Raw genomic sequence first — 144,179 nt, 5'->3', positions numbered from 1 at the left:
TCATTTTTTTACATCTTGCATTTTTGTGTTACATTTATTAAAATTGACAGATACATATTATTAACTAATGTTCTTCGTTTACATTAGGCTTCAATCTTTGTGTTGCATTTTCTGTGAGTTTTGATAAAATGTATAACAACCTGTATGTGTCATCACGGTATCAGAACAGTTGTCCTGACGTACAACCTCCTGCCCTTCCACTTATTCATCCCTTTCTCCTTTTCCCCATATCCTGGGAAACCACTGATACTTTTACTGTTTCCTTAGTTTTTGCTTTTCCTAGAATGTCATATATTTGGAATCATACAGTACTTAGTTTCTCATATTGACTTCTTTTTCTTAGCAACATGGTTTTAAGTTTCATCCATTTCTTCGTGAATTGGTAGCTCATTTCTTTTTATTACTGATAATATTCCCTTATATGGCTATACCACAGTTTTTCATTCATTTGCCTGTTGAGAGACATATTGATTGCTCACATAAACTTCATTTTTTAACTCTCAGTCTCTTCCACACAGAGCCTCCAGCAATTCATGGATCACAGTTGAGGTGTTCCTACAGGTACTAATAGCTGACTTCTGATCATGAGCTTGTGTTCCTGATAATCCGTGGTTCTCTAGTCACCTGTCTTTCCAACACTCAGGGCAGCCCTATAACTTCAATTCTCTGATGGATCTAAAGAGAGTTGATATTTTTCAGGTTGTTCAGATTTTTTTTCTTGCTGTGAGGAATAATGACCTTCAAACTCTGCATGCCAGACTGGAAGGCAGAATCTCTTGCTGCTTTTTGATCATTGCTTGACAGCCTGTTAGCGGAAGGCAGGGGCATGGTAGGTTGTCCTGGACCATCCACAGTGTTTGTTGGTCCTTACGTTCCTGCTCCTTGAGGCTGAGATTCATCATTTCTTCCCCTCTGCCTAGTCCCTAGTATTTTTGGTGGGTCTTTAATGGGAGAGTTTCCTACTTCTCCCTTCCTGGTAAGAGACTTTGGATGATGTTGACTTAGGTGCTGGGTCACAGAGTATTTCCTGTGTTTTCCTTAGGTCTAAAGTGATTTTTCTCTGCCATCCACACCAACAGTGGGCCTTTACCTGGGTCCTAGGCATGACAAAATTGGCTACTTCTCCTCTAGATACTGAATTTGATTGCTTTATGTGAAAGAAGGGAGCAGGAGGGAGGAGTGTAGCCTTCTTCCTTTCTTGCAAGAGTGGCTGCTCCTTGCACATCTGCCCCACACACGGAGACACTGTCTGGTTCTCAGCTCTGTCCCTTATCTCTCTTGGGAGCATCCAGTGGAGGTCCATGGAAAAGAGACTGCAAGTGAGTATTAACTTCCCTGTGTCCCAGCTTCCAGGGTCTTTTTTCTGCCCTGCTAGCAAACAGTCATTGAAATTTTAGCTGATTTCTTTTCACCCATATATATGTCAGCCACTCCTTACTTCTGTGCTTTGGGTAAGGTTTCCTGTAACCTCAGCTCTCAGGTAGCTTCAGAGTATGTTACAGTTTTGTAGGTTATCCAGCCTTCTTTTTTTGCTAGTATTGTGGTGACTCTTTTCCAGCTCCCTAGGCAGAAGAATAAGATGGTAAATTTTAGAATCTAGGTTGAGTTAATCATGTTAGCTCCACCACGATTAAAAAAAAAATGTGTTCAATAATTTCTCTGAGACTTACTTATTCCAACAGTGTAATGAAGGTGATGGTGTGTTATATTTTTTCATCTGCATGTCAAATTTTTGAAAACTTATAGAAATGTCTAAAGTATGTTACAAGGCTAAAAACCTGAGAGAAACTCATGGTAAAGGATAATAAGATGGGGACTATCATAAGGTCTTAAATAACTGTTCTAGACAGAAGAGCAAATAAAATACATCCTTACAAGAACAAACCATTTTTTGAGAAAAGGAACACAGAGATTTGAAGGGAAGTTACTCCCTTGAGTCCTCCTAAAAGAGACAAACTGTGATGTAGTAGACAACACCCAAAACAGCGTCCCCAGCACAAATACACATTTTATGTGGATGCATGATTCTTGTGTGTGCCTCTGTGGAAGTTGAGGGCAAAATGACAAACCCACAATCAGTAAAATTAGCACCTCAAGGAACCAAAAACTCTCACAAAAACAAACAACCCCTCCAAAAAAAATATCATGTAGTTAATTCTCTGTTTTGATTTTTGAATAAGATAAAGAATATAGACAGGAATGAAGGTAGAAAGGACTCTATGTTTGCTCAAGCAATTATCTGTGTATACACGTTTCAAACTGAGACAGTAGTTACTTTCAAGAAGGAGTATATATTCCATATACAAATATATCATATCAAGAAGCAAGACCATCATGCAGAGTGTTCTAGCATGGAAATAGAAAACACTATACATTTTCATAGGCTTCTGTGAAATAAAACACTCTAAAGAGTTCTGAAGCCTGAATATGCAGTCATCTCAATTTTGCATTATTAGAGAATGGTGATGAAACATATATGAACAGTGATGTCTCTCCGACAACTGAGGAGGATGAGGACTGAAGGCATGAAGGAATAATAATAGTGTAAACTGCACAAGGGTGTTGTGAAAACCACAGGCCATAGTGTATTTAGAGATTCTTATTAACTCTTCAAATTTATATATTTTAAATGGTCTTCCAATATGATAGACACTATGTATTAGATTGTTCTTCATAGGTTCAATAATTTAACTCTTTATTTCCCTTCTTTGTCACTGTAATGGAACTGGAAGCTTCTATGACAGGACAAAGGAACCAAATACATGCCTGACAGAACCTACTTCCCTATATAAGGGAGGAAAACAGAGCTTTACCTGCTGTACAAAAACTGGAATGAACGCTTCAGTTGAAATAAAGTGGCCAGGAAATCTAACATACTTGAAATGTTGTATTTTTCTGATGCTAAATGAAGTTATGATTAGCAAAGATAAAAGAATTAAATTATCAATTCATACTAGTTGATAATTTTTGTTTTGAAGTCTTTATTGTTGATGAAAAATTACAACCTCATATGTTATCTTGGGTGATGTTTGGTAAGATATAATGTCTTTGTGCTTAAGGCATAGATGGTAATCACCTCAGTGACTGATTTAATGTCTTTCTGTTGGAAGGGAAAAGCACCATAGAGGAATGAAATTAAAATCATGTTGAATAAGGAACATTTCCATTTTCTTATTATTCCTCTTCTTTGAGGGAATTGTTAGGTAATTAAGTTCCTAGCATGGACCTAATAACAAAAACATTATTCTTTAAAGCATCAAAGCTCACTTCACATACTACAATCTATTCTACTTTTGCTTAGAGGAAAACTGGGTTTTGATACCATTCAGTCATGTATTTGATGAAGAAAAAGTTCATCTGGAAGAAAGAAGTAGAAATATGTGTGTTTCTGATATCGCGTACACATTTGAAACAGAAACTCTCTATAATTTCAGAAAAGGTGAGTGTCCAATGGCAACAAATCAGTATCTGACATGAAATAGTGTTGGTATATAAGTGTAAGAGATATCCATTTCTATCAGGCAGTGCTCTGACAAAAGATTTCATCCAGCTGACAGCAGTCTAGAAATTCAGTTCCTGTATTTTCCTATACTAACTGTGCATCAAAGACTACAGATAGGCTTGGAAAATTCTCCCACCATTTGGCACATTATTGCAATCCCTGTAAAATAGGAAAATCAATCATAGCTGACCTCACTGTAGCAGTTGTGGAGAGTAATAACTGAAGTGCAGAAGAAATCCCTATCATTGACTGCGCTGATAATATTAATAGACTATCACCACATTTTTTTTTTTTTTTTTTTTGGTTGTGTTGGGTCTTCGTTTCTGCGCGAGGGCTTTCTCTAGTTGCGGCAAGCGGGGGCCACTCTTCACTGCAATGCGCGGGCCTCTCACTATCGCGGCCTCTCTTGTTGCGGAGCACAGGCTCCAGACGCGCAGGCTCAGCACTTGTGGCTCACGGGCCCAGTTGCTCCGCGGCATGTGGGATCTTCCCAGACCAGGGCTCGAACCCGTGTTCCCTGCATTGGCAGGCAGATTCTCAACCACTGCGCCACCAGGGACGCCCTATCACCACATTTTTACAAAATGTGGGTTGTAACAATTCTCATGACTCGGAGCAAAAAAAAAAAAAAAGAAAAGCATTTTCTCACCAGGAGGAAACAGAAAGGTATGCTATGGTGGTTTTGAGGGTTTGGGGACAGGCTGCCAAAGAGAACCCTGGTATGAACACTGGGATGTGAGGTTAGGAACCCATATTTAAGGCCAATATGTCCGCATACAGCTATGTTTTTCATTGCTTTCTGCTCCTTTCCTCTTGTGAACTTTCCCTCTCAATTTATCTTTCCTCCACGACAGAAACACCCTTCAGTGTTTCCTTTAGGACAGTTCTGTGGGTCACAGATTGCCTCCCATTTTGTTGTCTGAAATTTTCTTCTTCCATCCTCATTAGGGAAATATATTTGAGATAAGTTTGAATTTTAGATTAGCAGGGTTTTTTTTTTTTTTTTTTCCCTACTACCATTATTTTATTTATTTATTTTTTTAATGGGGATGTCAATTTTCTTTCTATCCCTTTGGGGGTCATTAGTTTGTGTTCCCTCTCTCTCTCATCTGTACTTTCCACCAGTTGTGCTTGGGGCTGCTGGGTTGGCCTTCTGGAAACTGTAATTCAATACTTTCCATTAGATTCAGAAAGTTCTCAGCCATTGATTTTTCAAATGCTGCAACTGCCCTAATTTTACAGCTCTCTTCTTTTGGGACTGTAAGTCCATATATTTTGTTCCTTCTGCCTAGAGCTTCTATATTTCTTACCACCCACAATGTTTTTAATATAGTTACTTAAGATTTTATTGCTAAATTTTCATTTTAGGTCATTGTTTGGAGAATTTTCTTCCAACTTTCTCTATATTGTTTTTAATTTTCTTATTGTGGCAAGCACAGTTTATCTTTCTCCTATTACTTCTTTTGTGGGTACTGCCTGTTGCTCTCTGGTGTCATTTTCCTGCCCTTCCATTCTCCCAGGATATGTTTGAACAAATAGTCATTTTTAACCATTTATTATCAACAAGGATTTTACTGCTTTCCATGTGTCTGCTTCTACTTTTATATATTGTATTATTTTATAATGTTAGGTCATTCAACAGTGACAAAACTATTTTGTCACTATTAACTTCATCTTTTCATATAAGTTCTACCTTTAATTATATACAATATTCACCAAAGATTGTACGTGGAAAATTCTCTTAACAGTCTGTTGGTTTTCTGAAAACCATTCTCTAATTGATTCATTAAGGACACATAAAATAAATATTCCCTGAGTTCTCATATATTCATAGCTCTGTTTTCTTTATACTTGAAAGTCAATTTCATTGGACATTAAATTCTTGGTTTACATCATTCTTTCTTTGAATATCTTAAACATGGAAATCTATTGTCTCCAGATAATAAAGTACTATTACAAAAAGTCTGATGGATATGGATTACTTTCAGTTATAAGAAATTTTACCTTTTTGCCCATACGCAAAGGTGATTTTTAAAATTTAAGTTTCAGTAGTTTTATTAGACATGTCTTGATTTTATCTGCTTTGGATTGAATTTACCAATACAGAATATATACTTTTATTTTTGTAGTATTCTATACATCTTGATTTTGGATTTTTATCTATGATTAGACTGAAATTCCTTTATAGGGAATGAGGAAAGCCTGGCTAACTTTACCATCCTCACTGCTGGAGGGCTCACTTTTCTTTTTTTCCAACTTTATTGAGGAATAATTGACAAATATACTGTGTATATTTAAAGTGTACAACTTGATGATTTGGTATCTGTATACATTATAGAATGATTACTAAGAACAAGTTAATTAACATATCCATCACTTCACATAGTTAGGTTTGAGTATGGGTGGGTGGTGAGAATGCTTAGCATCTACTCTCAACAACTTTCAAGTATACAATACCGTATTATTTACTGTAATCACTGTGCTGTACATTAGATCCTGAGAACTTATTACTCATAACTAAAAGTTCTTACCCTTTGACCTACCTCACCTTATTTCTTTATCCCCACTCCCTGACAAACACCATTCTATTCTGTTTCCATGAAATTAGCATTTTAAAATTATTTTTAACTTTCTAATTTTTTGACCATGCTGCGTGACATGTGAGATCTTAGTTCCCCAACCAGGATCGAACCCGCACCCTGTGCAGTGGAAGTGCAGAGTCTTAACCACTGGACTGCCAGGGAAGTCCCCAAAATTAGCATTTTATTTTTTTAGATTTCACATATAAGTGATATATGATATTTGTGTTTCTCTCTCTGACTTATCTCATTTAGCATAATGCCCTCAAGGTCTATCCATGTTGTTGTAAATGGCAGAATTTCCTTATTTTGAATGACTGAATAATATTCCATTGTATATGTTTACCATATTTTCTTTATTTATTCATCCATTAAAGACATTTAGGTTGTTTTCATACCTTGGCTGCAATGAACATGGGAGTGCAGATATCTCTTCGAGATAATTGATTTCATTTTTTTTTTTGTATATATACACAGGAGTGAGATTTCTTTCATGACCTTAAAGTATTCAAGAAAACGATCTCTCAATAAGAACATGTCTTCAATACTTTCAGAGATATGTCTCTTCGTATTCCTCACCACCAGTAACCAAATCTCTCTCCTTCAATCCCAGAGTTATTGGTCTGAAGAATTTCTATTCTCTGGTGGACAATTTCTTCTCAGTGTAAAATTTTACATTTCTCTGAATAATTTCTGAGATTCTGAAGGCCCAGTTTGCCTTATCCTACTCATTCTTTGCTTCCATCCCCTGCTAGACATAGTAATAAAGAAAACTTCAAGGTTTAACTCAGTTTCAACTGCTATCACAGATCTATCTATTGAGTACTCAATTAAAGTGTGGGACATTTTTTTGAAGGTAAAGAGAACTTTGTAGTTACTTTTGATGGATTGGCCTCTTCATCTATTAATCTGATATCTTTAGAATAATATTATCACTTAGTTTCGTTGAGGATATTATTTTTTTCTTTTTTGCTATCCTACTTCATTTATCAGTTTAAGGGTAAGGATAGGATAGATCAAGTCTTGTTTCAACATCATCATATTCCCTCTAAAACTGAGCACCATGATTAGTACCTGTGTATGATAATGTCAATATTGAGTAGTTCTATTCATCTATTTATATTTTCCATTGCTTATATTGGTTATATTATTAATGCTATCTTGTCTCCAGATATGTTTTGTTATTTTTGGTTGTATACTGGGCATTGTCTTTACAAAACTGTTTATAGAAATAGTATGAGGTCTAGGACTTTTTTTTTTTTTTTAGTTCCTGTTACACAACACAGTGATTCTATATTTCTATATATTTCAAACTGATCACCACAACAACTCAGTCATGATGGATTACCATATACTTCCCACACTGTATATTTCATTTCCATGATTAATTCATTTTGCAATTGCAAGCTTGTTCCTCTTTATCTCCCTCACCTATTTCTCTCCTCTCCTCATTCCCCACCCCTCTGGCAACCATCTGCTTCTCCTCTGTATCTATGTGTTTTGTTGTGTTTGTTCATTTGTTTTATTTTTTAGATTCCACATATAAGTGAAATCATACAGCATTTGTCTTTCTCTGTATGACCTATTTGATTTAGCATAAGATCATCTAGGTTTATTCATTTTGTCACAAATGGCAAGATTTCATTTTTTAATGGGTGAGTAATATTCCATTATATATGTATACCATACATTTATATATATATGTATATATATATATATACACCATATCTTCTTTATCCATTCTTCTATCAGTGGACACTCAGGTTGCTTCCATATTTTGGCTACTGTAAATCATGTTGCAATGAACATAGGGGTGTATATATCATTTATAATTTGAGCTTTTGATTTCTTTGGGAAAATACTAAGGGGTGGAATTCCTGGATTATATGGTAGTTTTATTTTTAACTTTTTGATATCCTCCATAGTGTTTTCCATAGTGGCTGCACCAATTTGCATTCCCACCAATAGTACACAAGTGTTCCCTTTTTTCCACATCCTAGCTGACACTTGTTATTTGTTGTCCTCTTTATAATGGTTATTGTACCATATGTGAGGTGGTATCTCATTATGGTTTTGATTTGCATTTACATGATGATTAGTGATGTTGAGCATTTTTCATGTGCCAGTTAGTCATCTGTATGTCTTCCTTATAAAAATGTCTATTCAGATCCTCTGTCCATTTTTTAATTAGGTTATTTGATTTTGGGGATTATATGAGCTGTTTCTATATTTTTGTATATTAACCCCTTATCAGATATACTGTTTGCAAATATCTTCTCTCAAAGTAGCTGGTCTTTTGTTTTGCTGATAGCATCCATCATTTTAAGAAAATGTTTAGTTTAATCTAGTCCCTTTTGTTTATTTGTGCTTTTGTTTCTCTTACCTGAGGAGACATATCCAATAAAATATCACTAAGACCAATGTCAAAGAGTGTATTGCCTGTGTTTTCTTATAGGTGTTGTGTGGCTTAAGGTCTTACTTTGAGTCTTTAATCTATTTTGAATTTATTTTTGTGCATGGTGTGAGTGAGTAGTCCAGTTTGATTCTTTTGCATGTAGCTGTCCAGTTTTCTCAACACCACTTATTGAAGAGATTGTCTTTTCCCTATTGTATTTTCTTGTCTCCTCTGTCCTAAATTGCCCATTAAATGGGGGTTCATTTCTGGGCTCTTTATTCTGTTTCATTGGTCTATGTGCCTGTTTTTGTGCCAGTGTCATACTGTTTTGATTGTTTTGTAGCTTTGTGGTATAGTTTGAAATCAGGAAGTATGATACCTCCATCTTTGTTTTTCTTTCTCATAATTGATTTGACTATTTAGGAACTTTTGTGTTTCCATACAAATTTTAGAATTGTATATTCTAGTTCTGTGAAAAATACCATTGGCATTTTGACAGGGATTGCTTTGAATTTGTAGATTGCCTTAGGTAGTATAGTTATTTTAACAATATTAATTCTTTTAATCCAAGAACACACTGTGTCTTTCCATTTGTTTATGTTTTCTTCAATTTTTTTCAACAGTATCTTATAGTTTTTTGAGTACAGGTCTTGTACCTCCTTGGTTAGACTTATTCCTAGGCACTCTATTCTTGTAAATGGGATTGTCTTCTTAATTTCTCTTTCTGTTAATTTGTTGTTAGTGTATAGAGATGCAACGGATTTCTGTTTATTAGTTTGGTATCCTGCATCTTTACCAAATCCATTGATGAGCTCTAATAGTTTTTTGTAGTTTCTTTAATATTTTCTATGTATGTATCATGTCATCTGCTAACAATGACAGTTTTACTTCTTCTTTCCAACTTGTATTCTTTTTGTTTATTTTTCTTATTTGATTAGTGTAGCTTATACTTTCAATATTAAGTTGAGTAAAAGTGTTGAGGTGGACATCCTTGTCTTGCTTCTGATCTTAGAGGAAATGCTTTCAGCTTTTCACCATTGAGTATAAAGTTAGCTGTGGGGTTATCATATATGACCTTTACTATGTTGAGAAATGTTCCTCTATACCCATCTTGTTGAGAGTTTTTATCATAAATTGTTATTGAATTTTGTCAAAGGTTTTTTTCCACATCGAATGAGATAAACATATGATTTTTGTTTTTCAATTTGTTAATGTTATCACATTTATTGTTTTGTGGATATTGAACCATCCTTGCATCCCTGGGATAAACCTCACTTGATCATAGGTGTATGGCCCTTTTACTGTATTGTTGAGTTTGGTTTACTATCATTTTGCTGAAGATTTTTGCATCTATGTTCATCAGTGATATTGGCCTATAATTTTCTTTTTTTTTTTTGATATCTTTGTCTGGTTTTGGTGTCAGGTTGATGCTGCCCTTAGAGAATGAGTTTGGAAGCCTTCCTTTCTCTGCAAATATTTGGAATAGTTTCAGAAGGATAGTCCTTTCTCTGCAAATATTTGGAATAGTTTCAGAAGGATAGGTGTTACTTATTCTCTAAATGTTTGGAATAATTCCCCAGTAAAGTCCTCCAGTCCTGAACTTTTGTTTGCAGGGATTTTTTTTTTTTTTTTTTTTTTTACAGATTCTATTTTATTTTGAACGATTGGTCCATTCAAATTATCTGTTTCTTCTTGACTCAATTTTGGTAGGCTGTATGTTTCTAGAAAATTTTCTAATATGTTGGACAACCTAGAAGAAAGTGGGATGTTAAAGTCCCATACTATTATCATGTTACTGTCAATATCTCTCTTTCTCTCTGTTAATATTTGCTTTATGTATTTAGGTGCTCTTATGTTAGGCACATATATATTTATGACTTTTATATCTTCTTTTTGGATTAATTCTTTGATCATTATACAATGTCCTTCTTTTTCTCTTGTTACAGTCTTTGTAAACTGTGTAGGCATTGTCTTTTCAAAATTATTTATAGAAATTATGAGGCCTAGGATATTATTATTTTCTTAAAGAGAGAGTATTGTGTATTCCTGGTACCTTGTTACTAGCAATCTTAGGCCAACTCAATTAATTTTATTTTGGGGATCAAAATAATTCAGAATTGGGTTATAATCCCTTTGACAATATATTCCCCAGAGGTTTCCAGCCCTCCCCTATATTCTCAGATATCAAGTCAAGTGTAAAGGTGATCTAGTTAGGGAACTGACTGGCCTGCTTTAGCCACTCCTTCTCTTCACTCAGTAACTCTTCCCCATCCAGATAATGATCTCTAGAATCATTCATTATTTATCCATGCATATTTTTACTCTTTAAATATTTTGATCAGTTTCCTCAGCAGAGGAGTTGCTATGGTTTATCTAGTCTGCTGTTATCAACAAGGCAAATATCCCCGATTGTACCCCTAATTACTTTTTGAATATGTCACTTTGAATTTTGAATATGCCATTCATCTTTAATAATAAAAGCAAAGAGATAACATATTTGTTTATCATGGAAGTCATGTTTTCTTTTTAGTCTGGATCATATAGGCAAACATGGGATTCCCAAAGAAACATAGAATATCAATTTCAATCTTCTTTGAGTCTCAGCTTTGATCACTCTCCTCTCCCAAAACATTGTTCTCTTCCGAGGCATGGGCAGGGAGTGGGTTGGTGGATATCAAATATCTCAGAGAATAGCTTATTTCACAAAGACTAACATTTCTAAGAAATAGGTAATAATGAGTCACAAGGGAAAGAAGCCATGAATGTGAAAAGGCAATAAATTTAAAGAGTTTCCCTCACAAGACAATATTGCAAGATATCAATAGGTTAATTTTCCCTAACAAAATAAAATGCTTTCATTAATTATCTCTAGATGGTAGAATTATTATAATTTAACTTCTTTACTCTCTGAATTTTCTACATAGCATTCATTTTATTTTATAATAAAAATTGATTTTTTATAAATTATCTTATGATTTAAAAAAATATTTCTTGTCAGAAAAGAGCAACGATAAAATATTTTCCTTTCTTTAATATATAATTTGAAATTACTCTGCTTGTAAATTTCTTAGGCCTTTCTAATTTTAATATAAGAGAAATATTAATTAAAGAACACAGATATATAATATACTTTTTCATTTGAAATAAGGTTTTTTCAGGAAGCACTTTCAAATGGACTGTCCCTCTGGTTAAACATTGTTTCTAACACTGAACTGTTAAACATATTTCATAACTATTTGGCCTGCTAGTCCATCACTTTAAAGATCAAAAGCTTTATATTACTTATGCCATATGCCATAGTACTTAGAAGATATTCACATCTGTTACTGCTATTAATTGATTGATCACCTGTCATGATTAACTCAATATTGACCTAAATAGCCATTAGCATTTAAGAAACTCTGTCAATAAAGAATTGATGAGATTAAATATTTTCAGAATCTTAGGGGTCAAGATTCATTTGTCTTATGACTTAATAATTCTTGTTGCACACTCCAGCATCATCAATTGCACTGCATTTTGTTTGTTTATCTTTGTCAATTGCACTGCATTTTGTTTGTTTATCTTTGTCAATTGTCAATTGACACTGCATTTTGTTTGTTTATCTTTGCTCCCAGAAGATTGAATTTGATCATTTCTTATGTACTTTTGGGAACTTTGAGTTAATGTAAATGTTCCAGAGAAGAAAATCTCCTTGATTTTCTTAGTAAACAAGTTACTTTCTTTTCTGTTGATTTCATATACATTCCAACACTTTCTATGCCTAGATAAAAGTAGTTCTGTGTTGATTCTTTTTTTGTGTGTGAAAATGAATATCATCTGCAGTGGTTTCTGTTTTGACTTAGTTAACCCTAGCTGATTTCCTTCCATTTATTCTAGGATTTTTCATGTTTGGAGAAGCATCTAGAGGTTGGTTCCCTCTTTGTCACATACTGAGTCAGACACAGCGTGCCAGAGGCCTACCAGAGCGTGGGATGACTATTATTGAAAAGCAGTCAGACCTGCAGTTTCTAATTCATCCCAAGCTAGGAAACTTGTGGAAAAGCTGAAAATTCTCATGGAGACCTTTCTAAGAAATTACTGACTAAATATCTTGGAAAATAAACAAACAAACAGCAACAAAACATTGTCCTATTTTATTTATTTTTTCTGCCTTGTGAATGTATTTATATGAAAAGTCATTCAGCAAATTATTTTTAATGAAAGAATTTTCCTTTGTGACCCAAATATTTCCAGAGAGCTCATTGCCTATGAATTTAAAGGATTTCTGCAAGATATGGAGGATTGCGTGATTTTAGAAGCTGTAAACTTGACCTCACCTTTTACACCTAGCCATTCTAGAAAAAGGATACTACCGATCACCTAGAATGTATAGAAATGATTACCTCATCATGACAGTATTGAAGATTACAAGCTAGTCATTGTGCAAAATGTCTCATGTTTTTCATTTCACATGTTTTCTCATTATTTGACTCACCATTGGAATTTGGCAAGAATATCACATATAGGACACTATGATCTTTTCATTGTGTTCTATCTGGTAACACATAAATTTGATTTGTCTCATAATTTGTAATATTAAGTTATTTGAAGGCTGACAATTATGCTTGAAATACTAAAGAAATTAAGAGAAAGGTGGAAGCAGTATTTCGGGCCATATTTCCTCTAGAAGTTTCTGACAATTCTAGTATTGCCTGTTGGCTTCTGCTTCCAGTAGAGGTGCTAAAAAGCTGACAAGCTGAGCAAAAATGTGAACCCGGTCTTGGGGCTAACGTGGCAAAAAGTGATCTCAACAAAGAAGGGGAGGTGCCCTGGCATCCTAATCCAATACTGAATTGCATCAACAAGCCAGCTTCTAGGCAAATCAATCCCTGATTTAATTAATCTTGTTTTACAGAAGACATGCTTATGTATGTAAAAAACTGAAAAACAATTTCTATATAAATTATTATAAGATATCACTAGTTGTCAAGGTTATTGAATAAAAGGTCAAAATACATGAGTTAATTCTGTATTATAAAAATACAGAAGTAGTATTATACTAGCAAAAGCAGCATAATATTTTAAAAACAACTCTTTTTCTATGAAGACTCAAAAATATAAAGAAGTCAATTCTCCCCAGACTGATTTAAATTGATTAAAACTGACAAAGAAATTCTAACTTTATAGGAAAATAAAATGTCAAAGAGTAGCCAGGACATGCTATTGTCTTTGAATATTGGTTTTCATTTCTCTTGTGTAAATAGCTGGAAGTGTGATTGCTAGGTTATATAATAAGTGTGTTTCATTTTCTAAGAAATGGCCTAACTTTGTTTCAAAGCAGCTGCACCATTTTGCAATCCCATTTGCAGTGTATAAAAATTGCTCCACATCTATGCCAAAGCTCAATATTTTCAGTGTTTTTTTTTAATCCATTCTAATATATGAGTAGTGGTATCCCACTGTGGTTTTAATATGCATTTCTCTAATGCCAGCAAAGTACTTGCAAAAGCACTTCATAGAAACTTGAATCTGACAGAAACTTGCTTAATGCACTAAGAAATGACTGAGGGAAGATGCCTGGTAGTAACCATCACCTGAATTTAATTGTAAATCTCAGATTTAAAAAGAAGGAGATTTGGAATGTAAGAATAGTATTTAAATATTATATGATTTAATGAAATAAAGAAAGTTAAAATTGGAAGAAAAAAGTGATAGAAAGATAAATGTATTAATTTATGGTAGAGCCATTAAAAATTTTAATAAGATAATGGCTATAATTCCCTGTGCTATACAATGTATACTTGTTGCTTATCTAGTTTATCATAGTAGTTTTTGTCTCTTAATCCCATACCCCTAACTTGACCCTCCCCCCTTTCTTCTCCCCTGTGGTAACCACTAGTTTGTTTTCTGTATCTATGTTTGTTTCTGTTTTGCTATATTCATTCATTTGTATTATTTTTTGGATTCCACATATAAGTTATATCATACAGTATTTGTCTTACGCTGTCTGACTTATTTTACTGAGCTTAATATTCTCTAGGTCCATCCACCTTGCTGCAAATGCCAGGATTTTATTCTTGTTTATGGCTGCATAATATTTCATTATATATATTTACCACATCTTTATCCATTTGTCTGTTGTTGGGCACTTGGTTTGCTTCCATAGCTTTGCTATTATAAATTGTGCTGCTATGAACATTGGGGTGTATGTATCTTTACAAATAGGAGTGTTTATTTTTCCTGAATAAATACTCAGGAGTGAAATTGCTGGATCATACGGTAGTTCTATTTTTAGTTTTTTGAGAAATCGCCATAAAATTTTCCATAGTTGTTGCACCAATTTACGTTCTCACCAAGAGTTTACAAAGTGTTTCCTTTTCTCCACCTCCTCGCCAACATCTGTAATTTGTAGACTCTGATGATTGTTATTCTGTCAGGTATGAGGTGATTTCTCATTATTGTTTTGATTTGCATTTCTCTAATGATTAGTGATGTGGCACATCTTTTCATGTGTCTGTTGGCCATCTGTATGTCTTCTTTAGCAAAATGTATATTTAGGTCTTCTCCTTGTTTTTTGATTGGGCTTTTTTTTTTTTTTTTTTTTTTTGATATTGAGTTGTATGAGCTCTTTATACATTTTTGGATACTAACACCTTGTCAGTCATATCATTTGCACATATTTTCTCCCATTCAGTAGGTTGTCTTTTTGTTTTGCGGATGATTTCCATTTCTGTGCAAAAACTGTTAAGTTTATTTAAGTTCTGTTCATTATTTTTGCTTTTATTTATTTTGCCTTAGGAGACAGATGCAAAAATGAATTGCTCTGGTTTATGTCAAAGAGTATTCTGTGTATATTATTTTCTAGTAATTTTATGGTTTCCGGTCTTAGATTTAGTTCTTTAATCTGCTTTGAGCTTATTTTTCTGTATGGTGTGAGGAAATGTTCTAATTTTGTTCTTACGTGGAGCTGTCCAGTTTTCCCAGCACCACTCATTGAAGAGACTGTCCTTTCTCCATTGTATCAATATATTCTTGCCTCCTTTGCCATAAATTAATTGACCATGGGTGCATAGGTTTATTTCTGGGCTCTCTATTCTGTTACTTTGATCTATGTGTCTGTTTTTGTGCCAGTACCATGCTGTTTTGATTCCTGTAGCTTTGTAATATAGTTTTACATCTGGGATAATAGCTCTAGCTTTGTTGTTTTTTCTCAATATTGCCTTGGCAATTTGGGGTCTTATGACCCCATGTGGTTCCATATGACTTTAGGATTATTTGTTATAATTCTATGAAAACGATCATGAATATTTTGATAGGTAGTGCATTAAATCTATAGATTGTTTTGTGTAGTATAGCCAATTTAACAATAATAATTCTTCCAATCCAAGAGCATGGGATATCTTTCCATTTATTTGTATCATCTTCAATACCCTTTATAATTTTTTTTATAGTTTTCAAAGTATAGGTCTTTCACCATGTTGGTTAAATTTATTCCTAGGTTTTTTTTTTTTTTGATGAGATTTTAAATAGAGTTTTTTAAACTGTCTCTTTCTGATAGTTCATTCTTAGTTTATAGAAAAGCAACAGATTTCTGTATATTAATTTTGTATACAGCAACTTGCTGAATTCATTTGTTAGTTCTGATTGGTTTTGGGTGGAGATTTAAGTGTATTCTATCTATAAAGTATTATGTGATCTGCAAATATTGACAGTTTTACCTCTACCTTTTCAATTTGGATACCTTTTGTTTCTTTTTCTTGTCTGATTTCTGTGGCTAGGACTTCCAATACTTTGTCGAATAGAAGCAGTGAGAGTGGACATCCTTATCTTATTTCTGATTTCAGAGGAAAGGTTTTCAGCTTTTCACCATTGCATATGATGTTTGCTGTGGATTTTTCATAAATTGCCTTTGTAAATTTGAGACATGTTCCCTCTATATCCACTTTGATAAGAGTTTTTATCATAAATGGATGTTGAATTTTGTCAAATGCGTTTTCTGCAACTATTGAGATAATCTTGCAATTTTTACCCTTCTTTTTGCTAAGTGTGGTGTATCACTGATCAATTTGAGAATGTTGAACTAAATTGCATGCCTGGAATAAATCCAATTTGATTATAGTGTGTGATCCTTTTTATATATTGCTGGATTTTGTTTGCTAATCTTTTGTTGAGAATATTTGCATATATTCATCAAAGTTATTGGCCTGTAATTTTCTTTTTTATTTATTTATATTTATTTTTGACTGTGTTGGGTCTTCGTTTCTGTGTGAGGGCTTTCTCTAGTTGTGGCGAGCGGGGGCCACTCTTCATCGTGGTGCGCTGGCTTCTCACTGTCGGGGCCTCTCTTGCTGCGGAGCACAAGCTCCAGACACGCAGGCTCAGTAGCCGTGGCTCACAGGCCTAGTCGCTCCGTGGCATGTGGAATCTTCCCAGAACAGGGCTCAAACCCGTGTCCCCTGCATTGGCAGGCAGATTCTCAACCACTGCGCCACCAGGGAAGCCCAATTTTCTTTTTTTATAATGTCTTTTGGTGTTTTTATGATCAGTGTAATGATGGACTTATAGAATAAATTTGGGAATGTTTTGTCCTCTTCAATTTTTGTTTTTAAATAATTTGAAAAGGATAGGTATTAGTTCTTCTTTGTTTGTTTGGCAGAATTCCCCTGTGAAGGGGAATTGTCTGGTCCTAGACTTTTGTTTGCTGGCAATTCTTTTTTTCTTTTTTATTACAAACTGAATTTTATTATTAATGATTAGTCTATTCAAATTGTCTGTTTTTTCTTGATTCAGTCTTGTCTGTTTATTTCTAAAAATTTGCCCATTTCTTCTAGGATGACAATTTGTTAACATATAACTGTTGATAGTGTTCTCTTATGACTTTATGTATCTCTGTGGTATTGGTTGTTATTTCTTCCCCTTCATTTCTTATTTTATTTGTGTTCTCTCTTTTTTTTTTTAGTAAGAATGGATAAAGGTTTATCAATTTTTTTAGCTTTTCAAAGAACTCTTAGTTTCATTGATCTTTTCTATTTTTTTGTTTCTATGTTATTTACTTTGATTTTATTATTACTTTTCTTCCTCTGACTTTGGGCTTTGTTTGTCTTCTTTATATAATTCTTTTAGATGGTAGGTTAGATTGTTTATTTGAGTTTTTTTGGTATCTTGAAGGACTGTATCACTATAAACTTCCCTCTTAGAACTGCTTTTGCTGCATCTCATAGGTTTGAAGTGTTGTGTTTCCATTTTCATTTGTCTCAAGGTATTTTCTGATTTCCTCTTTGATTTCTTCATTGACCCATTGTTTTTTTAGTAGCATGTTGTTTAGTCTCCATGTATTTGTTCTTTTCACATTTTTCTTTTTGTAATTGATTTCTTTTTTTAAAATAGATTTATTTTATTTATTTATTGAGTTGTGTATTTATGTATTTATTTATTCATTTTTTGGCTGCATTGGATCTTCCATTGCTGTGTGCAGCCTTTCTCTAGTTGCCGAGTGCTTCTCATTGTGGTGGCTTCTCTTGTTGCAGAGCACAGGCTCTAAGCGCACAGGCTTCAGTAGTTGTGGTACATGGGCTTCAGTAGTTGTGGCTCATGGGCTCTAGAGTGCAGGCTCAGTAGTTTTGGTGCATGGGCTTAGTTGCTCCAGAGCATGTGGAATCTTCTCAGACCAGGGCTAGAAACCATGTCCCCTGCATTGGCAGGCGGATTCTTAACCACTGTGCCACCAAGGAACCCCCTGTAATTGATTTCTAGTTTCATACTGTTGTGGTCAGAAAAAATGTTTGATATAATTTCTATCCTCTTAAATTTATTGAGACTTGTGTGACCTAGCATGTGATCTATACTGGAAAATATTCCATATGCATTTGAAAAGAATGTGTATTCTGCTGTTTTTGGATGTAATGTCCTGTAGATATCTATTAAGTCCAACTGGTCTATTGTACCATTTAAGACTTCTGTTGCCTTATTAATTTTCTGTCAGGATGATCTGTCTTTTGATGTAAGTGGTGTGTTAAAGTCCCCTACTATTTGTGTGTTATTATCAATTTCTTCTTTTATGTCCATTTGTATTTGCTTCATAGTGTTAGGTGCTCCTGTAGTGAGTGCATATATATTAATGAGTACAATAATCTCTCTTTGTATTGATCCCTTTATCATTGTATAATACTTTCTTAGTCTTTTGTTATAGCCTTTGTTTTAAAGTCTATTTTGTTTCATATGAGTATCACTATCTCTGCTTTCTTGTCATTTCCATTTTCATAAAATATCCTTTTCCATCCCCTCACTTTCAATCTGTGTGTATCTTTAGCCCTGAAGTGAATCTCTGGTAGACAGCATATTGAAGGGTCTTTTTTTTTTTTTTTTAATCCAATTGGCCACCCTATGTCTTTTGACTAGAGTATTTAGTCCATTCACATATAAAGGAGTTATTGATAGGTATGTACTTATTGCCATTTTATTACTTGTTTTCCAGTTGTTTATGAAGTATTTCTCTGTTCATTTCTTCTTATTTTTGTTTCTTTCCTTGTGCTTTGATGATTTTCTTTAGTACTATGCTTGTGCTCTTTCTATCTGTTGTAGATTTTGGTTTCGTGGTTTCCATGGGGTTCATATATGTTGATGTCTAACTATTTCTACTTGTTTTAAACTGGAGTCATTTAAGTTCAAACACATTCTAAAACATCTACATATTTTTCTCCCCTTCCCCACATTTTGTGTTTTTGAAGTCATATTTCACATCTTCATCCTTATCCCTTATCTATTTATTGTAGTTATAGTTACTTTTACAATTATTTTATTTTTAATCTCCTACTCGTTTCTTTAAGCAGTTGATCCTCAGTCCTTACTATATTTATGCAAATAAAATTTAGATAAAATATATCTTTGTAAAAAAAAAAATTACTGGAACTGAAACAAAAGAAAGAGAAAAACTGAATAGCTCATATCTATTAAATATATTGAATCTTAATAAAAATATCTTCCCCAAATTAAATTCCAAGCCTACATTATTTCAGTGATAAATCAAGTCTACTAACTATTTAAGGAAGAATAGCAGTAATATTTTACCAATTCTTCGAGAGAATAGAAAAAAATAGAAGCACTTCCAATAAATATAAACAGTCTATATAGTCCAGCATGACTTCCTGTGATACACAAACTTGACAAAGACATTATAAGAAACACATATTAGAGACTAATCTCATGTATAAATACAGATGCAAAAATCTTTCAAAATTAACAAAATAAGTCCAGTAATATATGAAAAGAATGACATATTAGCAGCAAATTCATTTTTTTAAAGGGAAAAAAGTTTAGTTTTACATTTGTTCATTTTATTAATATAGTTTAACACGTTAAAATAAGAATACAATGTTAAAAATATTTCAATGGCTATGGAAATAATCTTTAATTAAAGTAATTTTACCTTCAGACCAGAAGTCCAACATAGCACTAGTGAGATACTTTACAGGATATAGAAATATGGAGGCATTTCTGGGACTCTTAAAATGTGCATCTATCATTCACACTGTACAGCCCAGGAAGTTACCCCATGTATAAAACTGATAGAGGTGCAGGCACGTATGCACAAAATATATATGTTCAGCAACGATTGAAGCAGGCTTATATCGACTAGTTCCAAATTTGAAACGGCCCTAAGTTCCATTACTATTCAAATGCAGAAATCATTACTGAGCTAAAATTTAAAAGAGTCGAATAAGAAATAGAATAATTATCTCCCCTTTAGGTGAACCAAGACCAACAGAATATAGGGTAGGTAATTTTCTTCTTATTTTTTATATGCCACTGAATATTTTGAAGCTTATTCTTCCTTGCAACCTTTCCATTGCAACCTGCACTAATTATGAAGCAATAGCCAGTGAAATAATATACCATCTAACATTGCTTTGTCTCTTTTCTTTCCTTGCTTCCTTTGTGCCATGGACTTTCACCTTTCTTATAAAGTGTTGGCATCTTAATCCTTACCTAAGATTCTGCAACTATAAGACCTAGGCTAAGGCAGTGTATTTTCAAATTTACAAGATTCTGCCAAGTAATTTTCTATGTGGTTGGATCATTTTCACTTCCATAGTAGTATAGTTGAGTACTGGGTACTCCACATCCCTGACAATTCTTATTATTGTCAGCCTTTTTGATTGTAACCATCTTGTAGTCCTATTATGGTAGCTAATTGTCGTTTGTATTTGCATTTCCAGGATAACTAATGATGCTGAACTCCTTGTCATATAGTTTTAATATAGTTATTGGTCATTTGAAAAAGCTCATTATGAAGAGCTTATTCAAGAGTTTTGTCCATTTTTTTATGGCTTGTCTTTCTGTTATTGAGTTTTGTTAGTCTTTGATCAATTTAAGTTATGCATCCTTTCTGAGATACATATGTTGCAGCCATCTTTTCTTACTCTATGGTTTTCCTTTTCACTACCTAAACGGCCTTATTTGATAGAAGATGTTCCCAACTTTATTAAAATCTAGCTTATCTTTTCTTTATATTGACTAGTGCTTGTTGAGTCTTGTTTAAGACAATTTTTGCTCAACTCAAGGTCATGAAGATGTCCTCCTCTGCTTTTTCTAAAAGCCTCAGTTTTACCATTCTAGATCCAGAATCTACTAAGAATTTGTGTGTGGTGTGACAACACAGTCAGATTCATTTTTTTCCCTCTATATTTCTCCAATGTAGCCACTGTTTATTAAAAACATCATTTTTTACCACTGCCCTTTAAGTTCCATCATTGACAGAAGCTCGAGAATACCAACAGAACTAAGTCAAAGGAAGATACATCTAGGCATTTCATAATAAAACTACTGAAAATCAAAGATAAATAGAAAGTCTTTACATCATCCAGAGGAAAAATAATACAAACATATGGGGGGGGGGAACAATACAAATGACCAGTGACTTCTCCTCAGATATAATGGAGACCAGAAGACAGGAAAGCAACATCTTAAAATGCTGAAAGACAAAAAGAATTGCCAACCCAGAACTCTATAGCCAGTGAAAATATCTTTTAACAATGAAGGTTAAATAGACATATAACTGCATTGCTACCAATTGACCTGAACCACAAGAGATTCTGAGGAAGGTTATTAGGCTGACGTGAAATGATATCAATAATTACTCATATCATCGGAAAGGAAGGGAGAACATCAGAAATGGTAAATATGTGGGAGAGTGTAAAAGATTTTCCCTCTTCAATTCTTCAAAATATATATAACTTTACATATATATATAGTGACGATTGAACAAATAATGGGGGTCATGATAAATGGACCTATACAACTACAAGGTTTTTACATTTTATAGGAATTGGTACAACATTAAATCTAAGTAAACTAAAAAGTTAAGAATGTATACTCTATTCCCTGAAGTGACCACTTCAAAGTAATATATAAGGTTATAGTTAAAAAGCCAGAACTAAGTTAAATGAAATTTTTAATTACCTAGGAATGCCTGTTATAAAATGTGTGTAAGACTTTTGTAGGAAAATTATACTGGGAAAAATTAAAGACCTGTATATAAGGAGAGATATGATAGGTTCCACAGATTATAAAGTTAAGTGTATTAAAGACATGAATTATCTGAAAAAAATTGAATTATAGATTTAACCCAATTACAATCAAAATCCCCAATAGAGTATTTCATTGGAATTGACAAGTTCATTCTAAAATTTATTTGGAAATGAGGAAATCAAGAGGAGCTTAGACACACTTGAAAAAGAATAAGGCTAAAGTCTTGCTCAACTAGCTATTACAACTAAACATAGAGCTAATATAAATAGCACAGCATTACTTAAATGCAGAGATAGACTAATGAGACAACACAAATTCCAGAATCAGTCTCCTGCCCTGACTTGGTGTATGACAGAGGTGTCCCTCCAGGGCATTAGGCGAATAATGGTTGGTTCGGTAAGTGTTTGTTGGGCATTTAGCTTCCCAGGTGCTAAAAAAAAGACATTTTACTACTTCAGTTTCAGGTAGATTGTAGACTTAAATATTTAGGTCAAAATTATAATTATTGTAGAAGATAATATATTCTAAGGTCATTAAAACTTCAGAGTATGTAAAGTTTCCTTAATAAGAAACATTTTAGAATCAAGAAAATTACCATTTAAAACCACAATGAGATATAATTAGAAATGATCTGATAGCCCAATCTTTAAAAGTCCGGATACACCAAATAATCAGATTGGAGCAATAGAAACTTCCATATGCTTAAAAAGAAAATGTTAGTTGTCACCTGTCACTTGGAGTATAGTTGGGCAACTTATATGAAAGTTGAATACAAACGCTTTACGACCCAGAAATTTCACTCTTGGATAGATGTCTTAAGAGAAACCATTCATGCGTGCTTCAGATTTGTATACAGAATGTCATGATAGCCAAAGAGAAGAAAACAAATGAAAACTAATGCCCCTGAAAAGCAGAATTGATAAATACACCGTAGTGTATTCATAGAATAGAGTCTGTGTGGAAATGACCACAAAGAGACTACAACTATATATACAAGTATGGATGACCCTTGCAGTCATAATTTTGCTTAAAAAAAAACAAGGAATGTAATTCAATTTACTGTAGGAGGCAAGAACAGAAAAATGCACACATAGTTCAAAAAAAAGCAAGTTAGGGAGTACCAGAAAGTTGAGGACAGCAGTTACCTGTGCGGGGATGGAGGCTGTGATTGGGAAGTGGCACATGGGGGTTTCTAGGGTGTTGGGGGGGTGATAGGTACTTATTTATTCTTAATTGAGTATAACTCTGTTTTATTCACTTTTATGTCTGTGCATCGTGTGTTACGCTAGAGCACATCAGATGACACAGTGGTGACCATCAGTCACCTGCTTTCCACTCTACACAGGACCATCACCTCCATGTCATTGTGACGCAGCTCAAATACAAACCTCCAACTCTGGTCATAGACCCAGGAAAGCCCAATTACTTTAGCACTAAAACCAGACTGTTCTCCCTCACCTGCACAGGAGTCCTTCAGGTAGGGTAAACTGAATGAAGCCTAAAAATATCATATGATGTTTAGTTGGAGAAATATTGCAAAAATAAATTTTTCACAGTTTACATTTCTTCTCAAACTATGGTCTTCCCACCACAAGCTAAGGGCCATAAATGTGTTTTCCACTATGACAGTGGAAATGGGAAGGAGAGAGGGGAGAAAACTGTCCATCTCTGTCCTATGGGGGCCATTCCTGGAGTGATACATGTGTAGTAGAAGGCATTTTTCAGACTGCCTTGGAAGAAAGTATATGTTCTTATTAATTATAATGGCTATAATAACCACGCAACAATATAATGATAATGATGATGAAGTCTGGCATTTCCTGAAATCGTATGACTTACCTCTTGACCTACCCATGTCAAAACCCTCATCATGGGCCTACTACTTCACATCTGCCCAATGAGGAAGAGAATAACATTGGCAATTTTGTTTTCTCCCAATCGTATATTACCCAGAAGCCCAGTAAATGTAGCACATGAAGCAGAGGTCCTGCTCTGTTAAACCAGGTGGCTGGAAAGCTTAAGCCATTCACTGAGTTCCACCAGACTCAGCCACAGAACCAAATCATTGTGTGTGTCTGTGTGCACCCACCCAGGCAGGCCAGCCCATGCATTGTCAAAGGATTCAAGATGTACAACATGCATATGACGTTTTTTGCGCACCATTTAAAAATTCTAAACAAAAATATCTTCAATTTAGATAAAGGTTAATATAAGGAATAATTTAGTTACTTTAAGTTTTGTAACAATTCTATGCTTTGGGCATTGATTGATTTTGATAATTTGAGAAAATTATGTTAATTTTTATTTCACTTTGGGAATGGTCTTTCTCCAATGTGGTTATTTGTATTTTTCAGTTATTTACTAAATATCAATTTACTTTTAGCATTTTTTGAAAGATATTTTATCTCATGGACACATAACTAAACAATTTCTACTGTAGAGATTTTAGAAGTTTAAGAACAATTTAGCAAGTATTTTCCTCTTTTTCTTCTTTCTCTCCTCATAAACCAAGGTGATGGTTGTATGCACAAATAAATCAAATGTAATTGATTCTGATGCGTTTTTACTGGAGCATAGACTTCAGGCTGACTCAAGGGCAATTAAAGAAGAGAGCATAACCAAGTGTCTCTTTGTCAGTGCAGTGTTAAATAAGATTATGACCACATTAGACTGCCAGCACTTAGAGCAACACTGTCACCTATTCTGATTAAATGCTTCTAAATATCTCAATATTTACATGAAAATATTAATATAATTTTAATTACTAAAAATGTATGTTCTTACTGAGTTTACTTCTTCACACTTTATCAGTAATTTAGTTCATAAATAATTAATTTAAAAGACTTTTCCATTATAATATCCTTCACATCAAATATATAAATATATATTTTTCCTAGAGGGATGATGAGCTTATCAAACCTAATTATTATATTACTACACAGTGTGCTAGTTAATGATTAAATGAACATTTTCTAAGATTATTTGCTGTTTAGTTCATATTTTGTTTGACTTCTATAGTTTTGCTTGTCTTGATATGAAAACAAGATATCTTTAAAAGTATATTTAAACATTATTTGTCAAAATTGTTTGGCAATTTCACTATACCTTAATACTGGAAAAAACAGACATTCAGACCGCCACACACCACATGGAAGCAGATCCATGACATGCCAACCACTGGAAAACTATCGGATTATGACTTGATAACAGCAGGAAGATGCCCATGTAAAAGGCACACTTGGATCCATATTCACATTTAGATACACATTATGTTCAAAAATGATATACACAGGTACACTTCATTTCCTCTAGACTTCATCTACTTAAAGTTTAATTATATTAGCAAACACAATTTAAATAACTTTCTTACATGAGATTGCTATTCCTCTCAGGAAAATTTTGTTGTTACAAATAAAAGGCTGGGAGGTGATGTCAACAGTAAAAATGAAGAATCTTCCTCCCTTCCTCCTTTCCTTCCTTCCTTCCTTCCTTCCTTCCTTCCTTCCTTCCTTCCTTCCTTCATTGAATTATTCTTTCCTGAAAACACAGTTTTTCTTGCAGATAGCTCATTGAGTATTTCCATAAACTGCCTATGTATCAGAAATTTAAAGGAAAAAAATGACTACTTATTGGCAAATTTGCTGTTTACTTCTGGCTGTTTCGGAGGAAATATAATGTTTTAAAATTTAGAAATTTCTAATAGCCAATTTTACTGGATTAGTGTAGTTAGGCCATCTAGCTTTAGATTAGAGGGTACACTTTGGAATCCAACAGACTTGTCTTTGACTACTGGTTACATCATTTCACAGCTGAATGAAACCATAATGAGATACCACTACAAACATCCCAGAATAGCTAAAATTAAAGGACTACAGATACTCACGTTAGTGAAGATATATAACAATGGGAATTCCTATACACATTGTGGGATGACAAATTGATATAGGCATTTTGGGAAATAATCAATCATTACCTGTGAAAATTAAACACATGTATACCCTACAGCTTAGATATATATCCAGAATAAATCCATGCACATATCTACTAAGATATGTGCAAAATAATTCATAACAGCATTACTTGTAATAATGCAAAGTGAGAAACAATCTAAATAGTCACCAGCAATAGGATGGGTAAGCAAATTAGTAAACCTTCATGCAATTGAGGCCCTAAAAAGGAATGGAAATGAGACTATATAAAACTAAACAGCTTTTGCACAGCAAAGGAAGTTATCAACAAAATGAAAAGACTGCCTGTTGAATGAGAGAAGATATTTGCAAAGGATATATCTGATAAGGGGTTAATATTTAAAATAGAGAACGCATACAACTCAACATAAAAAAAAAAAAAAAAAAAACCTGATTAAAAAACCTGAATAGGGCTTCCCTGGTGGTGCAGTGGTTGAGAATCTGCCTGCTAATGCAGGGGACACGGCTTCGAGCCCTGGTCTGGGAAGATCCCACATGCCGCAGAGCAACTAGGCCCGTGAGCCACAACTACTGAGCCTGTGCGTCTGGAGCCTGTGCTCTGCAACAAGAGAGGCCACGATAGTGAAAGGCCCGTGCACCGCGATGAAGAGTGGCCCCCGCTTGCCTCAACTAGAGAAAGCCCTCGCACAGAAACGAAGACCCAATACAGCCAAAAATAAATAAATAAATTAAAACAAACAAACAAACAAACAAACAAACAAAAACCTGAATAGACATCTTTTGTGAAAAAGATATATAGATGTCCAACAGACACATGAAAAGATGCTCAACATCACTAATCATCAGGGAAATGCAAATCAAAATCATAAGATACCACTTCACACCTGTCAGAATGGCTGTTATCACAAAGACAACAAATAACAAGTGTTAGCCAGGATGTGGAGAAAAGGAAACCCTAATACACTGTTGGGGGAGTTATAAAGTGGTGCAGCCACTGTGGAAAATAGTAGGGAGGTTCTTCAAAACATTAAAAATAGAACTACCATATTACCCAGCAATTCCACTTTTGGGTATTTTTCCAAAGAAAACAAAAACACTAATTTGAAAAGATATATGCACCCCTATGTTCATTGCCATGTTATTACTATAGCCAAGATATGGAAGCAGCCTAAGTGTCCATGAATAAGTGCATGGTTAAAGAAAATGTGATATATCTATTTACCTATACCTAGATCTAGATCTATATAATGGAATATTACTCAGCCATAATAAGCATGAAATCTTGCCATTTGCAAAAACATCGATGGACCTACAGGGTATTATGCTAAGTAAAATAAGTCATACAGAGAAAGACAAATACAGTATGATTTCACTTATGTATGGAATCTAAAAAATAAAACAAATGAACATGCATAACAAAACAGAAACAGTCATAGATGTAAAGAACAAACAGATGGTTGCCAGAGGGGAGTTGGGTAGGTGAGGAAAGAAATAGGTGAGGGAGATTAAGAGGTACAAACTTCCAGTTACAAAATAAGTGAGTCACAGGGGTGAAATGTACAGTGTGGGGAATACAGTCAAAATATCTTTGTATGGTGACAGATGGTAACTAGACTTATCCTGATGATCATTTTGTAAGGTATACAAATAACAAACCACTATGTTGTGTATCAGGAACTTGCATAGTGTTGTATGTTGATTATACTTCAACAACAAACAAACTCATAGAAAAAAACATCAGATTTTGATTACCAGATGTGAAGGGTTGGGGAAGGGGGAACTGGATGAAGGTGGTCAAAAAGTACAAACTTCCAGTTATAAATAAGTACTAGGGATGTAATGTGCTCCATTATTAATGTAATTAATACTGCTCTATGTTATTTATGAAATTAAGGTAATAAATCCTAAGAGTTCTCATCACAAGGAAATTTTTTTCTATTTCTTTAATTTTGTATCTATATGAGATGATAGATGTTCACTAAATCTATTGTGATTATTTCATGTTGTACATAAGTCAAATCATCATACTGCACACCTTAAACCTACACAGTGCTGAATGTCAATTTTATCTCAATAAAACTGGAAGGAAGAAAATGAAGGACATGAATGCACAAAACCCACATGCAACTTAATGTTGAGCAAGAGAAGCCAAACAAGGCATATGAACGTTATAATCTTATGTAAATAATTATTAACTGGAGGCAAAACCAAGTCAAGGTGTTAAAGGTAGGATGTGGACTACATTCAAAGAGAAGCAGCAGTGACTGTGAAGGGACATGAAGAGACTTCTGGAAGCTGGCGATACTCAATTTCTTTGTATGATTGCAACTCGTGATACTGTGCTTCAATACAAATGTGAAGTGAAGGGAAGATAGTACAATGGCATCTTGATGTCTTTCCTAGATCTTCCCTCTCTTGTGTCCCCCTGTCTGGGCACCCAGCTGCCATCTGCCACCTACAGGCGCATCCTGGTAGAGGTCCCTTTGTCTCCTCTGTGTCCAAGTACCCCTTCCTGATCCCATGTGTTCCTTTCCTTGATTTACTCTCTCATTTTTTTGGCACATAACTCTGTACCTTCTTCAGGAATGATGTAAGGATTATCAATACTCTGAGATTTTAAATATCTAAAAAATATTTTTATTTTACCATCACACACTTTAATAATTTGGCTAGGGACATCATTCTAGGTTGAATATCATTTCTTCAGAATGTTAAAGTAGTACTTCTATCGTCTTCTTGCCTCCAGAGTTCCACTTTACATTCTCTTTCTTGCCCTCTCTCTCTGTTTCTCTGGAAGCTTGTAGAATCTTCTCTTAGTTATAATTGTTCTGGAATTTCCTAATAATGTACTTTGCTATCGTTCTATTTCTTTCAATGTACAAACACCTAGGGATCTCTTAATTGTTAACAGAAATTTTATTGAATTATTTATTTAATGCTATCCCAGCTATTTCAGTTTTTCTCTCTCGTTCCAGATTTCCTACTATTTAAAGGTTGGACCTCTTGAGCAATTATTTTATTATACTTTCTATCTTTTTTTTCCTCTCTACTTCCTTGGAGATACCTTCAACTTTATATTTCAACTTCTTTATTGAAGTTTTTACTTCTGCTCTTGTATTTTTAATTTCTAAGGGCTCTTTTATGTTCTCTGAAAGTTCCTCTTTCTGTTTTGTGGATTCAATATCTTTTATATTTATGAAAATGTTAATGATAGAGAGTTTAGGTGTGTTTCTCCCTGCCAAGAATGCTCCAATTTAGCATTTCTTTGTCTGTTTCCTCCACATTAGACATTTTTCTCCAATATTCAGAAATATTTGGCTGGCTTCTCATGATTTAATTTGGAGAATAAAAAAAAATATTGTCAACTCATATCATGTATGTGAGGCTTATTGTATTTGAGCTTCACTGTAAAATGGTAAGGATGGGCTATTTGTTGGGAAACTCTCATTTCTATGTTTTTATCTTTTCCCTTGGATTGATTACAATACTCAAAGAAAAATGAATCTACAACACTGACTCACAGATAAAGCACTACCAGGTAAAATGGAGGAGGAGGTCTGGAGGGCCTCTTTATTAAATATTCATTCTAGAAAATGCCCATGATCCCTCTCTTTTTGTCATGGTACCAACATTCTCAACCGTGCCCACTTTTCTACAGCACAGAGACCTTATGTTCTCTTGAGGAATAAAAAGGTCAGCATTAGCAAGGGGCTTTAGTTACTTAGCTATGAGGACTTGGAGGAGGATATTGGCATGTACAACCTTTTCAAGCCACCTTTTACCCGCTCTAATTTTCTTTCGCATTTCCACCTCATCAACACCAATCACACCAGCAAACGCTACTGCTAATTCCTGTCTTTGAGGATGCTACACTGTAAATCTATGCTTAGCAGATTTCCCTGTTGGAATGTTGGAAAACAGCTTGCTGGGGTCTATGTAGCAAGTCAGACATTCTGAAAAACAGCGCAAAATAAAACCAGACATCACATTCAAACTGATAAATTTCACGAGAGTTTAATAAAGGAGCTAAAGAGTTTTGCAAAAAATAGAGAAACCAGAGAAATAGTGCAGTACGCCAGGGTTGATAAGAAGGGGCACACCATGTAATGACAGAAGTATATGCAGAGGGCTGCCTGATAGAGCTGTGACCCTTGGCTGAGGTGTGCGGGCAGCCCAGAGTGACACTGAGGGGAGAAAACCAGGGGATTCAGTAACTCAGCCTCTCTCTCCTCCTTCCGATCTTCTGCTGGGTTTCCTTTCGCTAAACCTAGTAAGAAACCAGAACAGAAGGGAGCCCCGGTGACTTCGTCCATATACATCAGCTTTCTGGAGCGAAGAGCAGAGTGAGAAAGACGAAGTATGCATGTGTACGGGCACACTGAAGCTCTCCAGCAAGGACCACCCATTTTGCTCCCAGCATCCAGGTGAAATCCCTTCTGCAACTCAATCATCTTGGGGTGTGATGTCAATTCAGCCATGGTCTCCCATGAAAATTTAGATTCTTATACACTATCTGTGTGTTTCATATAAGTCATCAGGGGATATGTTTTTATAAAATATATTTGCTACTGGCCAGTTATTTAATCACACATCCCATGTCCTGCCACCTCCACCAGCTCCTGGCTAGATGGGGTTCTTTGTCTCTGTTTCTTTACTTTCTCCAGAGGGTGTCTGGCTGCCACAATTTCCCCTTGATTGGGGCTAATGGAGAGAGTTCTAAGAGGCCTCAGGGAACCTCTTGGGCTCCAGTGATCATTCTCCCTCCCTACATTGTTTGGCAACAACACAGTTTCCAACCCTGCAATCTAGGTCAGCCTATCCTGACAGTACGTGTCCTTTCTCCGCTGGTTGCATTTCTGGTTCGAGGAACCTGATGGCCAGGGCACAGACCTAAAGTCCATTTCACCAAAATTGTGACTTTATTCCCATTTGGAAACATCTCTCATTTGGGCATCAGTAAACCTGTACTCACAAGGTTACAGGGGCAGAGTGAACATATATCTTTAAGTGTGTTTTTACATGATTCATCAAAATATATATTTTGGTATCCAAACAGGGACACTTCTGAGAGTGAAAGGTAGTAATAATTTGGTCAGACAACAGACATGATTTGGGACTGTCTAGGCAAACCAGGGTGCATTGTCATCCAGAGCTGGCTGGGGAAAAAGACTGATAGCATCAGAGGTTCACGTACATTGTCACTAATTTTCTGTTGACTCCTCCCTCTTTTTATACGGAGGAAAGTGCAAAGAGCTGCACCATGTTTCCCACTGTAGAAGGGATACCCTGATGCCTCAGCCACTAGTTCTCCAGGAATTTCACCAACATGGCTGAGCTGAACTTGAGCAGGTTTATCTCTGGCACGAATGTATCATGCTTTATCACATGTGGCTTTTGCAATGGCCAAAGAAGCAAGTTAATTGGTGGTGTTCATCTCCCTTGCATCCTTTGATTGGAATTTGATGGTGTCAGTAATCCCTGTGATCCTAGGAATGCAGTCTTGTTTTTGGTTTGCAATCTGACAGGCAATACAAAGCTATTTCAGGGAATGTCACTGGGTACCATAACACCAAAGAAACTTCTTCCCACTCCATATCCTGAAACTCAGGAAATGACTCACTGGATCACTGTGAGAAGACATGGGTGGAGACTCCACCTATATCTAGACCTCTACAGCACCTACTCTGCACCATAGTCTCAGGGATTAACATGTCATTTCAAAGACAGCACCTACTATCCCTCCAAATGTCTTGGTGTTTTCCATTTTTGCTACATAGTGAGAAAGAAAAACAGAGGTACTAACAGCTATTCTCTGGGAATGGGTCAGGTCCTTGTATTCCTTATTTAACATCCAAAAGTTCATAGAATATGCATATTAGATGAGGTTGTTATAATGGAAAGAGAACAAAAAGGACCATTGCTTAATTATGTCTAAGCACAGGCTAACAGACAGACACAGGCACAAGTACCTGTGAAGCCGCAAAATTTACCAAACTCTTCTGTCTGCATAACAAGAATGATGACAAGATTACAAGATTCAGTGAGAGGTTTAGCATTGCTCCATACTCCCAGATAAAAGGTATCCAGATGCCAATCACAGAACTTGTGCTGGGCTCTGTGTGACTGCCCCCATTCTGGGACAAAGTCCTGTTTTCTTGACCTTCCCCAAAATCATTCATCACAATTACAAATCTTAAAGCAGTTTTGATGGTTAATTTTATGTGTCAATTTGTCAGGGCCCTGGTGCCCTGATACTTGGTCAATTCTGGATGTTTCTGTGAAATTGTTTTTTGGATGAGATTAACATTTAAATTCCCTCCATAATGTGGGTGAGCCTCATCCAATCATTTGAAGGTCTGAGTAAAGCAAAGACTTATTCACCCTCTCCAGCCTGACCTCCACCAGAGGAAAAAGGAATTCTTCCAGTAGACTGTCTTTGGACTTGGACAGAAGCTACTCTGCAGATTTTGGCCTACTCTGCAGACTTTAGACTTGTACCTCCACAAGTGTGTGAGCCAGTTCCTTAAAATTCTCTCTCTCTATCTACATATCTACATATGTAATGTACATACATACACAACCTGTTTGTTCTGTTTCTCTGAAGAACTCCAACTAATTAATCAGTCTTCCCCTGACACCCTGTTCCTAACACACCCCATGGCTCTTCATCATGGGTGATCTCACCTGTTCCAGCAAATAGTAAACCCAACTTTGTTAACTGCAGGTGTTCCTAACCATCTTTGGACTTAGGGAGTTAATAATAGTCATATTGGTACATAGTTAGAGGCCTCTTTAAACAAAGCTTGAGGGAAGACTCAGGGAAAACACCTTTGACCTGTTTTAGGGTCATTTTCAAACTGGATGTTGCCTCCCCCTCAGCTGAGCTACTCTAGATCTGTGAACTGGCTGTGTCTGGAAACCAGGAAGAGATTGTGCCATTTCATTGTGGTATCTGCAATTATGTTTATGTCCATCATTCCTAGGAATATTATAACACCACATTAGTATGTTGTCTATTTGTTTCTTTTCTGGGAACTGGAATCCTCACAGATCCCTGCGTGTCAATCAGCTTTATTGCCAGATCTGGTTACTTCCACAGAGACTGGAAAACCTTGTTCTGATGAAGCCTTCTCACCACTGGTTCCCCTCTCAGAGCCACAGAGGACAGGAAAACGTCAAGGATGGATACTGGGCACCCCTCATCAAATTATTTTGCATCAGTGAGGAAAGTGTCTTTGGGGCTCTCCTGGAGGCTAAGGGTCTTGTTTGCACAGTCCCTTCAAACAGTGCCACCCCCTGAAACTTCGTCTCCCTCAACAGTGTAATGGAGATGTCCCAACTTCTCAACCTTACTTAACTTACGAAAGCATTGCATTGTGGCCCCAACTACAGAAACAGCAGAAGGTAAGTGCCGCTATAGGGCTCATGAGTCAACTCCTTAAATCCTAGGTGAATGTGCTCATTTTAATTAATCCAGCCCCTATCTGGCCTTATGTTAACCATCCACTGTCGCACATACCCTACAGACTGCTATCTACACAGAATCGTGAAAGTGCATTTTTCAGTGTGTGGGTGAGTCCTTCCTCTAGAAGCTCTTGTACATGTCTCTCTCTGTGTTATCCTGGGACCTAAACCTCACCGTGGCCTCAAGGCAACGGAGGATGGTGGTTCTGTGTCTTTAGGAGCTTCCTGTAAGCAAGTGCTCCAGGAAATATAATTGGAAATCATTTATGCAGAGTGATGTCTCCCTCACAGAGACTGGGGTTTGGGAATCTCTGACTTTTCTTTGTCTATTTAAATGTTCCCATCCCTGATCTCAGGGTTTATTAAGTGCCCATTTTCCTAGTGTAAAAACCTTTCCCACAAGGTCTTGAGCTCAGCAGTACTTGCCCTGGGATTGCAAGGGATAGTGCCCTCCTCAGACCTATCATGGAAGGTTTCTGCTGTTTCCTGTGTGTTATTATCAACTGGATGCCCAACAATGAAAAAAAATTGTTCCTTGGGTATTAGAACCTTCAGGAAGTCAGCCGAGGCTTCATCTTTAAAACCACTCTGATCCCAGAGTGACTAACTGCCCCAGCCATGTGATCACCCAAAGCCTCGTGCTACACCTGCAGGCATGATTCTATGGCAGCCATGATCATCTGTGTTTTGACCCCACCTACCAGGCAGTCACTCTGCACTTCTCAAAATGGGAGCAGCCCAATCGCAGAGTGTTGTAAGGGTCTATGTCCTCAGACCACTCCTGATGCTGATTGCCACGTCAGTCAGGGTCCCGACAGGATAATAGATGGCATGCTCAGTTTGGATGATTTTGGGGAAGACACAGAAACTATTTATAAAGTGGTAATCAGGGTGTAGGGAAACCCAAAATGATTGCAATACCCAGGACTAATAAGAGTGGGGGCATCTTCACCACCACAAGCGTGGAAGGATAGGAAAGGGAGTGGTTACCAGGAGAGAGAAATGATGGGTGGGCAAAGAAGGAGAGGAAGGTGTTTAAAAGACCTTTTGACAGAAATTTGGACTTTTGGTCAAAGAACCCAGCCCAAGTTCCCCATAATGGATGTAGATAAAAGTATAGAAACCTGGACCTCACTCTTTCCCTTCCTTAAACTTGTGGTCCCCTTTGGCTGAACCCAACCAGAAGTCAGGGTGAAGGACTGTGTTGGCCCTGTCCATAGGGTCCAGCTCAAGGTACAGAGCTGAGCGGATAAAGGAGAGTGGGTCTGAAGAGAAACCAGGGAGGAGCCAGCCACTTAGTAACTACGAGGCCAGCGACCTCTTGCATTTTCTTTCCAATGTCTTTGCACTTTACATATTTTTACCTGATCAAAATAAAAAGAAGAATACGTGGGGCTGAGAGCATTGATGCAGTTCCTAAAGATTTTATTTCTGAGGAGCTTGGATATAGAGGGAAGGAGAAAGATAAGGCAGCTAGTGAAAGACATAAAAAGTTCAAGGTGTATCTTTTTAGCCGTGCCTTTGCCTGATGGGAATACCCCATGTGAAAAACACTGTTGCTAAAATTCAGGACCTCAAACCTATCTTCCTGCGCTGGTAATTATGGTACCCAGGTCTTACCTTGTCTCTGCTTGTACTGAGTCTGACCTCTTTTTCTGTCTCCCTAAATTTCTGGTCACACTGATTCCATCAGTGTTCTTTGTTTATGTGCTTCTTTGACTTCTGCCACAGATTCAATTTAGGCCAACTTTCCTTTTTCTTTCTTCTTCTGAGGGTTCATGTGGTTTTATTTTTTTCTGTCTTCGTAAATTCACGCTGCCCTTCCCATTGTCCAGAGCCCTTATGCTGAGCCATTTTGTCTAGTTAATTCCTGGCCATCATTATGACTCAGCTCCTCTGTGACATAATCCCTCATCACCTCCAACTGAGCTAAGGGGTGCCTCTGTTGCACCAGAGTAGTCCTTGCCCATACCCTAGAGGTAAGTGGTGTAAACACCAGTCTATGGTGTTTATTGTTGCATTACATCTTGCCATTACACAGTTTTTGGCTTGTCTTTCTGATCAGCCCATTAACTCTAAGAAGGTCAAAGCTCCTTTTTTTATCACAGACTAACAGAGTAGATTCTTAATAAATTTTACAGGTTAATTATTGTGTTTGTTCTACAGCACCTGAAATACACTGTGTGGTTTTGACCTCTCTTACTTGACCTCTAGATCCAAAAACTGGGGGAGAAATAGGGGGTATGAAACTCTGATGGAGCAAAGGTGGGCAGACAGGTGAGAAATGGTAAGGATTCAGGTCATTGCATTTAATCCTGTTCTGAGTCTTTTTGCCCCAGGGATGCTTTAAATGCCTGGATCAATATATATTTCATTGAATCTTACAGAATAATTCAACTCATGCCCAGGAAATCTGTACCTTTTTGGATATTGTTTTGCCTTTGTAATGCGACACAGAGTGTGGGTTATTCAACTGAATATACAAGAAAGAAAATCAGAACTTGGATATATAGATAACATCTTGGGACCACCCTTGTTTGTGACTTGAGTAGGAATAGTTATGGGTCAATATCTCCTTTCCAAATCCGTGGTGTTAGAGAGATTCATAGAGATTTGATCATCACTCACTAGGCTGGGGAGTCCATTACGTCTCTACCCAAAGGCAAACTCAGTTTCTTAACTGAATGCATAGATGCTTAATGCTGCTTGATTGGCTCATCTACCCTGACACATTTTATTGCAAATATAAAATGGGAATTCTAGTGAAACTGAAAACACTGAAAAACACCTTTTTTTCAGAAGAACTGATAACTATGAATACTAAGTAACATCTGTTGATAGTTATTAAGAGGGATTGTATTCTAGGTGAAAGAAAGGAAAAACATACTTAACCAACCTTTGGACCTGGTCTACGTTTGACATTTTCAAGTGAGCACAAACTTTTTTTTTTTTTTTTTTTTTTTTTTTTACTGTTTTCACTTTTTCGCTTTTGCTTGGCAAATGGCATCCTAGTGCTAACAGAAATAATAAAAAGGAATCCAAAACCTGTTTACATACAGAGTTGTGACAATTGCTATGTCTTATCAATAATGATACAAATTTAGGATAAACTGCAGAGAGAAAAATACTTTTCCTTTTAATTCCACATATAAATTATTAATTCAGATCTTTATTCTGTATTCCATTTATTTATTCTGTATTCTATTTATTTATTCTGTATTCCATTCAGGTAGTGTGCTTAGAGACTTGGATAGCAGAGAGAGGGCATCTGGGTTATAATTTAGTGATTTTTTTTTGTTATTGTTTTCCTAAAAGGATAGCCCTTAAAAATGAAAAGTAAAAATTTAACCAGCATTAATAAGGTTTTAGGAATTTAAAAAAATGTATTGTTCAGAATTTGCTTTAAAGAGATATTAAATAATTTACAGTGTGTTCTTTCATGTTCAAACCACAGAACCTACAGAATTCCCAGACATCAAGTTTTCATATAGTATGTTAGATATCTCTTGCTTTTCTGCTCCAAAATTATTTCCCCTTAATCTAGAAAGTGCAAAATTTCCTAATTTTACCCCCACCACTCAACATATTCTTGGTAAAATTTTCCATCTAGGGGTCCTGGCCGACAGGGAGGGATCTGACTCATTACTGGTGAATCGGGAGTCCTCTTTATAAGTTTGCAACTTGGGCTGAGCGACACTAGGACCAAGAGGGTCACAGATGACTAAATCCCATTGCTTTGACCCCATATTCCTCATTCTGCTCTGGGTTCTGTCTTTTTGAGACATCACTCTTCAGCCTTCCCTTGGTTATAAGGAAACCCCTAACTTTCCAATAAGTACCCATATTGCTTAAATTTTCTAAAGTTAGTTTATGTTCATTGTAAACAAAGATTCCTCTCAATACAACTGACATCCCCACAGCTGGTTAAATGAGTGTTACTTTCACTCATGAGTTAATTTCACCTTTTTGACAAAAATAGTTTGAATCAGATTTCCTTCCTTGGCAAGCAAAAGGATCTTGACCAGACGTGATGGCATTGGTAGTGGTGCCCAAAGCCATTTAAGATCTGTAAGTATCTTTCCAGGTTCATGGTATTAAATGTCTGATCATTTTGATATTAATATGTACACATGATATTAATGTTTACTATATGCCAGGTGCTTTAAATGCCTTACGTAGGTAAACTCATCTAATTTCTCACATCCTGGGAGTTAAGTATAGACCTAAGACACTGTGTTTTTAAAAACACAACATATATTATGGTCTCTACGAGGGAAATAACTCAGTCTTACCTAGCATGGTACTCCATTGTCTGCCACTGTGTGTGACGTATAACAGAAACCCAATACAAATTTGTTAAATTAGTCAAATTGCACCCGCACATCATTATACACCCATGATTATAGTAGATATCTATGTATTTATCAGTAAACATTCTTCTCTTAAAATTAATAACTATTCCTCTCTCTCATTTTGTATGCACATATTGTTATCAGAGCATCCATGTCAGCCTAGTATCATGTGATCTTGCATTCCCATCTTTGGGAGTTCTGGAAGTGAACCAAGAAAGTAAATTTGTTCTCTATCCAGTGATTGAAGCCAAAGATAAAATAAAGGAACAGTTGCTTGCCATGTTCTGAATTATGTGGGTAAAGCAATCTTCTTCCTCAAGAAACTAGAATAAAACCAGCATATGAAGAAAAACACAAATGAGAATCAGAGGTCCAGATTCTAGTTCTTCCTGAGACCCAAACAAATCCCTGCCTTAGATCAATTTTATTGTTCAATCTCACAGTCTATGATGCATCTCTTGTTCTTCCAATAAAAGTTATTTCTCTATATAGATTACAACATGAATTGTTATCCTTTTGAATTTTGCAATATGGTAGCCTTGCAGCAAAGTATTCCTTTTCTACTGTCTAAATTATGCAATTCTTTATTAGTATCTTATTCTTCACTACCTTTGTAACCTACAAAAACATAACTTTAATTTTAATTTGCTAACTAAATGAAAAAAAAGTATTTGAAACATTTACAGCTCCAGTCCTGCTTATTATATTTAGCTGTTATTATATGATAATATCACTCTACTGCTCTAAAATAAGTTATATCCACCATAACCTGAAATTTAAGATTTCTAAATGTATCCTCAAATTATCTTTTCATGTTCATATTCTACTCCTCCCAGTAAGATCTTTTTTTTTAATAAATTTATTTATTATTTATTTATTTATTTATTTATTTATTTATTTTTGGCTGCATTGGGTCTTCGTGGCTGTGTGCGGGCTTTCTCTAGTTGAGGTGAGCGGGGGCTCCTCTCGATTGCAGTGCATAGGCTTCTCATTGTGGTGGCTTCATTTGTGCAGCACAGGCTCTAGGCACGTGGGCTTCAGTAGTTGTGGCATGCAGGCTCAGTAGTTGTGGCTCGCAGGCTCTAGAGTGCAGGCTCAGTAGTTGTGGCGCACAGGCTTAGTTGATCCGTAGCATGTGGGATCTTCCCGGACCAGGGCTCGATCCTTGTCTCCTGCATTGGCAGGCGGATTCTTAACCCCTGCGGCACCAGGAGTGTCCCTTAATAGGCTCTTTAAACCTCTGTCAGGTGATATTTCTTAGAGTTCACCAAAATGCACCTGGATTTTTCCCAACTTCACATCTTTTGCAAATTTTGTTTCCCTCTGGAAATGCCACCTTATAGAGATTTGAACTGGACCCTAAGTCCTTAAATCCTAGACCTTCATGGTACATTCTTTATGTTCCAGCTGGAAGAATAACTTCAGTTCACCCAAGTGATGCAGGATATCATTCTATGTAACACAGATGACTCCCATAACGGTTCACTTAATAATGAGCAGTGTCTTTGGCCCCCAAATACTAAGTCTTCGTTACTTTGGTTAACTGTGTTGGCAAAAGGGAATTGACACATTCTCTTATTGCTGTAGCAGTGTGAAAGATGAGAAGTGTTCTAAAAGTACTATAACAAAGAAGAAGTAAAAGCACAATTACTCACCATCAAATTCGTCATCTCCTGCCACATTTTACTAGGTACACATCTGACCCATAGCAGAAATGTTCTTACACGAGTATAAAAGTATAGGAAAGCATAGAAATTCTTGAGTGTCTTGTAGAGGTAAGAATGAATGTCTGTATTCTCTTATTGTGCCCCAAAATGATGATAATTCCTTCTAACGATTGTTCATTCATTTTGGTAACCCCATAATGTTGAACATGGGGTCTTGCATAGTGTGGTTCAGTATATGCATGCTTGATTAATCTAAACTTTTGAAAAATCCCACTTGTAGGAAGCATGTACATTCTCTCATAGATCACCCCTTTATATGTTCATAAGGAGTTGGCAGGATCAAAATGAGAATATTTGAAATTGATAACCAAAATATGGAAATGCATTTTTAAATAGTCACTTAAATTATATAAAAAATATATATGTATGCATATATATATATATATAACATACATTAATTTTAGTCACTTTCTAGCTAGATTTCAACATGTTTATGTTTAGTACTTTAGTAATGCACAATAATAGTCATGGTACAGCAACACTAATAAAATACAAAAAGGTGTAAGGCATTGTCCAGACTTTGAAGAAGGAAAGGAAGATGGTTCATGGTTATGTTGGAACAACTGGCACAGAGCAGGGCTGTTCTGGGCACACTGGGACAGACTCTCACCCTCCTCATAAACTGCCTTTGCAAACCCAACCAGAATTTTCAAGCATCACAAGATAGACAAACAGGGGAGAATACTGCTTAGACACACTGATGTAAACAGAACATGCTTGTTTCAAGAACAATTTTATCTTCATAAATTATTTAACTATGTAGTCATATTTTCCTTAATTATTTCACATAAATATGTTGAAATAGAAAAATTAAAGCACTGATATTGTGATAAGAAATGTAGTTTTTATACAAGTAGTGTACATTTTCAAAGATGTCAAACATTCGACAAGGTAAATGCAGAAAACATTTAGAATGAATTGCTCTAGCTTCCAAAAAATTATGAAATGTAAGATAAAAAGTTAAAAACATGCTTGAAATTCTGAAATTCATCATCAAAATTATGACTAAAATACGTAAAGTTATTTACATATTTGGAAATGTGGAACCTATTAATAGTATAAATACCTAAAACTTAGCTTTGTACACTTGCCCTCTTTCTCTCTCTTACTCTAGTTTTCTCTTTATGTGTATGGATAATAGATAGATAGATGATAGATAGATAGATAGATAGATAGATAGATAGATAAATTCAATATAAAGTCTTTCAGAAGAGTAGAGCAGTCCTTTGTCAGAAATCCCAGCATAAAAACTAATACTAAGAAAATGCTGAATACCAGAATCAGTATGTGAAATAAGCAAGAACAAAAAATTGCTTTCTCCAGTAGAAAACAAGCTGTTTCCATGTGCTGGTACTGAGTCCGTCTGGTAGTACATGTAAAATAGATGCATACCTTCACAGGACCAGGTGGAAAAGGTAAATGCATAACCACCTAATGTGAGAGCCGGCAGGATGTTGGGGCCCAGAGCAAACGGGAGAAGAAGCATAGTCCCCAGTACAGAAATCCTAATGACATCATAACATGCATCACACCCAGTACTTCTCAGGAGTGAGTATGGCTCCCCCACTGCCAGGCTTTAAGCTCTTGGAAAAAGGAAATCTAGGTAAAGCAACTAGAGGAGGGTCAAAAAGAATGAATGCTTGCCAGTGAAGTATGCTAAGTTCCTTATCTCCTTGGTCACATGTCAGTCATACATCCGTCCTTCAGAGAAGGTGTTGTTGATCCCTTTTCATAAATCAGGAAATTGAGGCTTCACAATTATAAATTATGGTTTTGCAGTTACCCAAGAAGTTTTCAGAACAGCTAGCATCCTCCAATGTTTTTTGATACTGAAATCTACTACACAGATATAACAATAACTCTCTTTGTGTTCATCTTCAGCTTTTGAAATCAATGCTTAAGAACCATCATGCACAGAAGCATCCATGGTATAATTCTGAGAGTGAAGTTGGGTCACATGAGTTGGAAAGTTGGGTCCAAAGCAAGAGAGTACTCCGTTTGATAGCTGGTAGATATTATTACACCCGCTGAGGACTCTGCCCATTTTGACATTTAGCAAATATAGTCTTAGGAACACTGGAGTCATCTAGCAGAGTTGATTAAAAATGAGAACTCTAGGGCTTCCCTGGTGGCGCAGTAGTTGAGAATCTGCCTGCCAGTGCAGGGGAAACGGGTTCGAGCCCTGGTCTGGGAAAATCCCACATGCCGCGGAGCAACTAGGCCCGTGAACCACAGTTACTGAGCCTGCGCTTCTGGAGCCTGTGCTCCACAACAAGAGAGGCCGCGATAGTGAGAGGCCCGCGCACCGCGATGAAGAGTGGCCCCCACTTGCCGCAACTAGAGAAAGCCCTCGCACAGAAACGAAGACCCAACACAGCCATAAATAAATAAATAAATAAATAAATTTATTAAAAAAAAAATGAGAACTCTAAACACCGATATAATGTAATCCCAGCTAAATGGAACCATAAGCCATGGCAAAGGTTGGTGTTTCTAAATCTGCCAAGATTAATGGAAGTGACAACAGCATATGTTTGGTCCCAGTGAAAAATGACACAAGACCCCAACTGAGGCCGCAGCATTTTCTTTAACAATAAATTAAGGATTTAAATTGTGAAAAATCTTCCCAGACCTCAGATTTACTGTGTGCCTTTGATGCCAGTTAAGAGACACCTAGCTATAGGTAGATAAAAATATCAAAAAGTAATATTGCATTAAGGACAGAAATCATTTAAAACATCTTTAAGTGCAAATCTCTGGAAATCCCTTGACAGTTATTAACACATACTAAATAACAGAAAATAACAAAGAAAAGAGGTGAATGGAACTAATATTCGTTAAGGCATTGCTCTGTCCCAGGCCCCATAGCCACTGGTTTAAAAGACAGGTTTTATTGATTAATTGAGTTTTTTTTTTATATTTATTTTATATTGGGGTATAGTTGATTAACAATGTTGTGTTAGCTTCAGGTGTACAGCAAAGTGATTCAGTTATACATATACATGAATCTATTCTTTTTCAAATTATTTTCCCATTTAGGGTATTACAGAATACTGAGCAAAGTTTCCAAAGGTGGGGGAAAGGAATAAATTGTGAGTTTGGGATTGACACATACACACTACTATATTTAAAATAGATAACCAACAAGGACCTACTGATTAACTGATTAATTTATTGATTGATTGCTATTCCAAAGGAGGCAAAACATGAAATAATCATTAACCTCGTTTTTCAAATAAAGAAACTAAGATTCGAAGGGTAAAGTCATTGTTCCTAACCCTGCAGTGAGTTTTGATAGAAGCAGGTCACTGTCTCAGGGACTAAAAATCATGGTATTTGTAAAGTCAGTCTTAGTTAATCAGCTACCTAAATACCAGGCATCTAGGTGTATATAAAGAGAATTCCTCAGTCAGGTTCTGTTCTTTAGAACATAATACGAAATAACAAAAAAGAACTCTTTACAGATAAAAATGAGCTTCAGTACATTTTACACATATACACATGGAAGTTAGGTTTATTTGCTGGGTTCAGTGTCATGTCAATGGGACAAGAGCACACACCATGGGGTTCAGATAAAAATAAGGGAACCCAAGAGGTAAAGAAGTGATACAGGGTCCACCATGCTCTGACGTCTCCACAACAGGCATTTTAGGTCAGGTGTAGGTGGTCCGCATGCCCCGTGCCCCCGGCCAGCATCCCCCTGAAAGGGACCACCCCATCCATGCTCTCCATAATTATGTGGTTAGGGGCAATGGCAGCTAAGTGACTATGTAACCAAGGAAGTGTCCAGGACCAGGAAGGGACTTCGTTGGAAAGAGGTGCCTGCCCTTTTGATTTTACCTCAGATCTGCTGGGCCAGCTCTCACTAAGCTACCACAACCAGAGCTAAAGTAAGCCTCCAAGACTATACAAATTTGTCTTCCCAGCTTATATAAGGAGGGCTGAGAGGGTGTTCAATTAAATAGAGGAACCCTTCTCACGTGGAAGGGGGCCTCATACCCCAGGCCGTTAGGGAGGGAAGGCGGATAAGTACCCTCAGGGAGCAGAGGTCCCTAACGCTCCTCTAGAAATAGTTAGAGATGGTGTTTTTCAGAGCATTGAAATAGCAGCCCGAGGTTCCTGACGGCCCTGCTGCAGCTCAAGAAGCCTGCTTTCCTATTCACTGTGGTGCTGAGAACAATTTGTCACACTCATTACAACAGCCAGAGTGCTTTACAAACAACCGTTAGGATTTTGTTCCTTTCGATGTCTTGCTGTAGGAAAAAGCAATGTTCTTGCTCTCATTTTACAAAACATTTAAAAATATTGCAGATGACTACTCTCCTGGAAGTGATATCATGACTTGATGTTTTAAAAACAAAATACATATTAGAAATAGGAAATAATTCCAAGTGGTAAAATTGTCTTTTCCTAATCTGACAGAGGCATAGTTAGCTACTATGTTAACACATAAGATTCAAAATTAAATTTTACTTGACCATAATAGCGATGATGATCCAGCTACCTACATATGCAGAATTAGTGGTTATTTGTATATTTATTTGTATATGCAATGACTGTCCCAAGTATAAATGTATAAGACTGTTAAATTTGCTCTGTAAGCCCTTGAAAAGATACTCATTTTTACTTTCTTTTCTTTATTTTCTAATAACTGAATTATGTATATTTATTTTCTAGGAAAATGCCACCTTGATTCAGGATTCTATGTTTCTGAATTCTATTTTTTCTACTAGCGCTAAACACAATTAATCCATGTACAGTAAGTGCTTCTGATTTCCAAATGAAGCAACTGATTTTGGCTGGGATTAAATTAAAATTTTCAATCAAGGCTAAAAATATCAGCATGATTCTTCTAAAATGTACTCTGAGAAATAACTAAAAGAGGATGAAAAGAAAAGCAAGGTTATGCCTCCATATAAATTAGTAAATAACAGCTGCTAAGCGTATTCTTTGCCATACCAACAATCCAACAGCCAAAACCACTGAAGAATGCTGGTTTGGCATCCATTTAACATACATTTTTGAAAGGCAGACATGGGGTTGACAAACAGACCTGTAAGTGTTGGTCTCTCATAAATGAGATTAATAAACAGCAGAGAAATGTACAATATTTTAAGTGATTTCACATACCAAATCCATCCCTAAAAGGGCAATTATTAACTGAAATCTATAATCAGTTTCACTCCATAAGTATTTTTATCATTGCCTTTAAAATAATTTGGATTTTGCATTAAGGAATAGATTTGGTTGACAGTATTTTTTAATTTTTGTATATTTAATCATTATACTGATTAATTATCTAAATGATCAGAGCTCTGTTGTCTTAGCCTCTTCAAACCAGTTCAATTTCAATTTTAAGGAGGGCACCACACATTTAGATAGGTGTGTTTTAGTACCTGGAATTAAACATTCTTTATTCAGGCTTAGTATTTTACTCTAAAAATGTGTCCTTATTATTTGTTTTTAGTAGTTATACATAGATTTTAATAAATTACAGTACACTATTTGTAATTATGACACCTTATCCTAATTTTTCTTCAGCTAGTATGTTATTGAATTTAAAAGAAAATAAGATTTCTGGTATTGACTGTTTTTCAGGCTATTCGAAGTTTTATTACTATGCAAGCTATTATGTTAACATCATATTCAAGGACCCTGCAGCACACAATAAGCAGAAATGACTGGCTATACTGCATTCAGTATGCCCACACATATTTTCAGTTATAGGTGTGTATTTTATCAGAAAAAATGGCATGCAGTCAAGAAATCTCCTGTGTCATATTTCCCCTCCTTTGAATTTTATAACAGAGACAAGCCATTTCAAATCTTGCTCCTGGGCTGACGCTGCTTTGGAAATTGGAGCCCATCTTGAACTCTCAGAGCTATGTTATAAACTCATGTAAATTGGAATTTATAATGAGAACAGCACCATACTTTACTGTAACTGCAAAAGCTAGGCTCCCCTTGGATAAAATAAAACAAAGGGCATAGCAGACTACCCTCCACTGTGCTTTTGTTAAGTTTATATTTCCAACATAAGAGTGATCACATCAGTAATGAAAGCATTTCAGTTGACTTTCCAGAAAGCATTTTGATTTTGATTTGCAAGTCACTGAATGTGGCATTCTACTTCATCAACCACTGTGCTTTTGAGAGCCACTCAAATGTGAGAAACACAAGTCTAAGTCTCTCAGTAAATATGCAGAGAGATATAACTCTTCTGCATTGAATTGGAAAGCTGAATTTGACAGATCTTGGGAATAAAAGAAAAGTCATTTCTTTTATGTTCAAGAAGTGTAAAACTTCACTTTTTTGTATTAGTTCAAAAATGAAAAGATATTAGGTAAGTACAGGGATGACTTCCAGCTTCCACGATGGAGAATTACCAGGAAGACTGACTCTATAGACTGAGATTAAGTAATTCAAAGTTTCTGTCTCATTTACACTCATGTGTTATTTGGTGGGTCAGTTAGACCCTCTCAGAAATCAGACTCTTATGTCTCGGGGCATTAACACATTCAACACAGTGAAGTCCTCTGCTCAGGCTGTTGAGTGGATAGTCAAGGATGTCTGTATGGAATATAGGAGGAGCTCACCAATAAGAAAAGCATTTGTATGTAATTGCATATAAACCCATGTTATAATGCAGACATTCAAGTTCAGCTTGGAGATACAGAGAGCTGGAAAGAGTGCTGCTCCTGTAAAGACCAACAAAGCCGGACGTGAGGTAAAGTGATCAGGACACATCTTAACAGTAATAACTCCTGCAATAGGGCAAAGGTTCAATGAACTGAACTCAACTGCAATTTGTACAGAGGTGATGGGCATTTTAAGGAGAATGAGGGAGCAGGGGATGGGTTCAACAGGGGTTCAACAGAATCAGGGAAGTGGAAAGTTACAGAAAGTGGGAAGGGGTGTTTGGACCTGTGACACCCACCTGGGTTTGCTACCTGGCACTTCTGGATCTTAGACTCCTCCTCTCATGCAGAGGCTGGGGGACAGAGGTCCCATCTTAGGTGTTGGCTGGAACAAACATTAAATTCTCTGCCAGCCTTAAGTTTTCTCAGGCAGGTGCTTTAAGGGGGGCTGGGGCCACTCTAGAGATGCAGCTTTGAGCTTTTAGAAGCAATGTCAGTGTCTGTCCAAGTCTTCAGGGTCCAGGGGGGAGGACTAGTCGAGAACAGAGCTCAGAGGACCCTGGCTGGAGTCTGGTCAAGGAGAGAGTCTCTGCCACTTTCATCCAAACAACAAGCAAAAAGCTGGACAAAGAGCAAATTATAAATGCTTATCAGAAAACTGATGTCACAGAGCAAACAGCTCACCTGAAATCTAGAAAGATAAGTCTGGAGAGAGAAGTAGGACCTGGGCATTTACTTACCTGGGAAGACATCATCAGAACCATGTCAGCCCAGGGGAAGGTTCAACCAGACACTTCTAACCAACTGCTGAAGGTTTAGTGTGGGCCAGCCTGTGTGTGCAGCTGCTGTTTTCCACAGATGTGGAGGGATTTACACCCTCTTGCAGGCTTTTCATCAAGGTGGGTTTGCACACACCAGGTGCTCACAGGGAAAACTGGGGAGGATCCTGGGAAAGCTTTCCATGTAGAACTAGGAGAGCAGAACAACAGCCTCTGGGACAATTCTGCCCAGAAGCATCCCCCATATTTCATCATATAGAGCCAAAGCCTTAAACTGAAGGAGGAAAGGCAATAAAAACTAGTGAGAACACTGCTGAGGACAGAGTGAGAATTCACTGTAATGAGGAGAGGGGAGGAAGGGAAAGAAAATCTCTACCCCAGCTTAGGGGTAGGAATAGGTATTAGGTCCAACATTAAATACAGAAAAGAAGCAGAAGAAATTCCGGTTGACAGTGCCTTTCTTGTTCTGAGGCTTCATCAGAACATCACAGAATGTTCTCCTCCCTGCCCCACACCCATACTTAACAAGCTTTAAGCAGAATATATCAGGGGAGCTGCAAGAGATGGATTTTCTCTGGGGAGGACCCAAGGCCAAGCCCGGAGTAGACACTGTGAGAACCCCTCTGTGGTTGGCCCAGGCCATGAGGACTCATCTCTAGAGGAACTGGAAGCCTCTGGTGCCCTGAGGGTAACCATAGCAACAGCACACTTTCAACCCAGCCCAACTCCTAAGTAGATTAACACAAATCCACACAGCAAAGCCCCAGCAGAAGGAAATGTGTGCTTATCTTGAAGCATAATGACTTACCTGAGTACTATACGATGCTTCTGGCTTTCAACAAAATATTACAAAGCACACAAACAGGGAAGAAATAGCATCGTCTGAAGAGACACAATAATTATCAGGATCAGACTGAGACGGGGATTGTTGAAACTATTAGACAGAATTTAGATAACTATGATTAACATGTCAAAGGCTCTTACAGAAAATGTCAGCAACATGTGAGATCAAGTAGGTTGTTTCAGCAGAAAAATGAGAAGTATAAGAAAGAATCAAATGGAAACAGACATCCAGGGATCTTGAACTCTCAAGCCAGGCTACATTCAGCCTTTAAAGATGTGTTAAAAGTATACCTCAACTAAAAATAGAACTACCATATGACCCAGCAATCCCACTACTGGGCATATACCCTGAGAAAACCATAATTCAAAAAGAGTCATGTGCCACAATATTCATTGCAGCTCTATTTACAATAGCCAGGACATGGAAGCAACCTAAGTGTCCATAAACAGATGAATGGATAAAGAAGATGTGGCACATATATACAATGGAATATTACTCAGCCATAAAAAGAAACGAAATTGAGTTATTTGTAGTGAGATGGATGGATCAAAAGTCTGTCATACAGAGTGAAGTAAGTCAGAAAGAGGAAAACAAATACCGTATGCTAACACATATATATAGAATCTAAGAAAAAAAAAAAAAAAAAAAGGTCATGAGGAGCCTGGGGGAGGGACGGGAATGGAGTCACAGACCTACTAGAGAGTAGGCTTGGGGATACGGGGAGGGGGAAGTGTAAGCTGTGACAAAGTGAGAGAGTGGCATGGACATATATACACTGCCAAACATAAACTAGATAGCTAGTGGGAAGCAGCCACATAGCACAGGGAGATGAGCTTGGTGCTTTGTGACCACCTAGAGGGGTAGGATAGGGAGAGTGGGAGGGAGGGAGACACAAGAGGGAAGAGATATGGGAACATATGTATATGTATAACTGATTCACTTTGTTATAAAGCAGAAACTAACACACCATTGTAAAGCAATTATACTCCAATAAAGATGTTAAAAAAAAAAAAAAAAGTATACCTCGAATCTTCTTATCCACATCTAAGGCTGGCTTCAATTATTTTGAGTACCATCTTTCCCTGGAACAATTTGGTTCTGAGTTCTTTAGAAACTTTAAAACCCCCGCTCTCTCTTAAGTTCAAAATGTTATAATTTTGTAGAATATGTCACTTGTTTTCATTGTTGTGGAAATGAGTAGTGCTTTTGTGTGACTTTCCCAATTTCCAGAAGTGAAAGTTCTTTGGCATTCATTTACACTGTTTACATTTAGCCAAATAATGCCAGTCTTTTAACATACTCACAAATTCAGTGCAATATAATTATACTACTCACAAGGTAGATAATCATAAAATATAGTATAATTCATGTCCATCCACTGTATTCTGGTAATGAGGATATTACTTAAACTTGTGTGACATCTGCTTCCAGACCTAAAGAAATAACTTATGTTAGTCCAAATTTCCCTCTGAAAACGATCACAAAAACGGGGGGAAAATACATGAGAAATCTGTTTGAAGGCATTTGAGTTCTACCAATGCAACTTGCATTTGAGTAGGTCAAGAACCAGGAGAGAAAAGACACTCACTGGGGTGAGCCACACATGCCACCCTACCTCCCCACCAAGGTATCAACAGATGGTTTAACAGAGGTAACAAGGCTGAGAGGCTGTCAGAAAGCAGTGTCTAAGAGGGACAGACACTCGGGAGGAATTCACTCATCTCTTGGGAAATAAAAAATTGAAATCTAGGAATGAGCAATGAAGAGACACCTAGTAAAAACCAATTCTCCAATTATATATTTTTACCCCTGAAGCACCTTACAATAGGAATAGGTAAAAACTAAATGAAGATTAACCCTTGTAACAAAAGAGTCCATCATTATATTTGCTCAACTGACTGGATTCATGAGATCTTGTTATGTAGCAATTACTTGCAAGAAGCAAAAACAGTCTTATCAGAAGAAGGTAATCATCACCCAGAGCTTCTATCACTCAGGAAAAACCTATGAGGCATACCAAGAGATAAAAAAGAGAAAAATTGACAAGAGGAACAGGCCCTCAAGAAATCCAAATGTTGAATCCATCAGAGACTTTAAGATAACTATGATTAAAGTGATAAAAAATGTGACATAATAAAAAATACCAGAGAATTGGTATTAATAAAGAAAAAAATAGAAAATTTAAACCAACAAAACAAAACAAATACTAAATAAATGATCAACTCAGTTGATGAGTTTAAGAGAAGCCATCAAAGAAAAAGATTTTATGACCTGAAAAATAGTTTAGCAGGAGGTGTTCAGACTAAAACAGAGAAAGAAAAAAATAGGACTAAGATACGCAAAGTAGTGTATAATGCATGCAGAATAAAGTAAGATCTTCTAACATAAATACAATTGGTGTCCAGATAAAGAAAATATAGAATTAGTAATAAATCAAAGGTAGAATTATAATGGTTGCCAGGGAAAAAGAGGATGCAACAGTAACATTGGAAGTTGACTTCAAAACAGAATTTGTGGTAACCAGGAGATAAAAGAATTATGTCTTCACACATTAAAAGGAAATAACTGCTAAGCTAAAATTGCATGCAATTGTGTCCTTCAGAAAATATGAACAAATTTATTATAGTAATATAAAAAACATTAAAGAATTTATCACTACCATATTTGTTTCTCTCCCTGCCCAGGATTGTAAGTTTGATGAAATATTTAAAAAAAACAATTGATTTAATTTTACACATAAAACAAATTAAAAAAAAAGATAAATGTGTGATAATCTCAATAGATGTAGAACAAAATTTGATAAAATTTAAAACTTACTTATAATTAAAATAAAACAGAAACAGACAGAAATTTTCTTAAACTCTATGATACATCTTCCAAAAAATGCAGTGCACATAAACTAAATGATGACATATTAAAAGTTTTCTCTCTGGGATAGGCAATAAAACTACAGTTATAGATATCATCATGTCTATTCAACTTTGCCATGGAGGTCTTAAGCAGGACATTAAATCAACACAAATAAATGAGGCTTTTTGCAATCATGTAACCAAATAGCCCTGAAGGTCTCTCCCTGTGTTAAGCCCTAATACGGTCTGTAAATTTAAGAGTAGAACATTTATTCTCTGTCTACCCATCTTTCTCTGTCTCTCTGCCTCTCCGTCTCTCTCTCTGTCTCTCTGTTTCTTTCTGTCTCTCTCACTGACATCAAAAGACCCTTCCAGTTTCCTGAGAAAAGTGATGATAAATTTGAACAGCCTCACTTAAGGGGAGAATTTAAAAAGTCTTTCTAGGAAGGTGAGGATTGTTTGCTTTTCAACCAAAAGAATTAAAATAAAAATTTGTCTTAGAAAATACATTTCTATTAGAAAAGCCAGTTATGCTGTGAAGCTCAATTTGGCCTGTCTTCTGTTCTCTGAAGACCATGACATTGGTCTCGGAAGCCCTTCCGAGAGTCAGGTGCAGCAAAGGAAGAAGCTCTTAAGGAACATGAGGAAAGTGGATGCTCAAGCCATCAGGTAAGTTCCTTTCCCCTTTTGGGTCTTTCTGTCACTATTTGAAATAGAGGGGCTGGGTCACATGACCTCTGAAATGATATGGTGCTGTGATCTTCAAGAGAAAACCTATTTACTGTCCATAAAGATCTGTTGCAAGCACAGAGCTCTTACACTTGCAAATAAAGTGCTCTAATAAAAACCTAGTGAGCTAGTACATGCCTCTAAGGCTTTGCTTTAAGACCTGTGCTTTTCTCTCAGATGAAAGAAACTTTGGTATTTCTATAATATAAACCAGAAAAAATAACACTATTAAACAATTAAAACCATCAAAGAGATGAGTCACTTTCTTGAGCATGATATATCCTCTTTAACCTCTGTTAAGTTTCCCTTTCTGAATGACCTAGATTTTTCAGAACAAACAAAGTGTAGATTCTCCTTGGGGGAAAAAGCTGAGTGAAACTTTGTCTTCCTAATTGCACAAGTATTTATGGAAGATCTGGGAATGGAACATGGGAAATGCATGCATTTTTGAAGTCATACTTGAAGTTGAATCATATCAAGCAAATTTCCTTATCTCATAAAGTAAGTTAATTTTCAGTCTCAGTGTTCTTATTGATAAAATGGGCAAAATAGAAGCTACTTCTGGCAGCTCTTGATTTGGGGATACAGTGTTGTATGTGTCAACTTTCCTGGGTCTCATGAGGTGCTCAATAAACAGCAATTGTGTTACTACTTTTAATCCTGTGTATTACTTTCTTTCTACTTTTTTAAAATCTTCCTCTCCTCAGGGATTCTTCTTTGTATTACCTGGGGAGGCTACTTTGCTGAAACAAAATAGACCACAGAATGGCTCCAACGGAATACATGCTTATTTATCTCTCAGGTAACTATCAAAGTAGGTTGGGGCAGGAGCAGGAGGTATTGGGGGTGTACTTCTCCAAGCAGGTGGAACTATTCAGGAACTCAAAGCCAGAGCATCCAAAGTGTTTACCAAATGCATCCTAGAGGGGTCAAAAAGGGAAACAGAGCAAAAGAAGAGAAGGTGCTGGCATGGAAGGGGGATTTATCTTTGTTCCTAAAGATGCATCTGCTTCCAGCAAGGGAGTCTTGGAAATGCCCTGGCATGTTTCTGTGGTGAGGATAAAGGGGAGATGGGTCCTGATGGAAGGGAACCATCTCCTCTTAGGGAGTCCACACTGCCCTCCCTCCTCACCTAATATCACAACAAGTTTCTCCATGGATCTCTTATGCCCAGACTCTCAATGTTCAGACTCTGAAACACAGTGCCAGAAAAATGTTCTTAACATTTTACATCTTTATTTCTCATTTTAAGGATTCAGGATAATTTTAATTGTTTATATATGTAAGCCCAGATCCTGATGGACTGTCTTTAAAACAATCTCACTGCCCATAGCTAATATTCCATTACATCCTCCTGCAGGTGCTTTTTGGATCTGGGGCTAAGTTCACACTCATTCTTACATGATTCCTGATTGAATTCATCCTGGCTTGAAAGGAGGGAGGGAAGAAGCTGAAATCCTGGCCAACGGATATTCTCCCTCTTGTACGTCTAGCTCTTCAGTTATGTTGTTCTTAACTACACTATCTTTTTCTCTCTCTTTCCATGGAAGGCAACAGAGGATGAGCCCCTACAAGTCAGACTGCAGTACAGTAACCAGGCTGGGAGGTAGTGTTCTGGTGTCATGCAGAGCCTTACAGATTTTTGATGCTGATTAAAATCTTATATCTTATTATATCATGAATGTATAATGGGGGAGACTGAAAAAGTCATACATTTCAAAGAATGTTCAAGAAGTTTAAGAGGTCATTTGCCATTTCTAGGTAGCTGGTTTGATCCATCCTCACGATATTTACTCTCTGGCAGCAAAGCTACTGGGGAGAAAGGAGAAATGGTGGATAATGGGAATAGGTAGGATTCTGAGAACCAGCAGCCTTGGACCTGGGTTGGAATCCGGTCTCCTCCTTCACTTACAGTTGGTTAAATCTCTCCATCTCGCTGAAGCTTAGTTCCTGCTAAATTCAATTAAATTGAAGTGTGCTATAAGGGAATAATATGAGATACTGTACTTGGAAGCAACCCAGTAAATGTGGGTACTCTTTTATACACTCAGGTAAGCATCCCTAAATATCCCTAACCTATAAAATTTGCCAACCCTCAGAAATAACATAAACCTCCTTAAATATCCCTAAAGTATAATATTTGCCAACCCTGAGAAATGTTCCCCATGTTGTGTATTTAATTTTTTCTTATACTACACCTTTACGTGTATATTGTTTTAATTTTATGTATATATGCCATATAATTTGTGTATTTAAATGTGTCTGTTGTATATGTACATTTTTATCATATTATATTTTTACATACATGTTGTTTTGGCTTTTTTCATGTGTATATGCCCCCTATTTTCAGTGGGATTGGCACTACTATCTTCTATTATACAGGTTCTGTTACTGATCATAAGACATTGAAAGAGTATCATTAAATATTAATATTTAATATTAACTTATTAAAATGTTCTGGGGAAATTGATGCTTATGAACTTGGATATATGTGAGTGTGCACAGAATAAAATTTTGATCATGAAAGAGGGATGAAACTGATTAAAGCAGCGAACTAAACATCAGTAACACCCAAATAAAAGCCATCACAAATATTTACTGGGTACTTGATGCCTAAAGACTGGCGGATGCAAATTTCAGTTCTTCAAGTTCTTAAACACAGTTAGTCTCCCTTATTTCCACCCCCGTCTTTCACACACACACACACACACACCTCTCTGAATATATAAGGAATGATGTCAGATTACCTACGAGGTGTGTGATGAGAGGCACATGGGCATAATCACCAGGCATCACTTCCTGGCAACATGGAAGATCAGAGAAAGCAGACAATCTTCAACAGACAAACAACCTCCATGAGCCAGAAGAGGAGAATTTACATCATCCTTCACAGTCTGAACCTAACAACTTTGGCTATTCAGCAGAGAACCTTGAATATTTAAGTGAATAGATCCTGTCTTTGATCTTTGTTAACCTTTCTTTCTACCCACTTACATGGAATTCTTTTTGTCTATCTTGATACTTTTCTCAAGGGCAGTGCATTGATTTCAGTGCTAATGTATTATCATCTTTATATTTCCTATTTCGGGCCTCTGTCCCCACTCACATTCTTCCAGAGGCATCCATTTGCCTCAGAGACATAATGCCTTCTAAAGGTCTTTTGACACGTGATTGTGAATAGGCTCTGTGTTCCAGCCTCTTCTTCCTGACAACCTGTCTTAAAGATTTTCCATTTGCCTAGCCAGTTCTTTGTGATAAATCTCTTAGTGAATATTTCCTCCTGCTTCTGTTTCTCTGATTGGACCCTGCCTGATACAAATCTCATAGCAAATGCAAAGAGGGGAGTCACTCCTTAGGTTTTGATACCTGAATAGGATTGTTAAATCTGTGACAAAAGAATAAACTCAGAAAGCTTATTTTAAGATATAAAAACAGATCTGACACATTGGCCACTATAGTTACAATATTCAAGTTTGGAGAGTTTTTAGGATATAACTGAGGCAGTCCTTCTCAATTTTCATATATGTAGGTTCACCTAGAATCTTTTTAAAATTCAGTTTCTGATTCAGTAGCTCTGAATTGAGTTTTTAGATTCTGCATTTCTCACTAATATACCTATGCTGCAGGGACTCTAGTCCATGGAATGCACTTGGAGTAACAAGAACTCAAGGGAATCATGTGGTCAAGTAAAATGTCCTGAATTCACTTCTTTGGGTCCAAGTCTTGTAATGGGGCAATGTGTCAATTAGACTGAAGGGGAAGACCAAACAGAGAATTTACCCAGCTCCCAATCTGAATCCCTGGAAGAGATAGGCATTGGTAGGGTGCTACTGTCTCAGAGGTAAAAGCACTGGAAAAGAGAAGAGGTTAATAGCTGAGCTAGATAGTGGGGTCGTGGATTAAAAGTCTTTGTATTTCTCTTCGAGAAATCCAGGAGTCTTTGACAACCTCTCTGAAAGGCCACAGAGGTATTGCAAGCACAGATGGACTGAGTGAAATCTGGAACCAGGAACCAGAAGCTTTGGAACTAGGGCAGATGACAGAAATCTCAGATCCCATGATGGGTGACAGCACATCCCCTTGAGTGGAGTGACAAACTGACATCTCAGTGATCACCCAGCAGGGATGATATTGATGCTGCAGCCAATACCAAGAAGGACACAAGAACACTGTGGAACACTGGGTAGTATAGACCTGAGGCCTCCTTCCTTCCAGCTGACACAAGGTAATGGAAGCCACGTTGAACAACCAACACACCATCCTTAAGAGAAGCTAGGTAAGAGAAAGGAAATGGGAATCTACAAACATTTCCAAAGTGACTAAAAGCCTTCATTATCACAAAAAAGTATGCTGTAATTCCACATAAGAAAAAGAGGTGGATTTAAATGATTAATGGGAGCATAACTGATACTATGGCTCAAGAGTGCTATAAATTAAAAGTACTTTATGCCTTGGCCTGTAACTAATCAATATTTATTACTTTATTTATTAGAGAAAAACAAACTAATTGTGAAAAGTGAAAGTTTGGAACTCAGCCCAATAATAAACTAGACATTGAATGAACACCATTGCTCAACACATATCTATAAGTTGAAAGTTGATTCAAATCACAGCTCTGCTTTTGGCAATAGCAGAATGGATTGTTTTGTACAGTCCCTCCTCTTGAAAACAACTAGCAAAGTTGGATAAACTGATTTCCAAGAAAACATTTGTTTGGAGTGTCTAAGACAAGTGAAGAATTAAAGGCTCAAAATCTGGGAAAGATTAGAAGACATAGTTGAAACCAACATTTGGAGTCTCTTTTTCTCTTTGAAGCAACTGCCTACACTGAAGATATTGTCTGAAGCTCAGAAACTTAGTAGAGTTGTATAAGATTCACTTAACAGGGAGCACAAAAACTGAGGTTCAGATCCTGTCAAGGAACAGAACCTCAGTAAATATCCAGGCTTATATTCTAAGTAGAAAGGTGAATGGGAAGTAGACTGACCTTTATGGGGACTGAATGCCAGCTTCAAGTTTTCTCCACCTATAATTGAATTAAGTTGATTGTGTTTATTAGTGTAGCTAATGTAGCCTATTCAAACCTTCCCCCCCAACACACATAAAAATTAAAAGGGGATAAAAAAATAGAAAAAGTTTAAAAATGTTTAAAAATAATATTATAGATGTATGTTCATCAGTAATTGCATTAAATATTAATGGCTTAAACATTCTAATTAAAAGACAGGTTGTTTCACAGGATCAAATAAAAATATATACTTCTAATAGGAGGAACACCTTAAATATAAGAAAACAGAAAGGTTGGAATTTAAAAGTTGAAATATGAAAACATGCAAACACTAAACAGAACAGACTTGTAGAGCCATACCCCAGCCAACATTAAAGCAAAGGGCATTTCTAGATTTAAACAGGAATTTTCAAAATGATTACATGGTCAATACAACCAGTAATTGGTTACAATTATAAATCTTTAGGTGTATAATAATACAGCCTTAAATGAAGCAAAAATTAACAGAATAAATAGGGAAAATATATATTCACAATTATTGTGGGCTATTTTAATACCTTTATCAATAACTGATAGAATGACCTAAAATACAATCAATACTAATATAGAAAATTTGAGCAAGATAAATAATTGACCTAACTGATCTTAGCTAGAACTTCCAAAACTTCAGAATATGGTTTCAAGTGCACTTGTAATTGTACTGAAATTGACCACATGCTGTGCCTTAAATCAGGTAAAAGGGTTAATCTGGTACAGCCCTTCTGGAAAGCAACCTGCACAAATATTTCAAGAGCTTTAATATATTTTTATCCTTTTACTTAGTTCTTTTTGCTAAGAACATAATATGAGATGAAGACAAATATTGATAAAGAAATGATTTTTTTAGAACATGACTTACTACATTTTCATTAGGCTAAATGTTCCAAATGGGTGGGAAACCACATTTAGATATATCTATATAATTGATATTCTACAGTCATTAAAATAATATTTTAAAATAAATGTAAGGTTCGCAGAGTATGTTCAGAACCAAGTCTTAAATAAAACAGAATATAAAATATAAAAATCACAAATATGTAAAGTAATTAAAATGCTATTGCGCAGCTTCTACCTAGTGACTCTCATATACTAGTTATTCAATACTGTGAAGGCATTCCCAGAAAAGAGTAGTTGTTCTCTGTAAAGTTCTACAGAGCATTGTCCTTTTCTATTCTCTCTCTCAAATTAGAATCGTTTGTGAAGATATGTTCCTCAATATTAATGAATCAGAAAGCCCAGTACTAAATTTAAACTAGATTATCATGTAGGTCCAACAAATCTTACTATGCCTCTTCACACTCTAGATGTGAGAACACTATTTATTTACTTTATTCTGAATTTTAAAAAGACAAAAGTATTATAATCCATACTTTAATGTGTACACAAATGTCAAGGCTATTACTGAGTAGCTGAATTTGTCATACACTAGCTTAGAAGTGCATACATAGAAATAATTCATTATGAATATCTTGTATTTTTGGCACTCTAGCCATCTGTTGATTCGTTCAACTAAAAAAAAAAAAAATGTGTGTAATGCATTTGTCAGTATTTCTGGGAGCAGACCAAGTCACTGAATTTTTCTATCCACTATTTCCTTTTATGTCTTTACTTTGCCCTGGGTCGCGTATTAACTCAGAAAGGAAACCACACCATTATTCCAAAGTCTAGAATAACTCTCCACTGAGGCATTACCTGTCATGCATTTTGCCTTGTAAAGTGCTAGAGGGCATCACATTTCTTGGATATTCCTTTTGTGATGAAGACTTCCTCCAATTGAGGGGATTTATCATCATGAAACACTATTTCCTAGCTTTTTATAATCCATCTACAGGGAAAAAGTTACATGTTGTGATATAAGAAATCTCCTCTCAAGCACATAAAGAAGAGTAACCTTGTCACTTAGTAAACACACCCAGAGGAAAGCATCTTGGGTGATGAACACAAACCATGAAGGGAAACTAATGAACAAAAGGTTCTTTAAACTGGAAATTTTCCTAGTTTTGTCAGGTTGTTTCCATATGCAATTTTTCAACTTTCTTAATAGAAGCAAAACAAACACAAACGCTTCACATTAACACATTTCTGTTCCTCCATTCTTATATACATTCTGTAAGTACTGATCAATAATTTTCACTTAATTAACTTAACATACCAGTCAGCATACAGAGGAGGAATCAAGGAGGAATGCAAATAAACACCTAGATATTGTACAGGAGGGCACATGAGACAAGGGACCTTTGAGAATTCAGTTCAAGAGTTCTTATCTCTTTACAAATATAATAAAGAAAACTTGCCTTTGTCAATAGCTGAAAATCTCTTCCTAAAGCAAAGTTGAATTAAATTATAAATATAGCCCAGTTTCCACAGATCCCCACCCTCTACTCTTTCTATCATTTGGGGCCATAAAATGATCAAAATCCCATCAAGGTGGATGGTGCCTTATAGTAAGAAACTAAAAAAAAAACAAAACTTCATTTTTTTCTGGTCCCTGAATATCTCTGTTGTTTCTGTTCTATTGGTGGAAGCTAAGGTTCCTGTGTTAGTTGTTTGGGGACACACAATTGCAATTTAACTGATGCAATTTTGAGAGCTGCCTGCTGACACTCTATTTTCATAAATTCTGAAATCAATAGTGCAGGGAATCATTTCATTCAAAATTGAAATGTTGGGACTTCCCTGGTGGCACAGTGGTTAAGACTCTGTGCTCCTAAAGCAGGGGGCTCAGGTTCGATCCATGGTCAGGGAACTAGATCCCACATCTATGCTCCAAATAGGAGTTCACATGCCACAACCAAGGAGACCGTGTGCTGCAACTAAAGAATCCACCGGCTGCAACTAAGACCCAGTGCAACCACATAAACAAATAAATATTAAAAAATTGAAATGTTGATCCATTTAATATGCCAACCTTGAAGTTGTGTGGTTCTGAAACTTGTGAGAGAAAAGTGAAGAGAAACAGTTCATTAAAAAGTAGAAAACATTTGCCAAATTTAAGTTGTACACACACAGACACAATGTTTAATGTATCGTGGTGAGATACTCTTGCTGTATCAATGTAATGAACATCTATAGGTAATATTAGTGACTGAATATTATTTGGTATGAAGTGAAGTAGAACTGAATAATGTAAGATGATTATTAATAAATAAATGCCTTATTATGGGATTACTGGCCACATCTTCACAAATCGCTCTCTCCTCTCACCTCCAAGATATGATGATGTTGGGGAAGTTTAGTTCTTGGTATCCTATGGTGTCTGCCCTTCATCCTGTGTATGGGTCAACTTAGCTTTAATTGTCTGCTCTTTGTTGATGTTCCCAAAACCCATTTCACCAGCTCAGGTGGTTTCCTGAACTCAGGCTCATGAAAAAACAAGTACCACAAAACCCTTCCCCTTCTCTCAAATCTGCTGTTCCTCAGTGGTTACCGGCTTTAGGTAAGACAGTGTCAGTCCACACATCTGTCTCCACTGCAAAGCTGGCAACGAGATTTCTTCCTCAATTTCAGTGATTCTCACACTTCTCTGTCTCAGGATGTTTTTACATTCTTAAAATTATTGTGGACCCCGAAGTGTTTGTGTTGATGTGAGTTGTATCTTTCCAAATTTACCAAGTTAGAAATCAGTACCGAGATATTTTATAATGTCTTACTTAACAATTTCTGTATAAATAACGTTAGTAATCCATTTCACGTTAACAAAAATAACATTTTTGTGAAAACATTACTATAGTTTCCAAAACAGAGAAATTAGTGAAAAGAGTGGCGTTGCTTAACAGTTTTGTGAATCTCTTTAGTGGCCAGCTTATATTCAATTAGTTGAAGTCCGATATCTGCTTCTGAATTGAATCAGCTGTGATATAATATGTCATAGAACCTCTGGAAATCTCTACTATATTCTCATGAAAGAATGGGTGTGAAAAAGCAAATTGAGTCTTATTATTATTATGGAAATATCTTTGACTTTGAGAATGGCATGAAAGGGTCTCAGGACTCACAGGGGTCTTTCTGGGCTATAGAGCAGTTTCTATCTTCACTCTGTGTTGTATGAAGTAGGACAAAGTCTCTATAACACTATCTGAATAAATCTACCCATAGAAAATTTCATGGGAGTCTGAGATGAGGTTTTATGTGTGTGGGGCATTGTATAGAATTTTTTAAAACAGGAAAGAACAAAGAACGAAGAGAAAAAAAATCCCCATTGGACACTCACCATGTTCTCACTGCTCCCTTGTAATGTTCATGAAGGTCTTCTCTTTCACCACCCCACCCTCACTCCACCTCTAATTGTTTTCTGCCTTCAGGCTTTATTATTTTTCATTTTCACTCTTAATTTTGCAGCACAGTTTAGTTCCCTTGTGTATTTACCCATGCAGTTTTAGGGAAAGAAAAAGATGGCCATTATGAAAAGACAATAAGCATTTGATAGTTTCATTGCAGGCAATAAAACATTTTATAGCCTTACTCTATTCAGTGAAAATTTTACATAATGAGACCTGCTCTAAAATAATCTCCTAACTATTGCATTGTCAAGCTGACATATTTGAAAAGTAAGCCTGCAAACTAAACCTATTCTTTGTGAATTAATTTTTTTCTGACTTTGCTAGACATTGGGGGTAGTGGAGGATATATCTAGCACCCAGTTGATCCACTTGGTGTTTCTTGGTCTTGTTTTGCTTAGTTTTCATGGTAACGAGACAAGTGCAGCAGCTCAGCATGAGAAGAGTGTGCTAGTCACAGCTTTAGACCCACCACTCCTGAGATGTATGTTAGAAATGTTGTTATCGACCCACAAGTCTTTGAAGTACTATTCATTTTTTAAAGTTTTTTTTTTTTCTCTGTGTTGTTCATATTCTATCATTTCTATTGATCTATCTTCAGTTTCACTGACTTTTTCTTCTCATCTCTATTCTGCAGTCAGGCCCATTCAGTCAGTAATTCACCCATTTCTTCTTCTTTACTACCCCTTCTTCTCCTCCTCCTTTTCCTTCTTCATTATTATGTTTTCAGTTGTAAATTTTCTATTTGGTTCATCTCTATATATTTTATTTGTTTTGCTGAAACCATCTTTTTTTTCCATTTGTTTCAGAATGATTTGCAATTACTTGTTTGAACATTTCTACAAGAGCTGCTTTGTCAGGCAATTCTCATATCTGTCATCTTATCATTGACATATCTTGAATGTGTTTTCCTCGTAAGTAGAGATAATCCTTTTTCTTCATATATGGAATAATTTTGGATTGCATCTTGGATATTTCAATACTATGTTATATATATATTGCTTAAGTCCTATGGAGAATATTGTTTTTGTTTTTGTTTTCAGCAGGTGGTCAACTTACCTAGGTTCAGGTTGCAAGTTCCAAACTGCATTCTGTGATCTGCGGTCCCAATGTCATTTCAGTTTTCAAACTCTTTGTAAGTGTTATTTTGATCTATCTTGCCATTCTATGTCCAGTCTGCACCTTGGGTGCTGTCTTTTATTTCAGGTCTCAAATTCTTCTGAATAGGATCATATATACACATGAATAGCTTGTGGGTCAGCCCAGGAGCTCACAGGTGACTTTATGTGGTTGTTTTCCTGAGCTCCTCCTGGGTCATCTCCTCAGTGCTTTATAATTCCCTATGCTTCCCCTTTTCAAGTCTCTGTCCAGAAAGCTGGTGCTTTAATTACCATCTGCTGAGTATTGTTGTTACTGTTTCTGCAACTAGAAACAAGTGGATAAAGGACACAGAGAGAGAAAAAGTAGCAGTGGGGTTTTCCCATCATTTTGGGACCATAGCTTTTCTGATTTGAGAGGAAAGTTTGGCTCCATCAGAATTTTGAGGTCTGTGTGTTTCCACTACTGCTGCTGCCATAGAAATGTTCAGGGACAGAGTCTGAAAAGAGAAGAGTAAAAGACAAACACAACAAGGCATTTTCCCTCTATCTCTGGACACTAGAACATCCCTTTTTTCTCTCTGAGACAGAACTACAGGCTTCTCTGGAAGCTCAACTTCTAATGTTTAGCTATTTGAGATTAGTTCTGGGGCTGCCAGAAAAGAAAAAAATGGCAAACTCATAGTCATTTAGGTGGTAGTTCAAATTCTGGTCTTTTTCCTTAATCAACTTGCTATTTGCTTTTGAATCCCACAATATCAGGCCCTTGAATTCTGTTCGGGCTTTATAGCCGCATTCTTTGAGAGACATTGAACTGAAACTCCAACAATTTATGCTAATATGTATATATTTTAAGATTTTTTTTTGATGTGGACCATTTTGTAAGTCTTTATTGAATTTGTTACAATACTGCTTCTCTTTTATGTTTTGGTTGTTTGGCCTTGAGGCATGTGGGATCTCAGCTCCCTGACCAGGGATCAAACCCTCATCCCCTGCATTGGAAGGCAAAGTCTTAACAACTGGATCACCAGGGAAGTCCCTATGCTAATATATTAACAAATAATACAGAACGGTTATGGTGTTATTGCCATTGTTTGAAATTTGGTTATGTTATCTCATGCTTCTTGATGTTTTAATGAAGAGCTATATGTTGTTTGTTCAAAGCCGGGTCTCCTTGGAGAGTGTTCAAAACTTCATGGCAGCACTGGCCTGAGGGAGACCTGCTACTGTTGTCCTGAGTATCAGAGAAAACACCCCTGGGAGTAACTTTTCCGTCAGGAGAAAAAAAGATATTCTCTCAGATAAAAAAATCTTCACCATCGTTATTATTAGCTATATCATATTTATTTACTCTCCTTCAAAATTTTTCCTTTTGTATTTTTTTGTTGATGGCCTCATTCAGTAAAAATGAAGCTTGAGTTAGATTTCAACAACTATCTCACCCGCCTAGTACCCCCAGCTCTAACTCTTAGCAAACTTGCACACCCATGGGTCTCCTGTTCTCTCTTTCATGAATGTTGGTATTTTACCAAGTGTCTTCCTTGGACATCTTACATTTTAACATAAGCACCCTTTCTAGGCAGTTAATACTCTAGGACTTTAGTTATTGCTTACATGCTGAGTCTCTTAAATATATTATTCTAGCCCTAACTTTCCTCAGTAATCCAGATTATTTCCTCTGGACAAACTTTCCTGCTTATCCTAAATTTCCCTTCAAATAAACATGCTTCAAAAAGAAATGAACTATTCATTGTTCATTCTGATTAAGACAAATATTCTGTCTTTTATTTTCTAGCTCTTAAGCCACGGCCCATCGATATTTGGAACAATTTAATTTCCTCTCTCAATTTTCTTTTTTCATTTACTATTTTTAAAAACCACTTTTTTGAGGTATAATTGACATAAAAATATCTGTACATATTTAATATATACAACTTGATGAGTTTGGAGATAATTATACACTGGAGAAACCATCACCACAATCTATGCCATAAACATATTCATCACCTCCAAATGTTTTCTCATGACCTCTTTGTTATTATTATTTTTTGTGATAAGAACATTTAACATAAGATTTATACTCTTAGAAAAATTTAAAGTATACAATACCATATTGTTAACTACAAACTCTATGCAATACAATACATGTCTACCACTTATCAAGCAAGGCTTACAATGTTTGAGTTATTTAAGACAAATTTCCACTTTTTAAAATTGGGAACAATGTATCTGGAAAGAACAGGAAGAATCATCGAGACAAATAATCATTTCTTCAGAAAAATCTTACTCAAAAAAGACATAACTAACATCTTTTAAATTCCAAATATGATGACCAGTTTAATTCTAAGAAGAAAGTAAAATCATAATTAAAAAGAGTTTGTGAAGTATGCTACTACTTTTCTTAAGCATTAATGTCAAATCTTTGTGGCTTTCAAATGTCTGTGCCACCTTTTTTTTTTTTTTTACTATTTTTTTAAATTTAGAGGGTATATGCTTCACATGAAAACCTCTTACTGTGCATTTCTGTTCAGCATAAATATAAAGCATTTTAAAGCTCAGCAAGAGATATCCATGTGTTAGTGCTTAAAGTTAAAAGCATGCTGGGATAAAATAAAACCATCTTATGCAGAAGAAGAAGCTCTGATCCTGTGACTTGATGTCACAGGTCAGTGTGAACCAGGCTGCAGAGGGCTCACGGTGCAGGAGTCCCAGAGCGTTCTCACTGGGCTTGTGTTTTTTTTTGTTTTTGTTTTTTTTTTCTTTTAAAATAAATATTCACACAATCTTCTGTTTACCTCCATCTAGGGAAAGCATGTAATAGAAACATTTACACATGTCTTTCCCTTTAAGTGAGTGCTTTCCTGCACTGACTTTGTGATGCTCAGAATGCTTGTGAGTTTGAAGCAATGAGTGTTACTCTCATGTTATCAGTAATCATATGTTGCTCAGAGATAGCAAAAAACACATCTACTTGTAATTAGTGGAAAGGAGTCACAAGATAAGTCATCTTTCTCCAAGCGTGGTGATCTTTCTCCCTTATCAATTTGCATAGTAAATCATTGGATATGTGATCAATATTAACGCTTCACTCTGGAGAATGTTGTAAATAACCTACTAATTTAACAATGAAATAAAAATATAAACCCTTACAATGGTAATTTAGAAAACATATTTTATGTGAAATCAGTTTTGGTAGGCCAAAATTGTGGACTGCATTTAAAAGATGTCAGGTAAATCATCTGAAAGCTACCATCACTCAGGGTACTTGTGGGGAAGTGATAGACGGTAGGTCTTTAAGATGAAAATGAGATACAAGTAAAAGAACACTATGTTTAACATATGAAACCAATTCTGAAGTCTCCATAGCAACTACTAAAATGTTAAGCATAAATTATATGATTAAAGTGATCAAAGATAGCTTTCTTTAAGCCTAAGCAATTTCAAACCAGATGATGAGTATGGTTCCTTTTCAGAAAGCCCTACTAAGTACCCCTCTGAAAGATAAATAGAACAGCTTTTATCTATGAGGTACAATTCTGGTTAATAACCTTGGAAATTAATGTATTACTTTAATAGAAGCAGAATCTAGGACTATTCTCTCTATTAAAGAAGATGGGCTTGTATGGGTTTCTGCATCCATGGCACATGACAGCCCTGTGCTAAAGGAAATTAGGGGAAAAGCCCTTTATTATACCATACCATTTCAATGATGATAAACACAGTAAACACAGCTCAATTAATTTTAATTTTTATATTACTTTGTGTGATATTAGTGTGTTGGCATGTGTGTGTTTGTGTTAAATACATTTGTTTTGAGCAATTACATATTAATTCTTTGGTTTCAGTGTTAACTACATTCTAAATAATAAAATCACAGGCTCCTCGTGGATTTCTGGAACACTGTTTTGTGTGTTTTGTACAACATCTTTGCCTTGATCTATTACATGTATAACTAAACAACTGTGAAACATTTAATACACAGTTCCACGCAATTCTCTTTAGCCATGTATAAAGTCACCATAACTATTTCAGGTGTCCTTTTTGTACTTCTGTAGTTTGGCTAAATTTTATTGAGCTCTGTGACATCTAGATGGATCAGAGAAGTTGACTAGGGCAGTCTATAAAAATGTATCAAAGTAAATAATATTGATGGCAAAGAATATTGCATTTGGGTCTAATAATCAGCTATAAAAAATGAGGCAGACAAATTAGAAAGAAAAGGCTTCATGTGCACGCATATTCCATATGTGCCAATAGTATGATAGAATGACAAAAGCAAATCAACAAACAGAGCTCCACAGAAAACAATTTGAACCGAGACAGAGTGAGACAGACGTGGTGCCTTGTGAAAAAAATGACAGAATCTTATTTGTGTCTTGCTGGTAAGAATTTCCTTTCATGGTAACAGAAGTGTTTCAACCTCGGGAGGAAGATTAATTATTGATTTATTTTTGTTTATCTGTTTTACTTTCACACCCATACTAACTTACCATATTAATATTTATATTATTTTCAATAAGCTAGCTTAATTAGCCTTTGGAATTTTAGGCAAGAGCGTTTATTTGTAATCTCCAGGAATAAGTACCTCCTGTGAGTTCTATTCTTCCAGCATCCCTTTGGGTGTTGTTTTTATCCATTATCTGTTGTCTCACTGTTGCCTGTAGTTCTCTTTTTCAGAATTTTGGTCTTCTATTTTATTGTCGTAACAGCTTTGCTCCTTCTTTCTTCTTCATCTTTGGAAGGTATCTTTAGTTTGTCTTCCAAATTTCAGAAGTGCTGATTTTACTTGTATTTTATGCCCATTATTGATTTTTAACTTCCTTTCACTCCTTCAACCTTGCAGTCCATCCATGCTTTCATTTTTATTGCACTTTCTCAACTCTGCCTGTGTTCCCTGGTCCTCCTTTATAAAGACTTGGAGTATTTCCGGTGACTGTATCCCTTCCGTCCTGCTGTGGGAAGCAAATGGGCGTCAGCATCTATTTTCATCTACATAAAGGTTTCATATACCCTGAGTATTGAGATTTTCCAGCCAGCGGCTTGCAGTCCTAATAGGCTCTTCTGAACCCCCCCTTACTGATGTGGATGCTTATTTGAAAATCTCTCTCTAAACTCGGATGTGCCCTGTTGTCCTCCTCCTCTTATATCCAGCACTACTGCCAATTTTTATCTTTTAATGAGTATTGGGAAGTTTTTTATTGTGTTGGCCAAAAAGTGACTTCGGTTTTTAAGTAAAAATAAAAGACACATTTTTCATTTTGACCAAGAACTTTATTGAACAACGTATTCACCGTTTTGTTCCACTACCTTCTGCCATTGCTCAGGCAACTTCATAATTCCATCTTCCCAAAACTTTTAATCTTTTTGAGCTGTTCCAGGTGCCTTTTACAGTCTTCTAAGGAATTGAAATTTTTTCCATTAAGAGAATTTGGTAAAGACCACAGTAAATGGAAATCCAAAGGTGCAATGTCTGGTGAATTACAGTGGATGAATCAGAACTTCCCAGCCAAACTGTAACAGTTTTGCCTGGTCATCAAAGAAACATGGGGTCTTACGTTATCCTGATGGAAGATTATGCATTTTCTGTTGATTAATTCCGGATGCTTTTCTTCAAGTGCTGCTTTCTGTCGGTCTAATTGGGAGCAGTACTTGTTGGAATTAATTGTTTGTTTTTTCAGAAGGAGCTCATAATAGAGGACTCCCTTCCAATCCCACCATATACACAGCATCACCTTCTTTGTATGATGACCGGCTTTTGGTGTGGTTGGTGGTGGTTCATTTTGCATACCCCATGATCTCTTCCATTCCACATTGTTTACAGTATCCACTTTTCATCACCTGTCACAATTTGTTTTAAAAATGGAACGTTTTCATTACGTTTAAGTAGAGAATCGCACGTGGAAATATGGTCAAGAATATTTGTTTCGCTTAACTTATGTGGAGCTCAAACATCAAAGTGATTCACATAAACAAGCTGGTACAAATGATTTTCAACTCTTGATTGGATATTTTGAGTATGTCGGCTATCTCCTGCGTGGTATAACACTGATTGTTCTCAAGTAATATCTCTATTTGATCGCTATCAACTTCAACTGGTCTATGCCACTGTGGAACATCGTCCAGCAAGAAATCTCCAGCACAAAACTTTGCAAACCACTTTTGTCACATTTGATCAGTCACAGCACCTTCTCCATACACTGCACAAATTTTTTTTTGCATTTCAGTTGTGCTTTTATCTTTCTTGAAAGCATAATATGCCAAAAATGTTGCTTTTTTCTTCCATCTTCAATATTAAAATGGCTATACAAAAATTCACTAATTTTGATGTTTTTTTTTAATGCATGCTGATATGACAGCTGTCGTAATGTAATCTAACAAAATTGTTTCAAATGAAGTTAAAGACAACTAAGGGCTTCTAGGTCCATCTTACGGAAAACACCGAACAAACTTTTTGGCCAGCCCAATATTTGCATTAACCTGAAAGTCTGTAACAGTTTCTGAAGCTTTTTCTTCCTTTTTGGTGTGCAATGGTCAACATTAAAAACTATAAAAATAAAAATGAGTACATTTAATTGAGTCCTCACCACTTTTCAGACTTCCTCTAAAGAGCTTTATATGAATTCACTTGTAACGACCCTTTAAATTATGTACAGTCATTACTCAGATTTAAGGTATGAGAAGACTGAGTCAGGGAGAGGTCAGACAACTCATTCAAAGCATGTTGTTGCAGGTGGCAGGACCAAAGTACCAGCCCAGGACATGTGTCTCTAAAGTCCAGGCAACGAACACTCTGCCAGGCTGATTCTTCCATTTTTGGTGTATAAGCATCATAAATTTCTGCTATCTAAACTTCAAGTGTGGCCCTGTGTTCTGGTCCCCTACTTGTTCTTTCCTGTTTAAACCCCTTTCTATAATAATCCACTCCAGATTCTAACTCCATTTAAGGCCCACTGGTCACTGGTTATTGATATGCTCTCTATCCCTATAAAATCAGGGTTACAGTCAAGTCAATTTCTCTATTACTATTGCCCACATGAGTCACCTTCATCTCATCCCCCAAATGTTTCAGAAAATGTCCCAGAAAGTCCCAGAAGGTTCTATACCTGAGCATGACACTACAGCTTATTTAACACAATTTAAGTGGACAATTCTGCAAGTCTAAAACCATCCAGGAATCATGGACATGACAATGGCACCCACCTGTAATGACCCATAACCTGCTTCTAACCCACTTGTACAAACCCCCAACTACCTATGTCATATTTCTTGAAGCTCTAGTTCAGAAAATAAGGAAGAGAAAGAACATATACCTAAAAAACGCAATTATATTTAACTAGTAGTTGGTGTAAAAACATTTGTTTGTACATATTGCATATAAGACATGCTAAAACCTTGTTCAGAGAAAAAGGCATCATGGTAAATGATTTTGCAAAAATGAAAAATATATTTTATAAATGAGCAATATACTCATTGGAGGAAACTTGCAATATAAGTTGTGAACTTATGTCATGAGCTTCGGAAGGTTGTCTGGAAATTGATAGATATAAGGAACATTGATTAGGCCAAAACATGTCAACGTTTAACAAAGGTGATACTCGTGGTTTGTTAGGTGAGGGAAGTGGCTTTCATATTTTAAGAGAAAAAATAAATTTTAAAATATAAAGGTAATGCAAAATAAAGAGAAGTCACTCGAATAATAGAGATGCACTGTTTTCCAGAAAAGTACCAGGCCACTTTGCCTCTCATTTGGAGGGAGATTGGTAGGTCCACAGGCTGCATATACTAGCATTAGTATGCAAGCCCAGATATCGTGTCCCTACTAACCTCTTAACATTTGATTATTCATCTCAAAGGGCTGGGCCCACTCGACATTTTAAAACCAACCACATTAAAAATAGCGAGTTTCAGATCATGTGGTTTTAGTTTTTTATTCTGTTGATATGGGATATTAAATTAATTGATTTTGGATTTTAAAACAAACTTGCATTCGTGGGATAAGTCTCACATGACCATGATCTACAATCCTTTTTATATATTATAGAGTTTTTTTGGTTAGAATTTTTCAAGGGTTTTTGTATCTGTATTCATAAGAGATATCAGTAGGTAAGGTTTTTTTCTTGTGATATCTTTGTTTCATTTTAGTATCAGGGTAATATTGATTTCATAGAATGAATTGGGAGTTCCCTTTTCTTCCATTTATTGGAAGTGTTTGTGAAGAATTGGTATTTATTCCTCTTAAAATGTGGGGTAGGATGTACTAGTGAAGCCATTTGGGCCTGGACTTTTCTATTATTTTCTTTTCTTTATTTTTTGACATTAAATGTAGTAATTTTTTTTAGTTTATACATTAGCTATCCACTTTTGCTATGGCTTATAAACTGTCTGATAACATAAAATATATAAATCATCAGAAAATATCAGTATTCTACTTTTACAATTACAATGGTAACATATGATAACTGTAGAAACACTTTTCTTTATAGTTTTTTGGTTACTAATCTAATTACTTTTTTTGTTCTAGGCCTGTTCACATTTTCTATTTATTATTGAGTTAGTTTTGTAATTTGTACCTTTCTAGGAATTTGTTCATTTCATCTAAGTCATATAACAGATTAGCAATTATTCATAGTATTCCTTTGTAATCATTTTTATTTCTGTAAGGTCAGCAGTTATGTTCTCACTTCCATTTCCACTGCTAGTACGTTGTCGTCTTTCTCTCTCTCTCTCTCTCTCCTTTTTTTTATCTCTGTTTCTCTGGCAACTTGAATCTTTAATCAGACTAAAGAGTTGTCAGTTTGGTGATCTTTTCAAAGAACCAGCTTTTCATTTTGTTGAATTTCTCTAATATTTTTCTGTTTTCTATTTTATTACTTCCCACTCTAATCTTTCCTATTTTCTCCTTCAGGTTGCTATATGTTTAGTTTGCTTGTCTTTTTCCAGAGTCTTAAGGTACAAGGTTAGGTTACTACTTAAAATCTTGCTTCTTTTTCACTGTAGGATTTTTTGCAGCTATACATATCCCTCTAAGTACTGCTTTAGCTACTTCCATCTCAGAGGTTCTTGTGCATTGTATCTTCATTTTCACGCATTTAAATGTTTCTAATTTCCCTGTGATTTCTTCTTTAATCCATTGGTTATTTAGAACTGTGCTCTTTATCTTCCACTTTTTTTGTGAGTTTCCCAAATTTCTTTCCATTAGTGATTGTTAATTTTATTTGTGATCAGAGAACATATTTGTATTATTACAATTATTTTAAATTTATTTATTTGTTTGCTTCATGCCCTAGAAATAGTCTGTCATGAACATTTTTTTAACATCTTTATAGGAGTATAATTGCTTTACAATGGTGTGTTAGCTTCTGCTTTATAACAAAGTGAATCAGCTATACATATACATATATCCCCATATCTCCTCCCTATTACATCTCCCTCCCACCCTCCCTATCCCACACCTCTAGGTGGTCACAAAGCACCAAGCTGATCTCCCTGTGCTATGTGGCTGCTTCCCACTAGCTATCTATTTTACATTTGGTAGTGTATATATGTCCATGCCACTCTCTCACTTTGTCCCAGCTTACCCTTTCCCCTCCCACTGTCCTAAAGTCCATTCTCTACATCTGTGTCTTTATTCCTGTCCTGTCCCTAGGTTCTTTGGAACCATTTATTTATTATTTTTTAGATTCCATACATAAGTAAGTCAGAAAGAGAAAAACAAATATCATGAACATTTGATGAGACAATATATTCTGCAGTTGTTGGGTAGAGTGTTCAGTAGACAGGTCAAGTCTACTTGGTTTATAGTGTAACCTTGTTGAAGTTCTGCTCAGTTGTATATCCATTATTGGGAGTGAAAGTGAGGTATCAAAATTTCCAACCATTGTTGAATTGTCAATTTCTCCTTCATTTTTGTTTTATTGTCTATCATGTCCTGATATTTTAAGATACTCCAACTTCCTTATGATTGCTGTTTGCATAATATATTTTTTCCATCCTTTAACTTTCAATCTCTTTACATCTTTGAAACAAGAAGGAATCTCTGTAAAGAACATATATTTGGATCATTTGTTTGTTAGTTTTTGTATCAAATCTGACAGACTCTGCCTTTTATTTGGGTTAATTCATTCACATTTAATTTTTGTATTGATATAATTGGTAATTGGACATATATCTACCATTTTACTTTTTGTTTTCTATGTCTCATGCCTTTTTTGTTTCTCTATTCTTTATTTACCACATGAGTTTGCATTAAGTGAATATTTTCTATTGTAATATTTGAATTTATTTAGTAATATTTCCTACTCATATACAGACTTTTTAGTTATTTCCTTAGTAGTTCCTTTAGGATTTACCACATACAACTTAATGTATCCAAATCTTCTTCAAATTTATACTGTCTTATTTCCAGTGAAATGTAGACATTATTCTTATATAACTCTACTCACCTTTTCTCCTTTTTGTCACTGTCATATATGTTACTAACCCAAACATACCTGTTATAATTATTATTTTATATAATTATATGTCTTTTAAAGAAGCTGAGAAAAGAAGAGAGAACACTTATGTATTTATAGTTTTGGTATATTATTCTTATTTAACCTTTCTGGTTCTCCTTACTTGTTTCTGTAGATTCCAGTTACCATCTGGAGTAGTTTGCCCAAACAGCTTTGTTCCCACTCAACTCCTTTATGCTGTTCTTGGCAAATATGTTATGTTCTAAATGTTATAGGCTGAAAAATAAAATTATATTCATGTTGTTTTATATAATTACTTTTACAATCACTTAAGGGAAGAACAGAGAAGAAATATGCATTTCTGCTATCTTGTATAATTCCATAATTAACTTTACTGCTCTTCTTTGTTTTTTATGTGGATTCATATTGCTGTCAAGTGTCTTTTACTTTGATCCTGAAGAACTCCACTTAGTACATCTTGTAAGGTGTGTCTGCTCACTAGAAGTGTCTCAATTTTTGCTTATCTGGGAGCAGCCTTACTTTGATTTTATATTTATAAGATAGCTCTGATGGCTCTGGGATTCTGAGTTGGCATTTTTTTGTTCTTTAAAAATTTGAATATGTTACCCCACTGCCTTTTGATCTTTGTTGTTTCTGATGATGAGTACAGTTGTTAATCTTACTGGGGCTGCTTTGTAAGTGATCAGTCATTTTTCTTTTATGTCTTTCAAGATTTTCTCTTTGTTGTTGGCTTTTAGCATTTATATATGATGTGTCTGTAGTGCATCTCTTTGAATTTATCTCACTTAGAATCTATTGAACTGGCATATGTAGTTTCATGTTTTTCACCAAATTTGGAAAGTTTTTAAGCTCTTATATCTTCTAATATTTTTCTGCCACTTTCTCTCTCTCCTCTCTTCTTACAGGCACATTATGCATATGGTGGTGTACTCAAGGCATCCTATTTTCTTTGAGGTTCTGTTCATTAATTTTCTTTCTTCATTCTTTAGATTGCCTAACCTCTAAGTTCACTAATTCTTTCTTCTACCAATTCAAATATGCTACTGAACCTCTCTAGTGAATTTTTCATCTAATAATTATAATTTTCAATCCAGAATTTCTATTTGTTTCTTGTTTATACTTTTTATCTCTGTACTGATGCTCATACTTTATGAAACACAGTTCTCATCATAAGTTTATTCACTTTCTTAAGCATGGTTTTCTTTAGTTCTTTGACTATATCTGAAACTGAGCAGGACCCTGTGGAGAATTCTTGGGTACAAAAACATTTCCATGTCCCCCATTTGTTGTTTGTAGAGAAAAGGTTTCAGTCTCCTAGACCTTCCCTGAGTTCCAAAGGGCAGATTCAAGCAGTTACTAATCAGGGAAGTGAGGGAATGCAGAAACAAAAGAAAAACAGTCAAGAAACAATAGTGCAGGAATAAATCAGAGTCCTAGTTCCCCCTCAAGGGATATACATAACAATATCTCTGAGTTCTTCTATAAGAACTAAGGCCACCACCCAGGAGGAGGATGGTAACTTCAGGCTGAGCACAAGATTCCTGAAGCTCCACCCTGTTACCTCACCACCCTCCAATCAGAAGAAAGTTACACACCCTGCAGGCCTCACACCAAATTTTGCCTTTAAAAGCTCTTCCCTGAAAACCACTGGGAAGTTTGGGTCTTTTGAGCATAAACTGCCCATTCTTCTTGCTTGGCTTTGCAATAAACCTTCTGCTGTTCCAAACTCCAATAATTCAGTTTATTTGGCCTCACTGTGCATTGGGCACATGCACTTGGGTTGGACAACATACCTCTAATGGCTATTTTGAAGTATTTTGCTGTTAAACCTGCCATCTGGTTGCTCTCACAGGCAGTTTCTGTTGCCTGCTTTTTCACCTGTGGATAGGTCAGGCTTTTCTATTTCTTTGCATCTCCCATAAGTTTTTGTTGGAAACTGGACATTTTAGGTAATACATTATAGAAACTCTGGATACTACCCCCCTTCAGGGTTTGTTATTATTATTATTTTTTGTTTTTTTGTTTAGCAAGTAGCTGAATTATTTTGTTGATGTCTATTCTTCCTCCCTGACCCCACTGTGTGAATCTTCTGATGCTTTTACTCATGGGTACAGCTTCAGCCATGGGCACAGTCAACCTGGGATGCAGTTTGGTCATCCTCTCTTTAACTGTCTTTTTCCCTGAACACTCTTCATTAATTACTGTTTGATTGCTTTATTGTTCTCAACAATGTCCTGTGGCATAAATTGTTCCTCAGACTGATCCAATTAAAATAGATTTCCTTACAGGGATGAATTTTTCCATCAGTGTTTGAGATTTGTTAAGATCCCAGAGGGTTATTAGTTGTCTGTTTCTGAGGTCTTTTCTGGTAAACTTGTGGCCTACGGTTTAGTTTACCTCTCTAACGAATCTACCAGTCTCCTCTTAATTTCTCCTCCTCATAGCCTCCATTGATCTTGAGTGTGTCCTTAAGCTTGAATTTCCTCACATTTTGTTGCAAATGAGGTTAATTCCTTTGGCAAGAACTTTGGATCTTTCTACTTTATAGCTTGTTTCTCCCCCTGTACAAAATATAAGCCCAGCTGAGGCTGGGGGTGGGGACAGTTGGTGTTTCTATGTGACATCCCTGCTTGGGAATCTCTGTGATTGGAGGAGCAGGCAGGGAAGTAGCCTCAGGTCTTCCTGGCTTGCCTCCCAACATACAACCCCTACCTTATGAGCTGGGATATGAATAATCATGTCCCCAGTACCCTCAGGGCAGAGCACTCTAATAGTATCCCCATCATATGAGTCAGGGCTATGGAGAAGAAGGATGTTTCATCTCACTCAGCCCCAGCCTCTCACCCAGAGCTTAAATGCTGCAACAGGTACCTGGGAGCAGTAAGAGGATTCTGACATCCTGTCCCTGCTGGGAAGATACTGTAACCTTCCAACATGGCTTCTTTTGTGTTGTATACATCCAGAGTGGAGTTTTATCACACTGAGCTGGGAGGAGAGAGAGAACAAATACCACAGAGTGCTTTTACTGATTTCTAGTATATTTTCTTGAAAAAAAATTCTTTTCTTTTTTTGCTGTATACAATTAGGATCATTTCCAGAGACTTTTTTCCTATAATTTTCAGCAGTTTCTCTGGGGAGCAGGTCTTTGAAACTCCTCCTGTTGCCATGCTGGAAGTGAAACTCTTTAGAAATTTTTATATTTAATGAGTACCTTATATCTGTCCTCCTCCCCAAAATTCCCCTTCAAGATTAGTGAGGCATAAAATGTTGATCTGGGCTGGGGTAAGAGTGTGGAGACCTCACCCAAAAGGAGAGCTACAGGATAGGGGAAAGTTTCAAACAAGTGAGAGTGAGGCTGAAGCAAGATAGAATGCACACTAAGGAGAATCCAGAAGGAAAGGACCTAATACAGGGAACTAAATAATCCAAGAACTTTAGAAGGCTGATCCTGGAAAGATGCCCTGAGATGACATTGAACATTAGGAAAAAGCGTCTTAGTTATACAGTGGTAAGTCATGTGCAGCGAGGGCCCTGACAATTCACAAGGATTTTCTCAACTAATTTTTTTGACTCAAATGATAAATGTAATTCACATTGATCTTTCATTTTTTGTATGCTCCCATATTTTCCTTGATTGGATAATAGTTCCATTTGATGGGGAGAGGAGATGTATATTTATGATTTTCTTTTTTAAAAAACATAACTTAGGTATTTCTCCTACCATCATATTATATTTTCAGAGAAGTATATGTGTGGACTGTAAAATATCTACAGGTTTCCTGAAGGCTATTGACTTTATTACTTCAAATTTTATCTATGTCATATTACATTCTGAGAAGTAAGAATTACCTGGATGTTTTTCTCAAGTGTTGAACTTACTTTTGGAATGCCATATAAAAATTGTCATCAGAATTATTTATGACATTGAATGAATGTTTATTCTTCTTTTTAATGAATTAAATAAATAATCCAAAACAAAGAAAAAATACTCACACATACATATGTATTTATAAGTGCATGAATATGTATGTGTATGTGTGTGTCTGTATGTGTGTGTGTGTTTGTATAAACAGCACAGACTTCCAACATTAGAAATACCCTTGTTAAGTAATTTATTATACTTATGTAAGCTGGAATATTTCAGAATATATACAAATAAAACTTTCAAAGAAATTTAATACCATGAAAATTCTTATATTATCATAGCTAAGCAAAACAAAGCACAATAAAAACAAACCAGATATAACTTCATATGTAATATGATAAAATGGTGTAACCTCCCCCCACCATCACTAAGAAAAAGAAGAAAGAAAAAAAATCTATGCAAAATAAAATTTTGGAAAGCAGTATGTCAAAATATTTTAAAATATTTTCTTTTAGTGGTAAGAATATGGATAATATATTTTTCTTTCATTTTTAGAGCTTTTACATGTTTTATAGTAAACTTGAATTAAGTGTGTAGTGAAAAGCATAATGAGGTAAACATAATATTGGCACTCTGGTAAGGTCACTGTTACATGTAGATGACCACACACTTGCTTCTCCTAATCAATCCCCTTGCTTTTCCCGTAGTGATCAAATTTCGTTTTCGTAGGCAGTTATTTGCACAGGGCAAAAATGTTGTCTCCACTTCATGTCACAGTGAAGTGTTTTGATAATCTAAGTCTGGATGATTGAAGTGCCCGATTAGAACCACCTGGTCCAACTTTGAAACTTCTCTAATTAATTTCACATTTATAATTCATTTGAGTAGCTAATTTGGATTTCAAAACAAATTTATGTTAAATAACAGTTTACTGGCACCGCATCGCTTTGATGCACATGTAAGTATTTTCTACTCCTAAGCTCTAAATGATATTAATAAATTACTCCATTTACTCAATAATGACATAACATGAGGGGATTTTCTTAAGATTGTGTAAATTTCATAAATTTAATTACATTTAGTCATTATTTATAGAATTATAATTTATTAAATCTAATAGTGCTCAGTATACATGTTGAGTTAGGTAAATAAGAATAGGGTGTAACAAACGTGATAAAGAATACATGCCAAAATTTTAATTTTAATAGTTTATAAACACATGGGGCAGTGAAATGACAAATGGGTAAGTACAGGAAACATGCACCAAATACTAGTGACCTCAAGGTAACTGAGCTTTGAAGTTTGTGTAACAACTTCTGCTTCGCCATCTTCATCAATAAGACCTGTGGTTTATTTCTGTTTCTACTGCCACAGAGACCGACCTAAACCATCTTTACTTCCCATGTGAACTACTGAACAGCCACTTAAGTGGTTTTTCTACTTCTACTGTTTCCCGTAGTGCAATTCCCTCCGCACCCCGGAACTGAGTTATATACACTGAGCTGTCAGGGAATCCCCTTTGCCCTTAGAATGGCCTGTAGGCACCGGACCTGGGCTCTGCCCTGCCCTGACCCCATCCCCTACACTCTCCCTCTTTCATGCTCTTCTCAACTACTCCGTTCTTCTTTCTGTTTCCTGCTCCTTCTGTCCAGTCTTCCCACAAAACATTGAATCCTTCTTATTATCTATGACTCAGAGACCTTCCTGAGCACTCCAGCTAATAAAGACCCATGACCTTACTCTTTTTACTCTCTACCACACCACACCAGTTCATCTCCTCATAGCGGTTGTTGCTACTAAACTTACTGTACTTGTTTTGTGTTTAACTGCACATTGGCTGCCTGTCCTCACCAGGATGTAGCCCCCATGGAGGCAGGGAGGCTCCCATTCTTGTTCCTTCTGCGTCCACAGTAACTTACACATTGCTGGACACATTCTTGACCCTCATTAAGAATTGACTGTGCTCTTTAGCTGATCACTTGTCTGGAAACATTGTGGAATATACTCGTTGTCCTGGAAAACAGGAAAGAATCACACTCTTACCTTTTGAAAGATTTGAAAGAGCTGACAGTAAAGATGACTTCTGGATTATAGCCAAGAAGTGCCAGTATGGTTCCCTGTGGTCACCGGAGAAAACAATCAACTCATTCTAATTTGATTGATTAATGTCAATGCATCCTGAAATTTAAGTAAAACGATTTTTATTCTTAAAAAAAAAAAAAAAAAAAAAAGAATTGACTGTGAACAGATAAGCTTATTTCAAGTCCGAAACCTGCCTTATTCCTGAAGTCTTTACTGAAAAATAATTCAACCTTTCAAATTTTCATAGTGAATGAAACCCTTTTAATTCCTGCCTGTGGTGGTGAGAACAGGACTGGGAAGACCAGAAGTGTCAGAAGTACAGATCTGGGTCCTTCTAAGACCATTAGTGATAGCTAAGTGTCCAAGACCTTATGTTGTGGAAGAAGCTTTAGCCTCCTTGAAACAAACAAAAGTGCAACCACACTTGTGCACTGGCTAGTTGACTGTAATATTCCTGTTATGATGCACAGTGGTTCACAACCTGTGATGTGCAATCTGAAGAAATAGACTGTGCTGCTCTCTCGGGTATGCTCTGGGTATTCATCAGGTTTGGGGTGGAATCAGGGTCTCTGTACACTGACTATGTTGCACAGATACTTTGATGAGTACAAGAGATTGAACCGCCTGCCTGAGAAATCATAGCTTCTTTGCAAGGTGGGTGATGGTAAGCACAAATTCTCTGCCCCGCCGGCCATTGTCAGAGACGATTTTGGTTGAATTCAAACGTAGGGTGGGCGTTTGGACCAGATGACCTTCACTGACACTTCCAACTCTGAGGTCCTGTGAATATATAAACAAAAGTCTCGAAAGGTATGATTTCCAAACTCCTTTAAATATAATTTCAATGATAGTGCCGTTAGGCATTAAAAATCCCAGAAGCTACTTTAGAAGTCTTTTCTTTCCCCAAAACCAAAATTTCAATTGTGAGGAATGAGGGGTCCAGAAGATTTGAACACTTTGCGTACCTAAGACTCTACAGCCATTAAGCCACCCTGCTACAGCACTTCTTCAACTTCTTCTCACTAATAATTTTTCAAGTCTATGACAGATTCCTGGATCTGGAAACGTTATATTTATTTACCAGTTTGTGAAGCAGCCCTGTGAAATGAAACTATGAATCTGGTTAATGCACTAAATTGTAAAATATTTTAACTTTACTATTGGTAGAAAGTTTATGTTATTTGGGATTAGAAAAATCATAGAGCTATCTGTGAGATTTGTTGCTGGAAAAATATCACATCACTCTTTCCTGAGCTTAATCCTGGCCTCCAGAGTTTCCCTGCAGGTAAAATGTACGGTTGCTGTTTGATTTGGGCTGTGGCTGCCAGGTCTGTTTTCCATTTATTTTCACTGATTGTGCCTTGGAAACCTATAGATCCTTCTCAGTTGCGTGTCTTTCTGCTCTCCTGTCACTTTAAAGTTCCAATCTATATACATATATTCTGCTTTCTCACATTCTGATAACTAAACATTTTTAGTACACTGCCTAGTGACTAGAAAAGGCAAGTTTTAAGATTTTCTTTTTCTGAAATAAAGGTATCTCTGTTCCCTGGGTGGCATTGAGCCTGATAGCAAACTTTCTTTTTATCTCTGAGGGACACATCACTTTTCAATTCTGTTCAAGAGAGTGGGGGAAGAAAAATAATAAACTTTATTTTTTACTTGAGTTACTTTCTAAAATTCTTCAAACTTCAACACAACGACTTGCATTTTTATCTAAGGAATTCAAGCATTCATCTACACTCTTGGTAAACACTTTGAATTACATGGGAACTACAATTCGCAAACTTTCTTTTTCATAACACTATACCTTGACGTGCTATACATTTTATTTTTATTTTATTAACTACATTTCCTTTCCAGTTCATACTTACACGCATTTTTTAAAGCTAAAGCTCAATTAGCAATTGTTAATTTCATCCATTCAATAACTATTTCTTAAACACAACCACATCCAGACACTGTGCTGGGGATGACACAGCGAGACAGCATGCTTCCCCTCCCAGAGCATCATGACAGTGAGAACTATAGACAAATGAATAGACAATTAAGAGATGGCAATGCACTCCTTAAGGAACATCGAACCCTGGCATGGTTAGGTAGCACTGTTCTAACACTTCGAAGGAAATACATCTAGAATGACATTTGAAGTGGATGGTAGTGAGTGAGTGGGACAGAGTTGGTGTGAACCTTGGAAGGTGGGCTGGCTGAAGAAGGAGAGATGGGTGTTTCCAGGCAGAGAAAGCTGTGTTCTGAAGTCCCGGAAATGAGAGTAAATGTGTTTCTTTCAAGATGCGTGGCTACCATGCAGGTGAGGGGGGTTCAGGGCTGCTTGGGAAGTAAGTTAGAGAAAGGGGATGTACAGAAGGAAGTTCCTTAAAACCAGGAGGAGAGTTTTTGACTTGATCCTGAGGGGAGTGAGAGCTCAGGGCCAGTCCCAGCAGGAGGCACTGCTGCCTAGAAGTGAAGGACAGACCTCAGGGAGACTCGCAGCCAGAGCCCCTGATGGCATCCCCCACAGGAATCCAGGTGAGTGACAGCAGCCCAGACCTGGGCGGAGTCAGGACATATTTAGGAGGGAAACACTGATCACTTGTAATTGTCAGTTAGGGGTAGAGGGTGAAGGGGGAAGAAAGGGGGGGAAGGATGAGGCCCAGGGTTCTTGGACAGCAGCTTGGTGACTGTGGAGTTGGCTCCAGGCAAAGGCTACCTGTGATCTTCCAGGTCTGACCACCGGCAATTTACAAGGCTTGCTCAGCAGACCTCCTAGGGAAGCTGCCCTCCCCATACCAGACTTGGTCACTGCTGATGCATTTCTGGAAGGAATTGCAGGCAAGGACTCACGCCTCCCACCTCCACCCTCTGCCAGGCTCCTATACATATCTTCATTCATATGCACACCTGCATTCCTCAAAAGACTCTTGCTTGAGGAATTTGTCTCCTCTTGGACTCAGTACCTTTCCACCTCTCATGCTTCCCTCTGCCTTCCAAGCTCATGTTTCCATAAAGACAGAGGAGGCTTAGAATGGGGGTTGGAGAGGAAGTCAGTGACCCCAGTCTTCATGAACAAGGATAAGGAGGGAAGTCCAGGAGGAGGAAATGCTGCTGTGATTCAGGGAGCTTTGAATGGAGCTCAAATAGGGTAGTAGTAATAGGAATGCAGATCCTAGGGCCTCCCTCCTGGTCATGAGCTACACAGAGAGGAAAACAAGTTCATATTTAGGTAACAATACAGTGATGAGGTTTCCACTTATATCCAATACTTTCTATGTACATCCAGCATCCTTTAAAAGGAAAACAAGCAAGTGTGGGTTGGTTGCTTTGGTTGTGTTGATTGTACCCTCTTCTCTTTCAGTCTTTTCAAATATGCATTCATTTATCTATCAGAATTTAATTATTTTGGGAGGGTTCTTTTTTTTTTCTAAATATTAATATAGAGCTTTTTTAAAGTTTAGCTTTGTTCTAGTTATCATAACAAAATGCTATGATCTGAATATTTGTGTCCCTCCCAAATTCATATTTTGAAATCGTAACCCCCAAGGTGATATTATTGGGAGGTGGTGGCTTTGCAGGTGATTAGGTGTTGAGGGACGTGCTTTCATGAATAGGATTAGTGCCCTTACAAAAGAAACCCTGAGAGCTGGCCCCTTCTGCATTTGAGGACAGTGAGATGTAGGCAGTCTGTGACTTGAAATAGGGCCTTCACCCAACCATGCTGAAAACCTGATCTTGAACCTCCAGCCTCCAGAACAGTTAGAAATAAATTTATACTGTTTATAAGTCACCCAAATATCTTTAGACTTCAGATCCACATGACAAGCTCTCCTGGGACTCCAGCTACACCACTGGCTCTGCTTCGCTCTGCAAGCTGCCAGGGCCCACACTACAGATATGGGACTTGCCATCTTCCATAACCATGTAAGCAAATTCATTATAATAAAACTCTGTCTATATGTGTATACACATCCTACTGCTTTGCCTCTCTGGAGAGCCCTGACTGATACAGATTTTGGTATCAAGAGTAGTTCTGGAGCAAAAGAATCATAAGGGTGAATTTTCTGTATAGGTTTTGAAGTTCCAGAAATTGGCTCTCAAAATTGATTAGATTTAAAGACACTAATGACTCTATTTCCAACAGTAAAGAGAAGGCTGATAGTCCATGATATCATCTGAAAATAGAGATACACAAATTATCACCAATGGATACTCCTGATCAAACACTAATAGGAGGCAAGGATCTGTGTGATGATGTATATGATGTTTTCAAACAATTTTGTCAAATTAATGAATATAATAAGATTGGTTGGGGAGATGGCAGCTGGTGGCGGGGTGGCGGGGGGAAGCTTCAGAGCCATGGAGGACAGCGCAGCAACAGAAGTGCAGAGGACAAAGCAGAGAGATTCCTACACAGAGGATGGGTGCTGACCAGCACTCACCAGCCCGAGAGGCTTGTCTGCTCACCCAGTGGGACGGGTTGGGGCTGGGACCTGAGGCTCTGGCTTCAGATGTCAGATCCCAGGGAGAGGACTGGGGTTGGCTGCGTGAACACAGCCTGAAGGGGGCTAGTGCACCACAGCTAGCCGGGAGGGAGTCTGGGAAAAAGTCTGGACCTGCCTAAGAGGCAAGAGACCATTATTTAGGAGAGGGGATTCAGAACACTGCCTAAACGGGCTCCAGAGACGGGCGCGAGCCACGGCTATCAGCACAGACACCAGAGACTGGCAAGAAATGCTAAGGCTGCTTCTGCCACCACCGAGAAGCCTGTGTGTGAGCACAGGTCACTCTCCACACGTCCCCTCCCGGGAGCCTGGGCAGCCCGCCATGGCCAGGGTCCTGTGATCCAGGGACAACTTCCCCGGGAGAACACACGGTGCGCCTTGGGCTGGTGCAACGTCACGCTGGCCTCTGCCACTGCAGGCTCGCCCCGCCTCCTCCGTACTGCTCCCTCCCCCTGCCTGAGTGAGCCAGAGCCCCCGAAGCAGCTGCTCCTTTAACCCCGTCCTTTCTGAGCGAAGAACAGACACCCTCAGGAGACCTATACACAGAGGCAGGGCCAAATCCAAAGCTGAACCCCGGGAGCTGTGTGAACAAAGAAGAGAAAGGGAAATCTCTCCCAGCAGCCTCAGGAGCAGCGGATTAAATCTCCACAATCAACTTGATGTACCTGCATCTGTGGAATACCTGAATAGACAATGAATCATCCCAAAATTGAGGCGGTGGACTTTGTGTAATTTTGTGTGTATAGCTTTGTTTTTACCATTTGTCCTAGGGTTCTGCCTATCCGTTTTTATTTATTTATTTATTTTTTTAGTATAGTTTTTTAGTGCTTGTTATCATTGGTGGATTTGTTTTTTGGTTTGGTTGATCTCTTCTCTCTTTCTTTCTTTTTTTAAAAATACATTTTAATTATTTTTTAATTTTAATAATATTTGTATTTTTTGTTATAATAACTTTATTTTATTCTTTCTTTCTTTTTTTCTCCCTTTTCTTCTGAGCCATGTGGCTGACAGGGTTTAAGTGGTCTGCCTGGGTGTCAGACCTGTGCATCTGAGGTGGGAGAGCCGAGTTCAGGACGTTGGTCCACCAGAGACTTCCTGGATCCATGTAATATCAAATGGCAAAAGCTCTCCCAGAGATCTCCATCTCAATGCTAAGACCCAGCTCCACTCGACAACCAGCAAGCTGCAGTGCTGGACACGTTATGTCAAACAACTAGCAAGACAGGAACACAACCCCACCCATTAGCAGAGAGACTGGTTAAAATTATAATAAGGTCCAGACAGCCCAAAACACACCACCAGGCGTGGTCCTGCCCACCAGAAAGACAAGATCCAGCTTCCTCCACTAGAACACAGGCACCAGTCCTCTCCACCAGGAAGCCTACGCAACTCACTGAACCAACCTTAGCCACTGAGGGCAGAAACCAAAAACAATGGGAACTACGAACCTACTGCCTGAAAAAAGGAGACCCCAAACACAGTAAGTTCAGTAAAATAAGAAGACAGAGAAATGCACAGCAGATGAAGGACAAAGGTAAAAACCCACCAGACCAAACAAATGAAGGAGAAATAGGCAGTCTACCTGAAAAAGAATTCAGAGTAATGATAGTAAAGATGATCCAAAATCTTGGAAATAGAATGGAGAATATATAAGAAACCTTTACCAAGGACCTAGAAGAACTAAAGAGCAAACAAACAATGATGAAATTAAAAATTTCATTTCAAATGAAATTAAAAATTATCTAGAAGGAATCAATAGCAGAATAACTGAGGCAGAAGAACGGATAAGTGACCTGGAAGATAAAACAGTGTAAATAATTACTGCAGAGCAGAATAAAGAAAAAAGAATGAAAGGAATTGAGAACAGTCTGAGAGACCTCTGGGACAACATTAAACACACCAACATTCGAATGATAGGGGTCCCAGAAGAAGAAGAGAACAAGAAAGGGACTGAGAAGAATATTTGAAGAGATTATAGTTGAAAACTTCCCTAATATGGGAAAGGAAACAGTCTGTCAAGTCCAGGAAGCACAGAGAGTCCAATACAGGATAAATCCAAGGAGAAACATGCCAAGACACATATTAATCAAACTATCAAAAATTAAATACAATGAAAAATTATTAAAAGCAGCAAAGGAAAAACAACAAACAACATACAAGGGAATCCCCATAAGGTTAACAGCTGATCTTTCAGCAGAAACTCTGCAAGCCAGAAGGGAGTAGCAGGACACATTTAAAGTGATGAAAGGGAAAAACTTACAACCAATTTTACTCTATCCAGCAAGGATCTCATTCAGATTTGATGGAGAAATTAAAACCTTTACAGACAAGCAAATGCTAAGAGAATTAAGCACTACCAAACCAGCTTTACAACAAATGCTAAAGGAACTTCTCTAGGCACTGTTTGCAGATGACATGACACCATACATAAAGAATCCTAAAGATGCTACCAGAAAACTACTAGAGCTAATCAATGAATTTAGTAAAGTAGCAGGATACAAAATTAATGCACAGAAATCTCTTGCATTCCTATACACTAATGATGAAAAATCTGAAAGTGAAATTAAGAAAACACTCCCATTTACCATTGCAAGAAAAAGAATAAAATATCTAGGAATAAACCTACCTAAGAACACAAAAGACCTTTATGCAGAAAAGTATAAGACATGTATGAAATAAATTAAAGATGATACAAAAAGATGAAGAGATATACCATGTTCTTGGATTGGAAGAATCAACATGTGAAAATGACTCTACTACCCAAAGCAATCTACAGATTCAGTGCAGTCCCTATCAAACTACCAATGGTTTTTTTCACAGAACTAGAACAAAAAATTTCACAATTTGTATGGAAACACAAAAGACCCTGAATAGCTAAAGCAATCTTGAGAAAGAAAAACGGAGCTGGAGGAATCAGGCTCCCTGACTTCAGACTATGCTACAAAGCTACAGTAATCAAGAGAGTATGGTACTGGCACAAAAACAGAAATATAGATCAACGGAACAGGATAGAAAGCCCAGAGATAAACCCACGAACATATGGTCACCTCATCTTTGATAAAGCAGGCAAGAATATACAATGGAGAAAAGACAGCCTCTTCAATAAGTGGTGCTGGGAAAACTGGACAGCTACATGTAAAACAATGAAATTAGAACACCCCTTAACACCATACACAAAATAAACTCAAAATGATTAAAGACCTAAATGTAAGGCCAGATACTAGAAAACTCTTTGAGGAAAACATAGGCAGAACACTCCATGACATAAACTACAGCAAGATCCTTTTTGATCCACAAACTGGGAAAGTGGAAATAAAAACAAAAATAAACAAATGGAACCTAATGAAACTTCAAAGCTTTTGCAGAACAAAGGAAACCATAAACAAGACGAAAAGACAACCCTCAGAATGGGAGAAATCTTTGCAAATGAAGCAACTGACAAAGGATTAATCTCCAAATCTTACATGCAGCTCATGCAGCTCAGTATCAAAAAAAAAAAAAAAAAAACACAACCCAATCCAAAAATGGGCAGAAGTTCTAAATAGACATTTTTCCAAAGAAGAGATACAGATTGCCAACAAACACATGAAAAGCTGCTCAACATCACTAATCATTAGAGAAATGCAAATCAAAACTACAATGAGGTATCACCTCACACCATTCAGTATGACCACCATCAAAAAATCTGCAAACAATAAATGCTGGAGCAGGTGTGGAGAAAAGGGAACTCTCTTACACTGTTGGTGGGAATGTAAATTGATACAGCCACTATGGAGAACAGTATGGAGGTTCCTTAAGAAACTAAAAATAGAATTACCATATGACCCAGCAATCCCACTACTACACATATACCCTGAGAAAACCATAATTCAAAACTAGTTATGTACCACAATGTTCATTGCAGCAATAGCCAGGACATGGAAGCAACCTAAGTGTCCATCGACAGATGAATGGATAAAGAAGATGTGGCACATAAATACAATGGAATATTACCCAGCTGTAAAAAGTAATGAAATTGAGTTATTTGTAGTGAGGTGGATGGACCTAGAGTCTGTCATACAGAGTGAAGTAAGTCAGAAAGAGAAAAACATATACCATATGCTAATACATATATATGGAATCTAAAAAAAACAAAAAAACAAAAAATTTGGTTCTGAAGAACCTAGGGGCAAGACCGGAATAAAGATGCAGTTATAGAGAATGGACTTGAGGACACGGGGAAGGGGAAGGGTAAGCTGGGACGAAGTGAGAGAGTGACATTGACATATATACACTACCAAATGTAAGATTGATAGCTAGTGGGAAGCAGCCGCATAGCACAGGGAGATCAGTTTGGTGCTTTGTGACCACTTAGATGGGTGGGATACGGAGTGTGGGAGGGAGACGCAAGAGGGAGGAGATATGGGGATATATATGTACCTATAGCTGATTCACTTTGCTATAAATCAGAAACTAACACATTACTGTAAAGCAATTACACTCCAATGAAGATGTTAAAAAAAAAGTTTATTCCAATTTACATTCAATTTACTCTAGCATTAAATACGAGTTAATTTGCTCTACATCCTAAAAAAAAAAAAAAAAAGAAAGATTGGCTGGTTATACCTTGTGACATTGGAGAAAGGAGGGAAAGAAAAGGGTGGTCTCAGTGGTTCAAATTCCCATCTCAAGCACTGCACAGATGATCCGAAATCTTCCATGTCTGCCCTGAAAGAGACCTTTGTCTTCTGTAGCCTTAGGGCTGAGATTGTTGACAACCAAACTCAGCATCTCATCCTGAGTGAAGGACTTACAATGCATATTGAATTCCTACCCTGTCAGAGTGTCTACTGTTAAAGTTATGGCATTGATTGTGAAGGAATGGGATCCTGAAGTTGGAATGGGGGCACCAGGGGAGACCCTGAGGAAGTGGGTGCTAAGGCCTGATGGGTCTCCTTTGTCAATAGAAGCAGAGTCTCCACGCTTGTCTGAGGAAATTCACCCTCCACTGCTAGAGGAAACTATAATGGAAGCTACAGTGTGGCAATTGCCTTGCAAGATAATGTTCCTTCTTCTCGGAATCCATGCCCACCACTTCTCTTTGCTTCTAGACTTATATTTTCACTAAATTTTCAACAGGACTCTAAAAGTGAGGAGGAACTACGTAATTTACTACTCTGTGATTGCTGTTTTCTGTGGTCCAGATCTCACAGTGGGAACTTTGCACACTGAATTGGGAACCCTAGATGCAGTGGGAGTGATTGGATCCCAGGGGCCAAGTGGTGGTGGTGGTCCTTGACCACCAAAGACAAGGTGGGCATGGTTACTGCCATGGAGAGTGGAGTCAAGCAGCAATCAGGATAGTTTGACTCCCACAGACCTAGGGAGTTAGCTAATTGATCATAGTGTTCCTAGAAGTGAAATATATGGGAAGCCTACTAAATTCTTACTTCATCGGTGTAAGCAGAAAAGTCTAGGTCGAGTGAGCAAAAGCCTCACCTGCCAAAGAGTTACAGCCTCTCAATCATTTCCCAAACTTGAACCAGTTTACAGACCCAGAACCTTTTAATGATGAGAGAATGGGTCTCCTCAAGGAAGGACCCTCATCTGCTGCCAAAAGTTCATACTGTTGGTCATTCTCCCAGCCTTCCCCAAAGGGACCTATGGCCTTTTACCAGGGTAACTGTGAATTGAGAAAAAGGAAGTAATCAGAACTTTGGAGGACTACTGGACACCAGCTCTGAGCTGACACTCATTTCAGAAAACCCAAGATGTCACTGTGGTCTACCAGTCAAAGCAGGGACTTATGGATGTCAGGTAATCAATGTAGTTTTGGTGTAGGGCTATCGTACAGTGGGCCCACTGGCTCCCCATACTCATTCTGTGGTTATTTCTCTAGTTACAGATGAATAATTTGAATAGAAATACTCAGCAGCTGGTAGAAATCTCACATTGCTTCCCTGACATGTACAGCAAGGGTTGTTTCTGTGGGAAAGGTCTAGTTGAAACCACTAGAACTGTTTCTACCTAGGAAAATGGTAAACTAAAAGCAATACTGCATTCCCTGAGGGATTGCAGAGGTTAGTTCCACCCTCAAGGACCAGAAAGATGCATGGGTAGTGATTTCTACCACACCTGCATTCAACTCTTTTTGGTTTATGCAGAGGACAAATCGATCTTGGAGAATGACAATCGATTATCATAAGCTTAATTGAGTGGTAACTACAATTGCATCCTTGATACCAGGTATGGTTCTTTTGCTTGAGCAAATTAGCACATCCTCTGGTACCTGGATCTCAGCTATTGATCTGGGAAATGGTTTTTTCTCCATCCGTGCTAATGAAGACCATCAGAAGCCATTTGCCTTCAGTGGCAAGGCCAGCAACACATCCTCACTGTTCTACCTCAGAGGTACATTAACGCTCTAGCCCTGTGTTATAATTCAGTTCATAGGGATCTTGATCACCTTTCCCTTTTAGGAGACATCACACTGGTGCATTACACTGATGTCATTACACAGATTGGATGTGGGGAGCAAGAAGTAGAAACTACTCCAGACTTACTGGAAAGATATTTGCATGTCAGAGGATGTAAAGTAAATCTGAATAAAATTCAGGGTGCTTTTACCTCAGTAAAATTTCTAGGGGTCCAGTGATGTGAGGATGTCAGCATAGCATGTTAGTTTGGATTTTGGAGGCAATGCATTCCTCATTTTTGTGTGTTACTCCATTTGCTGAGTGACCTGGAAAGCTGCTAGTTGAGTGGGGCTCAGAACAACAGAACATCAGGCTCTGCAACAGGCCCTGATCACTGTGAAAGTTGCTCTGCTACTTGTGCCATGTGATCCAGCAGATCCAATGGTGCTTGAAGTGTCACCTAGAGAGGAAGACATGTTTGAATCCTTTGGCAGCCCCCACAGAAAATCCCCTACATACGAACAATTTCTGTTCCAAGAGCACGTTCATAAGTCCAATTTGATCTTAAGTTCAACAAAGTTAGCCTAGGTACCCAACTAACACAACTGGCTATATAGTACTGTAATGTAATAGGTTTATAATACTTTTCACACAAATAATACATTAAAACAAGCAAACACAAAAGATAAGAAAACATGTTTAATCTTACAGTACAGTGCCTTGAAAAGTACAGTAGTACCAGCTACCACTGCTGCTTTTACACTTGCTTCCAGAGGTCCTGGACTTGAAATAAAGGTACTATACTACTATACTCTATACAGTACTGTACAGTAAAGTACACAAAAGCACAACCACTTGTAGAGGATGCACACACGTGACAATGTACACCAGACACTTGAACTAACTTAGGTGATTGGACATGTAAACATGTTCGCATCTCTGGAAGTTCGCAACTTGAAGGTTTGTATGTAGGGGACTTACAGTAGAGGTAAATAACAGTGGAGGCCCTTAGAATTTTGAAGCAAAGTGTTGCATCCTCTGGAGAGAACTGACCTTTTGAGACACAGATCTTGACTTACTACTGGGCCTTAGTAAAGACTGACGCTCACTCACGGGCCACTGCATTACCATGTGACCTGAGCTGCCCATCATGAACTGGGTGTTATCTGACCCACCAAACCGTAATATTGGGTGCCCACAGCAGCCATCCATCATCAAATGGAAGTGGTGTATAAGTGAGATCAGACACAAGCAGACTCTGAAAACACAGGTAAGGCACATGCGGAAAGGGCCCAAATGCACATGGTCACCACTGCCTGCTACACTGCCTTCTCTCCCATTCTGCATCTCTGGCCCCGTGGGGAGTTCCTTATGATCAGCTGGCAGAAGAACAGAAGACTGGGACCTAGTTCACAGATGGACAGCTGCAGTGCTCAGCCCCTCTCTGGGACACCCCTAAAGGACAGTGGTGAAGGGAATTCCTCTCAGTGGGCAGAACATCAAGAACTGCACCTGGCTACTTATTTTGCTTGGAAGGACAGATTACCAGATTTGTGATTATATACAATTTCAAGGGTGGTGGGCAATGGTTTGGCTGAAGAGTCAGAAATTTAGAAGGAATGTGATTGGAAGATTGGTGACATGAAAATTTGGGAAAGAGGTATATGAACAGACCTCTCTGAATGCGGAAAATGTGAAGACATTTGTGTCCCATGTCGATGCTCCCCAAAGGGTGGTCTCAGCAAGGGAGGATTTTAGTAACGAGTGGATAGGATAACCTATTACCAGTCAGCCTCTTTCCCCGGCCACCCCTGTCATTACCCAAGGACATGAACCAAGTGGCCATGGTGGCAGGGATGGAAGTTAGATGGGCTCAGCAACACGGACTTCTACTCACCCAGGCTGATCTGGTTATGGCCACTGGTGAACAGCCAATCAGCCGGCAGCCGAGATCAAGACTGAGTCTCCAATATGGCACTATGAGATAACAGATAATATATTAATATATGTTAGTCTCTACCCCTGGTTCCTGGCACAGAGCTCCTAAACCCCTTTTAAATTCCTAAGTGATAAGAGTACTGGGAGCATCTTGTGTTCTAATGAGGTGATTCTGGGTGTGTTCCTGGATGGCTTCTGGATGGGGGCTGGTCACCAGAAAAATTAAGCCATAATTAGAAGCTTAGAATTTTCAGGCTCCCCTCCATCACATACACACTTCTCTAGAGAGGGGAAAGAGGCTGGAAAGGGAGTTAACAATTGATCATGCCCACGTGAGGGAGCCTCCATCAAAACCCCAATAATACGGAGTTCAGAGACCTTCCATGTTGTAAACACATTCACTCCAGAAGGGTGATAGATGCCAGCTCCACAGGGACAGAAGCCCCCAGTGCTCGAAGACCCTCTCATATCTCACCCTATGTATCTCTTCATCTAGTTGTTCAACTGTATCCTTTATCATAGCCTTTAATATACTAGTAAATGTAAGTATTTACCAGAGTTCTGTGAGCCACTCTAGCAAATAATTGAATCCATGGAGAAGGAGGTCATGGGAACCTCCAGTTTGTAGCCAAGTCGGACAGAGTTGTAGATCCTGGGAGCCTACTACTTGTGACTGGCATCTGAAATTGGGCTTGTGGGACTTGAGCCCTTAACCTGTGGGGTCTGATACTTTCTCTAGGTACATAGTATCAGAACTGAGTCCAATTCTAAGACACCCAGATGGTGTCATAGAGAGAATGGCTTGGTGTGGGGGAAAAGAATCCCACTCATTTGGTGACAAGAAGTCTCAGAATTGTTGTGAGTGTGGTATAGTGAGAGAATAAAGAGAAACACAGTAGGGACACATTAGTTTTTTCCTTTTTTTCCCCCTAACACAGACACCATTCCTCAGGGTGATCAGCCAGCCACTTGGTGGCAGATTGATTACACTGGACTACTCCCACCATGGAACAGCAACATTTTGTTTTTACTTGAATAGACACTTACTCTGGATACAAATTTGCTTTTTCTGCACAAAATGCTTCTTCCAAGACTACCCTCCAGGCAGTACATCCAGACACTCACAGAATGCCTTATTCACCATCATGACATTCCATACAGCATTTATTCTGATTAAGGAACTCACGACATAGCAGGGGGCTCATTCTCATGGAATTCACTGGTCTTCCAATGTTCCCCACCATCCTGAAGCAGCTGGCTTGATAGAATAGTGGAATAAGCTCTTGGAGACTCAGTTACAGTGCTATCTAGATGACAATAACTTGCAGGGCTAGGGTAGGTTCTCCAGGAGATTGTGCATGTTCTGAACCATTGTCCAATATGTATGGTGCTCTTTCTTCCATAGCCAGAATTCACTGGTCCAAGATCAAGGGGTGTAAGAGGGAGTGGTACCATTCATTATTACCTCTAATGACTTACTAGCAAAATTTTTGTTTCCTATTCCTGTCGTATTACACTCTGATGGCCTAGATTTAATTCCAAAGGGAGGAATGTTTCCACCAGGAAACACAATGAGTCTACTGAGCTGAAAGTTAAGACGGACATCTGGTCATTTTGAACGTCTCATGTCTCCACATCAACAGGCAAAGGAGGAGTTACTGTGCTGGCTGGGATGGCTGATCCTGACTCCCAAGGGGAAACTGGGCTGCTACTCCAGCCCAGTGGAGGTCAAGAACAGTATGTCTGGAATACAGGAGATTTCTGTAGAGTATCTCTGTATCACCATGCCCTGTGATTAAAGTCAATGGAAATCTACAACAAACCAATCCAAGCAGGACTACTAATGGCCCAGACTCTACAGGAATTAAGTTAGGGTAACTCACCAGGCAAAAAACCCACAACTGGCTGAGGTGCTTGCTGTGGTAAAGGCAAAGGAAGTTCAGAAGGGGTATTTGAGAAGGTAGTTATGAATACTAGCTACAATCATAAGACCAGTTACAAGGACAAAGACTGTAATTGTCATGGGTATTCTCTCCTTTATATATATATATATATATATATATATATATATATATATATATACATACACATATTTATAGTCTTTGTTTCCTTCCCCTTCTTATCTTCTTTGTAACATAAGACATATTGACTCTGTATCATAATGTCACAGTATTTAAGTATATTATTAACTTACATCTTAGTATTTAGGTAATGAAGGTCAAGAAGACTAAATGAATCCTTTCCTGGGGAAAAGGTTATTGTGTTTTTGCTTATATGCTGAATAGTTGTGTCATGATCTTTTTATCATCTCCATTTGGAAATTAAGTATTGTTTAAGGAGATTCATAGAGATGCCAAGTTGAAAAGGGGTGGACTTGTGATTGTTCATTTTATGTGTCAATTTGGAGAGTGTTTTTGGAGGAGATTGACATTTAAATTGGTGAATTTTGAATAAATAGATTGCTCTCCATAATGTGTGTGTGCCTCATACAATCAGCTGAAGGTCTGAGTAGAATAAAAAAACAGCCCACCAAAGCAAGAAGAAACTCTGAAGAAGACAGCCTTCAGACTTCAGCCGCCTCCTCGTCTTTCCTGGATCCCCAGCCTGCCTCCCACACCACTGGTTTTGAACTTGCCAGCCTTCATTATTGTGCAATCCACTTTCTTATAATAAGTCTCTTTCTCTATGTGTTTCTCTGGAAACATCAGACTACACACCACCCCACACCTATGCAATCAACATCTCTCAGAGTACCTCCCAAATAGGATGGTTTAAAAGCTCCCCTGCATGATTCTAATATGTGGATGAGTTGTAAAACTTCTGAATTTTAGCCCTCTCATTCAATTTTGTTACAACTGCAGAGAATAACACCTATTTTCAAACCAAAAGAAGAGGAAAAGTTCTCAGGTGCTTAACTCTGTTGTCCAACTCTAGTGATAATAAGAGAAAAAGCCCAGATGGGTTAAATAAAAATAAAGAAGGTTTCTGCAAAAGGGAATATGGCATCTAGAAATAGCAAGGGTTGAAATCTGTGGTTGCAGACTTTTTATGTGTGTGTCTGTGTGTGTAAGAGCCCATATGTGTGCATGTGTGTGTGCTTGCATGTGTTCATATGATTATGATAAAAGCCACTTAAAAATTAGCTAAGAATAAGACTAGACATCATGATGTGAGATTTATCACATTTAAAACGTGTCAAAATAGTCTTTCAGTTTTATCCAGTAACAACACTTTTGCTCTTAGAGATTTAATATCAGGAAAGGGAAATCTATTTCTGATTAATTGAGTAAAGAGGGAAGATTAACTGTACAATATTGTCCTGAATATTAGACCCTTGACTCAATTAGTAAAATGATGACTTAAATCAAGTACGGTCCAATTCCCCCTAAGTTGTCTGTCTTGTGCCTTTGTCAGAACTGTAACATGACCGACATATTAAGACAATGTCTTGAAAATTTTGCATTTGTTTTACTTCAAGATGAAAAATATAGAAATAAGGACTTTTTTCCAATCAGCTGTCTAAAGAATATTTGAACAGTAAATAATAAATAATAAATGTTACATTTTCTTATTTTTAATTAACATTTCATAGAAGTTATTACTGGATGGTGTTGGAGATCAAATCAATCTCAATTGATTAAATCCTTGGCTCTTTATAAATTCTGGATGAAATTAAATAGTTACAGCTTTAACCCTATGTTGAAAAAATAGGGTCTTTAAGTATTATAAACATTTGAAAGTCAGGGGCAAAATCTCCTTGAACCTTACGTTGTCCCACTGCACTGGAGAGGTAGCAGTTGTGTGCTTATACTAACCACTTAGCAGACATTTCACATGCTTTACTGTTTATCACAATCACTTCAGGAAGTTAGCAAAAGACTCTGAAATAAAACAAAATCTGTGGCTTTCCACAGAATATTGATGTTGGGAGGATATCTTGAGAAAAACAGTAAAGTTTAAAAGTAATTAGGATTTCAGGAAACTGTGGAATAGGAAATGTGGCTGCCTTTTATTCTGTAACTCAACTCCAGGTGCATGATATATTAGACATGCAATTTGAATCGAACACACAGTCTAATAGAACAAAAGCAATTGACTTTATCTGACTAATTGAGGCATAAATAATTATAATGCTCAGTCTTGTTGAAAATAAAAAAGACTCATTAAAGGCAGGGTGTGAACAGGAGTGCAACGTTAATTTGGTTAATATCCCTAAACCCATATTGATTTTTAAATTGCCATTCTTGAATGTCCAAAGTTCAAGAATCAAGAAAAACTTGGCATAATGCTCAGTACCTACATTCTACAATTAATAAGCTCAAGTCTTTTAAATGAAGTAGCCTTTAGTGTATGAGTTGAACTACAGCAGTTGGAATTAATAAGTAGTGAGGCCTTTACGATCCCTGTAGGCAAAGGTCGTTGAGGGAATATGGAGGCTTGGCACCAAACTGAAGCAAAGCACACCAGTTAAAGTGTAGGGTAACTTGGAGCATATTAGAGGGTAAGGCATCTCTCCTAAAGACACCTCATCTTGATTTGGTGACTAGAATTCCACCAGGGAGCAACAGTCTTTATCTAAAACATTGCAAGTTGGTGACGCTCCCATCAGAAGTGACTCAAAGACATTGGACCTTTGCAAGAAGGATGGTTATGCTTTCTTGAACCTATTTTAGAAACTGCCTCAAATAATGGGAAATTTTATAAAAATTGCTTTCTTTTATTGACAGAGATATGTTTTATATATTTAGGTGTATTTCCTAACATTTTCTTTTCTTTGAACAAATTTTTTATCAGTGAAGCCGTAGAGTATATTCCAATTTGTAAAGTCTGCTTTACCCAGGAAGATGCTCTAGAAATGAGTTTAATGGTATGTGATAATGCTTATCACAGGATGGCTTATGATGCTTCTAATTAAAAAAAGAAATTTTCTGTAACTCATTACTCAAGGATTCTGGAAATGTGAAAAAGTAAAACATAAGCTTCTGGGTAAGGAAAAAAAAAGGTCATTATGTTGCTTTATGGAGTTCACTTTCATGAAAAAAAAAAGTCTCTATTTGTTTACCAATTCCTCTGGCATACTAGTCAAACATACAAATGGTGTTTGGCAAGTGCTATGAACAGAATAGTACTAGTTATTACTAAAGAAGTTGAAATCCATCTTGAGAACATCCACCTATACCAAGACGTTAAGAAGGTAGACTAAGAAATAAATGTCTTATTATTGGCATGGAAACAGAAGAGCAACAAAGTACTTAGAATAAACCCTGGCACAGAGTAAATACTTAAAAACATTTGTCATCATTGTTATATATGCATTTCAAGTGGTTGTTTTGGCTTTCCTTGGACTGTTTTAGATAAGACCCTGGTGAGAAGCCAGACATGGTCACAGGCTCTCTGGGTTTCTAACAGCCAAGTGTTGGGTTTTGATTTCTAGGCATGTCTAGACCAATGCCAAGTAACTAAATGAATTCAAGAGCTCGTTTGTTCAAGCTGTTATGGTCTGTATGGTAGGTAGCCATGTTCCATTTGATTATGTGTCTTGTTCATTGTTCAACATTCTCATTTCATAAAAGAAAACATAGATGTTTAGAACCTTGACATGGATCTTGGCGATGATTTTTTAGATCTGACAACAAAAGAAAAAGCTGCAAGTGAGTGGGATTACATTGAACTAAAACAAATGAACAAACAAAAAACCTTCTTTACAGTACAGGGAATCATCAAATCATGAACAAAATGAAAAAGCAATATATGGAATGGAAGAAAATACTTGGAAATTTTATATCAGATACGGGGCTAATATGCAAAATATATAAATACTCATACAACTTAATAGAAAAAACAATGGCAATGACAATCTGATTTTAAAAATAGGCAGAGGAATTGAATAGAAATTTTTCTGAAGAAGGACATATGGATAACCAACAGGTACATGGAAAAGTGCCAGGCATCACTAATCATCAGGGAAATGCAAATCAAAACCACAATGAGATATCACCTCACATCTGTTAAAATGCTATTGTAGAAAAGACAAGAAATAATAAGTACTGGTGAGGACTTGGTGAAAAGTGAACCCTTGTGCACCATTGGTGGGAATGTAAAACTGGTGCAGCCACTGTGAAAAACAAAATGGACATTCCTCAAAAAATTAAAAATAGAACTACCTTATGATTGAACAATTCCACTCCTGGGTATTTAACCAAAGGAAATTAACTCACTGTCTCAGAAAAATATCTGCACCCCCATGCTCATTGCAGCATTACCTACAGTAGCCAAGATGTGGAAACAACCTAAGTACCTAAGTATTCATCAATGGATAAAATGATAAATAAAATGTGATATCTATCTATCTATCTATCTATCTATCTATCTATCATCTATCTATTTATCCATCTATCTAATATATATCTTACTAAATGAATTCAAGAGCTAATTTGGTCTAGATTTTATTATCTCCATGGAATAATGGCATACTATGCAGACATAGAAGAAGATCCTGCCATTTACAGACAGCATGAATGGACCTTGAGGGCATTATGCTAAGTAAAATAAGTCAGACAGAGAAAAACAAATACTGTATGATCTCACTTGCATGTGGAATCTAAAACACACACAAAAACCCCCCCACAAGCTTGAGCTTGTTGATACAGACAACAGATTCATGTCTGCCAGAGGCAGGGAAAATAAGTGAAAGGGGTCTGAAGGTACAAACTTCCAGTTATGAGATAAAAAGTCATGGGTAGTAATGTACACCTTGGTGACTATAGCTATCAATACTGTATTGTCTATTTAAGTTGCTAAGAAAGTAGATCTTAAAAGTTCTCATCACAAGAAAAAAATTGTAACCGTGTGTGGTGATACATGTTAACTAAACTTATTTCGTTAATCATTTTGCAACATATAAATATATCAAATCATTCTGTTGTACACCTTGAACATATTTAATACCATTGTATCTTGATTAAAAAAAATAAATAAATAAACAGGCAAGTGAGAAACACAAATGGGTAAATAGCTGTCATTGTCCAATAAAGAAAAACATGCTAGCACATTGGAGAAAGACACATTTTTTCCTACATGAAATTCAAAGAAAATGTGTATGACTCTTCATATAAAACATTGAAGATCATAAAAAGCAGTGGCCTCAAAAGCAATTTTCAAAAGATGTTTTCCATGCCTTTTATTTTCAATTGTATTTACAACTAAGATTTATTCCAGCAAAAGGGAAAATAAGCAAAGGGAAATGGTACATGGGATAAAAGTCCAGAGGAAACCAAGAGCCAGTTTCCAAGAGTCCTCTCCCAGGGAGTCACACAGAATGCATGCAATTCCTCCAGAAACAGACAATGTGTATGAAGTGTCATCTCCCAGGGATTCACACAGAATGCATGCAATTCCTCCAGAAACAGACAATGTGTATGAAGTGTCATCTCCCAGGGATTCACACAGAATGCATGCAATTCCTCCAGAAACAGACAATGTGTATGAAGTGTCATCTCCCAGGGATTCACACAGAATGCATGCAATTCCTCCAGAAACAGACAATGTGTATGAAGTGTCATCTCCCAGGGAGTCACACAGAATGCATGCAATTCCTCCAGAAACAGACAATGTGTATGAAGTGTCATCTCCCAGGGATTCACACAGAATGCATGCAATTCCTCCAGAAACAGACAATGTGTATGAAGTGTCATCTCCCAGGGATTCACACAGAATGCATGCAATTCCTCCAGAAACAGACAATGTGTATGAAGTGTCATCTCCCAGGGATTCACACAGAATGCATGCAATTCCTCCAGAAACAGACAATGTGTATGAAGTGTCATCTCCCAGGGAGTCACACAGAATGCATGCAATTCCTCCAGAAACAGACAATGTGTATGAAGTGTCATCTCCCAGGGATTCACACAGAATGCATGCAATTCCTCCAGAAACAGACAATGTGTATGAAGTGTCATCTCCCAGGGATTCACACAGAATGCATGCAATTCCTCCAGAAACAGACAATGTGTATGAAGTGTCATCTCCCAGGGATTCACACAGAATGCATGCAATTCCTCCAGAAACAGACAATGTGTATGAAGTGTCATCTCCCAGGGATTCACACAGAATGCATGCAATTCCTCCAGAAACAGACAATGTGTATGAAGTGTCATCTCCCAGGGAGTCACACAGAATGCATGCAATTCCTCCAGAAACAGACAATGTGTATGAAGTGTCATCTCCCAGGGATTCACACAGAATGCATGCAATTCCTCCAGAAACAGACAATGTGCATGAAGTGTCATCTCCCAGGGAGTCACACAGAATGCATGCAATTCCTCCAGAAACAGACAATGTGTATGAAGTGCCATCTACCAGGGAAGTTCATTAGAGGCTCAGTGCCCAACATTTTTCCTGGGGGCTGCTTATGTAATCTCCTCTGCCTAGCATGTAGCAAACTTCCAGACTCCGGAAGAAGAAAGGCAGTTTTCACTATAAACTATGTTGTGTACACAATGTCTGCGTAGTGAGCTGTCTTATCATTTAGGGAAAGTTTTACATCAATGTAGGAAAATGCAAACCACTCAAATTCATGGATTTTAACCCAGGACCCTACTGGCAATTAAGACTTTAAAAACAAATTTTTATTGGGGTGTAGTTGATTTACAATGTTGTGTTAGTTTCAGGTGTACACCAAAGTGAATCAGTTATACATGTACATATATCCACTCTTTTTTAGATTCTTTTCCCATATAGACCATTACAGAGTATGAAGTAGACTTCCCTGTGCTATACAGTAAGTTCTTGTAAGTTATCTATTTTATATACAGTAGTATAAGGATAGCAGTCTCAAACCTGTTATGTTAACTCTTTTCTGCACAGATTCCATTAAAATAACATGCTAATGACCACAATTTTTTTTTTTTTTTAAGTGTTAGTCTTTGGTCAATGAGAGAGGCGGTCTGTTTCTGTTGGATGTGTGCAAATATGAAAAATGCTGATCACCCACAGAAAAATCTTTGCATCACCCCCTCAACAGTTAATGCTACTTTCCCATGATATTATAATTTCAAAAATTTTTCCCTTTGCTGTTTTTATAGTTATTTTATCAGCACTCTTAACAGATGCCATTTTATTTTATTTTATTTTTATTTGTTTAACATCTTTATTAGAGTATAATGCTTTACAATGGTGTGTTAGTTTCTGCTGTATAACAAAGTGAATCAGCTATACGTATACATACATCCACATATCCCCTCCCTCTTGCATCTCCCTCCCTCAGATGCTGTTTTAAACGTAAATTAGAGCTTTCCATTTTGAATACAAAGCCCCCTATTTTCTCACTTGTAAACATTTGAGGACTTTCACATTTTCAAAGTTTGAGAATTACGTTTCTGTTCAGTTACACTTTAAAAGTGTGTTATATTTAGGTAAATTAACTCAAGGTAATTGATATATTAAACGTTCCCGTGTAATTAGTCTCTGAAACTTGGAAGTCTCATGACAGTCCGGCTAACAGCAAGTCAGATGCTGATGAAGCCTGCGGTAAAGATTATAATTTGGTGTCTCTATTCCTTCACTGCAAACCAGTTCATCTGTACCATTTTTCTAGGTTCCACATATATGCGTTAATATACAGTATTTGTTTTTCTCTTTCTGACTTACTTCACTCTGTATGACAGTCTCTAGATCCATCGAAATAGAGACACAGATGTAGAGAACAATGTATGGACAGCAAGGGGGGAAAGTGACGGGGGGGGTGGTGGTGGGATGAATTGGGAGATTAAGATTGACATGTATACACTAATATGTATAAAGTGGATAACTAATAAAGCACCTGCTGTATAAAAAAAATAAAATTCTAAAATTCAAAAAATATTTTTAAAAAAATGGAATCATACATTAAAAAAAAAGAAGATTATAATTTGGTGCACCCAAAATGAGTGTTAATCAATTCTGTTGCAAAGTTAGAAGTTACAGACCATGATCATCTATTTAGAGACAAGAGTTCACGGAGGTAAAATTGTTTAGAAGATGCTCTCACCGCCTAGTTCCCTTGGCAGCTGTAAGTCATCAGGGGTGAACTAATTGCTTCGGCTGCATCCTGATAATACGGTTGGGGTGCCTCTGGGACCGACATCCAAGCAGATCTAGCCACTGCCTAGCAGAAAGCATCTGTGATTTCTTGTGCAAAACACCCCAGGTAAAAAAGAACACAGAAAAATTATTAAACCTCCCCCTTAAAAAAAAAAAAATGTGTATGAAACCCATACCCTCACAGAGCTTGTGGTCCAGCTAAGTGGATGTCAGAGACAATAAGTCATGAAGGCATGCAGGAGTCAGATAATGATACGGATAGTTTATGGAGGAAAGTCGTCATTGACAATTAGTCTGGGAGTTACATTTGCCAAGGACGTTGGAGGTGGGAGGTTGAGTCCACAGATTAAGTTCCAGACTGACATTCTGAGCACTTCACTCACTGCACCACAAGTCCCCTGGGATCTCCTTGTCACCCACCAGGGACTGCATCCTCATTGTGAGAGACTATGCTTTAAAAGACATGCCTACACAATGCTAATTTCTTGCTGGAGTTTTTATTACCCTTGCCTTAGAGTAGTTCCTAAAGTATCATAAAAGAGTATATTGATGCAACAGTAGCTTTGTGGTCCCCAAAAAGGTTTCAGATGACTGATGTTTACTCTGGAATCTGACGGCAGATATATCTCTCTAGGGCATAAAGATGGGAAAGAGAAAATTATGTTTCTTCAATCCTCAAGATGCCTCCCTTAATTATGAAAATGCACTGCATAAAAAAAAAACTGAGTTAAGAGCAAGGCTTTAAAAATGTTATAATTCAGTAGCAATTCATTCCCATCAAAAGTTAGGAAAAAAGAATGTTTGTCCAGTATCCCTCCTCAGAGACCCTCATTTGGCTGAAGGTGATGCTTTATCCAAAGAAAATGTTCATATTCTGCTGTCTTTCAGATCAGCTGCTCCTTGATGGTAGAGGTCAAGACCATATTCTTTAGCCAATATCTTCTAGCCATTCTGAGCACAAAGCTTGATTGGCACTCACAAGGTTGCAACTCTTGTGAGCAGCATCATAGATCTTGCTAACTTCCTGCTATGAAGTTTGCCCTAGCATTGCAATCAACACATCAAACACACATACCCTGTTGGCGAAAAAAAAAAAAAAAAGGTTTCAGTACTTCCCTCTGTTCATATCTGTAACCCGTTATGTGCCATTAAAAACTGCAACAGACAGAATGTAGCACTATTCATACACTTCAGCAGATAAAGCTCCCATTACCAAACACCAGGGGAAACCCTACAGGTATGTGAGCAGATTTTTGTTTTGTTTTTTTAAAGAACAGGCACTATCCAAAGCAATCTACAGAATCAGTGCAATCCCTATCAAACTACCACTGGCATTCTTCACAGAACTAGAACAAAAAATTTCACAATTTGTATGGAAACACAAAAGACCCCGAATAGCTAAAGCAATCTTGAGAACGAAAAATGGAGCTGGAGGAAGTCAGGCTCCCTGACTTCAGACTATACTACAAAGCTACAGTAATCAAGACACTATGGTACTGGCACAAAAACAGAAACATAGATCAATGGAACAAGATAGAAAGCCCAGAGATAAACCCATGCACATATGGTCACCTTATCTTTGATAAAGGAGGCAAGCATATACAGTGGAGAAAAGACAACCTCTTCAATAAGTGGTGCTGGGAAAACTGGACAGGTATATACAAAAGTATGAAATTAGAACACTCCATAACACCATACACAAAAATAAACTCAAAATGGATTAAAGATCTAAATGTAAGGCCAGACACTATCAAACTCTTAGAGGAAAACATAGGCAGAACATTCTATGACATAAATCACAGCAAGATCTTTTTTGACCCAGCTCTTAGAGAAATGGAAATAAAAACACAAATAAACAAATGAGACCTAATGAAACTTAAAAGCTTTTGCACAGCAAAGGAAACCATAAACAAGACCAAAAGACAACCATCAGAGTGGGAGAAAATATTTGCAAATGAAGCAACTGACAAAGGGTTAATATCCAAGATTTACAAGCAGCTCATGCAGCTCAATTACAAAAAAACAAACAACCCAATCCAAAAATGGGCAGGAGACCTAAAGAGACATCTCTCTAAAGAAGATATACAGATTGCCAACAAACACATGAAAGAATGCTCAACATCATTAATCATTAGAGAAATGCAAATCAAAACTACAATGAGATATCATCTCACACCGATCAGAATGGCCATCATCAAAAAACCTAGAAACAATAAATGCTGGAGAGGGTGTGGAGAAAAGGGAACACTCTTGCACTGTTGGTGGGAATGTAAATTGATACAGCCACTATGGAGAACAGTATGGAGTTTCCTTAAAAAACTAAAAATAGAACTACCATACGACCCAGCAATCCCACTACTTGTCATATACCCTGAGAAAACCATAATTCAAAAAGAGTCATGTACCAAAATGTTCATTGCAGCTCTATTTACAATAGCCAGGACATGGAAGCAACCTAAGTGTCCATCATTGGATGAATGGATAAAGAAGATGTGGCACATATATACAATGGAATATTACTCAGCCATAAAAAGAAATGAAACTGAGTTATTTGTAGTGAGGTGGATGGAGTTAGAGTCTGTCATACAGAGTGAAGTAAGTCAGAAAGAGAAAAACAAATACAGTATGCTAACACATATATATGGAATCTAAGGAAAAAAAAAAGTCATGAAGAACCTAGTGGCAAGATGGGAATAAAGACACAGACCTACTAGAGAATGGACTTGAGGATATGGGGAGGGGGAAGGGTAAGATGTGACAAAGTGAGAGAGTGGCATGGACATATATACACCACCAAACGTAAAATAGATAGCTAGTGGGAAGCAACCACATAGCACAGGGAGATCAGCTCTATGCTTTGTGACCACCTAGAGGGGTGGGATAGGGAGGGTGGGAGGGAGGGAGATGCAAGAGGGAAGAGGTATGGGAACATATGTATATGTATAACTGATTCACTTTGTTATAAAGCAGAAACTAACACACCATTGTAAAGCAATTATACTTCAATAAAGAAAAAAAAAAAAAAAAAAGAACAGGCACTAGAGAGCAGTGGGTTGGCAGTCAGGCTCAGAAGTCAGGCGCCTGGATGGAAAGCTGTGCTCCATCACTCATTAGTTTGGACAGGTTACATATCTGTTCTGTATATTTGTTTTTCTTCACTGAGAATCAATGATAAAATGGTCCTCATCTCATATTGCTGTTGTGAGAATTAAATGAGTTAGTAACTTATACAATGTTAAAAACTGTGCTTGGCACAAAGTATGCACACAGTAAATATTAACTACTGTAGAACCTATTTCCCATGTGATTGTAAAATCCCTGGAAGCAAGGAATTATTATATTCTACCCTCTGCTTTTCACCAGATCAGAGTACCTGTCTTATATTTGATGTTCAGTAAGCACTGAATGAATGAATGAAAATAACACTTGCTTAGTTTTATTGTTGACAGAGGCTGACATTTTCACATGTGCAAAACTTTATTCTAAACAATTTTGGTGTTTGAATATGCAGTGTTCATGAACTCTGCCTTCACAAACTTAAGAAGTTGAATGTCATTATCAATATAATCCTCTTTTCAGAACCCCACACTCATTAAATCTGCCTTTATGTTATTTTCCAAGTATGAATAAAAGAAGAATTCAGTAAAAGTTTGATATAGTAACATTTTAAAATGAATAACACATTATTCAAATTTATGTGAAGCAATACATTTACCCCATTAATATTTTCCTTGAAAATTAGGAGAATACTCTACATTTTTATAGAAAAGTTAGAAAATAAAGCTGCTAGTAGGAATTGGGTTCTTCCACACGAAAAGTTTGTTTGCTGGGGAAAAAAACAAATAAGACTCTGCCAACAGCCTACCAGAATCTTAAAAACAGAAAGTGATCAAGAAGTTATGTCAAAGAAAGAGGTATATAGTTGTCCCCAGGGATGGGAGGAGCAGCGTTCTCCCCTTTAGATGATGTATCATAATCTGAACAACCCCAGAGTTTTAGTGGTGTGGTCATTAAGGCACTCACTTTGATTTCACTGCAGCCACAAATATCAGGCAGTGGACGCTACAGAAACTCTGGAATCTAAGATAGCAGGGACACCCCATTTCTAATCTTCATGGCCTGGTGAATTAAGGCAAAGAATAAATGCTCCCCCAAATAGCCAAGTTTTTCCTAAGACTTATACAATCTTAACTTTGAATGCATGGCACATAATGACTATATGTTTTCTATTAAACTTAAAGAACTATTCTTTGCTAGGTGTTCGTAAGGGGGTCGGGATTGTATTCCTGCCATAATACTCACTGGTCCTTGGGGATAAGGATGGGGGCCACATGTCAATACTGCTGATGGTGGTCACCTAGTGACCTTGGATAGTTGCCAGAAGCAGTTCCTTGACATATGTGCTTTGTTACTCTTTTGTTATTTTTCTGGGCCAGGTATATTTCATCAGCTACCTGAGTATATCTCCTCTCTGTGCAAGCATTGAGGTAGTGCCCTGGGAATGCCCACCATGGATGAGGCCCTCCTGGGTTGATGAGGTGGCCTCCAGCACGTGTCTGGACAATGCACCGTCATGGCCAACTCCAGCTGTGCGCAGAAAGGGCTGGGCCTGAACGGGGAGAGTCATGCTGCCTGAAGGGGCAGCCTTATTCTCCTTGGTGCTCCTGCTGGTGAAAGGTTCTGAACCGGGAGCTCTAACCTTCCTGGAATGATGCTACTGATTCCTCTGCTTGGCCCGACTGCAGTGACTTTGTACTGCTTCCTTAAAAAAATAGTTTTTATTGATTCACCCAGGAGCTGTCTAGGCCACATTTGCTCATCAATCAACACAGTGCTGGCAGGAGATCTAATTATTCAAATAATGGTACTAAACTAATTCTCTAAGTTCCATTTCTGAAATGTTTGTGTTCTCTTCCCCCTTTTTACCCAACCAATCAAGGGCAGATAGCGTGAATGCATGATTAAGACTTGGTTCTGCAACTTTACATTTGTACAAACATTCTTTAAAAGGCTGAATTATTTACAAGCAAATTTAGCACGGGATATAGAATGACAAAATATATTAGTTGAGTGATCTCATGGAAGGCATGGATTTGTATTCTTTAGAGCCTCTGATTTTTCAGTCATTCTGGGTGTATGATAACAATAACTACCCCAATCTACTTCATGTTATAAAAATATTGTTTTAAAAAGCGCATGATCGATACTTGTACTTCCTTTAATGCTGTGGTTGAGGGTTTTTCTGGAACTGATAGAACTTTAGTATTAGATTAGTCAAAAATGTACCTACTGATGACAACATAGACTACCAAACAAGGATTCAGATCAGTCTATAAAACTATAAATCTAAGAAAGTGTAAACATACTAGTTTTGATGAAGTAAAATTCATATTTTATGGAAAAACATGAAAAATTTAAACATAAAAATTTTCTCTGCCAGATTGGACCTCCTCTAATCCCTTTTTTTTTTTTTTTCCTCTATCCCCTTTAGCGTGGGTTGTGCATCTGCATTAACCAGACCTTCTTGGTAGATAACCTTCTTTCTTAGTCTCATCAAGGGTCACAACCCCTTAGGAGATAGCCTTCCTCCTTAATCCTGTCAGGGGTCACGATGACCCAGGACTCACTTTCCACATGTAGATCTGGATTGTATAAACTGTCATTACATCATTTGATGTATAACCCTTTGTCCAAAATGTATATAACTGTGCTTTGACCTCTAACGAGTGGAACAGTCCTCAGAGCTTTCTGAAGGACTGTCTCCTGGGATAGAATCCTCAGGTTGGCTCAGATAAAATTTTCTGTTTCTTTCTTAGATTGATATTGATTAGTTGTTTTCATGGACTGTTTTTATATTTATGTGCAGTGGTACAGATTAGAAATTTTGAAAAATATGGTCAAATTCTACTTTTATCATTTGTTCTGTACATTTTGAATGGTGCCTTAGTCCTTTCAGGCTGCTATAACAAAATACCATGTACTGCGTGGCTTATAAATAACAGAATTTTATTTCTTACAGTTCTGGATGTTGAGATGTCCAAGATCAAGGTACGAGAAGGTTTGGTGTCTGGAAAGGACCTACGTACTGCTTCACTGTGTCCTCACATGGCAGAAGGGGTGAGGGAACTCTCTGGGATCTCTTATAAGGGCACTGATCCCATTCTTGAGGGCTTCACTCTTATGACCTAATCACCCCAAAGGTCCACCTCCAAATATCATCACATCGGGCATTAGGATTCAACATATGAACTTAAAGGTGAGACAAATATTGGATCTATAGTTTTTTGAAGGAGATTCTTGGGCAGAGGACATGGCCAGGAAGTGAGGCTTGGGATCATCTCCCCAAGCCTACGTGGAATGGTACATTTTCTCAGAGGCTGGGGAAATTTGAGAAATATTTGTGGCATGTAGCAAGGACTAAGAGATAATCACAGCTACTATATATTAAGAGATTATTAAAGGCCAGAGCATTTGTCATTTTAAATTTTCATAATAACCTTGTGAATAAGTCACCATGTTAGTGTCATGTCAATATAAATAAAAACTCAAAACTATTCCAGGTATATCCCTCACAATCTTACATCAACATCTAACAAATAAATGAGCTAGTGCATAAATATTGGCATACCTGGGTTTACTTATGCCACATCAGATCTGGGAGTAAAGCTCTCCTTTCTGTTCTAAACGCTCTTGTTGGCTGGAAAATTATATGTGAGTTTTATGTATTTATTTTAAATATGACTGTCTCTCTGTTTCTCTCTCTATACACACACACACACATATACATCATTTTATGAACATACATAATCTCTTACTAAATTTAATCTTTCCTAAGAAATGTATGATCTATTGGTATTATTATTTCAATCCATCTAATACTAATTCATTTACCATAAATATATTGAGAATCTTCTCTTTACCAGGAGAGGTCAAGCTCCAGCTGAGGGCTGCACAAGCATTGCTTTCCGACTGCTTACCATGGGGTCTGTCCTGGAGGACACACAGGACACCTGAACGTCATGCCCTGAACAGGTGTGCCACTGAGATTGCAGAGGACACAGGGGCAGAGTTAATAGTGAAATTCAACTCTGATCATACAACACTGAACCTTCTTTTACATAATGCACTTATGTCACCAAAACAAGCACTTCAGAATAATACGGAGACAATAATGGCTAACACATTGGTAAGACTAACATTTGAACAAATTCACCATGTTTTACCTTGTTCTAGCTCTGAACAACATTCTGACCCTCACATATATACCTCGCATTTCAAGCTGATTTGTTTTTTTAATTTGGTGACCACCCCCTCCCGGTGACTTGTTTGAGTTTCGGGAACTCATCTTCTCTTACAGATCCTCTCCTTTTGGAGATATGAGTGACGCCACCAGTGTCCTGGTATCTCTAGAGGTGAACCCTGAACTCTCAAGAAAACCCATTTCTTCTAATATTTGACAGTTATATTAAATGTTTGTCTCATGCTTTAAGTATAAGAAAATGAGCAGGATTATAAGGAGACATATCAGTATCAAAAAAGAAATATAAATGACTCCTAAGCATATGAAAAGTATTAGAAATCAAAGAAATGCAAGTTAACCATTGGGGAACTCTGTTCTGATTCGTGTATGTTGTGCTTTTCCCACTTAGAGCTCTGCATTTCCTGGTCCCTCTTCCTGAAACACCACCACTGCACCTTCCATGATCCCTTAAAGTCCATCAACCTTGAAATCTTATTTTAGGTGACATTTACACCTCGCCCACCTCAGGTGAGCTCCCTTGGTATATTTTATATGATTCTTTATATGTTCCCCTGTCTTCTCAAAATAGTAGTTAAATTCATAATAAGTATGATTATTTTGTTGCTTTTATTCATTAGAATATATTTTTAGGCATTTTGTTAGCCATGGATCCAGATTCTTCTTTTTTCAAGACAGTTAAGTAATTGTTATCACATGATCTGGGTGATTTCTCCATAATTTGATGGATAATAATTGTCACATCATTCTGGTGTGGTCTGTCCATTCCCCACAGATCTGAAAAACCTTCTCAATCATATGTCAAGTTTTCATACAAGCAAGTATGAATCTATTTCAGAGTTTTTAATTTTGCTTCATGGTCTATTTGTATACCCCTGCAATTATACCAAGTTTTAAAAACATAATTTATAGTATGTTCAATATCAGGAAAAGTGAATTTCTCCATATTTACTTCTAGAAAAATGTCAGTCATTATTTCTTTGCCATTCCCTTCAACCCCTATAATCTCCTCTGCAGGAAATCTCCTTAGTGAGGTATTAAATTTTTGTATTCTACCTTCTTTGATTCATCTCCTTGTCTCTCTGTGCTATACTCTGTATACTTTATCTTGGTAAATCTACCTCCTGGTCCATTGATTTTCTCTTTAAATGTACATATTCTGCTGTCAAACAAGTTCATTTAGAATATCTTATTGATTTTCACATTTTCCATTTCTATGCATTTTGTTTGGTGATTTTCAATTCTTCCAGACATTTTTATCATCTCTTATTACTAATGGTTTTCATTTTCTCTTTTATTTCCAGAAACATATTAAGTATCTCTTTTCTATTCTGTACCTCATATAATTCCAGAATCTGTGGTCATTAAAAAAGCCGATTTTGTTGATTATGCTGACTTTTACTACCTTCTTTGTAATTCTTTGATTTAAAATGTGAATTCATATTCTGGATCCTTTTTACGTTTGAGGAATTTCTTCTGTCAGTCACATTTGAACTATTGTACATTAAATGACTTATTTTGTTTGTTTTGGGGGTTGTCTGTTTGCTTGTATGAGACCATGCAAGAATCATGATTCAGGCTCTAAACTCACATGAGAGATGACTTGCAGTATGACTTCGAATGGATTGTGTGTCCACACACACACACACACACACACAGCCACTCCAAGATGGATACGTTCCCCTCATGCCTCTCTTTGTGGGATTACTATTACTATTATTATTTGTATTTGCATTTCAACCCTCACCGAGGGCCTGGCTCACTCCAAGATGGCAACTTCATGTGGGATCCCAGATACAAGGTCCACTCATGTCCATTAAAACTAGAGTGACCATAAATCATGGTTTACTTTTGTTGTTCCAGATTTCATCATGTTACCATTTGTTCTCGATTTTTATTTTTTTATTATTATTATTTGTTACATTCAGCTTCTGCCATGGTCTGGTTGATGGTGTGTGAGATAACACTGAGACCAGCAGAGTGGTCTTTTTGACACTATGTGAAGTCCAAAAAGTGAGCAGTGGTGACCCTTCTTCCTTCTCCGGCCCTTTCCGGACCCAGTGGAGCTAACATTTCTCTCTTAAGAAGAGCACACAGCGGACTTTCTGATAAAGCAAACTGAGCTCAGGCTCAAGCAGAGGGGAGACCTGGCACCTAACTTGGTACAGCTGTCCCCACCAGCCCCGTAGTAAATGGCCAGTTGTGACCTAACTTGTGCAATCTTCTTCCAGATTCATTTTGCTGATTTTCATTTTAAGTTTTCTTGTGTATGTAAGAAGAAGAAAAAAAAGTCTGTTATCATGTAGCTTCCGTTATCAGAAAAACATTGCAAAGACTTAAATGATAACTTTTATATCCGTGTTATCAGTTGTTTCAAATAAAGAATCAATAAAGTCTACCTCATTTTTGATTTTTTCCAGGCAATTTATGGAATCAAAAGAAAGCTTTCGGATGTTTATTTTCTTAAAAGTGAAATAGTATCACAAATGGTATTGTCAAATCAGATGAAAAGTTCAATATTAAAAAAATTTTTTTTTTTTCTGTGGCAAAAAAATCCAAATACAGATTTTGGTGATTCACAACATCATGGAAAAAACAGTGTTCTTATTATATTAAGAAACCTCTGGAGCAGAAATGCACTTGAATTGGTTGTTATAAAAATACAATTCATATTATGTTCCAACCAGCTACACTATTCTACTGATAAAAGATAAAACCGTAGATTTTATGTGGTTATTATAAATATTATATGCATACACATACACATGTATACACATGTTTATTGTAACTTAAATACCCAACTACCAAATAAATATAACAAAGATCTTAAATCAGATAAATAGATAGATAGTATAATATCTATTTCTATAAATGTATGTGTGTATGTCAGCATGTCAGAACACACTTTCTTTGCTGCCTATCAACAAATCAATTAGAAAGATGTGACTTTTGAAGAATTATTTTTAAAGTCAACCTAAGTGTCTACAATTGTATTAAACGATACAATTGTAAATTGAATAAAAGAGCCTTCTAAAATTTGGTTACATACCATATTATATTTGTTAAATATTACCATTTTCTGTTGGAAAAAGATAAAGTATGTGGTGACAGAAGCCCCATATATTGTCAACTTTAGAAAAAAGGGAACATTGAAAAGAAACTCTGCAAAGAGAAAGACAACAATTAGCTTCAAAAAAAAAAAAAAAAAGCAGGGAGGAACTGAACAAAGTAACAATAAAACAGGTGATATACAAGAATTACTTTGGAATGCCTCAACCATCAGGAAGAATCTTCTGAAGAAATGTCAATCTTTAATTCAACAAATTGCATTCTGTAGCCAGTTAGAATGAAGTTAAAAGGATCTATGATTTTGCAAAAATTGAGGAAACCTTCAAAAGCAAGAAAAATTGATAATGTATTTGATGAATTTTGTTGTGTAATAACGTTTATGAAGATAGAGTCTCTGAAATAGACAAATTGAAAACATCCTAAAAGCATTTGGGCTGAAATATTTACACATTTTGATACGAAAAGCATTTGAATTGCAAATCTTCTCAGTTTGGCAGATTTTTTTCCCTGAGCTCACCAGTTGTCTCAGCATCTGTAGAAAGAGCCCTTTTTTTCCCTGTGTTCTATGGAGAAGAGTCGATGAAACTGTCAAACTCTTCAGATTTATTTACCATAAATTGTAACTCTGAAGAGGACTGCTGGTACTTTTCTGAAAACAGGTTAAAAATATTGGAATATATTTTAAACATTACAAGTGTCAGGAAAATATCTATGAGCTAGTGTTAGAGACACATTTAGCTAAGGAGCCGAACATCAGGTGTGTTCGCTGAACAAGTTGTGAAAGTTCAACTGTGCCACCAAAGGCAAGCCAAACAATGGTGTAGGTGAAAAGTATAAAACGTGTTAAGTGTATACGCTCGATAGTAAATGTAGATACTCAGTAAGCAGCAATCCATGAGACACACCGACAGGTTTAGATAAGTGTAACACAAGAGTGTGGAGCAGGAGAAGGACAGAACCAAGAGGAGCCACGTCCATGGGACACTGGATGTTTATGAGGCCTTTGGTGTCCTCGAGAGCTTAAGTAGTTCACTATTGGTGACACCTCTCTGGGCCAGTGTTTTCTATCCAAGAAACAGAGACAAAATCCATACCTGCTCCTCAGGTGAAGCAGAGTCACGTGTGGCCAGGCTTAACTCATCCTCCCTTCTTTTCCTTCTGTCTGCCGAGCTGTTTCACATCCCCAATTCTGATTTTTGTAGCTCCTACCATTGCAGGGATGGCTGCAAGAGTGACAACGTGTGAGACAACACACCTGTGCTCCAGCGTTCAGGAGTGTGAGCCTTCCACCCTGTTGCTTCTCTCAGGACAAGATCTCATGTGAGCCTCCCTGGGATATACCAGGACTCAGGGGCAAGGGAAAGAAGAAAGAAGGAAAAGGAACCCTGAAAAACTGACTGATTATTCAAAAAAGGCCAATTTCACCAGGACAAGACTGAGATGTAATTTGGAAATGATAAAGGTAACTTCAAGAAAATTAGTAATTTACACTATCGAGAAGGTATAGGAGCTCATGAGAAAGTTGTGCTACTGAATGTAAGTTCATGTGTCTGACACACAGTGAGGCAAAACACTACTGAAACATTGGAGTTTGGAGCAGAGAACAGTTTATTGCAGGGTCACACAAGGAGAATGGGTGTCTCATACCCCCCAAAACCCCAAACTCTCTGAAGGGTTTCAGCAAAACATTTTTAAATTCCAGGTAAGGGAGGGGTGTGGTTGATCATTGCAAAGTTCTTGGTGTTGGAATCCTTTGTTCTTGCAGCTGTCCAGGTAGGTCAGGACACCATGTTTCCGTAAACTTTATTCTCTGTTCTGCAACTTTTTTTTCTCTATGTGAATGGAAACGTGTTGTCCTTTAAAGGTCAGAGCCTTGAGAATGGGCTATCCTGTATATTTCAGGCTATAGGCAACATTCTTAACTGGAAGCAAAAGCAATAGAATACAAATGTTAAGGTAAAAGAAACAGATCCAATATGGAATCAGATTTGTTCTTCCCTCTTACAGTTGAACTTAGTTACAAAATCATATTCTATATTTCTGCACATTGATGTTCTGAGAGTGAATTCAAACCTTATTCTGCGTGCATGTAAATAGATCAAAATTATTAAGACATTTTCATGGTGGCAGGATTTTGGATAACTTTTATTTAGTATTTGATACATTTACTGTATACAATTTATCTACAATGTACATTTATGAAATTTGGAGCTATCAAACAAAGTAAATGCTACTCTTAAAGATAAAAGTTCACTAAAAACCTTGGTCCAGTGTGGCATATCAAGCCCATTGGAAATAGCACACATGGTCCATTTTACAGGAACTTGACAGATTTCCTGAGTCAAAATCACCAAGTCATGATTTGATCCATCTGGGTGACTCATTCTGTCCTTGCCTCCTTGTGTCCTAGCTTCTCTATGTTTTGTTTGTTGTTTCAGCTTGGTGACCTATGTGATTGAAAGTCCTTTAGAAAAGGTCTGATTGAAAGTCTCAGTAACATACAGGACTTGGATAGCAGATGGCAGAGACAACAACCAAATATATAAAGACGAGCTGGAATCAATAACAGGCAAGGGAAGAGAGCCAGGGTGTGGCCGAGGTCCAGACTGAATGTGCCTCCTGGATGCTCCGGTGGACACTTAAAAGCTGGTCCAAAGTTTGTTTGGTTTTCTCCTAGAATATTCCTGAGAAGTGAGTGTTTTGCCTGTGTATTAGTTAGCATTCCTCTTATAGTTATGCCTCCTAAGCTACAATGACACCCATCCCCACTTCATTCTGTGTAATCAAGTGGGAAATCACAGCCCAGCAATTTGTCACTAGCTTTCGTGCCTTTCGTGTTTGTATCTTAACATTTGCTGGATCCAGGTGAATAGATGATTTTGGTCCTCTCAAAAGAAATAACAATGTCAACTTCACACTTGTTTTATGATGGAAAATCTTTGCCGTCATAGTTTTCACATGAAAGATATATTTGCCACTTCCCAAATGTCAAGTCTAATAGAATGGGGATATAAATGATATATTTCTTTGTAGCCATCAACCCTCTAAGGTTATGATATGATGTGACATACCTATTTGTCATGATAAACACTTTTACTGATGTCCTGAATTTTTGATGTTTTCAAATACTGAATATAGTCTGAGTTTTTCTTGGGTTCTACAAATTTTGCAGCATGTATCATGTCAGGACTCATGTACAGTTAATTAAATAGCTATTAGTAATATACCTGCATTAAATATTTCATTAGAGAAGCAAGATTTATCAAATATGTATATTTTAAATGAAAATAAAAATAATCTTTCAAAAACAACCAAAAGAAAGAGATGTAATCTAATTGAGAAAACCCAAAATGGTAGCTGTAACTTCTTTTTAAAAATATAGCTAGTAAGGGGCTTCCCTGGTGGCGCAGTGGTTGAGAATCTGCCTGCCAATGCAGGGGACACGGGTTCGAGCCCTGGTCTGGGAAGACCCCACATGCCGCGGAGCAACTAGACCCGTGAGCCACAATTACTGAGCCTGCGCATCTGGAGCCTGTGCTCCTCAATAAGAGAGGCCGCGATAATGAGAGGCCCGCGCAGCGCGATGAAGAATGGCCCCCACTTGCCACAACTAGAGAAAGCCCTAGCACAGAAACGAAGACCCAACACAGCCATAAATAAATAAACAAACAAATAAATAATCAAACCCAAAAAAAGTTAAAAAAAAATATAGCTATTAAAAACTTTTGTTTCTGTATAATAAATCAACTGCATATAAAATGTGGTTTCATTGCTTTAAATAAACAAAAGCATTAATTAATTGAACATTAAATGTTTATAAGATTAAAATAGCAAATATTCAAATATTATGACTGTATCAGTGGATTGTCATGAAATGAATATTTGAAAGAAATTCAGTGCATGACAACCTTTGTTTATTTTTCCTATGTTTTCTATCCACATTTTACTCTACTCCTTTATAAAATAAAGATATTATCATTAGTCACCATTGGATCACTTCCTACTTTTCAATTGTTGCTAAAGATAAGAACTTTATTCTCATGATATAAAAAAGTCATATCAGAAGGATGAGAATATTCATATTTTAGCTTTCTCTTTACTATGGAACTTGAATTTTAAATTGTTTCTGCAAATTGTCCCACATATACACTGGTTAATAAGCAGATTTTCTTTTTGGACATCATTTTAACTACAATTTTAAATAAAGCTTTACTTAAAACATATAAAAATGGAATCATGTTTTATCTGTTGGCCCCTGTGGCTTAACACCACTGCTATAAACGGCCACATTTCCTGCCCAACATATAGTACCTGCTGACAAGCTCATGGAATCTCTTCTGCAGAAAAACTCTGCAAAGTTGGGAATGTAAACTGGTACATCTACTACAGTAAATAGTATGCAGGTTACTAAAAATATTAAAAATAGATTTACCACATAATCCAGCCATCCTACTTCTGGGTATATAGCCAAAGAAATTGAAATCAGGAGCTTGAAGGCAGATCATGTTCATTGCAGCATTATTCATAATAACCAATATATGGGAACAACACAAGTGTCCACCTATGGATGAATGGACAAAGAAAATGTAGAATATACATACAGCAGAATATTATACAGCCTTAAAAAAGAAGGAAATCCTTCCATTTGTGGCAACATGGACACACTTGGAGGACATTGTGCTGAATGAAATATGTCCCACACAGAAGGACAAGTACTTCATGATTCCACTGACATGAGGAATCTAAAATAGTCAAACTCTAAAAAGGCAGAGAGTAGAATGTGGTTTCTGGGGGCTGGGAGGGGACAACGGGGATTAATTAGCCAAATCTTGCAAAATTTCAGTTATACAAGATTAATAAATCCTAGAGATCTACTGTGCAGCATGGAGGTTGTAGTTAACAATATCGTATTGTATACTTAAAATTTTCCTGAAAGGGTAGATCTTATGTTAAGTATTCTTATTATAAAAAATAATAATATATAAAGAAGGAAGGAGGAAATTTTCGGAGGTGTTGGGTATGTTTATGACATAGAATGTGGTGATATTTCTACATGTGAATACTTATCTCAAAACTCATTAAGCTGTGTACATTAGATAAGTACAGCCTAACTCAATAAAGTGTTTTAAAAAACAGTCTGCAGGGCTTCCCTGGTGGCGCAGTGGTTGAGAATCTGCCTGCTAATGCAGGGGACACGGGTTCGAGCCCTGGTCTGGGAAGATCCCACATGCCGCGGAGCGGCTGGGCCCGTGAGCCACAATTGCTGAGCCTGCGCGTCTGGAGCCTGTGCCCCGCGACGGGAGGGGCCGCGATAGAGAAAGGCCCGCGCACCGCGATGAAGAAAGGTCCCCGCACCGCGATGAAGAGTGGCCCCCGCTTGCCGCAACTGGAGAAAGCCCTCGCACGAACCGAAGACCCAACACAGCCAAAAATAAAATAAATAAATAAATAAATAAGAAAATCCTTTAAAAAAAAAAAAAAAAAAAAAAAACAGTCTGCAATGTACCCTCTTTATACAACTGAATTTACACAAAGGTGTGAAAAACTTTTGAAATCTAGTGAATCTTCTTTCTTAGGATGTAACCTGAGAGCCCTATTTTCATATCAGTGGAAAGTCCTTCAGTATCATCCACTCTTTTGTAGGGAGAGTATGTCATTAGCAAAGGTTTTTAGAGGGGGAATTTTGGCTTAAACCAAAATTGGCCTGAGAATCATATATGCATATATATAATATACAAAATATAATAAATATATTTTCTATATAAATGAAGTTAAACACAAATAAATTATACTGACTCATTCAAAAATATGAATATTTGAAATGCTGCCTTGTTGCAACATTGTGTCTGTTGCTTCTGCAATCTCTTATTATTCATGCTGTGAGTGGTGTTTAGTCATGAGACTGAGGTTGTGAAAAGAAACTGCTTTCTTTGAGGCCTGCTCAATTAGGTGAACTTTTATACTAGGTCTGCTTTTCCTTTCTATGTTCCACCTTGTAAGGTTTCTTGTTTGGAGGTAAATTCAGTTCTGGTCACTGGTGTGTCCTGGCACAGAGGGGACCCTCAGTAAACACCTATGAATGAATAAAAGAGCCCTTGATTAGTGACAAAAACAACATAAACCAATGGCTATATTTTTTTGTTTGTTTGTTTTTGGTTTATTTTTTAGGGAGATAGAAAGGAGGGTCAAAGTGTCCCTCTTGCATAGGCTGCTTCTTTTTTTTTTTCTTTTTTTTTTTGAATTTTATTTTATTTATTTTTTTATACAGCAGGTTCTTATGTCATCCATTTTATACACATCACTGTATACATGCCAACCGCAATCTCCCAATTCATCACACCCCCACCCCCACCCACCGCTGCTTTCCTCCCTTGGTGTCCATACGTTTGTTTTCTACATCAGTCTCAATTTCTGCCCTGCAAACTGATTCATCTGTACCATATTCTAGGTTCCACATATATGCATTAATATGTGATATTTGTTTTTTCTCTTTCTGACTTACTTCACTCTGTATGACAGTTTCTAGATGCATCCACGTCTCTACAAATGATTCAATTTCGTTCCTTTTTATGGCTGAGTAATATTCCATTGTATATATGTACCACATCTTCTTTATCCATTTGTCTGTCGATGGGCATTTAGGTTGCTTCCATGACCTGGCTATTGTAAATAGTGCTGCAATGAACATTGGGGTGCATATGTCTTTTTGAATTACAGTTTTCTCTAGGTATATGCCCAGTAGTGGAATTGCTGGGTCATATGGTAATTCTATTTTTAGTTTTTTAAGGAATCGCCATACTTTTCTCCATAGTGGCTGTATCAATTTACGTTCCCACTAACAGGGCAATAGGGTTCCCTTTTCTGCACAACCTCTCCAGCATTTATTGTTTGTAGATTTTCTGATGATGCTCATTCTAACTGGTGTGGGGTGATACCTCATTGTAGTTTTGATTTTCATTTCTCTAATAATTAATCATGTTGAGCAGATTTTCATGTGCTTCTTGGCCATCTGTATGTCCTTTTTGGAGAAATGTCTATTTAGGTCTTCTGCCCATTTTTTTATTGGATTGTTTTTTTTTAATATTGAGCTGCATGAGCTGTTTATATACTTTGGAAATTAATCCTTTGTCTGTTGATTCGTTTGCAAATATTTTTTTCCCATTCTGAGGGTTGTCTTTTCATCTTGTTTGTAGTTACCTTTATTTACAAAAGCTTTTAAGTTTCATTAGGTCCCATTTGTTTATTTTTGTTTTTAGTTCCTTTACTCTAGGAGGTGGATCAAAAAAGATCTTGCTGTGATTTATGTCAAAGAGTGTTCTTCCTATGATTTCCTCTAAGAGTTTTATAGTGTCCAGTCATACATTTAGGTCTCTAATCCATTTTGAGTTTATTTTTGTGTATGGAGTTAAGGAGTGTTCTAATTTCATTCTTTTACATGTAGCTGTCCAGTTTTCCCAGCACCACTTATTGAAGAGACTGTCTTCCCTCCATTGTATATCCTTGCCTCCTTTGTCATAGATTAGTTGACCATAGGTGCGTGGGTTTATCTCTGGGCTTTCTATCCTGTTCCATTGATCTATATTTCTGTTTTTGTGCCAGTACCATATTGTGTTGATTACTGTAGATTTGTAGTATAGTCTGAGGTCAGGGAGTCTGATTCCTCTAGCTCCATTTTTTTCCCTCAAGGCCACGATGGCTTTTCAGTGTCTTTTGTGTCTCCATACAAATTTTAAGATTTTTCGTTCTAGTTCTGTAAAAAATGCCATCGGTAATTTGATAGAGATTCCATTGAATCTGTAGATTGTTTTGGGTAGTATAGTCATTTTCACAATATTGATTCTTCCAATTCAAGAACATGGTATATCTCTCCATCTGTTGGTATCATCTTTAATTTCTTTCATCAGTGTCTTCTAGTTTTCTGCAAACAGGTCTTTTGTCTCCCTACATAGGTTTATCCCTAGGTATTTTATTCTTATTGTTGCAATGGTAAATGGGAGTGTTTCCTTAATTTCTCTTTCAGATTTTTCATCATTAGTATATAGTAATGCAAGAAATATCTGTGTGTTAATTTTGTATCCTGCAACTTTACCAAATTCATTGATTAGCTCTAGTAGTTTTCTGGTGGCATCTTTAGGATTCTCTATGTGCAGTACTATATCATCTGCAAACAGTGACAGTTTTACTTCTTCTTTTCCAATTTGTATTCCTTTTATTTCTTTTTCTTCTCTGATTGCCATGGTTAAGACTTCCAAAACTATGTTGAATAATAGTGGTGAGAGTGGGCAACCTTGTCTTGTTCCTGATCTTAGTGGAAATGTTTTCAGTTTTTCACCATTGAGAATGATGCTTGCTGTGGGTTTGTCGTATATGGCCTTTATTATGTTGAGGTAGGTTCCCTCTATGCCCATTTATTTTCTGGAGAGTTTTTATCATAAATGGGTGTTGAATTTTTTCAAAAGCTTTTCCTGCATCTATTGAGATGATCATATGGTTTTTATTCTTCAATTTGTTAATAGGGTGTACCACATTGATTTATTTGCATATATTGAAGAATCCTTGCATCCCTGGTATAAATCCCACTTGATTATGGTGTATGATCCTTTTAATGTGTTGTTGGATTCTGTTTCCTAGTATTTTTTTTGAGGATTTTTGCATCTATATTCATCAGTGATATTGGCCTGCAATTTTCTTTCTTTGTAGTATCTTTGTCTGGTTTTGTTATCAGGGTGATTGTGACCTCATAGAATGAGTTTGGGAGTATTCCTTTCTCTGCAATTTTTTGGAAGAGTTTGAGAAGGATGGGTGCTAACTGTTCTCTAGATGTTTGATAGAATTCACCTGTGAAGCCATCTGATCCTGGACTTTTGTTTGTTGGAAGATTTTTAATCACAGTTTCAATTTCATTACTTGTGATTGGTCTGTTCATATTTTCTGTTTCTTCCTGGTTCAACCTTGGAAGGTTATACCTTTCTAAGAATTTGTCCATTTCTTCCAGGTTGTCCATTTTATTGGCATAGACTTGCTTGTAGTAGTCTCTTAGGATGCTTTGTATTTCTGCAGTGTCTGTTGTAGCTTCTCTAATTTTATTGATTTGAGTCCTCTCCCTCTTTTTCTTGATGAGTCTGGCTAACAGTTTATCCATTTTGTTTATCTTCTCAAAGAACAAGCTTTTAGTTTTATTAATCTCTGCTATTGTTTTCTTTGTTTCTATTTCATTTATTTCTGCTCTGATCTTTATGATTTCTTTCCTTCTGCTAACTTTGGGTTTTGTTTGTTCTTCTTTCTCTAGTTTCTTTAGGTGTAAGGTTAGATTGTTTACTTGAGATTTTTCTTGTTTCTTTAGGTAGGCTTGTATAGCTATAAACTTCCCTCTTAGAACTGCTTTTGCTGCATCCCATAGGTTTTGGATCATCGTGTTTTCATTATCATTTGTCTCTAGGTATTTTTTGATTTTCTCTTTGATTTCTTCAGTGATCTCTTGCTTATTTAGTAACGTATTGTTTAGCCTTCATGTATTTTTGTTTTTTTATGTTTTTTTTCCCTCTAATTGATTTCTAATCTCATAGCATTGTGGTCAGAAAAGATGCTTGATATGATTTCAATTTTCTTAAGTTTACTGAGGCTTGATTTGTGGCCCAAGATATGATCTGTCCTGGAGAATGTTCTGTGCACACTTGAGAAGAAAGTGTAATCTGCTGTTTTTGGATGGAATGTACTATAAATATCAATTAAATCTATCCGGTCTATTGTGTCATTTATAACTTGTGTTTCCTTATTAATTTTCTGTTTGGATAATTTGTCCATTGGTGTAATTGAGGTGTTAAAGTCCCCCACTATCATTATGTTACTCTCGATTTCCTCTTTTATAGCTGTTAGCAGTTGCATTATGTATTGAAGTGCTGCTATGTTGGGTGCATATATATTTATAATTGTTATATCTTCTTCTTGGATGGATCCCTTGATCATTATGTAGTGTCCTTGTCTCTTGTAACATTCTTTATTTTAAAGTCTATTTTATCTGATATAAGTATTGCTTCTCCAGCTTTCTTTTGATTTCCATTTGCATGGAATATCTATTTCCATCCCCTCACTTTCAGTCTGAATGTGTCCCTAGGTCTGAAGTGGGTCTTTTGCAGACAGCATATATATGGGTCTTGTTTTTGTATCCATTCAGCAAGCCTGTGACTTTTGGTTGGAACATTTAATCCATTCACGTTTCAGGTAATTATCGATATATATGTTCTTATTACCATTTTCTTATTGTTTTGGGTTTGTTTTTATAGGTCCTTTTCTTCGCTTGTGTTTCCCACTTAGAGAAGTTCCTTTAGCATTTGTTGTAGAGCTGGTTTGGTGGTGCTGAATTCTCTTAGCTTTTGCTTGTCTGTAAAACTTTTGATTTCTCCATCGAATCTGAATGAGATCCTTGCCAGTTAGAGTAATTTTGGTTGTAGGTTCTTCCCTTTCATCACTTTAAGTATATCATGCCACTCCCTCTGGCTTGTAGAGTTTCTGCTGAGAAATCAGCTTTTAACTTTATGGGAGTTCCCTTGTATGTTATTTGTCGTTTTTCCCTTGCTGCTTTCAATAATTTTTCTTTGCCTTTAATTTTTGCCAAATGTATTACTATGTGTCTTGGCCTGTTTCTCCTTGGGTTTATCCTGTATGGGACTCTCTGCACTTCCTGGACTTGGGTGACTATTTCCTTTCCCATGTTAGGGAATTTTTTGACTATAATCTCTTCAAGTATTTTCTTGGGTCCTTTCTCTCTCTCTTCTCCTTCTGGGACCCCTATAATGAGAATGTTGGTGCATTTAATGTTGTCCCAGAGGTCTCTTAGGCTGTCTTTATTTCTTTTCATTCTTTTTTCTTTAGTCTGTTCCGCAGCAGTGAATTCCACCATTCTGTCTTCCAGGTCACTTATCCGTTCTTCCGCCTGTTATTCTGCTATTGATTCCTTCTAGTGTAGTTTTCATTTCAATTATTGTGTTGTTCATCTTTGTTTGTTTGTTCTTTTATTCTTCTAGGTCTTTGTTAAACATTTCTTGCATCTTCTCAATCTTTGCCTCCATTCTTTTTCCAAAGTCCTGGATCATCTTCTCTATCATTATTCTGAATTCTTTTTCTGGAAGGTTTCTTATTTCCACTTCATTTAGTTGTTTTTCTGCAGTTTTATCTTGTTCCTTCATCTGGCACATAGCTCTCTGCTTTTCATCTTCTCTATCTTTCTGTGAATGTGGTTTTTGTTCCACAGGCTGCAGGATTGTAGTTCTTCTTGCTTCTGCTGTCTGCCCTCTATGACTAGATTTTTTTTTTTTTGAAGTATAGTTGATTTACTATATTGTGTTAGTTTTAGGTATACAACAAAGTGATTCAGTTACATATATCTATATATATTTTCAGATTATTTTCCATTATAGGTTATTAGAAAATATTGAATATAGTTCCCTCTGCTTTTGAATAAATCTTGTTGCTTACCTATTTTATGTATAGTAGTTTGTATCTCTTGCTCCCATATTCCTAATTTATCCCTCTCCCCCATTTCCCCTTTGGTAACCATAAGTTTGTTTTCTATGTCTGTGAATCTGTTTTGTATACAGATTCATTTGCATTATTTTTTTTAGATTTCACATATAAGTGATATCATATAATACTTGTCTTTGTCTGACTTCCTTCACTTAGTATGGTAATCTCTAGGTTCATCCGTGTTTGTGCAAATGTCATTATTTCATTCTTTTTATGGCCGAGTAATATTCTATTTTATATATGTCCCACATCTTCTTCATCCATTCATCTGTAGATGGACATTTAGGTTGCTTCCATGTCTTGGCTCTTGTAAATAGTACTGCTATGAGCATTGAGAGGCATGCATATTTTCAAATTAGAGATTTCTCTTTTCTGGATATATGCTCAGAAATGGGGTTGCTGAATCATATGGTAACTCTATTTTTAGTTTTTTAAAGGAACCTCCATACTGTTCTCCATAGTGGATGCTCCAATTTACACTCCTACCAACAATGTATGGTTTGTAGTTTTCTCCACACCCTCACCAGTATTTATCATTTATAGATTTTTTGATGTTGGCCATTTTGACCAGTGTGAGGTGATACCTCACTGTGGTTTAGATTAGCATTTCTCTAATAATTAGCAATGTTGAGTATCTTTTCATATTCCTGTTGACCATCTGTATGTCTTCTTTGAAGAAATGTCTATTTTGGTCTTCTGCCCATTTTTTGATTGCGTTTTTTTTTTTTTATATTGAGTTGTATGAGTTGTTTTGTATATTTTGCATATTAAGCCCTTGTTGGTCCCATTTTTGGCAAATATTTTCTCCCACTTCATAGGTTGGCTTTTCATTTTGTTGACAGTTTCATTTGCTGTGCAAAAACTTTTAAGTTTGACTAGGTCCCATTTGTTTTAGATTTCTTTTTTTAAGTTCTGTGTCTTACTTGCTTGGGACATTTTTATATTAATTGCAAGTACAGACTATTACATTTCCAATAAAATAATAATGGTGTTTTATCGCTCATGCACTACCAGAGGCCAGGTATTGTGTCAATTATTTTGTGTACAGCATATTATTCAATCGTCACCCAAACTCAAGTGAGGGGGTTGTTATACCCCATACATAGGTGAGGATGTAAGGTCTCTCAGCAGGGTCGCAGAACTTGCTCAAGGTTGAAAGCTAGTGAGTGTCAGGATGTGCACCCAGATTCCAGGCTCCAGCATCAGAGCCTAAACTACGAGATGGTCCTTCCCATTCCTGTTGCTGCACATCCTACAGTGATGACCTTCACAGTCACTGGAGGTGCTCAACTAATGGGTCCTTATAAAGTTCACTGACTGGGGACATTGTGCTTTTATCTTCTCTACTTCAGGGAAGTTTTAATGTTTGTTGTGCCTATTTCTGTTTTTTTTTTTTCCCACATGAATGTCTCTTGTGCTGCACTGTAATTGTGCTAGTTTTTCTATGCAGCATTTCACTAGTATTAAGTTGTTCCTGATGTTTCTATTTGCAAACTCTGGACCTCCTGTCAAACTTAAGATTTTAAAGGGATTGTAAACTTTAATTATGTCTTCTTAAAGATAGCTTAGATTTACTTTTGCTTTTCCACATTTAAAATCTAATGGCACAGTAAATATGAAAATATTTACAATAACTGCTACCTCTGAGCAGAGTAATAAAGAAAGGTGAGATTGAACTCATAGACTGCTTATTCCCAGGGAATCTCTGAGGTTCAGTGACTGTGCAGGATAAACATAGCACAGAATGCAGATGGTCTCTGAGCAGCTGAACATAGATGATTTTCACTAGTGGAGGTTAATAATTGATTCATATACTTAAATAGAGTCTCTGGCGAAAGTTTGCCATCCTGGAAGCTTATGTTATTTACGTATTTGTGAACATTCTCTGGTAACAGCTTCTCTGAATTATGATTTCCATAGCAAGTGTGACAGCAGATGTTAGAAAGCATTTTTTGCTTTGAATTTTCATGTGACCTATTTATACAGTTAGAGTTTACTCCATGTACGAATTTCATTCTGAAAATTAGATGGTAATTTCAATTGGGAAATACAATATATTTTTAAAAAATTTCATAGCCTTGTTTAAAGTCATCCATAAATGAATATCTTAGAATGAGCATGATGGCTTTCTCATTTATATGATTATTATTATACAGAGTTACTATTATTACATTATTATAATACACAGTTGCTTAAACTTCTATTATTATACATAGTTGCTTAAACTTCCTGTTCTTCTTTTTTTAATAAAAAGCTGTTTCAGCTCACAGGATTACCTTCCTTTCTTCAGGACTGCCATAAAAATTACCCATATATGTATGCATAAAATATTTGGACATATATATATATAATATTTGTATATATATATATGTTTATACATGTAAAACCCATAGATCGATAAATGATAGATAGATAGATAGATAGATAACCCAAATATATATAAACCTTAAGAGAGGTTTGGAAAACACAGAAGGTTTTCATCAGTAACCCACATTTCTGAGGTTTTTTTGGATAAGTATAAGCAGATAAGCTTTTATTCACGGAACGGCAACCCTTTGAAACAATTTGGGATTCAATACAGGTAAAGGATGTATTTTCCTGGGAAGTAAGTGCTTGAGTTTCCCGACAACCATAAAATCACAGGAAAATTAATGGCAAGACATCAGGGCAGACCCAGTGTCTTGTGTGAGGGAACTGAGAGCACCCTTCGTACCCAGGCTTCACAAAGCTCCTTAGTGATCACTGCCTTCATAATCTTCTATCAGAGGACAGAGATGCAGAGAGAAGGGAGCAGTGTCTCAGCTCATTTCAAGCTGCCACAACAAACGCAGGTGTAGTGGAGGAAAACATATTTAAGGTCATAAATGCCTCTCGAGGATGAAGCCTCCTATTCAAGTAGCCAGTTAGAGGTGACCTCAGGGTTTCTGCTGGTTCTTTATGTTTCTGACACGATGGCTACATGGTGTTTTTGTTCTGCTGAGCACATCGAGGGATTTAGATAAGGCAGTGTGGTCCTGAAGGTGTAAGATAATTTCTCTTGCATAACAGAAGGTGAAGTACTGGTATGCAGGTGGTGGACCAACTAGAGAGGATGAGAAGGAGAAGGAAAAAAAAAATCAGAGTTGAGAGAAACAGGCAAGGGAAGCCTGCAACACGCTAAGAGATCAGTGGGGTCGCACCTGGGCTGGCACCACCAGGAAAAGCTCGGCGTTCTGGTGGTTGGAAGGGCTATAAAGGGAGGGGAGTGTGATATCTAAGATTCGTCTCTTGCTGCTGTGTAAGTTCACACCAAGTCCTGAAACTTTCAACAAAAACGCTACTTTCTCAAATGCTTAACATGGGTGTTTATGGTGCTATGTATTGCTTGTTTCTTTTTCCATTTAATAAAATCAAGGAAAGGGGCCTAGTTTCCCTACCTGGGCCCTGGCTCAGGAAGCAAGACCTAAGAGATGAGGCTCCTGGGTAGTGAGGAGGTCCTTCAGCTTTAACAAATCATAAAATGTGGATCAAGCTGAGATTTTTCTAGATATTAGGTGACAAGGGTGACATTTGGGTTACCCGGAGCAGGGGAAAATGACTCAGCATAATAGTAAATCCAGGAAAGACACACTCTGGCTTTCAAGAAGGAAACCTTTTTCTACATCCCACTAACGTCTACTCATCTTGACAGAAGTGTCCAACCTCAAAAGTTATGAGAAAACTTAAGTGATAGAGAGAGAGGTTGCATTTAAATAATTCAGGGGACATAGGGGCCCGCTTAGAGTCAGAAGGCTGCTCACACAGAGGTGCACTGGCTTTCAGCCCAGACCTCAGGCAGTGCAGGCTGCAGACTGGAAGTGGTGGGAAACTTGCCCTACTATCACACAGACAAAGGCCTCTTTAAAGCCCAAGCCCTCGGTTGGCTCCATTCAAGGGTCATGCAGTGAAGCTTTCCTAAGCCCTGTTCTTCCTCTTGCAGCTTTTGTGTTGGGGATACACCCACTGTGTTGTGTGTTTATTTAGATGCTAAGATTGGCTCCTTTGGGTCTTATTCAACATTTTTGCTCTGTCTCTCTTCTCCTATAAGAAATCTGGGGAGAAATGTGTGTAATAAACCCAATGCTTAAAAAGAAAGTACACCGAGCACCTACTGATTTCCTCTCCCTGGCTGCCTCCCCTCCCCTCCGCCAAGATATTTAACAAATGCTCTGACCTTGAAGTGGGCTTCCTTCCCAGGTGGGCAAGTGGTAGATTCCATATACAAAGAGCTAGTGGCCCCCGCTTGCCACACCTAGCAGCAACAAAGCCTGCGTGCAGCGATGGAGACCCAATGCAGCCAAAAATAAATAAAATTAATATATATATATATATATATATATATATATATGAATAAATATATGGAAGAAACTATTTAATACAAGGACTTCCCTGGTGGTCCAGTGGTTTAGACTCCACACTTCCACTGCAGGGGGTGGGGTTTGATTCCTGGTCAGGGAACTAAGAGACCACATGCCACAAGGTGTGGCAAAAAAACCAGAAAAACACAAAAAACAAAAAACAAACAAAACACCCCACATACTGGTATAGGTCATGTGTCCAAACCATACCTTAAACCTCAATAGTAAGAAATCAAACAACCCGATTGAAACATGGGCAAAAGATCTGAATATGCACCTCAACAAAGAAGATGCAGAGGTGGTATATATGAAAAGATACTCCACATCATTTCTCATTAGGAAATCCCTGAAATACCATTACATATCTATTTAAATGACTAAAATAGGTGAGGCAACCCCTGAAATACCAATGTGGGTGACAGGAATTCTAATTCATTGCTGGCTTGAATGCAGTGGTATGATCACTTTGGAAAACAGTTTGGTGTTTGCTTACAAAACTAAATATAACCTTACCCTGCAATCTGGTAACCGTATCCCCAGACATTTACCCAATTAATTTAAAAATATATGCCCACACCAAAACCCAAATGTGAGTGTTTAAAAAAAAAAAAAAGAGTGTTTATAATAGCTTAATTCATAATCTCCAAAAGCTAGAAGTAACAAAGATATCTTCCTACAGGTGAACGGATAAACAAAATGTGATACATAGACATAGTGAGAGATTACTCAGCAATAAAAGAGGAGTGAGCTAGCAAGGCACACAAAGGCATGGATAGATTACAAGAGCACATTGTTAAGTGAAATAAATCAACCTGAAAAAGGTAATTATGGTATGATTCCATTTCTAATACTTTTGGAAAAGGCAAATTATAGTAACAGCAAATAAACTGGTGGTTGCTATGGATCCAGGGCAGGGAAGTGGTTGAATAGTGAAGTGCACAGGATTTTTTTTTTTTTTTTTTGGTAAAGAAAGTATTCTGTATCATACTTCATTGGTGGATATATGACACTGTGCATTTGTCAAAAGCCATCAAACTTCATAGCATAAAGAGTAAAGCTTAATATGTGCAAATTTTTTTAAAAAGCATTTAGGAGGATGAGGAATCTCAGGATGGAATGCAGAATGTGACAAAACAATTTAACTGAATTAGAAAGGTATGACAAAATCTCACTGAAGGATGAGGGAAGGGAGATGTGGACCTAAGTAACTTTGGAAGTGAGTAGTGTCTGTAAGACTAAAGACAAAAGGAACTGTGTGTAAGCACTGTAGTCCAGTGAATAAAGTTGTTTCCCACAAAGGTATGAGTTAACAATTCTGAAACCACTTTACATAGTGGAATTGAACGATCAGATAAATAGATGGTGGATGTCTGGGGTCAGAATTCTCACTGTTAGAGTGGAAAGTTACAGAGAAGTAAGGGGAGGAGGCTAGAATAATCTATGTGGTAATGGATTAGAATTGAAGACATCAGTGTCAACTGAGGCTTAGCTTCATGTAGATACAGATGGTTACATACAGCAATATTTATAGATTTGTGTATACACTTGGGTTAACATACACACATATATTTCCTTGCTTCCTCAAGGTGGAGGGCATAGAAGCAATGACACCTTGGAAGCCTCAAGCACACCCAGCACCCAAACCATAGTTTCTAATTCCATTTTCCAATACAAGGAACCAGAGCTTCTTGGAAAAGTGGCTGGCTCTAAGGCTGGGGCAAGGAATATGCAAAATGAGATTGGAGCATCCTGTAGACTAGAAAATGAAGATGTGCTCAAAACAGAAAGCAAAGCCCCACATTGATGGGAGTGTGTTACAAGGACACAAGAGCCAGCTTCGGTTTGTTCCCAGTAGTGACCAAAGTTGAAACAATTTAAAATAAAAAAAATAATGTAGCATTGAGTCATAACCCAATATATAGATTAACATCCAGGAGTACAAACTGATATAAAGAATTGATTGTGTCACTAAATAATGGATAAGGATAGATACAGTTCCTGCTCAGAATTCTAAATGATTTATGTAGAGAGATCACACTCAATCAAATGGAGCATATCTCCCCACTCCTTCAACGTGGGCTATGCATAGTGACTTCTTTCCAAAGAGTGACTGATGGAAAGGGAGTAATAAGAATAATTTACAGTGCAGAAACCTGACAAACTTACCTGAGCCAGGTGATCATGGTTAAAAGCAATAGCCATAAACCAAGTTGATAGTATATAAACTTGATATGATGTCATAAAATGGCGTTTTATCTCAGTGGTCTTCTTTGCCCAAACCCATAACCTCGGTCTAATCATGAGAAAAACATCAGACAATTCTTATTAGTGGGGCGTCCTACAAAACCCCCGACCAGCACTCCTCCAAACTGTCCAGGTCGGCGAAACAAGGAAAGTCTACAAAACTGCCACAGACAAGAAGACATGACACATGATGGATAAATGTAACGTGGTCCCTGCATGGGATCCCAGAGCACAAAAAAAGACTAAGAAATGAATATAGACTTTTATAATAATGTAATCTGCTCACTGAAGTGAGATGTTAATAGAGAAAACTGGAGGTAGGGTATATGGGAACTCTTTGTCCTAACTTTGTAAATTTTGTGTAAAAGGTATTCTAAAATTAAAAAAATTAAAATATACAAACCCATTATATTTTACTTAAAATTAATATTTTATCACTATATATCCTTGTGTATGCCTATACAGACAAATGATCATTTTCCTCCAAAAAAACCCACAACGTATGAAAACTAATTCCCCCAAACACGTTGCCATATAAATACTTTGGCAGTAGCCCTCTTCCAGATAGTATCCCTAACTGCTCCCAACTCTGGATTCCTTTCTCCACGTTTGGATTCAATCACTGTCCCAATCACTCACCTTGCATGTTCACTGCACTGCCTCCTGCATGACTTGTGTTCCCAAATGACAGCATGCCCTGGGACCGCGAGGGTCTTATGTCCCTCCACGTTCATTCAGTCCTTAGCTCAGTGATAAGGAAAACTTACTGGATACACATGTATTCTTTTGGTTGGTCACAGGGTTTGTTTGTTTGTTTTTGTTACTTGTTTTTTTTTGTTTTTTTGTTTTCTCTGCAAGTGTCTTTTCCAAGGTCTTGGTCGTCAGGTAGCCAGAGATGCTCCAGGCAGCGCACAGATTGCGCATTGTAGGGACCAGTGTGTGAACAGGCTTGATACCCTCCTTGTCTTCGGAAAACTGGGTAAAGCTAGTTTAACCATAACTTCATATAAGCTTCAGATCAGTGACATCCACTAGGGCACACCTTTCTCCTACAGCCTGTTGGAAATAGCTTTCTTCTTTTCTCCCAATGTAATACTGAGTTCTAAATATAACCTTAACGTACCTTTGGAATTGACCCTGGACATATGAATAGCTGCACTGGAGCCCAGCGGGTGTGTCTGCAGGAGTGGCAGAGAACTTTGCACTGAGACAACCTCTGCATTTTGAGGCTTTTTTTTTTTTTTTTTTTAACATCTTTATTGGAGTATAATTGCTTTACAGTGTGAACCTAGGGGCAGGACAGGAATAAAGGCTGTTTGTTTTGATGCATGTTTTTCTTTATCACACTTGAGGTTTCCAGAATGTTGCTCCTTATGGCTTTTCTCTCAGGGTTTTAAAATATCTACTATGGCTCCACTCGAATGTGACACTTTAAAGACTAAGCGCTAGCTACACTCTATACTGAAACATTCTAAATATAGGGTCCAGGTCATGTGAGAGGAATGCTGCTTTTTTTCATTTCATCATTTTTAGATGCGGTATTTACAAAGCCATGCCATAATTTTAGTTAATTGTGTGCTTCTATCAGACTAGCAGAGAAGAGCATCTACATTTCTGGAACATGTTTAGGTTAGACTATGACATGAGTGGTCATGAAACATTTTAATGGCAAAACGTCAGCATCTTACACCCTGGAAAAAGGAAAAAGGAGTATGAGGGAATAAGGGTATTTGATTCTAGATGTATTCAGAAAATTTTTAGAAATGATGTAAGATTTTGAGCTACAGATCCTCAAAGAATTTGCATTCCTTATTCTAAAAGAATAGCTTAGAAAATGCAACCAAATGCAGCTGCTATTGAGGATAAAAAAAAAAAATGCTATTAACAAGTAACCCCAAGTAGTTTCATTAAGAACATAAATGATTATAGCATTTGCATGGATTTTTCTGATGCTGACTTGAAAACAAAAATGATTAGAACTATTATAATAAAATACTGAAATTCGAGAACAATAATAATAAAATACTAAACTGGGGGATTAAGTGTGACAAATGACCACTTGTAGACATTTAGCCCTGATTTAAAACAATTTTTATGTTTAGCACATTTTTTCATTTAAATTGTAGTAAATGTTTAGTTCATTTTCTTGGTTTTCCAGGGAAACAATGACATTTTTGAATCTATCATTTTCCCATTCTTTCTGTAATAGTTATACATCTTATATTCATTCATATTTTATTGTCTATATATATATTTCAGAATCATTTAAAATAATAATGATGTTAATAATAACTACTGGTGCTAAATTTTAAAAGTATTATCTCCAGGATTTTGCCAAAGAAAATAATAATGATTAGAGATATACATATTCCTTGTTATGAAAAGGGATTATCTTTGTGTTCCACCCTTGAAAGATTGTTGTTTATTACTTTTTTAATCAGGGAGTGTATTTCATTGAGTTGAATAACTTCTGAGATAATGAAATATGTCTGTTAGTTTGTTGTACTACAGAAATAGATTCCCAAATATAATGTTAGCCTTGCATTCTTGGCCTAATCCTATTTAGTCTTGGTAGATTATTTTTTAATATACCATCAAATTTAATTATCATATTTTAATTTATTTTTTTTAACAACTGTAATCCTAATTGGATTGGTTCATCATTTTCTATTTTTGTGCTTTCCTGATCAGGGATTAAAATTGAGCATTATTATATTATTAAAATACCACTCCTAGTAAAACTAAAAGCCAAAATCAAAGCCCCAAATTATATTTGCCTCATATTTTATAGGTCTTAACTTTCCCTAATATTCAGCAAATTTAGCATTGGAAAAAATGAGAGCATGTCTCCTACTTGGATCTTGGCAGTGTGAATACCTGCTTGATTCTGCAAAGATGTACATCGACCACATCTTCTTTTTATTATTTTTATTTTAAAATGTACATTGAGGTCACCGCTGCATAAAGTGCACCATCAAACATCACCGGATGAACCTATCATGAAAAGCAAAGCTCCTATTCTATTTCTTTCAAAAATTTTCACACTCTGCAGAGGCCACACTTTTAAATTATCTTTTTAGGTCTAAAGTATATATCCCTATAGCTCTAAAAAATAACACTTTACCACTGTACAGGAAGTCTGTCATGTCATCTCCCTTGCCTCAGTTTTAGGACCTACTTCTCTATCCTAGAGGTGATGCCAGAGAGCTGGGTTGAGAGCTAGGGTGCAAAGGATGATCCTGGACGAAGCACCACAACACCACAGAAGTGTCATTGCTCATCTGACTCAAAGTCTGTCACAGTCATGTTAGAGAGGCTATTATGACAGACTGTAGAGAGAAGGTCTCTCCCCATCTGCCCTCATCAACTACAAGGACCACATCACCTGAATCGGCTCAGGGCCATTGCTCCCAACACAGAGAGTATGAGTCAGCAGGTACAGGCAACACAGCAGTGTCTGTCTCAAGACATTGGCTTTCACAGTCCCCTTGGTCCCTGATAATATTCTGTGAGCATTCAGAGACGCTGAGACAAGAAGCTAGAAAGTCTCTGGTCTTTTCCATTACTGGGACCAAAAATTCTCATTTTGCATAAGCTAGTCTATCATGGACTTCCCTGGCTTGCAACTGAAAAACTCCAAGCTAAGCAGAGACTGGAATACTACTGGGTTTGCAAATGACAGAAAGTCGTTTGGGATTGACTTCCCTGTGGTAGGACACGGCAAAGAGGATTCTCTGAAGAGAATTAGCTGTTTAATCTTGCCTTTTGTGACAGGGGTCTACCAAGGCTGAAGCTTTAGGAATGTAATAGGAAAAAATATCAGATTGCTGAAGTAGTTGGCTATTTGTTGCAGACTTGGACAGCGTCTTACAAGACAGAGGCAAGTTTTAAGGAAGGCTGAGCCATCTGACAGCAGTAAGAGAAACGTGTGGCATGGCTCATATTGACTACATCTGCATGTAGCCAGGCATCTAAGATAAATCTGTGGTTGTTACAGGAGCCAAGTCTTGGCCTTCAGCTGAGGTTGATGTAGGGAAATGCAGGAAAGGGGTACATGGTGGTTAGCTGAGACCCTGAGAGTAATAAATAAACTCTTTCTCCCAACATTGCCCCTCCACCTCATCACTGACCTCTAGACCCTGCTTGGCTAGAAAACAGTAACCCCTCTTACAAAGGGGCCACACTAGCCCGGGCTCCTGTCTGCAGGCTTTATTTATTTATTTTTTTAAAGTCTTTATTTTTATTGAATTTGTTACAGTATTGCTTCTGGGTTGTTTTGTTTTGTCTTTAATGTTCTGGTTTTTTGGCCACGAGGCATGTGGGATCTCCCTGACTAGTGATCGAACCTTGCACTAGAAGGTGAAGTCTTCACCACTGGACCACCAGGGAAGTCCCCAGTCTCTTTTGTCAACAGAAGAAAATTGAGAGCTAGGAAAATCAGCAGTGCCAAGGTGTATTTTTCTCAGTAACTGAAACCAAAAGCCTGGGCTCCAGATGTAATGGACTACAATTTGACTATTTGTTTGAACTTTAATTTTTCATAAACTCTAAAGAAAACATATGTGTTTTCAGCACACACTTACCGGAAAAACCCTATCCTTTCCAGGCATACCTGGGCTTATGAATGCCCAGTTCCCAGATGATTTGTGGGTCCCTCAGGTAAGCAACAGGGAGTAGCCATAAAGTGCTCCTCTGCCCCTTGAATTGTCTGCTGATCTTCATTATCCTTCATCTATTGATTGGGTCTTTGTCTTTTACACTGTTAAATATGTTCCTGCAGTTCCTGGTGTGTGTTTATCTAAATTTCAGGAGTTCTTGGTTGTTTTTCTGCTGGGTTTTTCCCTAGATTGAGAAGGCTCACAGAGATCCCTGTGGGTGTGGGCATGGCTTGTTTATTGGCTTGGCTGTGACTTCACTAAATGTCTCAGGGGAGAGGGTTTTATACTGAGAGACCACTCACCTTTAGCAGTTATATTTCTACCTGGATGGATCCCAATTTTTAGCCTGGAGACTTCAGGGCTCTCCTAAGTTCTATCAGGCAGATGGCTCCCACTTTCCTGTACCCTTATTCATATATGCTGAACTGTGTTTTTTGTTTGTATCTGATGAGTATTATGTTTCAGTTCATAAGGAAGGCTGGAAAGATCCTTCCAGGGAGAGTGAACAATTACAAAATTGAACATGAAATTTTCTAGTAGCAAAGAAGTCAGTGTGTTTGCGGTTCTGAGTGTGAGACAAAGCATGGTGCATGGTGAATCAGACAGGGAGAAACAGAGGTTTGCCCTAGACAGTACAGGGCCCTGTAGACTAAGATGATGATGTTGGTATCTACCTTACAACCCTGAGAAAGGCAATTCCTTATCAAAAATACCAACTAACTAGATTGTGGAGAATAAGATTATGAATGGAAAAGAATTAGACAACTAGAGGAAAATTTGTGATATGTATAATTCATGATAACTCTTGAATGGTTGTGAAGAAGGTGAGAATAAGTGGGAAAATTAGAGAATATTTAGCAGATCGAATAAACAGGACTTCATAAAGGCTTGACTATAAAGAATCAGGGGATAGATTCCATGTGGATCCCCAGATTTCTAGTTTGTTTGGGTGGTGTGTCATCAACTGAGATGTGGAAGCTTGGAACAACACACTGTACATGTAAGATTTGTGTCTGTTAGATATATTACACTTTGGTAAGATTTTGTTCAAAAGCCACTGTTAAAGAAGAAATCTGCCTATTTGGATCAAAAGCAAAAACCCAAAGCTATAAATTACAAAATACTTCCAGGGCTGAGAAAAAAGAAAACACCCATCTTCCCCCAGTGGCATGTAGATAAAAAGAACTATGTGGATTTGCAGGTCCAGATGGTCATGACAATGCTTTTACCCATGAAATGCATCTTCTTTTGTTAATAAAAAAATCCCTTAATGTGACAACATACAAATTTTTAAAGCTCTATACTTAATTTTATACTTTAAAATAGTTAAAAATATCATAACTGCTTTTGAAAGAAAAGTTAGTAGAGAAATATAATATACCACATTTTATATGACTTAAAAAACGTATCTTAAAAATGTCTTCATTTGAACTGCATTAGCAGTCCTTACTGGTGCTTTACAAGTGCGTAAGTTTGAGAATTGGAAAAGCATGCCGTTAGAATGATTCCAAAGTAGCCAGAAGAAGAAAGATGTATGTCTCTACTTCCTATTTTTATCAAAAGTATTACAATGAGCATAATTTTGTATTTCATCCCAGTCCCAGCATGTGCTTTATCCCATAGATAATTTCTTGCAATAAAAATTATAAAACGTTTTACATTTTAACCTTCATAATTGACTAAATTATTTTATGTTTTCTTTTCCTTTTTTCTTTTTATTTCAACTAAGAGTTGGGGTATTTTCACATTTATTAGTAATTAATTGATCCTTTTTAAAAATAGTTAAGGTAAGATTGGGATAGAAATTTCAAAAGTTACAAAACTATGCACAGGAGAAACCAGAGTTAGCTTCTCCTTATGTTCCTTGCCTTCACTTTCCTCTTTGGAAGTTACTAGTTTCTTATGTTTCCTGCATAGTAAAATGCATGTAAGTACTATTTTAACGCAAATATTAATATATAATTAATGGTTTTAAATATGGCAATCTTCATGTTTTCTGGGAAAAATGTTGATAAAAATATGTTTAATGTAGTTATATTTAAATTAAATACTTTGAGGCTGTCCCATAAAGTCATCACATTTTTCTAATTAATTGCTACATCAAGCTATATAATATAATTTATATGTCCAGGCCTATTATTCGCTATTATGATCAGTAGTGCTGGCAATAGATGGCTGTCTAGTGCATGTGAGTGCAATCAAAGAGTTTGATCATTAGTTTGCTTATATATTTATTAAATGTTTAATTACTTGTCTTTGGAGAGAGTTATACACTTTCTAGGTCAAAACCCAAACATGCTGTATAGCACAGGGAGCTCAGCTAGGTGCTCTGTGATGACCTAGATGGGTGGGACGGGTGGGGGGGGGGGTGGGAGGGAGGCCCAAGAGGGAGGGGATATATGTATATGTATAGCTGATTCCCTTCATTGTACAGCAGAAACTAACACAACATTGTAAAGTAATTATACTCTAATAAAAAAATAAATTAAAAAAAATGAATAAAAGAATTGATGTGCTCACCAAGATCTGCTTCTTCTTTCCATCCTAGGTGGACAAGAGTTCAGGTGATCCACCCTTCTTGACATTTAACTGGGGATGTGAGCCCATTTCTGGCTATTGGAATGTGAATGCTGTTGGTGTGAATCACATCTCAGATGGAAGAATGAAAAACTTGTCAAATTTTTCAGCCTTTCTTTGGCTTACATGATCATGGAGAAGGCCTCCTCATGAGACAGAAAAGCCTCAAGACTAAATTGGTCTCGATGGAGAAAAACTGCCCCGAAGAGTCACTCATTCAGACTCATGGTGGACTTGAATGAGTAGGAAAGAATGTTTTGTGTATCACTGCACTGAGATTTTTGGTGACCCTTGTTATTAGAGAATAAACTAGCCTATCCTGAATAACACTGGAGGATGTCTTCCAGTTTCCAGGGGATCAATGTGCTCAGATTGTTGTGTGTTTGTGCAGACACATAGTTTTCATACTTACATGTACCTATAACCCACCTATACACTGTCTATACCAGGCTTATTCATTATACAAATGTTGTTGAAACCATTTTACCTGAATGCTTAAAGTTCTTTATTCTTTATAATGCTGCATAATATTGTATTTGGATGTACCATGATTTAACCAGGCTATTTGATGAGTATTTATGGCATTTCCATAAACGTAAATGATGTAGGCAATTATAAACAAGGAATAAAAATAAGTTTTATACATGCAACCTTGATTTTTATTTGTAGGATACTTTGAGATAAAATTAATGGGGGCCTAAGAATGTGTGTATTTGGAATTTTGGTCCCCAGAAGCAGGCCCTAATTTTCTTTCCTTGTGCCTATTCGTATATTTATTTTTCATATAAAATTTGCAAATTATTATTAGTTTTATAAATGATTTATTTTATGTTATTATCAAATTATTCTTCATAGGTTTTATTCCAGATTGCACTCTCAAATGATAGATGTAAAACTGACTGCTTATATAGTAACCAACAAAGGGCGTTATCAGACTTTACAACATTGGCTAATATTGTAGGTGAAAAAAGTGTATGTCAGCTACATTTAATGTGTGTTACAACTGTAATAAACAAAGCTGAGTAAGAGCTTTGTTTAAGAGACATTCATAGTTACTATTCTGTGAATGTATGTTCTTATCCTTTCTTTTTTAATCTTTTGGCCGTGCCGCAGGGCATGCCTGATCCTAGTTCCCCGACCAGGGATGGAACGCACGCCCACTGCGTTGGCAGCGCAGAGTCTTAACCACTGAACTTCCAGGTAAGTCCCTGTTCTTACTCTTTATTCATATTTTCTTTTGGGTTATTTTTTCTTTTCAGGAAGTTAATTATATATGACAGAAATCAGAATTTTGAACTTTTTGGAATTCAGTGTGGTATGACAAGTGTCACATGAGTCTAATTTGTTAATTTTTAATCTTGGCACATGGTTAATCCAATCCCTTTTACTAAGTAAAAGCAGAAATTACCAAAATTGAGAACACTCTTCACAGATGTCATGATTTCTCTTAATGTTTCAGTAATTGCATGTTTTATTGGAATTTTTACATTTCATATGTATTTTCAAATATAATGGATTTTTCCACAGTGTCTTCCTATTTATTTTATATATGTTTAATGTCTGTAGGATCTGTAATGATATTTGTATTTTGCTCCCAGTTTTGGTAATTTGTACTTTCTTTGTGATTAGTCTTACTAGAGGTCTATAGTCACTTTAACAATCTTATCAAAGGATAAATTTTGGTTACTTTGTATGTTTGTTTTATTAAAAATTTACACTTGTTTACCCATAGTTTCCTTCATCATTCATTCTTTGAGTCAATTTTATGTTCTTATTCTAATTTCTTTAATTAGATACTTAGGACTTATATTTTTGAACAAATAAAATTTATTCTAAGAAAATGTTTAACTTATGGTCCATGGAACTGATATGATATTGTTTCATTATGATTCATTTAAAAATATTTTCTAACTTCCTTTATGATTTCCTTTGTGATCCATAAGTTATTTTGAAAAGTATTACTTAACCTACAAATAAAACAATTGGAGATTTTCTAAGTTATATTTCTGTTATTAATTTTTATCTGAATACAACTGTGTTAGAGAAAATGTGGTATATTATTTCAATTTTTTGTGTGATGAGACAATGACAATATATGTAAAATATTTGTATTTGTATGCACTATAGAATAATGTATATTCTATCATTATTGGGTACAATGTATGTTCTCTCAATCAGACATAATATTTTTAAATGGGTTGTTCAGATCTTAATATTTTGTCTGCTTCTTTTGGCACTGATTAAGATATATGTGCTAGAGTCTCCAATATGACTGTGAATTTGAGTATTTTATTTCAAATTATTTTTTGCTTTAGTGTTTTAAAAATTAATTGAGGTAAAATATACATAACAAATATATACCATTGTAGCCAAATTTTAGTGTACAGTTCAGTAGAATTAATTATATTACATTATTAAGTACATTAAATTGCAACCATCGCTACCATCCATCCACAGAACTTTTTTCATCTTTCAGAACAGAAACTCTCTACCCATTAATCAATAACTCCCCATTGCCTCTTCCCCCAGGCCCCTGCAATCAACCTGTCTCTAACTATTTCATATGAGTGGAATCATACAGTATATGTCTTTTTTGATTGGCTTATTTCATTTGGCATAATGTTTTCAAGGTTCAACCATGTTGTAGCATGTGTCGAAATTTCTTTCCTTTGAGAAGCTGAATAATATTCTATTGGATGTATATATCACATTTTATTTATCTATTAATAGTCACTTGGGTTGCTTCCACTTTTTGTCTATTGTGAACAATGTTGCTATAAACATGGATGTACAAATATCTCTTCGAGACCCTGATTTCAGTTATTTTGGTTATATACCCAGAAGTTGAATTGCTGAATCATAGGGTGATTCTATGTTTTTTTTTATTTTTGGAGGAACCACCATATTGTTTTCGATAGTGGCTGCACTACTTTACATCCAATCCACCATGCACAGGGTTCCAACTTCTCCACATCTTTGCAAACATTTTTTTATTTTTTTCCTTCCTTCCTTCCTTCCTTCCTTCCTTCCTCTTTTTTTGTCCTGTAGTCCTTACATATTTTTAAAAATAGTACCCATCTTAATGATGTAAAGTGTTATCTCATTGTGGTTTTGATCTGCATTTCCCTAATGATTAGTGGTTTGAGTATCTTTGCATATGATTACTGACCATTTGTATATATTATTTGGAGAAATGTTCTTTCAAGTCCTTTGCCCATTTTTGGATTTTTTGTTGTTGTTGTTGAGTTTTACTAGTTTTTTTTATATATTCCGCATATTAATCCCTCATCAGATAAGTGACTTTCAAACATTTTTCTCCCATTCTGAGGGTGGCTTTAGGTATTTTGAATCGGTTTTCATGGTTGAATGTATAATTTGAATTGTTACACCTCAGTGGTTAAGACTTCTCAAATAAGCATTCATATAAATGCATACAATTATTATCTGATAGTAAGCTAAAAGTGTTATATTTTGGTTCCAGATGTAAAAGTTTAATAATTTATTTTTTCAGGTTTTATATATCAAATAGAGTTGGGTTTTTTTTTGCAGTGATAATCAAAAATATTAAATATTTACTTCCAGTTATTTTTATGTAGTTTCTGTATTTATTTTCTCATTGTCTGAACTTTTTCCTCAAGTAGTTTAGTATTAGATTTCAAATATACAGCTACTTTTTGGAACATAAATAGTATCATTTAGAAGCTCAATATTTTCTCCACATTGTTGGTGCCAGATTCATTTTTTCATTATTTTGAAAGTAAAATGATAGAACTATTCACTGAGTTTATGTGAATAGATGATAAGAACATAATGTAAGGCTCAGTTATTTTTAACTTGACAAGTCCTTCAGCAGAAAAGAATATGTTAAGAATATATTAAGAAATCATAGCTCATAATAAAATCCACTGAGGAATTCATTAGAGCACTTTTCTTCTTCTTCATGATATATACAATTTGGTATCATGAGACAATGATAAAGTGGGAGAGCAGAGAGGATTTAGCAAGTGAAAATTAACAAATGGAGAGAAAAAGTAGCTTATGATAGACTAAAATGCATTTTGTTAGAAAAATATTTAACTACTTCAAACTAGCTCTATAAAACTTAGATTTGGAAGCTTTATGTCTTGTGTCTGGCATGTCATGCATTCATATCTCTTCCTCTAAATGAACATGCTTTTCCATTTAATATGTGGTATATCAGTCTGTTTAGGAATTTCAATGCAAAATCTAACAATTTAATTTTGTTAATGGGAGAAAAAGAAAAGTAGAGCTGAGGCTGCCAGGAGCAGCTGTGGTCACATGTTGTGTAGCTCTGGGACTGCAGGGGGACCTGGTCTCTCTCAGTGTCCACTCCATTCACTGGTGAGAATGCCTGAATTCCCACTCTTCAGCAACCCTTGATGTCTAAGTCTCTTCATTTTCAGGTATGTACTAGTAAAATGAACTTATGCAAGTTATAAGATTGACTTCTGGCATTATAGTGTGAGAAGCTCTGCTGATTCCCTCCCCAATGAAAATAGTAAGAACTATTTTTTTTTAAAATACGCTAATCATTGAAAACATCTTGAACTTTTCCTAAGAGCAAGCAGCAAATAAACATCTATTCATGAAAATTTGGCAAGAAAGGTGAGTATCTGTGACACTTGAACCAAGACCACTCTCTCCCTAGGCCCTCCCAGCTCATGAACTGGACATTACACTCTAGAATGCTGTAGCCAAGGTCAGAGGCTCCCTCTTTCACATTCCATTTGGAAGGCTGTCTTCCCAGGAAGAGCAGGACTTCATGGCTTCTCATCCTGTCCTAGCTGCCTGTTACTGAGGCTATAGCCTGAGCAGTGCAGTTGAGAGATATGAGTTTCTTCCACACACACCCCCACTCATGGGATGTAGGCTTTACCTTGGGTGCATAGCTCTGAGAATACTGATGCTCTGATAGTCTTTCCCCTGGATTATGAGGAAGTAGTTCTATTCCAGAAGAGGCAAGTCAAGGGAACCTCAGGCTGCTTGCACTGCCCCCCACCACCAAATGCTCAGCTCCTAGTACAGGGTGTCACTCTCAGAGAAGCTTGCCATTGTCCATCCTCCCAGCTCCAGAGCCCTGGTTCTGAGATATTACCTGGGAGGAGAAGCCAGCCACAAAACAGATAGCTCAGGAAAAATTGGGAGGCACCCCTAGAGCATATAGCTCTAGGTGACTAGATAGGAATGTGGTGCTGGACCCCAAGGGATGTCTCCTACATAAGGCCATGTCTCCAAAATCAGGAAACATGACCAACCTACCTAATAACTAGAAATAAACACAGAGAATTGGCAAAATGAGGATACACAATGAGAATACAAAATGAGGATTCATTTCATGTTTCAAATGAAGGTACAAGAAAAAATCTCAGAAAGAAAAGTAAATTAAGTGGAAATAAGCACTATATCCAATAAAGAGTTCAAACAGTCATGAATATGCTCAATGAACTCAGAAGAATGAAGAACACAGTGACAAGTTTGTACCAAGAGTTAGAAATATAAAGAAAGAACACAGAGCTGAAGAATATGATAACTGATGTAGAATATACCCTAGAAGGAATTAACAGTAGAGTAGATGATACCGTTGAACAGCTCAGCAAATGGAAGAAAGAATAGTGAAATCAATGAAGCTGAACAGAAAAAAAGAAAAAAATGTAAATGAGGATAGTATAAGAGACCTCTGGGACAACATCACATACTAACATTCACATTATAAGGATCTCAGAAGGAAAAGAAATGGAAAAAGGGGCAGAGGACTTATTTGTAGACATACTAGCTGAAAACTTTCTTAACCTAAAGAAGAAAACAGACATCCAGGTTCAGGAAGCATAGAAACTCCCAAAAAAGATGAACCCAAAGAAGTCCCCACCAAGACACATTATAATTAAAATGGCAAAACTTAGAGATAGAAAGAATTTTAAAAGCAGCAACAGAAAAGCAACTAGTTTACATGTAAGAGAACTTCCATAAGAAAATCAGCTTATTTTTCAGCTGAAATTCTACAGGTCAGAAGGTAGGGGCAGAATATATTTAAAGTGATGAAAGGTCAAAGCTTACAACCAAGAATACACTACCAGGCAAGGTTATTGTTCAGTTTTAAAGGAGAGATAAAGAGTATATCAGATAAGCAAAAGCTAAGAGTGTATTGTTTGCAAATATCCCCCTCATTCCATAGGTTCTTTTCATTTTGCTGATGGTTTCCTTTGCTGTGCAAAAACTTTTAAGTTTAGTTAGGTCCTATATGTTTATTTTTGCTTTTATTTCTTTTGTCTTGGGAGACTGATCTAAGAAAGTATTGCTATGATATATGTCAGAGAATGTTTTGCCTATTTCTCTTCTAGGAGTTTTATGATGTCATGTCTTATATTTAAGTATTTAAGCCATTTTGAGTTTATTTTGTGTATGGTGTGAGGGTGTGTTTTAACTTCATTGGTATGCATGTGGCTGACCAACTTTTCCAATACCACTTGCTGAAGACACTATCTTTTCTCCATTGTATATTCTTGTCTCCTTTGTCATAGGTTAATTGACCATAGATGTAGGGGTTTATTTCTGGACTCTCTATTCTGTTCCATTGATCCATATGTCTGTTTTGTACCAATACCATGCTGCTTTGATTACTGTAGCTTTGTAGTATTATCTGAAGTCTGGAAGGGTTATGCCTCCAGCTTTGCTCTTTTTCCTCAAGATCAACTGGCTATTCTGGGTCTTTTTTGGGTCCATATAAATTTTAGTATTATTTGTTCTTGTTTTGTGAACAATGTCATGGGTATTTTGACAGGGATAGCAGGAAATCTGTAGATTGCTTTGGGCATTATGGTCATTTTAACAATATTGATTCTTCCAATCCAAGAGCATGGGATATCTTTATATTTATTTGAATCATTTCCAATTTCTTTCATCAATGTTTTATAATTTATAACATATAGGTCTTCCACCTCCTTGCTTAAATTTATTCCCAGTAATCTTATATTTTGATGTACTTTTAAATGGAATTTTGTAAACTTTCTCTTTCTGACATTTTATTGTTAATGTAAATAAATACAACAGGTTTCTGTATATTAATCTTGTAACCTGCTACCTTGCTGAATCCATTTATTAGTTCTAAAGGTATGTGTGGAGTCTTTAGGGTTCTCTACATAGAGTATCAAGTCATCTGCAAATAGTGACATAAAGGGAGAAATTGACAAAAATAGAATAATAGTATGAGAATTTAACACCTCACTGACATCAATGGGCAGATCTTCTGACAGAAAATCAATAAGGCAACATAGATCCTTAATGACACAATAGACCAGATGAACTTAAATGATATCTACAGGAGACTACATCCAAAAAAAAAAAAAAGCAACCCAGAATATGCATTGTTTTCAAGGCCACATGGAACATTCTCTACAATAGGCCACAT

This window comes from Balaenoptera acutorostrata, chromosome 7 (assembly GCF_949987535.1).
Source record: "Balaenoptera acutorostrata chromosome 7, mBalAcu1.1, whole genome shotgun sequence".
In the NCBI taxonomy this organism is placed as follows: domain Eukaryota; kingdom Metazoa; phylum Chordata; class Mammalia; order Artiodactyla; family Balaenopteridae; genus Balaenoptera; species Balaenoptera acutorostrata.
This window is presented reverse-complemented; position numbering follows the sequence as displayed.